At 36.1% G+C, this 142,165-nt stretch overlaps 15 protein-coding genes and 3 pseudogenes across 20 annotated transcripts; 9 read left to right on the top strand and 9 right to left on the bottom strand.

The window, feature by feature from the left end:
* The first annotated feature begins 4,343 nt into the window (after positions 1-4,343).
* On the top strand, positions 4,344-5,651 carry LOC110718646 (protein EXORDIUM-like 2). Its single transcript, XM_021897530.1, has one exon. The coding sequence runs from the start codon at positions 4,394-4,396 to the stop codon at positions 5,309-5,311; it is 918 nt and encodes a 305-aa protein (XP_021753222.1). The 5' UTR covers positions 4,344-4,393; the 3' UTR covers positions 5,312-5,651.
* Positions 5,652-10,171: 4,520 nt separating this feature from the next.
* LOC110718647 (polyadenylate-binding protein 2-like) lies at positions 10,172-16,977 on the top strand. Its single transcript, XM_021897531.1, has 6 exons — positions 10,172-10,335; positions 10,462-10,564; positions 11,635-11,705; positions 16,009-16,200; positions 16,315-16,451; positions 16,694-16,977. Exons 1-6 carry the CDS (start codon positions 10,264-10,266, stop codon positions 16,737-16,739), a joined length of 621 nt encoding a protein of 206 aa, XP_021753223.1. The 5' UTR covers positions 10,172-10,263; the 3' UTR covers positions 16,740-16,977.
* Positions 16,978-18,556: 1,579 nt separating this feature from the next.
* Positions 18,557-22,259, top strand: LOC110718649 (annotated as a pseudogene).
* Positions 22,260-25,162: 2,903 nt separating this feature from the next.
* On the top strand, positions 25,163-30,095 carry LOC110718650 (phospho-2-dehydro-3-deoxyheptonate aldolase 2, chloroplastic-like). Its single transcript, XM_021897532.1, has 5 exons — positions 25,163-25,787; positions 27,014-27,291; positions 27,892-28,168; positions 28,383-28,628; positions 29,473-30,095. The coding sequence occupies exons 1-5, from the start codon at positions 25,311-25,313 to the stop codon at positions 29,740-29,742; spliced, it is 1,548 nt and encodes a 515-aa protein (XP_021753224.1). The 5' UTR covers positions 25,163-25,310; the 3' UTR covers positions 29,743-30,095.
* A 4,636-nt stretch (positions 30,096-34,731) lies between these two features.
* LOC110718651 (ABC transporter G family member 11-like) lies at positions 34,732-37,975 on the top strand. Its single transcript, XM_021897533.1, has 8 exons — positions 34,732-35,063; positions 35,318-35,397; positions 35,511-35,975; positions 36,078-36,164; positions 36,264-36,389; positions 36,503-36,697; positions 36,840-36,926; positions 37,147-37,975. Exons 1-8 carry the CDS (start codon positions 34,796-34,798, stop codon positions 37,798-37,800), a joined length of 1,962 nt encoding a protein of 653 aa, XP_021753225.1. The 5' UTR covers positions 34,732-34,795; the 3' UTR covers positions 37,801-37,975.
* Positions 37,976-39,022: 1,047 nt separating this feature from the next.
* Positions 39,023-61,292, top strand: LOC110718653 (2-carboxy-1,4-naphthoquinone phytyltransferase, chloroplastic-like). Of its 5 annotated transcripts, XR_002510941.1 has the most exons (14): positions 39,024-39,279; positions 39,469-39,584; positions 50,792-51,026; positions 51,441-51,544; positions 52,650-52,721; positions 52,844-52,982; positions 53,648-53,754; positions 54,109-54,211; positions 54,286-54,324; positions 54,411-54,521; positions 54,665-54,730; positions 60,404-60,503; positions 60,600-60,736; positions 61,031-61,292. XR_002510941.1 is itself a non-coding variant. In XM_021897535.1 (13 exons), the coding sequence occupies exons 2-13, from the start codon at positions 39,508-39,510 to the stop codon at positions 60,614-60,616; spliced, it is 1,170 nt and encodes a 389-aa protein (XP_021753227.1). In that variant the 5' UTR covers positions 39,024-39,279; positions 39,469-39,507; the 3' UTR covers positions 60,617-60,906. The 5 variants fall into 5 exon arrangements, 3 of the variants coding, with proteins under 3 accessions (XP_021753228.1, XP_021753227.1, XP_021753226.1); XM_021897535.1 differs by lacking the exon at positions 61,031-61,292 and having other exon boundaries at positions 60,600-60,906; XR_002510940.1 differs by having other exon boundaries at positions 39,025-39,279; positions 60,404-60,781.
* Positions 61,293-61,427: 135 nt separating this feature from the next.
* LOC110718652 lies at positions 61,428-63,173 on the bottom strand (annotated as a pseudogene).
* A 5,106-nt stretch (positions 63,174-68,279) lies between these two features.
* Positions 68,280-69,538, bottom strand: LOC110718654 (agamous-like MADS-box protein AGL61). Its single transcript, XM_021897537.1, has one exon. The coding sequence runs from the start codon at positions 69,290-69,292 to the stop codon at positions 68,414-68,416; it is 879 nt and encodes a 292-aa protein (XP_021753229.1). The 5' UTR covers positions 69,293-69,538; the 3' UTR covers positions 68,280-68,413.
* Positions 69,539-80,534: 10,996 nt separating this feature from the next.
* Positions 80,535-83,223, top strand: LOC110718656 (annotated as a pseudogene).
* Positions 83,224-83,427: 204 nt separating this feature from the next.
* LOC110718655 (dicarboxylate transporter 2, chloroplastic) lies at positions 83,428-89,141 on the bottom strand. Its single transcript, XM_021897538.1, has 4 exons — positions 88,193-89,141; positions 84,859-85,172; positions 83,926-84,374; positions 83,428-83,845 (listed from the first exon to the last, which is right to left on the bottom strand). Exons 1-4 carry the CDS (start codon positions 88,970-88,972, stop codon positions 83,730-83,732), a joined length of 1,659 nt encoding a protein of 552 aa, XP_021753230.1. The 5' UTR covers positions 88,973-89,141; the 3' UTR covers positions 83,428-83,729.
* A 10,549-nt stretch (positions 89,142-99,690) lies between these two features.
* LOC110718658 (bifunctional riboflavin biosynthesis protein RIBA 1, chloroplastic-like) lies at positions 99,691-105,026 on the top strand. Its single transcript, XM_021897539.1, has 7 exons — positions 99,691-99,972; positions 100,594-100,990; positions 101,110-101,325; positions 101,498-101,820; positions 103,281-103,410; positions 103,738-104,034; positions 104,472-105,026. The coding sequence occupies exons 1-7, from the start codon at positions 99,923-99,925 to the stop codon at positions 104,739-104,741; spliced, it is 1,683 nt and encodes a 560-aa protein (XP_021753231.1). The 5' UTR covers positions 99,691-99,922; the 3' UTR covers positions 104,742-105,026.
* Positions 105,027-105,135: 109 nt separating this feature from the next.
* Positions 105,136-110,776, bottom strand: LOC110718660 (disease resistance protein RGA2-like). The gene is made up of 7 exons (XM_021897541.1): positions 110,483-110,776; positions 108,956-110,064; positions 108,746-108,819; positions 106,831-107,616; positions 106,622-106,724; positions 106,003-106,090; positions 105,136-105,802 (listed from the first exon to the last, which is right to left on the bottom strand). Exons 1-3 carry the CDS (start codon positions 110,647-110,649, stop codon positions 108,809-108,811), a joined length of 1,287 nt encoding a protein of 428 aa, XP_021753233.1. The 5' UTR covers positions 110,650-110,776; the 3' UTR covers positions 105,136-105,802; positions 106,003-106,090; positions 106,622-106,724; positions 106,831-107,616; positions 108,746-108,808.
* On the bottom strand, positions 110,767-112,520 carry LOC110718659 (putative disease resistance protein RGA3). Its single transcript, XM_021897540.1, has one exon. The coding sequence runs from the start codon at positions 112,196-112,198 to the stop codon at positions 110,795-110,797; it is 1,404 nt and encodes a 467-aa protein (XP_021753232.1). The 5' UTR covers positions 112,199-112,520; the 3' UTR covers positions 110,767-110,794.
* A 2,359-nt stretch (positions 112,521-114,879) lies between these two features.
* Positions 114,880-121,250, bottom strand: LOC110718661 (putative disease resistance protein RGA1). Its single transcript, XM_021897542.1, has 2 exons — positions 115,574-121,250; positions 114,880-115,494 (listed from the first exon to the last, which is right to left on the bottom strand). Exon 1 carries the CDS (start codon positions 119,280-119,282, stop codon positions 115,590-115,592), a length of 3,693 nt encoding a protein of 1,230 aa, XP_021753234.1. The 5' UTR covers positions 119,283-121,250; the 3' UTR covers positions 114,880-115,494; positions 115,574-115,589.
* A 122-nt stretch (positions 121,251-121,372) lies between these two features.
* On the bottom strand, positions 121,373-127,598 carry LOC110718662 (bromodomain-containing protein DDB_G0270170-like). Of its 2 annotated transcripts, XM_021897544.1 has the most exons (10): positions 126,665-127,598; positions 126,021-126,075; positions 125,845-125,923; positions 125,690-125,735; positions 125,496-125,594; positions 124,142-124,210; positions 123,708-124,065; positions 123,445-123,599; positions 121,834-122,776; positions 121,373-121,456 (listed from the first exon to the last, which is right to left on the bottom strand). In XM_021897544.1, exons 1-9 carry the CDS (start codon positions 127,136-127,138, stop codon positions 121,841-121,843), a joined length of 2,271 nt encoding a protein of 756 aa, XP_021753236.1. In that variant the 5' UTR covers positions 127,139-127,598; the 3' UTR covers positions 121,373-121,456; positions 121,834-121,840. The 2 variants fall into 2 exon arrangements, with proteins under 2 accessions (XP_021753236.1, XP_021753235.1); XM_021897543.1 differs by lacking the exon at positions 121,373-121,456 and having other exon boundaries at positions 121,505-122,776; positions 126,665-127,597.
* A 579-nt stretch (positions 127,599-128,177) lies between these two features.
* Positions 128,178-131,280, top strand: LOC110718663 (transport and Golgi organization 2 homolog). Its single transcript, XM_021897545.1, has 5 exons — positions 128,178-128,457; positions 128,991-129,174; positions 130,192-130,398; positions 130,583-130,774; positions 130,862-131,280. Exons 1-5 carry the CDS (start codon positions 128,375-128,377, stop codon positions 130,985-130,987), a joined length of 792 nt encoding a protein of 263 aa, XP_021753237.1. The 5' UTR covers positions 128,178-128,374; the 3' UTR covers positions 130,988-131,280.
* A 271-nt stretch (positions 131,281-131,551) lies between these two features.
* On the bottom strand, positions 131,552-132,111 carry LOC110718433 (metallothionein-like protein 4B). Its single transcript, XM_021897266.1, has 2 exons — positions 131,979-132,111; positions 131,552-131,851 (listed from the first exon to the last, which is right to left on the bottom strand). Exons 1-2 carry the CDS (start codon positions 132,062-132,064, stop codon positions 131,692-131,694), a joined length of 246 nt encoding a protein of 81 aa, XP_021752958.1. The 5' UTR covers positions 132,065-132,111; the 3' UTR covers positions 131,552-131,691.
* A 3,143-nt stretch (positions 132,112-135,254) lies between these two features.
* LOC110718664 (protein EXORDIUM-like 5) lies at positions 135,255-137,025 on the bottom strand. The gene has a single exon (XM_021897546.1). It carries the CDS (start codon positions 136,775-136,777, stop codon positions 135,737-135,739), a length of 1,041 nt encoding a protein of 346 aa, XP_021753238.1. The 5' UTR covers positions 136,778-137,025; the 3' UTR covers positions 135,255-135,736.
* Between the last annotated feature and the right edge of the window lie 5,140 nt (positions 137,026-142,165).

The raw sequence follows: 142,165 nt of genomic DNA on the forward strand, positions 1-142,165 counted from the left end.
TCATCAACTTGTATGTCTCTTTACAAACAAATAAAATGACCACATATCTCTTCGAAAAGAACAAAATACTTCAACTTATACCAATTATACTCATTAAACAGAAGATAAATATATTTAATCCAGGTTTATCCATATAAATAGTCTTATAATCATAAAGTAATTAAAAACCAAGGTCGGTAGCCACCATTTCCCACTATGCTATTGTATCAATCTATGGGAAATCGTCAACCCCCAAGCCAAAGTTCCTTTCGCCGGCCAACTTTTTCGTGTCTCCCATACTCGTGAAAAACGAGAACCACTAAAAACTTACAACTTTATAATGTGATATTTTTCATATTATAAATTTTTAATTCTCTATGATAAAAAGTAACACCACGTATATTTTTGCTAACTGTACCACCACCTCCTCCTTATATTTTGTTTTCATGCATCCATCATTGTATGCCAAAACTTTACCTTATATTCCACGAATCATGGCACTATTATCATGATTAATTGTTTTATTAGCTAGCCTTTAAACATGATTATGATTGTAGTCTATTAAACTTTGCACCAACTTAGTGACATGTTAGTTAAGTACTTAAAACTTAATTGTGGTGTCTTTAGTTTTGCTTCACAAGATGAGAATCTAATTTGTGTCTAGGTTCTTTGATTTTAAGAAAAAAACTATTTGTAGGTTGTTTTGCGAGTCTTTGTCATCAATGTATTTTATATCCATTTTGACAAGAAAAGCATATTACTATTCTTGAGTTGAAGTATCAAAATGTTTGTGCATGGGTTTAGCTAGATATGGTTTCATGATCTTTTGTAATAAATTATTATCAATGGGTGGTGTCAACTTTCATGTTTGGTATAGGTTCCAAACTTTGAAATGTCTTACTTTGCTTTCAATTTCAACTTTAACTTCTCAAGTCATTGATGGTGCCTAATTAATGGGTGATTCAATCATGCATATTAGAGATTTAAGAATAGAAGTTCATTAATTAAAATCACAGGGTATGTAGAGCGTGTATACATTAACAAATGAGATAGTATTAGGGTTATTAACATTCTTGCAACCATTACTTCTTGTTACGAGCTAGCGGCTTCCAATTGATATAATGTTCTATTTATTCAACTACATATATGATTTCATTGTTGATGGGTGTTCAATTCACAACAAAGAGTCATATAAGTTGACTTTATGAGTCTTTCTAGCACAATTTAATATTTTAAATTGATGAAGTTATAACAATGATTGCAACTTTGTAGTATAACTCCCCAAAGCAATAAAATTCCAATTTAAACACGACTTAGCCTTATGTCGTTTAGTTATAAGTTGATCTTAGTATGCTTCATTTGAATTTGTTTTGGCATATATAATTTGTTTTTCATAAACCTTTATCATTTAAAATGAAAAGAACACGACTTGAAACTTGTTTATAGTACATCATCATTCTTGTTAATCATTAAAACTATATATTCTCCCTCCCCACCCCTACCATGGAACAATGAAAACTAAGCATTCACTAAATTGCTAGTTAACTTTAGAATCAAAATTTTAATTAATTTGGATGTTACTTTTCACAATCACCTAACTCCACTTTTTTAAAAAAACACAAAATCTAAAGCAAGATTGAAGAATAATCTCTCAAAACTAAAATAAGAGTACAAACCTTATCATAATACTTCATTGATAACGGCGCCTAAGCCCACTTGGTTGTTAAACTTAATCAGAAACTAACAATAATACTATTTGATTAATAGCTTAATTAAAATTTATTTGGGCCCATATTTTTGGGCTAAGCCAATGATAAGAAGGACTGAATCAGGTTCAGTAATCTGCGTAGCACTTAATAATAGCCTAGCCTATCACCTACTTACGCAAACTATGACTCTAGTGGGCCCCATTTCTCAGGGAGTGTCAGTAAAAGTGTAGATAAGGGTTTGGAATAATTGATCCTCTGTTCTGCAACTCCACACTTCATCATACACCTCTGCTCCAATTGGTGCATCATTTGATTTGATTAATTTATTAGGATGATGTGGAAATGTATGTATGTAGGTTCAATGGTTCTTGTTTATTGATTTGATTTGTCTCATTTTTCTTCCTGTTCTAAATTTGAATTGTAACTGTTGGTGCATCATATGGTGAATTGGTGGAAGAGTGAGCATTCAATTTTGCAGTATTTTGTAAAAGTTGTAGCTTGTAACATCTGAGAACACTATAGAAGTTGTTTAGTTATAAGGCGTTACTTATTGTCATATTAACATGGTTGCAACGAATGTTTTGACAAGAAAATTAATGCGATATTAGCAATTTATGAAAGTAACTTGTGTTTTGTAACAAAGTTTATTGTTTATCAAAATATGTTGGAAACACATATAATAATCATTAACTCCGTATTAAATAAGTACAATATAAACAATGTTGGAACTTTTAAGTGGTCATCTTCATACTTTTAACGTTTTAAGCAAGTTACTATGGAGTAGTTCACAAACCTTTTTTATTATCTCTGAAGAGGTTGGGGGGGGGGGGGGGGGGGGGGAGTTCTATTACTCTGTATAATGGTAATGAATAGGAAGATAGACTATTTCATAAAATCAAAATGTTGAAAACATGCATGTTTGTATTATTGCTTATATTCTAAATGTTGATGAATTTATCTATTACTCGTAGTATTATTGTTTAACCATTATCAATTTCATTTGTGTATACACTTATATAGATATTGAAGAATAGCTAGGATACATGGACACTTTATTCAACTGTCGTGTCCGTGTCGGACACCGTGTCAGACACTGACATCCGTGGGACACACGACGATACGTCTCGGTGTGTATCCTATTATGATATGGATTGTTTAACTTTTTTTAATGAGAAAATTAAAGTAAAGTAAGATAAATAAGTTAATTGTTAAATAATATGGGTGCCTTCATATATAGTTAATTGTTAATATGATATAATATGATCTAATGAGAGGACGGAATGACAAATATATGGTCAATTTTTTTTTTAAAAATATATTATATGAATTTTAACATCCCGTACCCGTGCCCCTTATTCTGAGATGCATGTTTGTATTATTGCTTATATTCTAAATGTTGATGAATTTATCTATTACTCTTAGTATTATTGTTTAACCATTATCAATTTCATTTGTGTATACACTTATATAGATATTGAAGAATAGAATAGTCGATCACAATAATAGAAAATCTTATTTTAAGTAAACTACGTATTCTTGATTGCTATTAAGGCTATAACATTGTTGTTATACCAAGTTTTTTTTTTTTTAAACTTCAAACATTCTTTATCAAACTATACTTTTAAGTTTTAACCATCTATTTCCACTATTAGGTCTATTACTAGTAAGCTGTAGCTATCCCTAAAAATACGAGCTCTGGCTAAGCTCTAAATTTGTAAATAAATATACCATCCTCACACGTCAAAGCGCACTGCTCATCAACTCTCATAAGTCACCATCACTGCCTAGACTTTATATAAATCAACTTCACCTACGAACCTCACCTACAGCCTGTTCACCTTAAAATTATTGCTCCATTTTTTTTTATTAATTTTACAATAATTATTTCGTTCTTAATAAATACGAGTAAAACACTTGAATTTTAAGAAGAATCATGAGTGGTGCATGAAAATCAATTAAATATTCTCCCTCTCTTTTAAATTTTGTCGCAATTTTTTTTTTTGTCTGTTTCTTTAATTTTGCTCTATTTTATTTTTGAATATATGGGTCCAATTTGTATTCTCACAACTACTCCATTAACCCACCGTTTTTCTCTTTCATTACTTTTTTCCTATCAAAACTTAATCAAGTAACATTATACTGTGGGGCAAAATATAAAGGACGGAGGGAGTAACATATAAACAGATTTAGTGAGTCAATTTTTAATTATTTGTAAGGATAATGGACAATTAAAAAATTAGTATTAACAGGGTTAAAGGAAAGAAAAACAATAAAATAAGTATAGTCTTGTGTTAAATTATAAAGCATACAAATATTCATACTGTAAACGAATAAATGATGCAAATGCTACAAATTATTTACAAATTATAATATTTATACATTTTTTAACTCACATCATATATTTAAAATAGGTACAGTTGTAATCAAAGTCATTCCTTAAGGTATTAAAATCCAAAACTAGACACTTATGATTAAGAACAAATGAGGAAAATAAAAACACATTTGAAAAATAAATAACCTCATCTAACATTCACGAATCACTAAATCCCACGTGGACTCACTTGATGACGACATCTCTCCCAACACAGCTGTCAACCCGCATGGTCAAATTTCAACCCGAGTATAAATACCAAACCCCCTCACACCATCCTTCTCCAACACTCCTCACATTTCTCACTCCCTTTTCTCCAACACTTCCGTATCATATGCCCGTACTACCCTCTAAAATGACACCAATTAACACTTTTGCCACTCTCTCTCTCTTCTTTCTCTCTCTACACCTCACCACCACCCCTTCCTCCGCTGCTCTCGTAAAACAACAGCCTCTCACACTCAAATACCACAACGGCCCTCTTTTAAAGGGGAAGTTCTCCGTTAATTTAATCTGGTATGGCAAGTTCACTCCAGCTCAACGCTCTATCATTGTCGATTTTATTCAGTCGTTAACTTCTGTGCGCGCACCACACCCGTCGGTTGCGTCGTGGTGGAGAACTACGGAGAAGTACAAGGGAGGAGGAGCCTCTACCCTCGTAGTAGGAAATCAAATCCTACATGAAAGCTACCCTTTCGGAAAAAAGCTTAAGAACTCGCATATTATTGGGCTGGCATCAAAGCCCAATAACAAGATTGATTCGATTGATGTTATTCTCACGGCCCAAGATGTGGTTGTTGAGGGGTTTTGTATGAGGTGTGGGTCCCATGGATCATCGGGTCAGGCTAAACGGGCTTATGTTTGGGTTGGGAACTCGGCGACCCAGTGTCCGGGTCAATGTGCTTGGCCTTTCTATCAGCCCATGTATGGCCCACAGACCCCACCCTTGGTGGCCCCAAATGGGGATGTTGGTGTTGATGGGATGATTATTAATTTGGCTACGCTGTTGGCGGGCACTGTGACGAACCCGTTCTCGAACGGGTACTTCCAAGGCCCGTCAACAGCCCCGCTCGAGGCGGTAAGCGCCTGTACCGGGATATTCGGTGCAGGCGCTTACCCCGGGTATCCAGGGACGGTATCCGTGGATAAAGTTACCGGAGCAAGTTATAATGCAAATGGGGTTAATGGGAGGAAGTATTTGCTTCCGGCGATGTGGGATCCCCAAAGCTCTGCTTGTTCAACTCTTATTTGATTCTACCTTAGTGGGGTGTAAAAGAACATGAAGTGTGTTGTGAAAAGGATATTAAAAAGTTAGGGGTGAAAATGGTAAAAGAATGTAAAACTACTTGAAAAATGAAGACGTTTGTAGATATTTCGGGTTATTTTTACAGTAAGTGTTTTTTTATTTTTTTTTTTAATTTAGTGAGATAATCTGATCTACTTTGGCATTTGGGGTGTAGTTTGTCGAATTGTATTAAATGTATATTTGGTTCTGGGTAAAGTGAACAAGTTGAATGATGAAAAAGTTAAAGATTGTGCTTTGTTTATCTTGAAGATTTTTATTTGTATGGAACTATGGAAAAAATGATGGAGGAATAGTCTACTTTTTTTTAACATAAGGTGAATTGGGTGATCTACTAGTCAGAAGAACCACTACTATCTTTTACAAAAATGATCAATATCATCAATACATGGAGTAAATGTTCGGATATTGGAATTTGGATTTTATGTTAAATCATGTAACAAATTCATGACTATAATTCTATTAGTCTATTACAAAAGGTTTTAGATTAGTTATTGTTTGGCTGCACTTTAAACTTTGTGACGAACTTGACTTAGCTAGTCCAATACTCCGATGGCTCGATTCAAGACTATATTCACTAGTCCACTTATTGTACAATATGGGAAATTTGGTAGTTTAGTATCATTAGCACCTCATATAATATATGAACATACTGTCCTTGCTCGGTTTGGTAGAAGAAAGTTGAGTTTTCCTAAGCATTGTGTAGTTTTTACTTTTTAATCAAATAAAATAATTCATTCATATCATATCTAAACATTGGTAGAAAAGTTCTCCTAAAACGTAGCAATTGAGTTTATGATCACTCCATTCAAGAAGATGTGTTTGCTTTAATATGCTCTTTTGGGTTTGTCTACCTACATTTTTATGTCTTTCACAGTTCCACTGAAAAATCAACCAAATCAAACTGTGTACTCCGTAACATAATTGCATGGTCATCAATATCATAATCCCAAGATTAGCATAAGATAATCAAGGAGAACGTTTGTGTTTATACTCCGTAGTAATAATTGTTGGCCATCACCCATCAGTACTAATCCATATAGGGAGTATAGTTGTTGCACAGTTGCACTATTAAGTTTTTGCTTTTTCCAAACCAACAACAAAAAAAAATGTGTCCCTCAAAATTAAGCAAACTAAAATATTAATATCCTTATATCATTCAAGAACAAGGGTAGAATAATTATCTAAAAATATTCTTCATTATAGAGCATATTTTCTTCATGTACCTATGAGTACACAATTAATTATACAAGTTAAAATGCATATTGTACTAAAATAAGTTAATAATACTTCCTCCATCTTCAATTTAAGGTCTCAATTGTTTTTGCATAAGTTTTTATGGAGGTAAACAATATAAATAAGATCCATAGTCAATTGATTAATTAAAGGTGAATATAAACAATATAGCCTGATTGATAAGAGTTATATTATATAGATAAATAGATTTGGTTGATTAAAAGTGACTAAATTGAAAATGAATTTAAAGTAAAACTTCTAGAAAAAGATTTTGAAACACAAATGAGACTTTCGTTTGAGAACGAGCGGAATACAGTGACATGTGCAATACTCTCTCCGTTGCGCATTACTTGCAAAACTTTTCATTTTCGGCCGTTTCATATTAGTTGCAACACTACTATATTTGGAAAGGACCCACTATTATTTTATAATTTCTCTTCACTAAACCCACTTTCACAAATATTTTATTATTTCTCTTTCCTACTAACCCCATCCACATTACTTTTTTTTTTATTATTTCTATCTCTTACTAATAATACTTTATATTGTAAGCCTAGTTTATAATTTTCTTAAACTATAAGCCAAGTCTACTGTTACAACTAATGTGAAACGAGGGGGAGTATCAAAATTGAACCTATTGTAAAGGATAATATTTGTTAGAGAAAGGTGACAAAATAATTTCTTTATTGGCCAATACTTAGCTTGTACACCTGGTATTTAAGAATTAAGAATCACAAAAATATGAGGAAATAAGACAAGAAAAACGTCCAATAATGAAGCAGGACAACATTATGACGATGGAGATTGGGGGAACTATTTGCTATTCCTTTTATTTTCTTATTTTGGACGTGATACATATTTGGACCAATTCAAAACACAAATAAATAACATGTGGATAAACTTTGTACAGTTGGCTGATTTATTGAGTAAAGTACTATTAGAGTGTCCTTTGATTTAATTTTTTATGTTTTTGTTATTGAAAAATAAAGTTTATTTTCATTAATCTTGATCACATATTGTATCCAACATCTTCCAAACTTTGTTTTTGACAGGATATCTCTAGGCATCAATCACAATCATTGATATTTTAGGTAAGGGAACATTAGAGGGAAGAGTCTTGTGTTATTCACATGTGAATTAGTTTTACATTAAATAACAGATAATAAGATAAAATAATCAATTTATAATGCTCGAAAATAACTTTTTTTTGTTAGTAATTGGTTTTGAGATAAAACCTCGTTATGAGGTTCTTGAGAGCACATAGTTGTCCATACAAAACTAGTCCAATCCAATAAAAAATAAGGAAAATTTGCAAATTACCACCCAAAAATAGTATCAATTTCTAAATAACCACCCATTAAAAAATTTATTTTAAATTACCACCCACTAAAATATTTAATTACGCAGATTACCATCCTTTTTAAATTTCTGGTTGATTTCAGGTGTGTGGAGCCCACAGTCGCTATTGCCCTCCTAATTTTTTTTATTTTCTGTCGATTTCACTATTGTAAGCTACTCCTCTCTCAATTCTCTCAGTCAATTCTCTCTGCAAATTCACCTAACTCCATAAATTCTCACCCACTCTTCAAATTTAGATCCTAAATTGCAGATTAAAACCCTAAATTAGTTTAAGTTGAGAGAAAAATTTGCTCCTGTGTAATTGGGGTTTAGCTTGAAGGTTGTTTGCGAAAATCACCATTGTTAGTGCGTCTGCTGGGGACCACGTGCTGAATTCATTCACCTGACAATTGCTTGTTGTCAATGGCGACGTCAGAGGTTAGCAATTAATCAACAAGTTTTCCCCAATTTCAGCACAATTAGAACCCTAAATTTCAACACAATTAGAACCCTAAATTTAAAGAATGTAATAGGTTACCTGATGCGAGTTCACCTCTGAGGTTTCTTCAAGATGTTACAACAATTACAAGGGGCTGAAATTTGAGGAATTTGGGAAAATTTTGAAGTCCAAATCGCAAATTAGGTTAGGAGAAATGCTATATAGGGGGAAAATCGGGGGGAAATTCAATTGGGAAGGAGAAACTAGCCGTTGGTAGTCGTTAGGAGGGCCCCACTCATCTGAATTCCACCGGATTTTGAAAAAAGGTGGTAATCTGCATAAAAAAATATTTTAGTGGGTGGTAATTTAAAATAAAATTTTAAATGGGTGGTTATTTAGAAATTGATACTATTTTTGGGTGGTAATTTGCAAATTTTCCAAAAAATAATGAGTACATTGTATTTTTTTTTTGTTAAAAACTAACTAATCGCCTACACTGCTACTTTGTAAAAGAATCTATGCCCTATTGTTAGTTGTCACTCTTTGCAAGAGCTATATTCTATTAATGTTTGTTTGAATCATCTAGTTTTCTTGGGATTATTCTATTTCTAATTGTTAGAAATTAACTAATCACTTCCACTAAATAAAAAAACAACTGTTAAAATTTGGGATTTCGAAATTATAATAGTATTGCTTTATTTTTATAACATAAAGATAGAGATGTAATACAAAGTACTTTAGATTATGTATTTGAAGATGATGATTGAAGCTTGCATTAGTTATCTTAGGAAGGTTGGACTAGATGATTCGATGGTTTGGCGGCGTGTGAGGGGAGTGAGCAATTGTCCTTGGGGATAAGGTGATCAAGGTCAAGGAAACCCATCCAATATTTAAGTAAGATACGAGTTTTTATTTGGAAGAGTAATGAATCAGAAAGTACGTAAACGTGTTTGATTGATCGCAAGAAATGACATACTTATAAATAATTCAAATTTGTAACTACAATCTTTTGACTCCAAACTACACCATCTAAGCCTACAACACATGTTACATACTACTTAGGTCACATTATATTGATGTGAGATATCACGTGATATATAAAAACTTGAGTTGATAAAAGCTGATCTGGCCTGAATTTGAGTGGGTTTTGGGCAGCTTTTTTCAGCCCGACCCGATTGTTTTAAATTTTTTGGACATGCTTGGGAATGCATTTTTATGCTACTTTAATTCGTTTTTTTTTGCTCGGCTTGAAAATGGCTCGAAAAGCCCGCACGGCCCGACCATTATGGGCGGGCTTGGGCATGAAATTTTCAACTCGAAACTAGGCGCGGCCTGACCTGAGAAATGGACAGATTTTTAAGCCTCACCCAGCCCGCCATTGATTAGGTCTAATAAAAACATCACAGCTAGTCATAACTTGAAAAAAGTCGGTCAAACAAAACACGCGTCAATCTTGAGTTGCAAAGTTACAACAATATTGTAATCACTAACTAGGATCATTCACAAGGATTTAACGTGTAAACATTGATCCTAGCTTAAATTAAAAGACTCAACTTGACCCGACTCAACCTGACCATGATCCCCTCTTTCATTCACCACTCATAGAGTCATAGTGTTACTAAAAGTTATTTAACGGGCTGAACTGACAGTAAATGGAAGCCCATCTCAGACATATGTTGATTTAATTTTCGAGGGCATCTCAAAGACTCAAAACATATGTTGATAGACAAGATAGTAAAAAGTAGTAACAGATTTGTCTCTCATAATAGTAAAAAATAAAAATAAAAATAAAAACAAAATCAGAATAATTCCACATTGACACACACCAAACGGCTCCTCCGCTGCTGTCTCGAGGCAGCTGAGAGAGAGAAAATCAGCGACGACGACAATGGAGCAGCCGGAAGAGCAAGACGTCGACATGACTTCTGCCGCCGATATCAACGACACCGAACCTTCTGCGGTTTCTACTTTCTCTCTCTTCTTTTTCCTTTTTTGTTTTTTTTGAATTTTTTCTGATTTTTATTGGTTGGATGAGTTTTCTTCGAACCCTAATCATGGCGGAAAATGTGTGATAATTTGATTTTAGGATGTTGAAGATATGAAAAAGAGGTTAAAGGAAATGGAAGATGAAGCCGCTGCTCTTCGTGAGATGCAGGCCAAAGTTGAGAAGGAGATGGGCGCTGTTCAAGGTTTTTTCTCATTTTTATTTTTGTGAAAATTACTGTCGTATTTTTTTCGAATTATTGTCGTTGATTAATTAGATGATTTATTGCTGGAATTGATTAATTTAGGGTTCTGATTGGTGATCATGAGTGGAATTTTAATTGAACGTAAAATAATGTCGTGTGGATTGTGTTTATGTTGTGATCATGTAATTTGTTGTCTCGTGGTGAAATTAGAGGCTGTTTTTGTATGATTTTGGTTGAAGTTGTTTGTTTTGGTCAAGCTTTTGATTGAAATGTAAAGTGAATATTTTGTCTTGTGAGCTTTTTTCCATGTGTAGCGGCGATTCACTGAGCCTAATGCGTGATGTATGAAATGTAGACCGTTCCTTATCGTCATGTCTAGGAAATGTTTTTCAGTTTCGCAACACTTTCACTCTTCATTCTTCATCATGTAATACTTCTATTGTAATGAAGTGTAAGTAGTTGTGTGTCGTGATAGATGTTTTATGCGATGAATTTCAGCTTGTTCTTTTCTGATGAGCTGATGCTTTAGGGGGATTTGATATTCGTAGTTGCAAATCTGTTGGCAATGTGGTCATATTTAAAAACCTTTACATATTTACATCCATTGACTCCTATAACTTTGCAATTTAAAGGCATGGCTTTTGACTCATTTGGCTTTAATGAATTCTTAGACCTTACTGATAAAAGATGTCGTCAAATGTAAATCATTCAGCAGTAAATACAGGAATGAAAGGGAAATTGTTGCATTCCCTTGTTTAAGGAGTTACCATGGGCACTTGTTAAACTTCAAGTACTTACATTGTTATTGGCTGCTTCACCACCATCTTAAAAGAGTATACCTAAAGGGAATTGTGAACATAATTGGGAAGTTATTTAATAACTTACTTTTTAAGTATTGGAATAGTTATGCATGGAATGATTCTTATATTTTATAAAATTTTTATTATAAAATATCTTAAGTGTAATTTCAATTTGATTTAATTGGTTTGGAAGCAATCATGCTGCTAGTCTGCTACTGTTGATTTCATGACTCAATAGTTTCAGTTCATTAAGGGTTTTGCATCTTGCAGATCCTGCTGCTGCGGCTGCTGACCAAGCAAACAGGGAGGAAGTTGATTCTCGATCAGTGTTTGTGGGCAATGTGAGTCTTGTTTCCTATTACCAGTTTCATAGATTACCAAGAAACATTTTCATGATATAGCTTCTGTGATGCATACGTTCTGTACTTGCAATCATACAGTGTGTGGTTGTAACTTATTAGGCTGATTATGTTATACTTGTGCTTGACTGTATCGTGCTGTTATTAGCATATCATATGTTCATATGCTGCCATTGTTTTTGTGCACTCATGCTATCCTCACTGAGTAACTGACCATACAAACCCCTCTTGAAAATTTGAGGTCTTATCCATAAGATCAGGGATGTCACATAACTCACATTCACTACCTGAGGCCTGAGGGTGGATAGGCAACTAGGCAGTAAATCCCAACTATGAATGACATCTGCAGAAATCTGTTTTGACTGCTTGACTGGCTAGTTTATAATACCTTCTGAGCTGGAAGAGGAATCCAGCGCCAAGATAATTTCTAGTCCTCTATTGGCAACCTAGCTGGCTAAGCTCTCATAGAGGTTTCCCATGGAGTGCAGAGCCATATGTTCCTTTATAGTATAAAGGTCGGAGATGATAGCCAAGAACAAAGCATTCCATTGTCAAACTCTTGCACATGACTAGCTATATTTATATGATTATACTCTGTATATGATTAAGGATGTGCTTTGCGCTACTTTTGTTTTTATTTCACTTCTTTGATAATTATTATCAGGATCCATTTTTATGGTATCAAAAAGGTTGCTGTTACTCACATGGATCCGTATTCTGTAGTAGTCCTTTTAGATTTTAGTTATTTTGCTAAGTCTTGTTGTGCTTGAAAAAGCCTAGCATAAGTGCTCAATAACTTCTGTGTTTTCTTTATTGTTGGGTTATCTTGTATTAGTATGTAAATAGTTTTAATATTTTATCCATTGCAGCAGTGAAAAAAGTAAAATCAGTACTATCCTTCTTTACAAATCTGTTGTATGCTCCTGAAGTTTTGTGAAATCTAAATGAAATTATTTTTTTTCAAAATTTGATTTGAAAGTTCACACTGTCAAGCTATGAATAGTATTTTAGTATCATTAGACTTATATATTTAAGTGGTAGAACCGTAGAAGTTGTAGTGGAAAAGACATGTTGGGAAAAATGGACTATCTGTGTACAATCATTGGTTGATGCTCTGGCTAAAAGATAGGGAGCGTTTCTGATGCAACTACTATTCTTCGTCTATTTTCTGCTGCTATTCCTTTTTGTCCTGTAACATCCAAATTTCAATCTATAAACATTTTACTCTAATCTCTTGCCCATCAGAATTCTATTGTCAGTTTAATAGTTTAATGATGATATTTGAATTAAAAGTAATTTCTACAACCAACCTAACCTTTTCCTATGACTCATGAAGTAGTCTGCTTCTTCAGCTAAATTGTTTTATGTGTACCCTATTGAAGCTTCTTTGTCTTGGAGGCCATTCACAAGATTGATAAACAATATTGCTGTGTTTATGTATTTGAACAATACAAAAATTTAGAACATAAGCTTTCTTTTAACATTTTTTTATTTTTTATTTTTTTTTATTTTTTTTTTGTTTTCTCATATGAAAGAAAGGTAGCATGGGCTCATGGCACAGTAACAACAACATCCTACCTTGTTAGATTGTATAGTGTATTATTGTCAGTATGGATGTGTGATCCAGTTTGACCAACTAATGGCTTCTTTCTACTCCCTCCATCCCATTATTTCTTGCCTGTATTCCTTTTTTGGTGTTCCAAAATATTATGTTTGTTTCTAAAAATAGCACATAATTATTACTTACTTTTATCTTTCCCATACAAAATACACATATACCCAAAAAATCATTACTTTTTATCTTTTTCATACAATATTCTCTACTTTTTATCTTTCTAATAGAATATTCCCCTATTTCCACCATTCTTCTTAATTACCGTGTTTTTTGAGAAATAGGCACCAAATAATGGGACGGAGGGAGTATAAAACAATAATGCAAACCTTTTGAAACAATTGCTAAAGATTTGTTGCAAGAAACCTTAAACCCAATTCTTATAATGACTGAAGAATGTGGTGGTGTTGTTTCAGACTTTCAGCAGTTGTACATTTCTTGGGCCTTTTGATTGTAATATTTGAGGTTTGATAAGATTTGATGCGATGTGGTTTTTTTATGAAGTATATGCTGTTGATGGAAGATGAAACTAGTGACTAGTGATAGATATGTTAATAATATGTTGATGGCACATGTTTTTTTTTTTTTAATTTTTTTTTTTAAAACTTGTGAGACCTTTGGACTGAAGTAGAAATGTAACATTTCAGATGTTTAGAGTCTTTAGACACATTAAAGTTAATGGCTGGTGTTAATGAGCAATGACGGTATATTTATGCTTATGAGAGTTTAAAAGTTTTCATTTGACACTGAAAGCATTATTGGGGTAATTTCTTTGAGGGTTTAAGCACTTAAACCTGTACCTGAAGGCTAGATGGTAATTGACTGAGGAGCAAAGCTCAGTTGCTCATACCAGAAAGTATATTCCCTTAGATTTTCCTCCATATAATTTTTGTAAATAAATATCCGAGGTGAAAACATTTCAAATGGCTGCAATATCTGAAATTCCAACTCTTCATTTTGTCTTTGCATACCTGGGTAGACACTTGACACCGTTCAAGATCTTGAATTCTTGCCCAAAATTCCAAATTTCACTCAGACCTTCAAATTCTATTATCTTGAACCACAAATTGATTGAGAGAATTGTAATAGAGAGAGGAGAAGGGAAATTATGTGAATTTGCTTATATATGCTTACAAATGGGTGGAGATCCTAATTTTTACAGGAATTAACAAACAAATCTATGGGAAATGTGTGTATACGTATTCTAAAATGGGAGTACTTATGTTTTCTGAATGTCTTGGCCTTTCACTTGAGTCCAAATATTACAAAAAATGTTTCCTTGTTTGATATTATATCTTTCATGTGTCTGACATTTGGATATAATCTGTATGTGGCTCTTATACCCATATCTCATTAATATAGGCTATGTTACATGGACTCGGGAACTCATGTCCGTCATGAGTGTATGTCCAAGCATCCAACTCGGCTATTTTGTGAAAAAATTCCATGGTTTTGAACCAAAAGTGAAGTGTCCAAGTGTCGTACCCATGTCCGAGTGTCGAGGGTCGGACATGGGTACTTGAGGTGAAATGGAGAGTCCATGTAGCATAGAATATAGGCTGCAATAGTCATGCCAATATATCGTAAATAGAAACAACTTTCTTTTGAAACACAGCGAGACAACATTTCTTGCTTTCCAAATCAAGAAAGTAAATTCTTGCTGTTGTCTATCTGTTAGTAAACCTTTCTTCAGTGAAGTGGATGATCTGTACTCAACTTTACATCTCGATGTCGTTGCAGTTGGACTCTTCCTTCCATCCAGTCTCCTCATCCCTTCCAAAAGCTAGACAGAAATTGCCTATCACCTAAGAGTGTATCCCTATATTCAGTATCTCACAGGCCTCAACACCCCCTTCCACCCCAATGTTTGCTTCAAACTTTCCTTTCAGGAGTGTTCCATAAAGAACTTCATACTTCCTTTCCATACTTCTTGTTCCTTTTGTTCCTCAACTGCATCAATCTCTCTCTCTCTTTTTTTTTTCTTTTTCCCCCAACACTTTCTCTGAATATTCATCTTGACCCTCTTAAATTCAACAACTCTTTTTAAAACGCTGTGCAAATATCTCAATACTTTTTGACTATGGAGCAGAGGGAGCAACTGGATGATTCATTTAGTAGATTCCACCAGCATCATTGTGAAGTTTAAAGTCTTTGAATACAATATTTTGGTATGGAGTCATTACAACTTACCAACTAGGGTTTGACTGGTGTAAGCACCAGCCTAGCTCCTGTGGCATTTGATCCATGAACATTTAAGCTCAGGTTATTAACTTATCATGTCAAAACTGAAGCAAGTGAAATCAAAGCCCTCAGGTTAATCTAGCTAACAAAGCTGCACGGGATGGATCTACTATTCATTTTCTTCTGTTAACCTATCTGACAGTGACAGCTGACTCCCACCTTGCTTTCTTCCCATTCTATGATTGATTGCTTAGATGAAAGGCTGAGCGGGAGTTTCTGCATTGTGAAGCCCATCCTGTATCCTGTTCAAACTTTTTGTGAGTTTAATGCTTTCGCTCTTGTGGCATTTAGCTTTCTTATTGAATTTTAAGAAGCACTTCGTTTGTATTTGAATTTCTTATTAGCAGTACTTGGTAAAGAGACTCTTTCATAATTCTACATGAAATCTTATTTTGGTCAAATTATTTTAGCCTGATTAAAGACACATTGCAGGTTGATTATGCTTGCACGCCTGAAGAGGTGCAGCAGCACTTTCAGTCATGTGGAACTGTAAACAGGGTGACCATTCGGACTAACAAATTTGGACAACCAAAGGGATATGCTTATGTGGAATTTGTAGAGCCAGAGGCTGTTCAAGAAGCAATTCGGTTGAGTGAGTCTGTTCTGCATGGTCGCCAGTTGAAGGTCAGAAATCCCTTGTTGAAATTACTTGGCCATTGTCTGAATTGATTGCCCTTTGCTTTGGCTTCATTTATTTAATATTTTTCATTTTCTGATTTGCCTTTGATATGACTGAAGGTGACGGCAAAGAGAACCAATGTTCCAGGAATGAAGCAGTTTCGCCCTAGGCGCGTCGCCAGTCCTTATATGGGAGGCTATGGCTTTAGGGGTGCATATCCACCACCACCATTTTTCTACTCACCTTATGGATATGGGTAAGTTCTTATAACTTCTTTTTTCCCCCCATTTTTCTCTTTTGGGATCAAAAGCTCTTGTATAATATCGCCTTTAATAATTTGTTAACAAAATGTTTTTATTTTATTTATTTTGCTTACATTTCACTTTGCATTCCCTACACCCCCCCCCCCTCCTTCCCCTTTTCAATACAGAGTAATTTTTAGCTTTCGAGATTGAATGTTGTGTTAGTTTTCAATCAATCTCTGTTTCCTTTCTGCAGAAAAGCCCCGAGGTTCAGAATGCCAATGCGTTACGGCCCTTATTAGTAAAAATATGCTGGAGTTTGTTTAGAACATAAGTTGTTGACTGTTGAGATGGTAATTGGGAGGATATATATCGTGATGCTCTCTTGTCATCAATCATCCTTAGAGTTGGTGACTCTTTTGGGGACTCTCTGAGGAACTTTTTGATTGCAGCAACAATGAATTTTATGATCAACAATGTAATTATGTGTTTGAGCTTTCTGAGGATGATATAGTTTGCGTAGGTCTTTCTTGCCGTGTATTCTTTCTGTCCATTTTTGGGTCTACTAGGACAAGCACCTAGCGGGTAATTGCGTTTGAAAGAGCAAAAATGGGGAAGGGGCCGGGATCCCTGCCTGGTCTAAGAGCCCCAAAACATGTTAATCTCGCTAACACGGTCTATCACTATTGTTCTACGAGTATGAATTAGGACTTGCTTTCTTAGTTAGGGTATGCCTGTTTGCACAATACTGGTGCAAGTTCAAAAGAAATAATAAAAACTTGAACATGGAATTGATTATAATGTCCAAATTTGGTTTGGGGTTGTATTTCAATTATTTTTAGGAAAATAAAGTCTGGAGTTTAAGATATATTAATACATACAGTAAAAGAAGTGATTTCTGAAATCATCAGCAATAAACTTAAATGGATAATTACTCGCTGTCGTTGTCTTTAGCATTAATCATTAGTATATCATCGCCATTGATAATGCCGAATTTTCTATGGAAGTTGAAATTTCAAAGTGTAATGTAAGAGAAACCTCTACTGATGAAGACAACTTAATTTTCCAACTATTTTCAATTTCAAAGTGTAAAGTCTTATTGATCATTTGATCGGTGATAGCAGTATATTATAAGTACAAGAATTTTCAACCCCAAAATCTAATGGGAAGGCATCATAATTGATTTGTCAACCTTACCGTTGTCTTTTAGGTGAGATCAAGTACTAGAAGTTATTGTTATTTTCCAGGACTCCTATATTGTCCTCTATGTGTTTGGAGGAAATAGCCAAATGGGTGAATAAACTCATACGGTACGACTACCTTGCTTATTTCACGGCATTAAATTACAATAATGTTAATGAATTTTCCATAATCGTCTAAGCTACTACCATTTTCTAGGTATTTTTAAGTGCAAGTGACGACGAATTAGGGTAATAAAAAATTATGACGAGAAATATGCATTTGAGGATGAAGTGCCACACTTATTGACATTGTCATAAATCTTTCTTCACAATATTATATGTAAGGTCAATTCATTACTAATACAACCACTAAATGAGTCGTAAATGCTTTACCTGGTGTTAGTTGATTTAATTAGTTAAATTTTTATTTGGCAACAAATAATACTACTACGTACTAATGTACATACTATATTGTAATTACAAAAACTAATTATAATGTGGATATACTATATCGCTCTCAATTTATTATATCGTCAAAATTTATTTACGATTCCACGTTAAATCATTATAGATCAGGAGTCTTTCTTAGCCCAATCATCCAATGACCGGCTGGTAAATCAAAATAATTTAGAGATACAAATTTTCTTTTCCATTTGAAAAAAAAAATAAAAAAAATCAACGCTTTCAATCCAATTAATGGAGAAAATCCTCTAAGATTTGAATTTTATTGGTTTACATCAAACAATTTGGTCTTTTGTGGCTGGCTGGCTGCATGTTGAGTAACGAAAGAAAAATCTCTTACCAAAAAACGAAAAAAAGAAAAATGATAACATCAATCAGATAATACAGACAATCTACATGCCGAACTTCCGAAGCCAGACAACTAAATTGAAGGCCGAAAGTTCATGAAAAGATATGTAACAAACTTCTAACAAAGTCACAATTTATATACAAACCAAATGACTTTTGCAATAATCTGCGCACTAATTTCATACAAAAGTTGCAAAACAACATCTACAAAAGTTGCAAAACAACTGCTACAAAAGTTACAAAACAACTTCTAGTACAACTCCAACCTCTCATTGTCACATTTAGCATCATAGACTCATAGGATTGATCTTCATAGCCAATTCTCGTCGATTACATAAGTAGCGTGTGTGCTGGTTAAGACTTGGTTCTTTCTTCTCTAGCCGCGATGCATACTGAAGCCGGAGATGCAATGGAGCCACCACCACCACCACCTTTGAAGGTGTGTAGAGAAGACGGTGTGTGCTTAACATGGGAAGATTTGTGTGTGACGGTTTCAAATAGAGAAGGCAGTACTAAAAAATATACTTGAAGATGTCTCGGGTTATGCTTGCCCTGGTCAGGTTTTGGCTATCATGGGTCCTTCTGGGTGTGGCAAGTCCACTCTCCTCGACGCCTTAGCAGGTTTAATTTCTTCTTCCTTTATAGAGTTTGCAACATGCGCATTTATTCATCAATGTAATCGGTTATTTATTGCAGGGAGATTGGATATGAACACCAAACAAAGTGGGCAACTTTTCGTCAACGGTTACAAACAAGCTCTTACTAATGGCACATTGGTACGTTTAAACTTTAAAGTTTGATGTATAGGTATAACTATATTGCTGTACGGAAATTGCTAAACGTAATCCTAAGTAGGCGTGAGATTAAATTAATATACTAAGTAATACGAAGTAGTTTTCATTTGATTGCTACATAATTTGATAGGAGAATATTAGAATAAGTAAATTAAAGGTTTCATATACGTAGTATATATCGGTGGAGTACAATTTACATAATTTGGTGTACATTTTCGTGAATTCAATTTTTGTTGGTCCATCCCCACCCTAGTATATTTTGTTGTGATCGCCAATATTTCTAAAGATTATGGATAAGAAGTTAAAAGTAGAAAGATAACAGTAAACAACAATGAGTGGTAAAATGATCATTGTTAAATTATAAGAATTGATCAAATTACTCTTTAACTAATTTATTTCTCTGAAATTTTTGTTGGACTTATAGTTGACATGCTATATCTAAACAGGCCTATGTAACACAAGACGATGCATTGGTAACAACCTTAACATTACAAGAAACTGTGTACTACTCAAGCGAGCTCCAATTACCGGCATCCATGTCAAAATCCGAGAAGAGAAAGAGGGCAGATGATTGCATAAAAGAGATGGGATTACAAGAAGCAATAAACACAAGAATAGGAGGGTGGGGGATCAAAGGCTTAAGTGGCGGCGAAAGGAGGAGACTAAGTATATGCATTGAGATACTAACTCATCCTAAACTTCTTTTCCTAGACGAGCCAACGAGTGGGCTTGATAGTGCAGCTTCATTCTATGTTATGAGTAGAATTGTAGGCAATGAAAGAAGAAATGGAAGGACTATTATTGCATCAATTCACCAACCTAGTAGTCAAGTTTTTAGGCTATTTGATAATCTTTGTCTTTTGTCTGCTGGTAGAACTGTTTATTTTGGCCCTGCTGGAGACCAAGCAAATGAGGTGAGTTTTATCATTTACGCAGTCATTAGGATAAGTTAACATCGACTATTTGCACAAAGATTAAAAGACGTGTGAAAAAAGTAATGAAATAGATTACTCCGTATGTATTGTAAGAATTATAACTAATTATAATTTTTTATGTACGTTGTAGTTTTTTGCAGCTAATGGTTACCCATGCCCTTTACTTCAAAACCCGGCGGATCACTTCCTTGAATTGATAAACAAAGACTTTGACGAGGTAGAACACTTAATCCAAATTAATTTTGTTTTTTTGGGTACTATGCTATGAACTAACTTTGTTTATTTGTACATAATCTTGGATATTTTTGGCAAAGTTTGAATATTTATACTTTTTATTATTAGGATATTGAACAAGGGTTAGTCGAAAGAAAATCAACGGAGGAAAATGTCAATATCTTGTTGGAATCATACAAGTCATCTGAAAATTACAAACGAGTTAGAGGAATTATTTCAACAGTATGCGAACAGGTGCATGAAAAACATTGCAGTTTGCAAGTATAATTAGATTACTATTCCCTTGTATTTAATATTTTGTTGTTGATTGTTCTTATTGTGGTTATCAAATTATGTGCACACTTGTTTTTCAAGCAAAATTTTTTTTTTTTCCTTTATTTTGCATTTCAGTAAACTAATTTCAAATTAATTGCAGAAAGGTGAAAAATTGGAGAGAAAAAAGCATGCTAGTTTCTTTACTCAATGTGAAGTTCTTACAAGAAGGTCATTTGTAAACATGTACCGTGATTTAGGCTATTATTGGTTGCGATTTTTGGTCTACCTCATTTTGGCTTTTGGATTAGGCACCATCTTCTTTGATCTTGGGTATAATTACAACTCAATTCAGGTTAGAATTTTTCTCCTAATTATTGCAATGCATCTTTGAATTTATAGTATGCTTCGATTAAGGTAAACAGTAATTGTATATATGTTAGAACATTTCAGGCTAAAGGTTGGTTGCTTATGTTCGTGTCTTCGTTTTTGACTTTCATGACCATTGGAGGATTTCCCTCCTTTGTCGAAGATATGAAGGTATAAATCACTTAGAAACTATGAAGATACTCTCTCAATTCATTTCTGTATATGTGTTTAAAGTTGTATAGAGTTGTTAGTTATTGCATTGATATTTAAAACTGAGAAGTAATAATGTATCATTCTAATTTTGGTCATGTTATTAACACGCATAGGTCTTTAAACGCGAAAGATTGAATGGGCATTATGGGGTAACATCCTTTGTTGTGGCAAACACTCTATCATCAATGCCATACTTGCTTCTAGTGTCTCTCATTCCAGGAGCAATCACGTACTACTTACCGGGACTAAAGAGAGATTACCATAATTTTATATACTTTGCTATGATTCTCTTCTCTTGCATGATGTTGGTTGAGAGCTTAATGATGATTGTTGCAAGTATTGTACCAACATTTCTCATGGGCATAATCACGGGCGCAGGAGTACAAGGTTTAATGATATTAGGCGCAGGATTTTTTCGATTACCAAGTGATTTACCTAAACCATTTTGGAGATACCCACTTTACTACATATCCTTCACTAAGTATGCATATCAAGGGTTGTTTAAGAATGAGTTTGAAGGGTTAGAAATCCCTAATAATCAAGAAACAAGTTCGGGTTTATTAAGTTCGAGTTTGAGTTCAAGTCCTATGATATCTGGTACAATAATCCTCAAGGATATGTGGCAAGTGGAAACAAGCTATTCGAAGTGGGTTAATCTTGCTATATTGCTAGGAATGGTGGTTTTGTATCGTTTGTTGTTCTTAATCATCATTAAGGGTTCGGAGAAGCTTAAACCTGCTATCAAAGCCTTTGTAACGAGACCACCAAAACAAGTGATTAATTCAAGTTGAATCTTCCTATTAGGGATTGATTCAACATGCATTGGTATAATGGTATGTACTCAATTGTCTAAATAGGCTAGTTACGGTAGCACTTAACATTACCCTTTAAGAAGGTATCATGTATCAAAATTTTGAATTTGTTTGCTAAAGTATGTTTTTAACAATTTTTACAAAAGTATTTTATTATTGTGAATGAAGAGGAAACATAGTCAATCATATATCGTAGTCAATGATTAAATGGCTACTTGTTCATTCTAAGGTATTGAGGATTTCAAGATTTTGTTCAATAATAAATTGATATTGGGTCATGACCTTATATGGTTCAACCCAATTAAATTACCGGATTATATAAGGCCCATTAAGAATGGAGAAGATAAATAATCTCCTCGTCCAAATTGTCATAGTGGAAATGAATCATAATTTCGAAGCCTATTAGGTACAATTCTCACCATAATGCTTATTCATCTCACTTTATTTTAACTTATCAATATACTACGTAAATAATTAAAACTCAGGGCAAGACATGCTATTTTGTCATGTGTCACCAATTTTGCCATTTGACATATGATGTGATGCCACATTATACCAATCCTTTAATTATTGAAACACTCCATGCATTAACCTTCTGTCACCAATTTTCTATCATATGCATAACACCTTATTTAAATTTCCCTTGTAGTGTAACTCCCTAATAATTGCACAATAATAAAATTTGCCATTTGACATATGATGTGACGCCACATCATACCAGTCCTTTAATGATTGAAACACTCCATGCATTAACCTTTTGTCACCAATTTTCTATCATATGCATAACACCCTATTTAAATTTCCCTTAGTGTAACTTCTTAATAATTGCACCATAATAAAATTTGTAAGAAATTAAACATTACTCCATTTTTTTTATCAATTTTTTTTTTCACAACGGATTTGATTTATCATTTATTAGTGCAAAAAAAATTATTCTTATAGTCAAAACAGATCATACAAACAACAAACTATTTAAGCTATCATCTTTAAATAAATAAAAAAAAAAAAAAAAACCCACCACTTAAGCTCTCAGTGACAAACAAGCCAAAATATATAGTTTGATTAAATTAATAAATTTATAATGACCCGGGGCATCGCCCGGGCCTATAACTAGTTTACATCTAAATAGTTTAGATAGGATTTTTTTAAGGGAAATAATTTAGATAACATTGAATAGGATAGGGTTATTAAGTTCAAACAAATAGGATATGTTTAGAATTAAAAATAAGATACTATAGATAAAAGGAAAATGATAAACATAGCCTTAAGGACTATGTGTAAGAACCTAAAATAACATGATCCGTTAAGAATATCAAGTGATGTAATATAGAAATTAAATAATTAACTAAACAATCGCTACTTACTCAATTAGGAAAGAAAATCTAGGATTATAAAAACTTTACGATTAAATTATTTCCCATTAAGGAGCACAATAATTCCAACTTTTTTTGACGGCAAATTTGAGTATTTGACCAATTTTCCTACCATACAATAAGGGATTTGTTAAACATCGCCCACAAATTACTACATAAAGCCCGCATTTTATAATTTTTTGACAAATTTGCCCTTTTTATAATTTTAACCGAAAACAAATTTTTCGCACTAAAAAAATGTGGATCACCGAAGAGACGTCGTCGGCGGCGATATGCACCGGAGAGTCGCCATCGTCGCCGGAAAACGAGGTTCGTAACGTATCGTAAGGACGAAATGGTGGCTGGCGCCTAGCCGAGAAGGCCATGCCGTGGTTGTGGCGCCTAGCCAGGACGCCGCCACCGTGGCATAGGCGCCTGGTGGGGAAGCCTCACCCATGGGAGTGGCGCGTGGCCAGGACGCCGGAGCCACGGCCGGGGCGCCTGGCCAGGACGCCGCCACCATGGCGGCGGCGTCCTAGCCAGGCGCCCCCACCGTGGCTCCGGCGTCCTGGCCAGGCGCCACTAGGGGCTGCTTTAAATTTTTTTTTTTTTTTTAATTTAATTTCTCTTTTTTTTTCTTTTTTTTTTGTTTTGAATTTTTTTTTTTTTGTTTGTTTGTTTTTGTTTTTTTTTTGATTTGTTTTTTATAATTATGTTTTTTTTATGGATTTTTGTTTGCGTTTGTTTAATTTTGTTTTAATTTTTTTTTGAATTAAATTTTTTTTAATAAAGTTTTTTTAATGCATCTTTTAAACCAAAACAAAAAACTTACAAAACTTAAAAAATATAAAATTATAAAAACTTAAAAAAAGAAGAACATCAAAATTTTAAAAAAAATTTATAAAAAAAAAAAGGGAACATAAAATTTTTTTTAAGTAAAAAAACAAATTCAAAAAAAAAAAACAAAAACAATAAACAAGAACATAAAATTAAAAATTAAAAAAAAAAAAAGAGGAACATAAAATTTTTTTAAAAAAAAGCAACAAAATTTAAAACAAAATAAAAAAAAAATCAGAAACATAAAATTTAAAATTAAAAAAAAGAAAAACAAATTTAAAAAAAAACAAAAAAAAAAAAAATATTTTCGAAATAAAAATTTCAAATTTAAAACCAAAAAAAAAATTAAAAAAAAAATATATAACGAGGCGCCTAGGCCAGACGCCGTGACGGTGGCGGCGACGCCTAGCCCAGACGCCACTACCACGGCGGCGGCGCATTGGCCAGACGCTGGTGCCGTGGTGGTGGCGTCTGGGCTAGGCGCCGCCGCCACCGTCACGGCGTCTGGCCTAGGCGCCTCCGCCGTGGTGGTGGCGTCTGGCCTTGGCGCCGCCACCGCCTCCGAACTTTTTTTTTTATTTTTTAAAAACAAAATTAATAAAAAATACCTTCTCGCCGGAAAACCGCTGTCCACCCGCCGCCGGTGCCGCCACTTCCTTGCCGGGCCGCCTCGACATCGCTCGGAAAGTTTTTTAGAGAGAGAAAGTGGAAGTAGAGAATAGAGAGAAGAAATTGTGTTTTTTACTTTGAGGGCAAAAGTGTCATTTCACTCTAATTTTGTGGGCTTTATGTGGAGATTTGCGGGCGATGTTTAGCAATCCACTACAATAATCCCACCTACCCCTAGCATCTACTAGGAGCATAAACTAAAAAATACAAGTACAAACAAATTACTAACACAAAAAATGAAATAAAATTAAATTAAAAAATAAAATAAAAAGTTGGGGTACATAAAACACAAACTTCAGAACTCCTATCTAATTCAACCCTCACCATCTTCTTCTCTCCTCTGAAACAAAATCTCTAAACCTTTAAAAAACAGAGGAATAACAGGGGAAAAACAAGGGAATCCAAACCCAGAAACATGGCTCTGACAACAAGTTCATCAACTCTGACAATAAAATCTCTCCTTTATAATTCCCCTCAATTCAACTCTCCAAAACCCCATCAACCCACTTTCTCTCTCCTCAATATCAAAGCTTCATCTTCCTCAAAAGCTCCTTCAACAACCACCACGACCCGAAATCCGGACCCAAAATGGTCATTAGAAAGTTGGAAATCAAAGAAAGCCCTTCAACAACCCGAATACCCGAACCCGAATGAGCTTGATTCGGTTCTCAAAACCCTTGAATCGTTTCCCCCAATTGTGTTCGCGGGTGAAGCTCGGAGTCTGGAGGAAAGGATTGGACAAGCTGCAATGGGAAACGCGTTTTTGTTACAAGGTGGAGATTGTGCCGAGAGTTTTAAGGAGTTTAGTGCTAATAATATTAGGGATACTTTTAGGGTTCTTCTTCAGATGAGTGTTGTTCTTATGTTTGGTGGTCAAATGCCTGTTGTTAAGGTATCAATTCTGATTCCTCTCTTATTATTGTTTTTCTTTTGTTTGTACTCGATTCTCCGTACTAACCGAGTTTTCACGGTCTCCAATGCACATCTTTGACTAGTGTAGAAAATGATTGGTATAATAAGAGTAAATGATTGATTATTGTTGTTTGAGTGGTTTATTACTTTATTTTGGAGTTTAATTGGATGAAGGGTAGTGATTTTGATTGGGTTGGTGGAACTATTGTATGGTTGGAAAAAGAGATTTAATTTTTTTATTTTATTAATGTGTATGTTATGCAAATTTTGGCTATTAATGACTGTGGTAGTTGGATACTTTTTTGAGTGATAAATTTTTGGAATTTGTTGGTTAAATTTGAAGATTTGGGCATAAGGTTGGTCTAGTGAAGATTATATCAATACTTACATCCAAAGATGCATGCTTTGAATATCTAATGCAATGTTTAAGTGCTTTATTTTATGATCACTGTTGCTATTAACATGATTAGAGGCATGACTTAAATTCCCAAAGCTTTTGTGATGATTGTGGCTTCCTATATGAAGTTTGCTTAATTTTTGTTGTGTTTAGAATATTGAGTATCTCTTTTTATGCGGAATCATAAGTATTTTAGCAAGAAAGATAGTCAAGATATTGCATTATCTGATTTCTCAATTTTGATTACAGTTGATAAAGAACTATAGAAGGACCTTATGATCATGTTGCAGTTTATAGTATAACACACAAGAGATGTTAGTTTTTCAAGTCTCAGTCTGATTCACCAAGCATTGAGGCAGTTTATACTTTATAAGAACAAACTTAAAAGCATCACATTAGGCAGTTTATATCTTTTGAAAGGGGACATGGAGTAGGATACTTAGCTGGCCTATATTTCTCATGTTAGAAATTTTTTTGCCTTTTAGGCTTGGCAAATTTTTAGATTCTTAAGTAGTGTAGTTGTTCAAGTTCTTGCACCTTTTGTCAATCGGATTAAAACTTTTGCTTTTATGATGGAGTTGATATAGTTCTAATGAATGTTTCATGGTTTATATGTTCTTGTTTATGCCTTATTGAGTCTTATAATGTGTACTCTTATATTTTCTCATGGGAGTTGATGAGCCCAGGTTATTAGCATTACGAGTTTTATCATATAGCAGCCTTGGCTGGGCAGGGTGATTGCAATCGGCATCAGGAATTATATATGAATCAATGATATTGAAGGTTTGACGATGATGTTGTTTTGTTAGGTGGGAAGAATGGCTGGCCAATTTGCCAAGCCAAGATCAGATGGGTTTGAGGAGAAGGATGGAGTGAAATTGCCTAGCTACAGGGGTGACAACATTAATGGTGATGTCTTTGAGGAAAAGGCAAGAATTCCAGATCCTCATAGGATGATTAGGGCATACACGCAATCAGTGGCAACTTTGAACCTTCTTAGGGCCTTTGCTACTGGAGGGTATGCTGCCATGCAGCGGGTCACACATTGGAATCTTGATTTCACTGACCACAGTGAGCAAGGAGACAGGTATACTTCCCCCCCTCCCCCCCCCCCCCCTTCCAAATATCAGCATATATTGAAAGATTGAATCTCTCCTGCATTTCCAGTATTTCATGCTTTGTTGTCTTCATAAGGAGGAGCTTTTGGTTTAGCTGCTCATCAGCTCATGTCACATGTTCTCTTAGTTGTTGGAAATTGGCATTGTGTAACTTCAGAAATCCTCAAGTGTAAATATTGAATGAACCACCTTTCATGTATGTGCTCACTTTGACTGTGTTTATTAAGGTTTTGTCAACTTGGCTATTCATCTTTAATGATGTTGTTCTTTAGAAAATCTGGTCTGACAAAAATTGGCACCTGAAAGTATTGTCATACTTTCAAGTTTTTAAACCTTAATATTATTGTTTAATTGCGTCACTGTTGTTCCATATCTACTAATGATGAGTACCTATATAAGTATGTGTCAATGGGATTTCAGTCATGACTTGCTTATCAAATGGAATTTCCATGTATAGATGCATTGACCTGTCTTTGTGACGAGAGTATGTATGCCAATGTACTTTATTAGAAATGATGTGCATGTATCACAATTTTTTTGTTTTACTGATATTTGCTGTTTTTCATTAGGTACCGTGAACTTGCACATCGAGTTGATGAAGCTCTTGGCTTCATGGCTGCCGCTGGACTTCCCCTTGATCACCCAATCATGACAACAACAGAGTTCTGGACATCGCACGAGTGCTTGCTCTTGCCATATGAGCAAGCTCTTACTAGAGAAGATTCAACTTCTGGCTTGTTCTATGATTGTTCTGCTCATATGGTTTGGGTAGGGGAGCGTACACGACAACTTGACTGTGCTCATGTTGAGTTTTTGAGAGGAGTTGCTAACCCTCTTGGCATTAAGGTATTTGAAGCTATACGTTTAGTTCTTTTTTTATTTCGTCCTTTAGCCATGGTGTCCTATCAAATAAGGTTCTTGTGCACATTGGACATAAAGTTAACATATCTTGTTTTGTTTTTGTTATTATTGATATAATTACACAAATCTCTATGTTTCTATGAACAATATATTTGATTTTTGTACATGCTGATGATGCTAATTATTGTTCATGGTTCAGGTGAGTGACAAGATGGATCCTAATGAGCTAGTTAAGCTCATTGACATTCTAAACCCTCAAAACAAGCCTGGGAGGATTACAGTGATTACCAGGATGGGAGCTGAGAATATGAGGGTAAAGCTTCCAAAACTTATTAGGGCAGTTCGGCGTGCTGGTCAAATTGTTACTTGGGTTAGTGATCCGATGCACGGAAACACCATCAAGGCTCCTTCTGGACTCAAAACCCGATCCTTTGATTCCATTAGGGTATGTACTGTTTTATTTTTGCAATTCAATTAAGTGCAAACTCTTTTGTAGTACTAGTCTTATATGTTCTCCGTGAAGCTTGACGCCTTGACCCTATGTGTAGTTACCTAGATACATAATTATGGACAGAAGCACAGAACAAGTATCCTTACAATTATTTATCATGCTAATATAAATCATATAATCTTCTTTTTAAAAATAAAAAAATAAAAAAAAATAAAAAATAAAAATCATATGATCTTTACATTCCTTTTGGGAATGCTGAATTGTAAGATGAACTTTGCACAAGCATACTAGATCCCTAAGAAAGCTATGCCGTGAGCTGTGGAAAAGCATGATAATTGCTTGATATATCTAACTTTGAAGGTAATGAATCATAGAAAGAAAACATCCACCTGAATTGTGCTTTCGTGCTGATGCCCAAGACTACTTTCGACTTCATATCAGATGTTATTACGCACTTTGGGTGGTTTGCACAAGCATACTAGATCCCTAAGAAAGCTATGCCGTGAGCTGTGTAAAAGCATGATAATTGCTTGATATATCTAACTTTGAAGGTAATGAATCATAGAAAGAAAACATCCACCTGAATTGTGCTTTCGTGCTGATGCCCAAGACTACTTTCGACTTCATATCAGATGTTAGGTGTCAGCACACATGATTTGATTGAAACTTATCTTAAGTTTTCTAGGATTTGTATTTGCTTATGTTATGGTTTATGCAACCATGACAACAAAGTTTTAAGCTACGTGTTGCTATACATTGTGATTTATGGCTATACTTGATTCTAAACTTCTAGTTGCATTGAAACTGATAAAGTGATATATGTGCTTTTTGTGACAAGGCCGAGGTTGGGGCATTTTTTGATGTTCACGATCAAGAAGGAAGCTATGCCGGAGGAGTCCATCTTGAGATGACAGGTCAAAATGTAACGGAGTGTGTAGGAGGTGGACGTACCATCACATACGATGATCTGGGCTCTCGTTATCACACACACTGTGATCCAAGACTCAATGCTTCCCAATCTCTAGAACTGGCATTCAATATTGCAGAGCGTCTTCGTAGACGAAGACTGGGAGCACAGCGCAGTCTTAGCTTCAATAAAGCCCTCTAGGAGATTGAGTTTGTCTCCTAATTTTCTTGTTGGCACTACTTACAAATTGAGATTCTTCAATTTGGAAGGTATATTATATATGTCTGTATTTTGACCATAATCCTAATCTCGAAGAAGAGATCCCATTTTAATTTGCGACATGTTTTGCAAGGAATTTGATATCCTTGTTCTTGGATTATCGATGTACAATTTCGGAAACTATACTATGAGACTTGTATCATGTTTGCTGGTAATTATCATGTTTGCTGGTAAGTTTAGCCAAAAAAAAAAAAAAGTCGACATCTTTTATCATCTTTGACGTTGTCAGTAGATTGCTTCAATTACTTCTAATTGATGTGGGATTATTGATGTTATTGTTAAGTACATCTTGAAATGGAATAGTTAATCAAAACGTTTATTATATCTTTCAGTCCATTATTAAGTTTCTGATTATGCAACATAAATTTTGAACATTTGATCTTCTTGTTCTTGGGTCATTGTTATACAGTTTTTAAAGCAATAAATTTAATTTCAAAAATTGTGTTGGATCTTATTGTATTTAATCGATGTTATTAGTTAATTACGTTCTTAAGCTTTGTACTATAACGAGGGGATACCACATCGCCAACACTACATCGTCACTCCAAGTTTTCTCCCTATAAATAATCATCCTCAATTATATTAACACTATAATGAAGTGGGTGTATTGCTGTTATTTAAGGGTACTTCCGAAAGGAAGAAGCCCATTACATTATTTATGGGGTCTTTAAAGACCCCAACCAACAAAGTTAAATCTTAATAATTTTTAAAATATTTTTTCCAATATAAAATGTTAAATTTGGGAATTCAAATACAGATTTGCTAATCCCACATTAAAAAAGAGGGAGTATGCTTAATCTATAAGTCTATTAGTCTATTGGACTATTTTTTTTATCAAATTATTTTAAGATAAAACCCTAATTGTCCGAGTTCTAACTTTATTTGGCATTGACATTTCAACTAATCAGGTTTGCTGTTATTTGGTAGATTTTCAATATTTTGGGATCTGTTTTTGATACGTAGACCATACAACTAGGGAAACTGTCGGCGTGCTGGTCATCGAGCAAGCTATTGCACCAGGCCCGGAATGGTAACTACTTGATAGGCTAACAATTAGATGGTGCAGTTTCATACTCTATCCTTGGTGATTGAATAATTGATGAATGAATCGACAACTAGCCAACACGGTTTGATGGTGATGGTGAAATACTCCGTACGTATAGAACCACGACTTTTTAGCTACTACAAATGCATGATAGGAGAAATGGATGCATTTATTGCATCGATCGATCCATCGTGATCGTCTTACCAGACTAGTGAATGTAATAGAATATACCTTTGTTACCTTTAAATTTCTATACTTTGATTACAATTTGAATATATATGTACGTGATGATCTTCCCTATTATCACTTATCAACTCCATTCAACTAATAATTACAAATGGATTTAAATGAACAAACAAAAGGGGACGGATATAGTAATAGTACAAGTTAGCTAGGATAAAATGGACCTTAACACTTACCATTTTTTCTACTACCTTCGTTAATTATTATGTGCAACTTTAGGGTATTATTTGTGATATATAAAAAATTCCAAAGCTGTACATAATAATAAACGGAGGTAGTATAAGCTAAGCATGCAGTCGGGTCCAACTGTCCAACTCCTAGATATTGTAAAATGCAGGTGGAAATTTTGTATGAGTATTGAGAATACAAATAAGCAAGAATTGAAATTTTTTTGAAGGCGAAATTGGTGGTCTAGTGTGAACAATTTTTTTTTCCCCAAATTTAAAATTTTATCACTATTAATGTGTCAAGGAGGTAACGGAGGGGAGTGAAATACGAATATCTGTCTAACAACAACATACGTGCATGTTAAAAAACAAAATATAAAGATAATGTAAACGAATAAATTAAATCATGTAACTAATAATATTGATAAAAGGGAAATGTTAATGTAGATATCATTTCTTACACACAAAGCCTAGCAAATCGGTCATGTGATCCTTAGTAGTGCAAACTTCGTTCGCCTAATATTGCAAGTTTTATTGAACCCTAATATTAAGGGTGTATGTATTAGGCATCATTGCCGTTTTTGGATTTTTTGTTTTTCTTCTCCCAAAATAAAACAAAACAGTTTTTGGCAAAATAGTTTTAAAAAACAACTTTATACTTATTTTGGAGAAACTAAAACAGTAAACCTAAAACATTTCAAAGCAGTTTTGGAGGTTTTGTTTTAAAAAAAGTTAAACACTATCAAAACCCACGCTCATATCTCCTTCAATATTTCATCTTTCTTCCTCAAACCCTAATTATTCTCTAGATTCAAGGAGCAATCAACTACAGAGCCTTCTCTCTCTTTTATCTTAATTTCCTTTGTAATTACCATATGTTTCTCCCCCATTGTTCTTACTATGTTTTTGTTGGTGAAATTGGTTGAATTGAATTTCTTTGATCAAAATTGTTTATCTTTGTTCTTAAATTTTTTTTTTTGAATTTTAATTGTTCTTTGTATAATTTTTATACAATTTATTTTGGGTTCTTGTATTTGGGTTCATGAAAGTTCAGTACTATCGCCATTGTATAAAATCGCCTAAGTGGTGATGAGATTTGGTTCTTGAGGAGGTATGAATTTTTAATCTCATCACCACGGGCAATTTTTAATCTTCTTACTATCACCATTGTTAATGGTGATTGAGTTTTAATGGTGACTGAGTTTTATTGAGGAGAGGGATTGAAGAGAGGGGATAGAAAATGGTGATTCTGTCTTTTGCACAGAGTGTAAAAGCAGGGGTTATTGTTATGAATTCGAAACTTTTAATTTTACTCTGTAATTAATTTTTCATGGATTCTTTTCTCAAGGTTAACCGTGGTTCTTCTACAATTCTACTAGTGGACGAATAATACCTATAAATAATAGAAGTAGGTAGTATATAAGAGTTAACTACAAACTCAAAACTGCTAGTGGAATAGAAACAATTTTAAAAAACAGAGAATTAAAAACTGAAATCAGTGTTCAGTTTTTAAAAAACAAAAAATGAAAAAAAAATAAAATGCCAAACGAACCCTAAGTTAACCAATTTTATTTTTTGGACTAAAACTCTATTATTAGTCCATTACAAGATTTTTAACTCCCTAAGATCCTAATTATCAAGCTCAAACGATCATAGAATTGAATAGGTGGCATGAAAATCTTTGATCTAGAATTTGTGGAATTCAGGCAATAATAAATTGTGCTGTAGCCTGTATGTAGTGGTTATTTGGTTAATGTAACAAGTAATCTTCATTCTTGAGTGTACTAATTTCCTTCAAATTTACCTTTAATTTATTGGTGCAGTGTTGGTATAGCTTATACTCTTTAATAATATCATACTCTTTAATAATATCAGCACACATTTATGTATAATTCAAACAAACTGTATCCACATGCGTATGCAACATTTATGTCAATTCTTACTTCAGTGACCATTGCATGATTTTTTCATTTTCCACATATATACAAGTGTTTCTAATTACGTTGAATTGTATGAGCAATATTAAGTTGGAAGTACCTTAATAATATTAATATGTACACTCTACCAACTACCTATGTAACTGTTCTAATTTTTAATGTGGTAGTAAATGAATTAAATGTCTTTTTCATAATACCGTATTACATGGTATCAACATTTTCCATGTTTAATTAACAATTTTATATATTTATTGTACTCGAACTATTTTTCTAATTAAATAAGTGGTCTATTATTAGTCTCCAGCCATGAGCTGATCCATCACTTACCAGTTATTTTAGCTGATATTTTTCCCCTCTTTACAGCATTAATGTGTTTGGTAAACATTGTTTTATTTTCCGTTAAGACATGTCACAAAATGATGTTAGCTATGCACATCACCTCAATAAAGTCTACATTTTGAACCCTATTTTAGACAATAAGGGTAATGATATGACCTCGATGTGAAACTATTTTCTTCGTGGCTTCATCCCTTTACGTGTGTTAATTTTATACGGTAGTAGACTGGTAGGGCTCGACCATCTACTAATAATGCACTTATTATGTATAACATAGTGGTTCGGAGATCCCTTCAAAAAAAAAAAAAAACATAGTGGTTCGGAGCTCTTTAAATTTTAGAAAGCTAAGAGAAAGGGAGAAAAAGGAAAGGATTTAATATTTGTGACCATAGGCAAAAAAAAATTTCGTCATTAAATAAAATTTGGATTTAAGGAAGTGCAAAAAACCTTTCAAGTTGTAAGATTATAACATTAATTAATATTTTCTCTGCTAACCACACAATGAACCATATCTTCTTTTGTTAATGTGATTATGTGGGACACTTACAAGTCAACTTGGATTTTGATACCATGTTAAATTTGGAGATAATATGAAATGAGCCTGGGTAATCCAAATAAAGAAGAGTTGAGGAGAGTTCGATTCACAAAATAAGGCCTAACAAGGTACAAACTAAAACCAATTGGAGACAATAGGAGTAACTCCTCTACCTTATAAAGTGAAACCATCTCTTCTCTTTTGCCTCAAACTTTTTTTTTTTTTTCCTTTCTCTTCTTCTTCAATATTAGGGATGTCGAACAAAAATAAAGTTATTTGACATATATATGCCGTGTTTTTCTAACACTCCTTATTACTCGTAATTACGTATGAAGTGACTAGACAAAAATATTAATGGTATCAAACAACCTATATAGTCACTAGACATGACGTGTTTTTCTTCTAATACTCCTTACTACTCGTACCTACTAATCAACCTCAAAATAATTTCCCTAACACACCATTTGCATGTTAATCATAATATACCTTTTCAATTTTAGGGTTGACGTTGACGATTTGACTAAGTGAAAATTTGTACACGAGTAAATACGTATTATTATAGTAAAATATTGGTTATTTGGACAAAAATGTGCGTATATATATATATATGCATGGTCTCCTAAATTACTATAAATATATGAAGCCAAATAGAAAATATTAATTAACACCACATACCACAACATAACACATAAACACTCAAACTCTCTTTCTCATGGCATCTTCTCAACAACGATCAGTTCTAGAAGTGCAAAGTCCCATGGCAATGGGAGATACAAGGGAATTAAATTCCCCGAGATTCGGAGATGATGACGGTGTGTGTATAACATGGCAAGACCTGTGTGTTACAGTTTCTGATAAGGAAGCTAAAAGTACCAAAAATATACTTCATGATGTCAGTGGTTATGCCTGCCCTGGTGAGGTTTTAGCCATTATGGGTCCTTCCGGCTGTGGCAAGTCCACTCTCCTCGACGCCTTAGCTGGTATGTATATCTTAATTGTTTATTGCTAGAGAATGTCATTTTTTTTTTTTTTTTTTTGAGTAAGAGAATGTCATTTAGTACTATAGTATAATACATATAATAATGAATTTATTTATTTCAGGTTATATTGTTTGTGCAAAAATATTGTTCTAGAACATTAATTTGATAAATTGATAGTTAGTTCATCGTGCAAGATATCGATAATTTTGTAAATAATATGTTACAAATTGAGTTATGTACTTTGATTATTGCAGGAAGATTGGATTTAAACACGAACCAATGTGGACAAATACTAATTAATGGCGCCGAGCAAGCACTTGCTTATGGTACATCGGTATGCTTAGCTTCATCAATATATAATTTTTAATTTTAACTAAGATTATAACTTACTTCGTATAATATAAGGGTTAACTAACTAAATTATTTCTCCATGATTCATGAATATAGGCTTACGTGACACAAGACGATATATTGATAACAACCCTGACAGTCAAAGAAATAGTGTACTACTCAAGCGAGCTCCAATTACCCTCATCTATGTCGAAATCCGAGAAGACAAAGAGGGCAGATGATTGCATAAAGGAGATGGGATTGCAAGATTCAGTTAACACTAGAGTAGGAGGATGGGGTGTTAAAGGTTTGAGTGGTGGACAAAAGAGACGACTTAGTATTTGCATCGAAACATTAACTCATCCTAAGCTTCTATTCCTTGATGAGCCTACAAGCGGACTCGATAGTGCAGCCTCATACTATGTGATGAGTGGAATTGCAGGCGCGGAAAGGGCATACGGGCGGACAATTATTGCATCCATTCACCAGCCTAGTAGCCAGGTTTTTGAGCTATTTGATCATCTGTGTCTTCTATCTTCTGGTAAAACAGTGTATTTTGGTCCTGCCGCGGAAGCAGTTGAGGTGAGTAGTTTAATTTAGTCCTGAGGTACTATATAGTTGTCGCACTGTCTCAACCTCAAATTTGAATATACTGGATGTGAAACTTACTTTATTTATATGTAGTTCTTTTCAGCAAATGGTTTTCCATGTCCAACTTTTCAAAACCCTTCGGATCACTTTCTTCAGATGATAAACAAAGACTTTGATGAGGTAAAACAATTTTTTTTGTTAAAATGATGATATGTACTTATGCTAACATTTTTTTTTCCTTTTACAATTTATATATCTTGTCGTTTCTTCAATTTTTAGGACATAGAGCAAGGTCTATCCGCTAAGATATCAAAAGAAGAAATCGTGAACAAATTGGTGAACTCATATAAGTCATCCGAGAGTTACCAACAAGTTCAAGATCTAATTTATGGAATATGCAAAATGGTACGAAGTAAATGGTCACTTGTACATAAAACTATACTTGTATATATCATAAAAAACGCGATTTTAGAGTACACGATAATTGATTGCGTGATCTTCATCTTAATGCTTCACAGAAAGGAGAAAGGTTAGTGGTAGGAAGAGAGCCTGCTAATTTTTTTACTCAATGCCAAGTTCTTACTAGAAGGTCGTTCGTGAACATGCGCCGCGATTGGGGTTACTATTGGTTGCGCTTTGCTATCTACATCATATTAGGGATCGGAATAGGCACCCTCTTCTTTGATATAGGACATAGTTATGGCTCAATTCAGGTAAGCTAAGATATATAATTTCACACTTTTGTTGCATGTTTTATAATTATTTGTAGCTAAGCTAGAGGAAATTATTATTCCGTGTTTCTTGACACTATTGTACGTGTACATTTTACAAAAGCAAAAATTTGTTTGTTTTCAGGCTAGAGGGTCATTGCTTATGTTTGTTGCTTCATACTTGACTTTCATGACAATTGGCGGATTTCCTTCCTTTGTTGAGGATATGAAGGTACGGCGTAATTTTTTATCTTATTTTTCGATTAATGATGATTTTGATTTGAAATAGCTACCCACCTATTGTTATGGCACATTGTTTAAGAAATTCTTGTTATTAATGTCTATTACGACCTACAGAATAATTACAAGTAATAGAATTTGATTTAATAGAACATTGTTTTAAAAAATATAACTAAATATGTCTAAAATTGTTGTTTAATTATATAATTCAGGTATTTAAAAGAGAGAGGCTAAATGGGCATTATAGTACAACTTCCTTTGTGGTGGGCAATACTCTATCATCCGTACCATTCTTGCTTCTAGTAGCCCTTATTCCTGGAGCAATAACATATTTCTTACCAGGACTTCAAAAAAGTTACCATAACTTTGTATACTTCATATTAGTCCTTTTTGCTTGTATGTTGTTGGTTGAAAGCCTAATGATGATAGTTGCAAGTTTAGTCCCTAATTTTCTAATGGGAATCATCACTGGTTCTGGAGTTCAAGGCTTAATGATGTTAAGTGGTGGATTTTTCCGGTTACCCGACGATCTACCGGACATTTTTTGGCGATACCCTCTTTACTACATCTCCTTTCATAAGTATGCATTTCAAGGATTGTTTAAGAATGAATTTATAGGGTTGGAATTCCCTAGTAGTGAAAAAAGGCATTCACACAGTATGATTTCAGGAGTTAAAATCCTTAAAAACACATGGCAAGTTGAAGACAGTTATTCTAAATGGATTGATCTTGCTATACTAGTTGGTATGGTGATTTTGTACCGTTTGTTGTTCTTAATTATTGTCAAGACTTCAGAAAAGATCAGACCTGTGATTAGAGACTTGACGAGAAGATTACAAAAGCAAGTGGTTCAAGTTGACTATTAGCAGGGATTCGATCTTAGGCGTACCTTGTATTGAAGCATAATGTATAACATGACACTATTAGAAACTAGAGCGGATAAATTTGATTCGTAGTGAATGATGTTGTTATTGGAGTACACTAGATAAGAGTATGGACTTGTATGGTTACAAATTTAGTTACAACAACCGATGTATTTAAGTTCTTTATCGTCTATGTACTCGTGTTATTATTTAATCTCAACTTGTGCTGTTTATATTGAATTCAATTTCAACTCGTGTTATTTTGGAATCAAATTAGTACCCAAAAAGTAGGTGCTTGTCGCTTGCCTATGAGCCTTCCCTAGCTCTTCCATTGATTTCTCCATTGAAGCTGTTTGTTAGCTTTCTCTTTTGATTAACATCATCAGTTGCCCCACCTTTTTGATCTACTTCCAAATATGCCCCCACGTAATATATGTAAATTTTTGAAAATACATGTGATAAAAAATACAGTTTTATCTTGGTAAATCTATATTGTTAGTGTTTATCACGTAGTTTGGTAGCTTATTTTAGATATGTAAAGCAGTACTATAGAATAATCAAAACTCCATATCGTTGTAGAAAGAGAATTTTATTGGAACAAGTTTACCAATCTGATTGGATTCCGATCTAGGCATAACCAATGTGATATTCGCATAATGAAATACTTCGAATTCAAATTTCAATTGAGAGAAACTAAACCGTTTAGACTTAAAAGCTTCATACCTTTTTCTCGAATAAACACACAAGAAATTAAACTAAATGAATCTTTTCCGAGCAAAAGCTAGACGACCTAGACCTTACATGCTTAACTTCATAATAAAGAGAGAGAGAAAAAAAAAAGTGATCCATTTACTAAAGAAAAGTTGTGATTTACAATGAGATAGATAAAACACGAAATTGAAAAACTTTACAAAGATGAAAACAAATTTCATTACTGAGAAAACAAAGTAATTATAGATAGGATCAAGGTATAATAATCGTTGATTTGTATACGATCTACACACTCGGTGCACCATGCTCGTACAATAGTACAAAATAAATGCTGTTTTTTTCAAAGACCAATATTTTTTTTTTCTAAACCAAAATGGTAATATTAAATTATGTCTATATTATTTCTTCAAAAAAACAAAAATTATATCTATATTATTGTGTCAAAAAAATAATTATTTCTATATTAGCTTAGCTATGATTCCAATGAATATATAGGGCCCAATATATTTATTTTGTATTGGTAAGTTTGATATACTCCAAACCAGCTAACTAGTGACTCAGATTGAAAACTCTATCCTCAAATCTGTCAGTGTCTCAACAATTTTCACCCTAAATTCTTATCTCTGCAAAATTCCACCGACCCATCTCTTTTTTCTCTCACCTGCACAAAATTTTTACTTGGAATTCTCACTTACATTTGTTTTTTTACATGCATTTCACAAATCATACATCCTGAATTTCCAGATTTTGAACCCAGTTTAATCTACCAAGGTATTATTTTTATCAGCTTTTCGGTTTATATTGATTCTGTTTTAGATTTTGGTTACTCAAATTCATCATTGTTCTTTAATTATGTTTTTAAAATCGATTATACTATGTACTTAAGCAGAATTGAACCCATTTGATGATCAATTTATATGGTAAGTTTTTGATTGAAATATAATTTTTGTTGGGTTGTAGGTCATGTTGTGAATTTCCAGTAAAATTTGGTGTTATTCAATGGCTGGAATTTGCGGCGTTATTCCTTTTTTGGGCGTTGGGCAAGTTTCATCATTTCCTATTTTTGCTGTTCGAAGGTGAAAATCACATTGTACATTTGTCTGCAATGTAGTTTACTTGGAATGATCTGGGGAAAAGCTGATTGATGGAATGTATGGCGTTAAATTAACATTTTTTGTGATTTTTTCGCGGCCGGCATTGAAACAGCGCCTTACCCCTACGCTTTTTGATCATTGATGTATTTCACAATTTGCTGTTATTTTTGTTCAATGGTAGTTATAATTCATTGCAATAATATGTATTATAGGCTTGTATGGTTGGATGTTTTAATGAATTTGTTTTTTAGTTGGGGACCCTTTTCTTGGAAAAATTTTGGTTTTACAAGTGGTTGCTGCCAAACAGTGGTGATCTAGTAGGAAATATTTACAATGTTGTCTTTAGGTACTTCTATGAGTAATAGGTCCAATGTGTTGGTGGTGTTTTGTGCAACGAGTCCGTTTAAAATTGGAAGTCGCGGAGCTGTGTTTTCAGTACACATTTTCTTGTTTGTTGCCTAATGCTTGCTACGGAGGGACTATGGAGCGTTTATTTATAGTTTAGGTCAGCCGATCATTCAATCAATTGCTATAGATTTTTTTTTTTTTTTTTTTTTTTTTTTAATTTGCTTACATGGCAACAATGGAATATCAAGTAAGAAATTATTACACTTGCAATTGTATCTAGGTAAAAAGGCTTCCAGGCTACGTGAGAAAGTCTTCTATAGATGAGATATTAATTTTTACATTCTGGTGTTAAACATTTGTTATTCAATTAAGTAATGTTGTTGGGACAATAGTATCTGTTTCGGTTGAAAACAATGGGATCTTGCCGAAGGTCCACTGAAATGGAGAAGACTGGATTCGATCCAAGCTGTGTTGGGCCGAAGGTTTCCTGCACAGTGAACACACGTAAACTAGCCTCGGGGGTGTTTCCGAGGAAGGCCCCTCCGATGCTAAAGTCAGTACAATGTGTAAAAAGGAAGACACTATGCAAGAGAGTTTGTAGCTTGAGGCTTTTGTGGAGTATTTCTCAATGCAAGAATGAGCATATGAATTGGAATAATCCGTGTATGAGATAATGTATCTGATCTCTCCTTGAATGTGTTAATATGAGGGCTTTTATACCTCATCATACTTGGAGAGGTTGGGCTTTAGCCCAATTGGCTTACTTTGTGGGCTGACTTTTGACTTTTGAGCAATTGGAGAGTTGAACCTTGACCTTGGGCTTTTAATTGGATCATTTAGTGCTCAGGCCCAATTTTGACTAAATTGGACCCAAACAACTTGCCCCCCAGACCCGATTTGGAAGAATGACGGGTCGGGTTTGATTTAACTCAGAAAAGGAGGGAAGTAAATGATTTAATTGATCCAAAAATTTGAATTTAAACCGTAATTAATGAGATAACAACGGTTAATGATTTGCGGAAGTTGGACGGATAATGGGCGGTTTAATCACAAGACATGTGTTTAATGGTTACTTAGTGGGTACTTAAGAGAAATTAAAGCACAGACTCTTCGTATCCCGTACCTGGAGATATAAACAGAGGCGCGTCATTCTCCTCACTTATTCACCAACACAAACCCAGAATTCTTCGAGAGAGAAACCAAGAACCCGCATCAAAACTTCGCAAATTCCCCCGAGCATTGAGCTTAGAAACTGAGACTTGCCACTACGAACTCGTAAATCGGCAACTTTCGCTTCAGATTAAGGTAAATTCCTTTGATTTCAGTTTATTTTTCTTCGAATTCGAACTCCTTCCCCTTTTCTTTCGACTTTTCTCTTCGAAATAATCCATGGCAAGAGGAGTTAGAGGTAGAGCCCGTGCTCCAAGAAGAGCAAGGCCGATTCCCGATCCTAGGAATAGGATTGGGACCTGGAATGGTCGAAGGCCGGAATCTGACCCTGCAGAAGGGATTAGGGCGACTCCCCTTTCCTCGGCTCCTCCTCAAAGAACGGATGAGCCGAGTGCTTCTGGACGGGACGATGAAATTCCCGTTGTCCTTTGGGATATCCTCCCTGGGTTTTCAGAGTGGGAGAATGCCGAAGTCGCTTCGGCCATGATAAAGAACCGCCCCTACTCATGGTGGGTAGAGAACGCCGATCAATATCGATTTGCTGAGCAAATTGAGTTGCACTACGGCATTTTTGAAGCTGATGGATATTGGTGCCGAATGCCCTCAGCATCCGATAGAATCCATCGTCCACCCCCGGGGTATGTGGGGGTGTACACGAGACAGCTTCAGTATGGGCTGAGGTTCCCTTTGGACGTTTTCGTCCGAGACTTGCTGATCCATTACAACATTTCCCTATGTCAGCTAACCCCCACCAGCATCCGAAGGGTGATGACATACTTATGGGTCTGCAAGTTCTTCAAATACGTGCCGAACCTGCACTGCTTCAGAAAGCTCCATCGGCTAGTGCCAAATATTCAGAGTGGGCACGGAAGCCATGGTTCTGGGTGGTATCGGATTGAGTCCCGGCCCCAATACTTGACCATGTGGCCAAATGACTCTTCAGACAAGGACTGGAGAGGTCAATGGATTTGGGTTAGGGCACCCATAGATCCGGGCCACCCTTGCGTCTTCAGCGCTCCCCGGTACTTAGCTGAGCCTGATCCCGAAATGGGAAGTCTAGGTCCCCCCGCAGATAACGGGGCGGATCCGAACCTGGATCAGCAACATATCTTCGGCAAGCTGCCGAACCCGGGGGGGGAGTGGTCGAATGCAGCATATCCCGGAGACTTGGCTCCCCCATACGCATTACGTTTTCCAAGAGAATATGCTAGCAGCTGTTGGCCTCAGCCGAAAGTTTAAGGATGGTAAGCTTCTTCGGCTGGGGCCGAGGCTTTTAACTACCTCTTTTTCTTCTCTCGCTTTGCTTTTTTATGCTGTGCCAACATATCTGAGCTAAACTTTTTCCCTTTCCTTTTTTCAGAGCGGGACGAGACCAACGTTGGTATTAACTACGCTCGTCTTGGTGTTAACCGAGAGCGAGTTGTAACTGAACGGGCCCCGTCTATCACTGAGCCGAGGCATAGGGAAGTTCATCTGGACTCTTCCCACTTCCAAATTGAGGCTGTTGCTCTGTATCAGAGGCAGAAGCCTTGGTGGAAGAAGAGAGACCCTTGGTTTCAGCTGCTGAACGAAGAAGCTGAAGCTGCCCGCACAGCCGAAGAGGTTGCACGGGTACTTGAGGCTTGTGAAGGAGGAGAAGGGTCCTCCAGAGCTGCTGAAGCCGAAGCTGCAGCTAGAGCAGCTGAAGAAGACGAGGCTTTGCTGAAAACCTCGGTGAGTTCTTCTTTTTCTTTTTTTTTTTTTTTTTTTTTTTTTTTTACTCACACTCTTCTTCCCCCCTGTCTGTTACAGTCTGAAGAGAGTAACAGACACATAGAAGGCAAAGCTCCTGTTCGTCCCGAAGATCAAATACAAGAGTCTTCAGACTCAGATATGGACGAGCAGCCCCTTCTGAAAAGGCGCCGAAGGATGGCCATCATCGGCCCTCATGATTTTCAGCAGAGGCCGATGACCATCGGCGTCGCAATAAGGGAACCTGAGGAAGGCAATGGATCGCCGAGGGTTCCCCAGCCAACACCCCAATCTCCTCAAAAGACCCCTCCGCCACCTCCTGAGATGGAGGTGGATCAGAGAACTCCCGAACCTAAGGGAGGGGTCCAAGAAGAAATCAAGGAGAGTGCTGCTGAGCACGAAAATAAAGATGCCGTGATGTCAAGTGCTGAAGGCTTCACGGCAGATATCGCAAGAGAGGTTGAGGCTTTCGTCCTCACCCCTGAAGAAGAGGAGGTCATAGTACTTGACTCCTCTGAGAAGGACGATGCTGAGACAACCAAGGTTAATCAAGCTCCATCGTCGTCCTTCCCTTCTTTCCAGACTCTGCATTCTGGAGAAATGGGTTTCTCGGCCCCCCGAATTCCAATCCCAGATCACATCTGGGACCTCATATGGGGTCAAAACCGAGAAGGAGCTGCAGCCTACTTCGGCAATTTTGCTGGCATGTCCGAAGTAGACAGGGCAAGGATCTGGTCGCTGAAGGCCACTGCTGGGATGGGCGAATCCAGTAGATCAGTTCCTGACCCAGCCAGGTCTAACCAACTGCTGATGATGCAGGTAATTTTCCTTCATTTCCTCCGAAATTCAGCTCTATTTTTTTCTTATTACTTATTTTTTTTTTTTTTGTCTTCCTGTTTTCAGTTCGTGCACAATCAGACTCTCACTGTAGAGCTGATAGATACCCTACAAGATAGGGTAGACGCTGCTGTGCACGAAAGGAAGGTGGCTGAAGAGGAAGTTAAGCTTGCTAAGCTGAAGCAAGCAGCAGCTGAAGAGAAGCAGCAGGAGGTTGAGGAGTACGGTAAAAAAGCTGCCGAAGCTCTGAAAACCTTCTGCGATGCTATGGAGATGGAGGTTTTTCCCCCACTGATGGAAGGGGAAAAATTCCTCCAGGAGCATATGGGAGTGGACGTCTCCAAATTCAAGGCTGCTATTGAGAGCCGAATTCAAGAAGGAACTGCTGCACAAGCTGAAGTGCAGCGGCTTCTAGAGGCTCTTGAAGCCAGCCGAATGGCTGCTGAAGAATTGCTCCTGGCCAAAGACGTCCAACTCTCAGAGGCTGCTGCTGCTGCTGAAGCTCAAAGAGCTAAATTCCAAAAGGCTGAGGATCAATTGCTGATCCAGAAAGTTGAAGTGGTCCAAGCTCAGACAAAGGCTTTCCAAATTCAGCAAGAGCTGAATGAGCTGAAGGGTTCCTCCTCCAAAGTCGCTGATGAGCTGAAGAAATCCAAGGAAGACTTGGAGGAGACCCAGAAGAAGCTGGCTGACGCTGAGGCTTTACTCAAGGTCCATGTTTATACCCAAGAGGAATATGAGATGGGTTTCAGAAACGGATTCCGAGTATGCCGAAGAGTCTGCCTTCATGCTGAGCCGAAACTGGACTGGTCTAAATGTGCTGAGTGGGTCCAGAATCCCGAAGACCCTCACATGAAGTTTGCAACTCCAGCTGAAGCTGAAATTCTTAAGGCTGAGGAAGCCGAAGAGGAAGCTGAAAGACTGGAGTTGGAAGCTGAGCAGAGGGAAAGGGAGGCTCGGCAAAGTGCAAAGCCCGCCTCTTCTGCTGCTGGGGCTGAGGCCACCATGGGACTCAACGCTGATCAGTCTGATCCGCCGGCTGAAGCATAGGAACTCGGGCAGTCGTCTTCAGAATCTTGCGGTTCATCATGTGCTTAACTTTAGACTTGCCGCTTTCTGAGTTTTTTGCCTTGTTTTTTGCTTCAGCTTGCCTTGTCGTACAGCAGTTTTATTTTTTTGCTTATGTACGTATTTCGGCAGCTGTTATTTTCCGCTTGTGGGCGGCTGCCGATACTGAATTATTGAACTTGTAGCTCAATTTTTTTTTCTTCAGTTGCTTTATTTTTGAATGCTTTACTGTTTCTTTTCTTCAACTCTGCCGAACATAGCTGCACTGCGTGCTTCTTGCCCCCACAGAAATTGAAGTATGACTTTAGTTGAATAAGCAATTTCTGAACTTCTTCAAAATGGATATCCGAAACACAGGGCCAACTGAAGGCAATGCTTCTGGGATACAAGTCTTACTGAAGATTGACTGTCTGAAAGTTGGATATCCGAAACACAGGGCCAACTGAAGGCAATGCTTGGGATATTAGCTTTCTGGGACTAACCTCTTTAGAACAAGTCTTACTGAAATTTGACTTCAGCTGAAAGACCAGCGTTCTTAAAGAAGACGCATATCCGAAACACAGGGCCAACTTAAGGCAATGTTTCGGATAATGGCTCTCTGGGATACAAGGCTCAGTTAAGGCAATATCCCAGAATTGTCCATGGACTCATGTCTTTGGAGAACAGGTCTTACTGATGTTTGATTTCAGCTGAAAGACCAGTGTTCTTTAAAAAGACTGAGTTTTGTAAGCCATCTGAAACCCAGTTACCCGAAGGCGAAGGTTTCAGACGAGGCTGATTTAAAAAGGCTGTTATCCTTGATTTTCTGTCTATCTTTGAAAAATGGATACCCGAAACACAGGGCCAACTTAAGGCAATGTTTCGGATAATGGCTCTCTGGGATACAAGGCTCAGTTAAGGCAATATCCCAGAATTGTCCATGGACTCATGTCTTTGGAGAACAAGTCTTACTGAAGTTTGACTTCAGCTGAAAGACCAGTGTTCTTTAAAAAGACTGAGTTTTGTAAGCCATCTGAAACCCAGTTACCCGAAGGCGAAGGTTTCAGACGAGGCTGATTTAAAAATTTTCAACTGTTGCTGTTATCCTTGATTTTCTGTCTATCTTTGAAAAATGGATACCCGAAACACAGGGCCAACTTAAGGCAATGTTTCGGATAATGGCTCTCTGGGATACAAGGCTCAGTTAAGGCAATATCCCAGAATTGTCCATGGACTCATGTCTTTGGAGAACAAGTCTTACTGAAGTTTGACTTCAGCTGAAAGACCGGTGTTCTTTAAAAAGACAGGTTTTGTCAGCAATCTGAAACCCAGTTACCCGAAGGCGAAGGCTTCAGACGAGGCTGAATAAAAAACCCTCAAAGAGTAGATAGAACAAAGAAAATTTTGAAAGGATAAAAAGTTGTAAATTTTATATAAATGGCGGCTCCAAGGCCTGTCATTAGTTCAAAATGTACTTACAAAGATTGTTCTGCCCCGAAGGGTTTACACACGATATTTTTTCAGTACATCAGCATTCCAGTGATTCTTCAACTCAGTTCCATCCAACTGCCGAAGTCGGTATGTCCCTGGCTGAAGCTCATCATAAATTTCATAAGGTCCCTCCCATGTAGCTGAGAGCTTCCCATGGATTCGGCCTTTCTGAACTGCAGCAGCATTCCGAAGGACAAGATCCCCAATTTTGAGAGGCCTTGCATGGACCCTTCGGTTATGGGAGATGAGGTCTGAACTTATCCCGGGCATATCAGCTGCCGAGAAAGCAAACACATCTCTGTTATCCCGCAGGAGCTGAATAAGTTCACAACGGGTGTTAGGATCAAGGTCCATCCCGATTGTTACACATTTCTCAGCATCTCCTTCGGCCAACTCTGCTGTTTCAGTCTGTTGGTCCATGTCCATTGCCGATGGACTGGACTCTTCAGAATCTGGTCTGCTGCCAATGTCAGCAGGTGTCCCAGTCTTTGTGTTCTTCGGCTGGCTCTCTGAGTCTTTCGGCTCAGATGAAGAGTCAACCTTTTCCCTTTCGGGACCTTTTTCTCTGGGCACTGATCCTTGGGCCGAAGCACTTAGGCCTTTCGGCTTTTTTGTGCTTGGCTCTCTTTCTTTTTCTTTCTCCTCCTCATCCTTGTCGTTATCTGGGCGACTACTGGATGGCTTGAGGTAGTTGCACCTTCGGGCGTCCTTCTGGTTGCCCTGTATCCTTTCGGGGAAGCCGGCGTCTGAGACGTAAATCATCAGCTGATGATAAGTTGAGACGACCCCTTGGATCTCGTGAATTATGGGTCTCCCCAAAATCACGTTGTACACTGAAGGAGCGTCGATGACCAAAAACTCAATCATGACGTTCCGGGCTGCCTCATCGCAACCGATGGTGACAGGAAGTGTCACCTTCCCATCTGGATAAGTTGAAGCCCCATTGAACCCGGATACCGGATAGGGTACCGGCGTAAGGTGCTTGGGCTTCAGCTTAATTTGGTTGTAGGCCTTTCGGAACAGAATGTTTGCTCCGCTGCCACCGTCAACAAGGACCTTACTGACGTCGTGGTTGGCCACCGTGGCGATGATCACCAACGGATCCTCGTGAGGGAACGTAATCCCCCGGCAGTCGGCGGCTGTGAACGTCATGTTCGGCACCGGCGACTGGGGAGATTGAATGTCAGCGTTGTTCACCTGGTGAGTCAAAGCTCTAAGGTGACGCCTGTGCTCCCTCCGAGAGTATATTCCTCCCGAGATAACATTGATCGGAGGGAATTTGCCCTCCGGTTTTTTACTGTTTTTCCGGGGGAAATCAAGGTCCTGCCGAGGGTCCTTTGCTAGCCTCTCGGATTCTTTTTTCTCGCGATGATCCGCGATGTATTTTTTCAAGTATCCCTTCCGGACCATGTCTTCTATCTGGTCCTTCAGCTGGATACACTCCTCAGTGTTGTGGCCCGAAGACTCGTGGAACTCACACCACTGATTTTTATTTTTTCGCTGATACCACTCTGGGAGTGGTCTCGGCTTTCGGTAACTCTGCTCCTCCTTCGTCACACTGTAAATTTTGGCGCGTGGAAGAGAGAGCGGAGTGTAGGACTCGTATCTGCCTGTGTATGAGGCAAACCTGTCCTTCTTTAGGTCGCTGGCCGAAGATGGCTCCGAGGCCTTTGATTTTCCCTTTGCCTTATGGCCTTGGCCTTCAGACAAGGGTATTTGCCTCTGTTTCCCTCCCCCGGATTGAGGTTGGGTTTTTGCTTTATTCCATTCTTCGGCTCGGATGAACTTATCCGAAGCACTAAGAGCTTCCTCCAAGGTCTGCGGGGTATGCATGACCATGAAGTCTAGGAATTTTCCTGGCTGAAGGCCATTCTGCATTGCAAAAACAGCTAGCCCCTGGTCCAGCTGAGAGACGCTTGATGACTCGTTACTGAAACGGGTCAGGTAGTCTCGGAGGCTTTCGGTTTCCCCCTGTTGCAGACCCATGAGCTCTGCGGTAGTCTTCTCTCGGTGGTTTGCCGTGGAAAACTTGCTCCTGAACTTGGAGGACAGATCATCCCAACCTGTTATGGAGCCTTGCCTTACTCCCTTGGAGATCCACGCTTGCGCGACCCCCTTGAGAGTGGTTGGGAAATATTTGCACCAAGTCGCCTCGGATCTGGGGCAAAGATGCATATGAGTCTCATACGAGGCCACGTGGTCCTTCGGATCCGTGGTCCCGTCATATGTGATATGCGACGGTATTTTAACCGTGGGTACGCGCTCTTCCAGTATCCATTGCTCGAATGGTGAACTAGCGGGAAGCATAATGGCCTTGCCCTTGTTCCTGGCCGAAGGGACCGCGCTCCGCCCTCTTAGAGAGGTAGGAGTGGTTTTCGTCCCTGGCTGGGAAGTCTGGGCCTCGGCTGCAGGGAACGAGAGGCGACTACGCACGCTCGGTTCCTGGCCGCCGAGTCGGTCAAGGACGCTTCTGCGAGCAGTCTCGGGTTCCCGGCGAGTAGATTCTGGCCGAGAAGCTGAGCTGCCGCTCTTATGCGCTGCTGGTCTTGAGGATGAGGATCCTTTAAATAATTGAGAGTTCTTCTTCCTCTGTTTTTCATTTTTCCAAGAATCCTCCTCCCACTCTTCCAGTTCCCGGAAGGAAGGAAGCTTCCCACCGTCATGGTCTAACTTCCTCCGCTGATGCCGGGTATGCGGAGGAGTTCGATCACGAGGCGGTGGCATATTCTGTGCCCTCATTGCCTCCATGAGTACTGCCAGCGCTCTTGCCACCTCTTCCGAACTGGGCCCCGTCAAAGGGGTCCCCGGCCGAGTGTGGGCATGAGGCCGTGCAGCCGATGGTTGGCTTCGGGACACCGAATATGTCCTATGATCAGACTGACCCCTGCTAGACCGAGAGTGGTCCGGCCTATATTGGGAGTCATGCATTATAGGAGATAGGGAATCCTCCTTGTGTGATCCTCCCCCCGAGCCGGCACCCTTGGGAGAGTTCCGGTCCGGCGAGGGCGATGGTGTAGGGGTTTTAGGCTTTTCGCCCGCTCCTTGACGGAGGCTTTTGCTCTTGCGGTTCTTAGCCATGGCTGCTAAGATAATTGCAAGATGATCTTGGTTAGGAATTTGGCTTAAAGATTTTTGAAAGTCTTCCCCACAGACGGCGCCAAATTGTTTCGGTTGAAAACAATGGGACCTTGCCGAAGGTCCACTGAAATGGAGAAGACTGGATTCGATCCAAGCTGTGTTGGGCCGAAGGTTTCCTGCACAGTGAACACACGTAAACTAGCCTCGGGGGTGTTTCCGAGGAAGGCCCCTCCGATGCTAAAGTCAGTACAATGTGTAAAAAGGAAGACACTATGCAAGAGAGTTTGTAGCTTGAGGCTTTTGTGGAGTATTTCTCAATGCAAGAATGAGCATATGAATTGGAATAATCCGTGTATGAGATAATGTATGTGATAATGTATCTGATCTCTCCTTGAATGTGTTAATATGAGGGCTTTTATACCTCATCATACTTGGAGAGGTTGGGCTTTAGCCCAATTGGCTTACTTTGTGGGCTGACTTTTGACTTTTGAGCAATTGGAGAGTTGAACCTTGACCTTGGGCTTTTAATTGGATCATTTAGTGCTCAGGCCCAATTTTGACTAAATTGGACCCAAACAGTATCTTTGTCTTTTCCTGGCTTTGCTTTGAGTAAGGGGTTCGAAAGATATGAACTGGACAAATTTAAGTTTTACCTCTTACCTTTCACCGTTTATATTTTCCCAAAGAACATATATGAATCAATAAGATGGGCTTTGAATTAATGATTTCTACAATCCTTAAGAATTAACTTGCCAATATAGCTAACTTCTGTAAAACTTTATTATGCTATGCACATATGACTAGGTATCTGTTGAAGATTTGAATGCAACTCCCGGATAGGCTCATGCGTTCATTGTCATACTCTATTGGTGTGTGTTACACACTTGCACATAATTTAACTCCTTGAGTAAATAAAATAGGATCTTCATTATTGGGGTGTGTTATAATAGCTGTGCAATAAATTGCGCTAGTCATGAGAAATTAAGTAAAGATGAAATACTAAATTTCTTATGTTGAAGATTGTTTTTTGTATATTAGAATGGAATGATGGCTAGTAGCTCTCTTGTGGACCTAGTTATAAGATGAGAAGTACAAATTGCTTACTCTCTCTGTAGTCTGTCCCATATATACTGCTCTGCTTTGGAAATTTGCATGGAAACTAAGGAGAGTGAAACAGTAAAAAGAAAATGGGTGGGCGGATGTGAGACCCTACTTAAGAAAAAGTTGATGAAAGCTTACTAAAAAGAGAACATATTTAATAAAATGGTACATCCAGTGATCCAGAAAGGGTAGCATGTGTAAATTAATATTTAAAGGAAGAAAGAACATGGATTTATATGTGAAAATCCTTCCCTAGCTTTTACGAGTATTTGCTTAGTTTGTTTAAGTTAATTGGTTGGGAATCTTGGGAATTGGGATTATCTTTCCAGATGTGTGGTTTTTATCTTCCCTATTGCTGACTCTTGTAATATGCACCCTAATGTCAGGTCTTGTCCAAACGCTTCCCATCTAAATTTAAAAGATGTTGATGAGAATAGATACTCTTCTGGGATTGTCAAACAAGTATCTAGAGAAAAAATCTCTCAAAGATGTCGTAGGGTATCCGTCAAGTGTTATCCTAACAAGAGTCGTGACCAAGAAAGGAAAGATGTATCTCAAGCTACCTTGATATGGAGAGCCATAAAATTACCAATTTACTCTGTCGCAGCAGTTCCTCTTACTGTAAGTTTTCTAGATGATCTATGAGCCTATATGAAATTTATAAATGTTTGTTTCTGATTATTCTTTGATCTTCTATTCTTCTTGGTAACTGATCTTTTAAGCTTTGGGAAAACACAAACTATCATAGTATGTCAGCGATATTACATATTGAATATATTCTTGCGGTTTTTTTTTTTCATAGAAACTTAAGCTAGTATTGATTCTCATAATAACTTACAGTCAAACTAAGTTAAGATGTTTGTAGATTGATCTGTATCTAGACTATCTACCTTCCCATGCTCCACTACAAAGGGAAAGAATTTTTTTAATTATTTATTTCATAACACCTCTTCTTTCTTGATTGATTTGGTTGTAGCCTTCCATCTAATTGCCATCACCCAAAATTATTATTGATCCCCAATTGCTCATAAATAGGTGGCCAGTGCTGCTGCTTACTTGCAAACAGGGCAATTTTTGGTGAGGCGTTACCTTGTGCTTCTGATATCGTCCATTTTTATCATCACGTGGCTTAATTTAAGGTTAGCTTCTCCTATATATGGAATCCCCCCCCCCCTCCCTTTTTTTTAGTTATAAGTCCGTTATCATTGAATTTAAAAGACTATGCTCATTTGCTTTTTAAATTTAATACTTATGTAAGAGACCATGAAAATACATGCCCATCAAACTACTAGGATTATATTTTGAAATGCCATTGAGGTGACTGATCTGTTTGTAAATAAACAAGTGAGTAGTGTAGGATATTTACACTTGTGCCTGCAAAAAGGTATATTTAGTATTTGTTTAATAAGCTTTTTAGGAATCCATGCATTAATGCCCGCCTAAAATTACAAGCAAAATGGAGATAGCTGAGTGGAAAACTATGCATTTGTTTATAGCTGCTATTTTCTCTATTTACTAACATTGGAGAGAGGAATACTAGAGTTATTAAAGTATGTAGAATTAAAGCCAACATATTTTGATCTTTGAATAGACTTCTATGAGTTCAAGGATCCATACCCTGTCTCTTCCTCCATCCTCCCTACCCCACCCACCTAAATAAAATTGAATAAAGAGCTTAAATGTAGGTGCGACCCTAAACTTAAACCTACACTTTATTATCTCTAAACGATTTCAATGATGGATATATTTTAGCAAATTAATTTCTTTTGATCTGAAATATAAGCTGTTCAACTATAACAATGCAACATTAAGTAGCTTTTATTAGTATCAATTGAACATCAGAGGTCTCTTCATATTTTTAATACTATATTGGATTTCACGAGGAAGAGTTAGTCTTGGAATTATATAGGGCTTCTGATTCTGTTGGCTGCAACTGAGAAATTGAATTTCTAGCTATTGGTTTTCATCTTCTCGTAAATTTGATGTTTTTCATTTTTGATTGGTCATTAGCACAGCCATTTGCTGCACATTAATTATTATTCCACAATCGAAAAATTTAATTAAAAAATTGCACTTGCCTTTTTCATTGAATTGATATCATTTGATGGGGAAGTTTATCGTTTTTATGCAAATATGTCTTGCCTTCATGAATGTTGCAACGCAGTTATGGTTTTGTTACTTTCTTGCCAGAATTTCACTTTCTCAATTTTGTTGACAAATTTCTTGGATATGCAAATTCGGCAGCAATGATGTGTATGATTTTGACACAGGAGCTGATAAAAACAAGAAAGAATCAGTTGTGAACATTGTTGGAAGGTGTGTAACTCTGTAACGACATCTTGTGCTTGTAACCTTTAAACTTGTTTGCATCTCTGTTGTTTAGCCTATTTTTATTGGCTTATGGTAGAATTAACTCTTTTTGCTTCACCATATGGTAGCCGGACAGGGACACTTGTTGCTGCCAATTTGCTACTGGCTTTCGGTTTTGCGGGTCTGATTTGGGTTGCTTCCGTGGCCGGAAATGTGCGTTCATTATTGCTATTGTTATGTGCAGTCATATGTGGCTATGTGTACCAGGTACAGGATCCTTCACTAATTACAAATATGTTTTAGAATTTTTGAGTGATAATTAGCTTGTAGCTCAACCTTTCTCTAAGATTGTCTGCTTGTATGGTCCTTAAGACCTACCCACTCCGCCAATCAGTGGGGCCCAGGCCCAACTGTTTCCATCCCAGCAATTCCTCACAATAGGACGACAGGGAGCTGTGAGGCACCCAGGTACACTACCAGGTAGTATGTGCAGTATGGAGACTAGGTTTCTATGGGATTAAGTATATAGCCTGCATTCTTTTTTTTGGCTGGAAAAAATATATATTGTCTGTGTGGGGTCTTTCATTATACCAGCCTATACTCTGCAATACCTTGCAATTATAATTGCTAGATATGGATATCAACTGACTAGAAATCTGTTAGACCTTGATGATTCCTTCACATTGCTGTTGTCATTCAGAATGCATATCAGCATGAGGACCTGTTACACATGGTAAACATGTCTGGATTCCTTAAGTACTGAATAAGAAATATTTGATATTATTACTTACTTCCTAGATGCTAATCAATTAATAAAACGTAAAAGATGCTGATCAAGATAAGCTACAGGTTCTTAGTCCATGTCCGTTTTAAGTAACTGCTGGAATATGTGGAACTTCATCTAATACTTGCTAACTTACTTCTTATTGCAGTGCCCACCTTTTCGGTTAAGTTACCAAGGATTGGGTGAGCCATTGTGCTTTGCTGCATTTGGCCCCTTTGCTACTACAGCATTCTATATGATGCAGATTACATCACGGTAAATATAACTTCCTTTGTTTTTATAGTTGACACGTATTTCTTTTTGGATAATTTCTTTTTAGTTGTCATGTTTCTTTTACGGTAAAGCTTTGTTTGTTACAATTCCTGCTTTACCTTTAATACCCCACATTTTCCATTTATCCCCACCCAATATTAAATGGGTAGAAGTAATATTGTCTTTATCCTTCTTTATCACACAATTCACACCTCCTTAATATGTGTGCCAAAATCAAGTTTGTTAACTAATAATGAATGGAGGAAGTATTTTAAAACTCACTAGCTTCATGTAAAATGGCCTGTGAGATTGAGCTGAGCAGAAAAGTCTTCTAACATCCCTAAACTCTTCTGGCAGCAACTTAAGCTACCCCTGTTCCCTAACGGGCACCATACTTTCTGCATCAATACTTGTTGGTTGCACCACCACCTTAATCTTATTCTGTAGCCATTTTCACCAGGTTGAATCTTCTTTACTTACCTTCTCTCTGAATCAATAATATAAGACTTTTAAAAGTCCTTCTATGCATTTCAGGTGGAAGGTGATAGAGCAGTTGGTAAATTTTCACCATTGGTAATTCCATTGGGATTGGACTGTCATGAACTTGTATTTTGAATTCTGGGCCTTTCGTGATGTAATAGGTGGTTGTCTGTATGCAGGTCCAAATAGGCAAGAAAGCTGGATCAGAAATCGTCAAAATTGCAATAGTGGCACTATACTGTGCCTTATTTGTTCTATCAATTGGGAAAGCTCTTCCGCTGACTAGCACTGTAAGTAAACATTTTCTATTTGGGTGCCATGAGTAGAGTTCCAGTGACATGCACGTTGCTGGTGCTTACTCCTGTTTTGCTTTAATTTCCCACTCTTCTCTTTATCCTTCCTTCTACAAATAATGCCTTATAATTGCCATCAGGTTTTGTGTGCCTTAACTGTACCAATCGGAAACATGGTTGTAAGCTACGTGGAGAAGAATTACCATGTAAGTGACAAATCAGTAAAATATTTTCATCCTCTGTTTGCTTCATTGCTCAAATTTAGCAACATATCTCTCTTTGTCCAACAAGATATGTGTCTTCAGATTTCTTCTATTCTCCCTAAAGTAGATTGAATAAACTGAGCAGTTGAATATAAGCCATTGCCAGTAAGATTCCCAATTCAAACTGAGGTTGGTGCTTATCATGAATTCCCCACTATCAGTGCAAATCACCAGCGGTGATAGGTATTTTGTATCTGCTGTCAAATGAATTTCACTATTCTTTAATTTCTTCCTTCTTTACTTGAAACTATTAAATGCCTATTTCGCTTTTTTGCATGGTGTGTTGTATTTGTGTTGCTCTACTTTGTTCTGCTAAGGGCAGTATAAGTTTTGTCTAGCATTAAAGACCAGTTATTTGTCTGCCTCTCTGCCCCTCCTCTTTCAGATCTCCCTTAACTAATGGTGTGTTACTGTGTTGTGATGGAATTTTCTGTTATGCTACTAGGCACTGATATAATTTTAAGAATAAGATAGAGCACTGTTTTTCCTTTTCATATGAGGGAGTAGGGGGCTGGGCAGGGCTTCAGTATAACGGGGATGAAAATAAATCTTGCGTCTTGTAGTTGCATTTCCTATGTCTCATATTAAGTGAGACATCTACCTCTTTGGAGCATTCTCATTCATTAAAAAAAAAGTATTTTGCGAAGTGGTACCTCCGTTTCGTATTATTTGCAACAATGTGACAGAAAGTATGAGTAGAAAATGTCCAATCGTTGCAAATTATTTGAGACAGAGGTAGTAATTTTTTGTCAAAAAAATGGCTCATCAATATTTCATCAGTTGAACTATTTCATGGCTTGATTATTCACATTTTTTTACTTTTTTAACGCATTCACATACTTTTCTTTGACCGACTTTGATGATTTATTTTAATAAAATAATAGTCTTGTGGGCTTGTTTGATTCATCTCGATTCATACTTTCATGATATTGAATTTTATATAAGATTTAGTTATCTGTAATGAATAGAAATTAGTGGTTGAACTAATGCATTGGCATGCGTGAAATGAGAAGCGTTGTATGTAAGAAGAAATGAGAAACTATATTTTAAAATTTTATTTTCTCCAAAATTAATACTTCCACTAGGTTTTTTTTTTTTACCTCAGGATAGCTGAGGTTGGAATCCAGAGGATTTAAGCTAAGTCAGAATAAGACTGAATATTTAGTATGCCGCTTTGGTACTTAGAGTGGGACAAGATATGATGGGGTGAGTTTGGACGGAAAGGACTTGACCATGAGTGAAAGTTTTAAATATCTTGGGTCGATCTTCCAGAAAAATGGTGACATTAATTAAGACGTGGCCCACAGGATTAAGTCGGGGTGGCTTAAATGGAGAGTGGCCACGGGAGTGTTATGTGATCAAAGCATTCCCTTACAGTTGAAGGAAAAATTCTACAGGATTGCCATAAAACCAATGTTGCTCTATGATAGTGAATGTTGGGCTTCTAAGAAGGAGCACGTTAAAAAGATAAAGGTTATGGAAATGCGCATGTTAAGGTGGATGTGCGGGAACACTCTAAGAGATAAGAATCAGAAATGAGGTTATTCGCAAAAAAGTAGGCGTGCCAGGTATTGCAGACAAATTAAGGAAAAATCGTCTGCGTTGGTTTGGGCATGTAAGGCGGAGACCCGAGGGTGCACCAGTATGAAGAGTGGAAGAGTGGGATCATAGAGGGGTTAAACAAGGGAGAGGGAGACCGAAAATGACTTGGTTGGAAGGAGTTAGGAAGGATATGAAGTGTATGGAGTTACATGAGGATGAGGCATTGGACCGTAAGGGATGGAGGAGGAAGATTTTCGTCGATGACTACACGGAATAATCCTTTTTGGTTCATGTAGCCGACCCCACTTATGGGTTAAGGCTTTGATTGATTGATTGAAGATAGGAATTAAGATAGGAATTAAAATTATGAAAATGCCCTTGTGAATATAAATAGAAGAAAGAGAGTTAATGTGAGGTAATAAGGGTAAATATCAAATGTGAGTAAGGGTAGGTTGAGTATTTAGTGTGAACAAAAACAAATAGTGTATGAAAACATACCCAAAATAGAAATGGTGCAATTAACATGAACTTTCTAAAAAAGAAATTGGTGCAACTATAAAAACGGAGGAGGTAGTATATGTCACCTGTGATAATTGTTTGGGAGCTTCAAATAGTCACCAATATTGACATATTCTGAAACCAAACGAAAAATTAAAATAGATTATGTAAAAGAGTGAGTGTATGAAGGGGAGGTAGATTTTTTTTTTTTTTTTTTTTTTTTTTTTTTTGGTTCATGAATTGGGTGATTATGGGAAAAATTAAAATCAGTAATTTATTTTTTATAAAAACCATGAATCAATTGATGTAGAATGGTGTGAAAGAGTTAAGAGTTTTAGAGAGTAGAGCATTTCTTATTGGCAGAGCATTTCTTATTGGTAGAGCATTTCAGACAAGTGGGTGTTGTAGGCATCAGAATTTAGGTATTCGTAAGAAAGTGGGTGTTATAGGTATTGCAGATAAATTAAGGGAAAATCGTCTGTGTTGGTTCGGGCATGTAAGACGGAGACCCGAAGGTGAACCGGTGCGAAGAGTGGAAGATTGGGACCATGGAGGGGTTAAACGAGGGAGAGGGAGACCGAAAATGACTTGGTTGGAAGGAGTTAGAAAGGATATGGAGCATATGTATTTGCATGAGAATGAGGCATTTGATAGTAAGGGATGGAGGAGGAAGATTTTTGTGGATGACTATACGGAATAATCACTTTTGGTTCATGTAGCCGACCCCACTTATGGGATTAAGGCTTTGATTGATTGATTGGTAGAGCATTTCTTAGCATGACTTTTTCTCTCAATCTATTTCATTGGGTGTTTCCCACACCCATCCACACTTATTCTCTCTCAATCTTCGTTTCATTTCTTTATGTTTTAATTACTATGGGTTAGACGGAGTAGTTGCCATTTGTAGCAGAGTTTTAAGCTCCGTTGAATTGAGACAAAGTAATATCCTGTAATTGGTACGGTCAAGAGTTAAAAGTCAATAATTTTGGCCGTGTAGTTGCTTTGCTATTTACATGTTACAGGTGTGGGATTGTTTTTTTTTTTTTTCCTTTTTTTTTAAGGATAGTTGGGTCCAGGAAGATGTAGTGCTGAACGATTAGGAGGATTGTGATTTGTGTTTTTAACCATTGAACATCTTTTAGCTTAGAGTTGTCTAGGGTGGTTGGGGAGTTTATACGTTATATGCACCTTTGATAGGTCTGTGACTTCTGTCCGATGAAGCCTTGAGATAAGATAAACCTTTAACATTATTTATGCTGGAAACTTACCAGGGGGCCATGCTAGGGTAATACTTTGTCAAACTGACAAAAGGACTGTCTAGGACTCCAGGTCCTTAATGGCGTCTAGCACTATGTATGTGTCTTGGAATGAAATTTGCTATCCAAGGTGACCTGTTCTTTTTTCTACAACTTGTACCCATGATAATCATGTTCCTAAAATATATCACCAAACCTTGTTTCAAATCTAAATCCTGTGACTTGCTTGAAAGACCCTTGAAGGCTGGTAAAAAATCTCAAATAAGAGTTGAGGGTAGATTTTAAGATTTACCCTACTTTTTTAAGTGGCCAGAGGGTAGATGATACTGATATATGACTAAAGTTGCCTTGCCCCTAGTTGACCCTTATACAAGACCTCCAAAAGGAGCAATGGTTCAAACTAAGTTGGAGCAATGGAGGCAAAATCTAGAATATCGGGGGTTTAGTCTAAAGTTGGAGCAAGACTAAGTACATGAATGTAATTTTAGCAATACGAGGAAGTCAAGTGGGGATATAGTAACATTGGATGGTAAAGAGGTGCCATCGGATGACTATAAGACCAGTGTTATCTGGGCTAGTATGTTGGCATTCAGGTATTAGGAAGATGGGAGTAGCAGAGATGCATATGTTGACATGGATGTGTGGGAAACACCTTAGAAATGAAGATATTTGGAGGAAAGTTAGAGTTGCGGATGTTAAGGATAAAATAATGGAGAACAGGTTGCGTTGGTTTGGGCATGTCAGGCTGAGATTGGAAGATGCACATGTGAGGAAAGTAGAGGGTTGGGATCAAGGGGATCTCAAAAGAAGCAGTGGGTAGACCAATTATGGCTTGGATGGAAAGAATTAAGGACATAAAGTAGTTGTGTTTGCAGGAATCTCGTATTTGGGATTAAGGCTTCAACTATTGTTGTTGTTGTTGTTGAGTTGATACCATTTGCCGACAAAGTATGCCTCTGAGATAGTATTTCTATGAGGCTCTCAAGCATGTTGAATTATTGGCTATTGGGAATGTAGATGCTCTGGTGCTAAGTTGTCCCCAAAAAGGCCCTTTTGCAAAGTTACGAATTCACATTATTGAAATATTTTTGTGGAGGTCTGTAGTAGGAGGCCTCTTAGAGGCTCGGAGCCATAGTGGCGCCCCAATGTACTTATAATTGCCTAGTCATAATTGCCCCAGTTGAAGCCTATGATCTATGCCTAAAAGACTATTTAAAATTTTGAATGTATTGGACAATAGTGCCTGAATAGATCTCCACTGAATGAATTGAGGATCTATGTGACCCTGAACACCACTGCCCTGTGACATCCATTCCTGAGTTAATTATTAGTTTTCATGAAAGCAGCCTAGCAGGAGTTGGTAATAAAAATCTGGAAAGGAACTAAAGGGAAGTTTATTTGAAATCTTTTAACCTTTTTAAATTTAACAAAGCTAACCTTGGTTAAAATAAGTTAGATTTAATTGAATGTTAACCAAAAATCACAATAAAATTTGTTTGATAAATTGTAAAAGATCAGTGCTACCAATGATTATTAGAAGCAAAAAAAAAATTGCTTCTAATGGTGAAATATAAAGGTACAAGGCTACTAATGAGAATTTCCCAAAAATATTTATAGGATACGGAGGGAACCCTATCCAATCGGTCCATAAAGTTGCACAGTTTGGTACAATGGCTACTTCTGAAGCTCTAACTATAATTCCGGCATTTTAAAAATAGCTGCAACTTTTTAAAATTATGTAAAAGTAGGTATCCTAGGCCCTCAAATAACATTTTTGGGGTTGGGGAAGGGAGGGTGGGAGGGTTCACACTAGGGTTGTCATTAATCAATACAATCCTTTCTCTTTGAAAACATTCTTTGCTCGCGGCTTTTTGGATCTTGGTATGGAATTTTTCTTGGCAATAAACTCACTCATGTGGGCTCGCCTCCTTGGGAAAAGCCTAAAACATTTTAAGTCAATTAATTACTATATTGCGATTCCAAATCACTTACCATTCCACATGACTGCTTTTCATAATTTCCAGAGCAAAGGATATGGCTTGTTCACCTCTTTTGTCATTGAGACGTTTTGTAAAATTCTTATCTACCACCCCCACTGTTTCCTCTCTGAAAGTCACGAGTAACTGTCAGAATTTTTGTGTAGAAATTATCTTAAAAGTTATGTATTTTATATATTGTATGAGACATTGAGATCTCATTAAAGATGGTAGAGCATGTGTTCTTTGTGCTAGTTTCTTTAATGGTCATTTTAAACAATAGTAGAGTATGGAACCTCAGGGTAGTTAGTTTTCATTTTCTGATACATTAACATGTTCATCAGGATAATGAAAAGATCTTCATGGCAAAATACTACTGTGTTCGATTGCATGCTTTGTTTGGAACAGCATTGGCTGCTGGGCTGGTTGCAGCCAGAAGATTTGGTATTTACACTCCAAGACTTATTTTTCTGTGATACTTTGTTGGAGTTGGCATAAGCCATAATGAGTAGATATTGTCGACTCTTTTCTGCTCATCAGTAAGAACAGATCCTTAGCTATGCTATCAGAGCAGTGGAAATTCTTCCAATGGATATTTACCGAATGTATAAGCTTCCGGCAGATGTGTAAGGTGCTTCATTCATTGCTTAATGGGCACTGGCTGAGTTGCAACTAAGGTGCCACTCTATACAGGGCATATCCTTCTATATTTCTTTATTAGGGTAATTTCTTTCAGATTTGTGTATTATAAGTATATAACGTATGCCCACTCCCTGCGATAGTTCTCATTCATTTCCATCCTCTTTACTTTGTTTGGCAGTAACTAATATTTCATTCTTTTCTCGAATTCATTTGATTCTAATGCTTTTACCGCTCCATTTAACTGTTAATCTTCTTTATTTGGTTATTTTCACAGTTTTTAATGTCAGGTTCAGCAAAGTAATCTAAGTTTTTTTTAATTAAATTTTCAGGTGCTTTCCTGTCGTTGGCGTCAACAATAATACAGGTTTTCTTTTTAATTTTACAGCACTGTGTTTGTGACTGAAAATAGGTATACCATGCAAATCAACCTAAAATTTGACCTAAGTAAAAGAAATCAATGAGTAGTTTCGCCTCAGAATAACTTGAATAGAGCTCTTTCTTGGCATATTTTCTAATGCAAAAGAACTTTTGAGGACTTTGTAACTCATGCAGAAGTATTTAGAGCACCAAAACTTCATTTCTGCTCATCAATTTATTTTTCTCGTGGTAGAACAAGTTAACACCCGGCCCAAATTATTTGTGAATCAGTTTACCATGATAAGACTCCATAATTGTTCTATAATTCATAATTTACAGAGACATGGTAATTCCTGCATTTTAAAGTGCCAATATATTCCATTTTTTTTGGCATTTTAATAAGCAAATTATGAGAAGATAAATTGCTAGATTGAATCTAATTAAACAACTGGTAAAGATAATTGCATAACTTTCATTAAAACATAGAAAGAGCTACATTGCACAAGCATATAATCTGCAAACACTTCATTGCACTTGAAAACTAAAACAACCAACTAAAGACAACAAACACTACACTGCATCAAGAAACAAACAGAAATAAAATATAAAGCCCTAGCATATAATCTGCATGGGCAATACAGAGATAGATGCAACTTTAATCAGCTGCCTCCAGAACTACCCTAGCTTTTATGGAAGATATAGGAAGATTCATGAGAGTTGCAATAGTGGTGGGTGTTTGATGCTTCATCCCCAGGCATGAGCTACTGTAGAGAAAATAGGTTCCCCTCTCCCTTGCTACTCTCGAAGCCCTTCCCCCCCTCCAAAGAAGGGTAGATCTAGAAAACTAGTTAAACTTGTCATTACCAAATCCAAACCCACTCGGATAATTAACCGGGACATTTGTGCCACTTCCTACCCCAATTTGATAAGGAGTGAAAGTCTGGAAATTACTTGGCATAGGGTCCATATCCTTCATATTCGGTGGCAAAGGAGGAAGCCCACCAAATTGACCGCCTTCCAAGGGATTCATTGGTGGCAATGGAGGGTGCCCACCAAATTGACCACCTACTATGGGATTCATTGATGGCAATGGAGGATGCCCACCAAATTGACCACCTTCCATGGGATTCATTGATGGCAAAGGAGGATGACCACCAAATTGATTGCCTTCCATGGGATATGGTGGCAAAGGTGGATGCCTATCAAATTGGCCACCTTCCATGGGATTGTTTTCCCCTAGGAAAGATGGCATAAAATTTGGGGTAGAATAACCCAATCTTATGGGGTTTGGCATCAAGGGTCCTGCATTAACATTAGCATTAGCATCAACATTAGAATTTGTATTAAGGTGATTAATGTATATGTTTGGCCCAATTGTTAATGATGGATCTGCAATTCCTCCCATGGGAGATGAGATCATCATTGTCATCTGGGAAGGGTCATTATTATGGCCATCAACCAAGTTATTTGGGACCATAAACCATCCATGAGGGTGACCCCCAAAATGGGTTGCGATAGGGTTTTGCCCTTCCACCATTTCTGGTGGAGAAGTATAGGCAGGTCCTATAATAGCCCTTGCTTGTTTAGCCCTTAGAAGACATTGATGATACTTTTTGTATGCATCATCCGTAACTTTTGCTATTGACTTTTCAATCTTTTTGAGGTCTTCAAAGCAATTAGCGTTAATTGGGCTTATCCACAAGAAATCTTCCTCCCTTCCCTTTCGTTCTTTAAGAATTTCTTCACCTCGCTTCTTCTCCAAATCAGTATGATTGTTGTTGTTGGTGATTTGCAAGTTTAAGAGACTTGGATCGTGACAAGTCCCAAAACTTCGGGCATTATTGTTAACATTGTTGAGATTAGTGTTGACCATTAAATAACGGTTGATGACAGCATCAACTGAAGGGTGGCCAAAAGAGAAGACCTTTTTTCCAGGAGAAAAAACAATGACTGCAACTTGTGCATCACACAAGGTGCATAATTCACTAGCCTTCTAAAAAGGCCAGAACGACGCTTGGAAAAAGTAACTAGGCGATTGGTAGCTTTTTCCATGCGCACCATGGGCACCTTTTGCCTTCCCTTAGTTTTTCTCTCAATCTTATTCTCAGCCATGGTGAACAAAGAAATGTAAACTGTTTTGAGGAGAAAAAAATATATGTATCTTTAAGTGTATTCTGTTGGCTTAGCTTTAGAAATGTGATGGGCTTTGGGTAGGGCACTAGTATATTTATAGGTGGACTCTCCTAATGCCTTAAAGCACCCTAAATTTACTACCATGCCTTGTCATATAATAAAAAATAATAACTTATTAATCCCTCTATTTTTTATTTTATTTTATATTTTCAATTTCAAAAGCGAGTTTTGATTGCAAATTTCTCTTTATAAACATTTATAAGAATATATTAGAATTATATTTAAATTTTCAGTCTAATAATTTTAATTTTAAGGACAGAGTTGTAAAATGGAAGAACTTAAATAATAAAGAGGGAGCTCAAATTTCATAATTTTTTTTTCCTTTTTAAAAGTTGTAGTCTTGGCCATCTTAGTCTTAGGTAATACTAAATCTCAGCCAACTCAGATTCACACTGACAAATAGTTTGGATAAACTCTTGTGACTTTTGAGATATCACTAAAATTATTTCAAAAATGTGAGATTTCATATAGGTAAAAACTCAGCTGTTTATAATGTGAACATAGATCATCTGCTAATGTGAGAGGATTCTATTACACTAGTTTTAAGGAAATAAATCCTTTCAAGAGGATTGCAAAGGGATTTTACCAACCAATTTTGCTTCTCTAGTATTTTATTACTTGCTCTACTTTTTTTTTGCGGCCTATTTTATTGCTTGCTCTATTTTCTTTTTTGAAAACTTTTAATAATATTTTATTATTTCCTTTTCACTAGTTGTCTCCTCCTATCATATTTTAGTATTTTGCATATTCTCTGTCCTCTCCACTTACACTCACTTTTGTTTTTTTTAGATTTTTTTTATTTTTCAACCAATCCCAATTCCATCATATTTTATTACTTTCAACTATTCCTCCTAAAACTCCGCACATGGAGAAATGGGAAAAGTAATAAAATACGGAGGAAATCATAAAAGAATAGTGTATATTTACTTTGAGCATTTAACTGTTCGTTGACCCCAGAAAAAAAAAAGGTTTGACAAATATCTAAACTACTACTCCCTCCGTTTTTTTTAAATGCATCACTTTTCTTTTATAGCTGTTTTTTTTTTTTTTAAAATGCATCACTTCCTTATTTGGTAATTTTATACTATATTTTATCATTAATCTCTCTTACTTTAAACCCCATTTAAATTATTTTATCATTTCTCTCTCCTTCATGGTCCCCACTTATATAATAAAATATTTAGTCTCCCTCACATTCTTTCTTTTTCATGGTCCTCATCTAAATTTTATTATAATAAATTATCCATCCACTCACAATACTATATTACTCTCTTAAAACTCCGCGAATAACCAAGTGATGCAAATAAAAAAAACGGAGGGAGTATTAAAAAAGGGCAAATTGCAGTAGTTTTTCTACGATGGTCAGTAAAACCGTCGCAAATTTAAAAGTTACGATTTTTAAAATCCACGTCAGTCTATGACACTTTTTTGCCAATTAAACCGTCATAAGATGTCAAAAATAAATGAAAATAAAATTAAAGTAGCTACGACGGCTAAAAGTTGTCGTAAAAAAAATTAATTACGGCAATTTTACAAACTGTTGTATCTTTACGTACGCTTTAAACTGTCGTAATAAAAAAAAAAGGTAAAACACAATCAATAAAGATTAGATTAGATTACAGGTAGGGGGTAGTGGTGGATTAATTATAGTTCCTCTTTTTTTTTTTTAACTTGCAATCCTTGATTCATGCACTACTCGTATATCTAGTGTAGATCTAGTGTAGGGCTGAGCAAAATTATCTGAAAAATCGAAAATTTGATTTGTAATCGAATCGAAAATTAGGGTACTCGATCTGATAACCATAATGGTTTGAGTACCTAATCCAATAAATTGTTATCGGGTATTATTTTAAAATTAACGGTTACTCGATTTGATTTGATAAGCAATTTTTTTTTTCCTACTTAATTGTATTTATCAAAAATCTAAACTCTTACTTTACTTCATAATCACTTTATAATATGAATGATTAGTAATGTTATTAATAATTTGGTCAATATCATGTGGTATTGTTGTTAATAAGAGTTGAATGATATTGTAATACATTATTAAGTTCAATTATCATTATTGGATATCATAATGGGTACCCGATAATCGATATGAAAATCTGGGTACCCGAAGTCCGGGTACCCAAATTTATCTGTTTGATTTATGGATATCATTTTTAGTGATATTGGTTATCGGTACCCGAATCATTAGTGTTAACGGTTCAGGTACCCGACTCATGCTCACCCCTAATTTAGCCTAACTTGTGATAATTCATAATTTAAGAAAAATATAGTCATGTAAGATACCCTAATTTGTACTTTTTGGACAATATATATATATTTTTTTTAACAAAAAAAATTGCTTAATGAAAATGAAAGATATTAACAATTGAATTAATACATCAATAAACGTAAAATAAGAAGTGTCGTAAGGCCCCGTTCACTTCACCTTATTTTTGTTGAACTGAAAATATTTTTACTGAACTGAAAATATTTTTGCTAAACTTAAATTATTTTTACTGAACTGAAATTAATTTTACTGAACTCAAATTATTTTTGCTGAAATGAAATTAATTTTACTGATTTTCTGTTATATTTCTTTTTTACAGTTACTGATTTTTTCCTAAACTAAAATTATTTTTACTAAGGTTTCGTTCACTTCATCTTATTTTTGTGGAACTGAAATTATTTTTGTTGAACTGAAATTACTTTTACTGAACTGAAATTATTTTTGTTGAACTGAAATTATTTTTACTAATTTGAAATTAATTTTGCTGAATTGAAATTATTTTTGCTGAACTGAAATTATTTTTACTGAATTTCGATTATATTCCTTCTTTAAAGTTACTAATTTTTATTGAACTGAAATTATTTTTACTGAACTGAAATTAATTTTCTGAATTGAAATTATTTTCACTAAACTGAACTGAAATTATTTTTACTGAATTGAACTTATTTTTACTGAATTGAAATTATTTTTACTGAATATTATTTTTTTAAGGTGAAGTGAACAAGGCCTAAACTGAATTTATTTTTACTAAACTGAACTTATTTTTTCTGAACCGAACATATGTTTGCTGAACTGAAATTATTTTTGCTAAATATTTTTTTTTTAAGGTGAAGTGAAAGGGTCTAAGTATATATAAAGAGAAGGAAAATAGTAAATTAATTATAGAATTGACAAAGAAAAAGAAGTCAAAGTCAAAGCAATAATTGAGTCTTTCCGGGTCTATAGAGATACACAACCACTAAGTGCCTCTAATAATTAAGGAAATAAATCCTTTCATTAAGATTGCAAAAAGATTTTACCAACCAAATAATGCCATGTACAGTTCACCTTAAAAAAAGAATATATAGTATAAATAATTTCAGTTCAGTAAATCAGTAACTCTTAAGAAGAAATATAATAGAGAATTAGTGAAAATAATTTTATTTCAGCAAAATTAATTTCAGTTTAGTAATAATAATTTAAGTTCAGCAAAAATAATTTAAGTTTAGCAATAATAATTTTTGTTCAGCAAAAATAAGGTGAAGTAAATGGGGCCTAACTGTAAGATAAATCAACAAAATATGGTATCAATAATAATTGAGTCATTTTTTTTTATGCAAATAATAATTGTGTCATATAATTGCTCTCAAGATCAAATTTTATATGGAGTATTTGTTTAAAAAGTTTCTATTATAGTAATTATGTATTGATCATCTATTTTTGTGTGATTAATTATGAGAGCTATGCAACACGGCAATATAATAGGATTACGTGCATAATTCCTAGTCTTGGCAGTAACACTCATAGTTTAGTACCTGAACTCAATCCATTTAAAATACTTCTTAATATTGAACAGTCAGCATATTTTTTTTATGCAAATGAGCCATTAGGGCATTAAATTACAACGGGGGGAAAGGATTTAAATATGTGACTTATCATACAATATAGTTTAATTGTTGAATAATCATATTAGGGTTGCATATCATGTGTCCGTGAGAAATATATCAACAAAATAAACTGGGTATTAATTATGATTGAGTCATATATTTTATTTTTTATGTTTTTGGAAGAAAATAATAATTGAGTCATATAATTGCTCTCAAGATCAAATTTGCATTTTGTTGGAAAAGAGAATGTGATTATGGCCTGGGTTAAGTAATTAAGGTAGCGAGTTATTTTTATTAGGTTCGTTATTTTTCAGGTCTTTTACCTTCTCTAATACAATTTTTACCAAATTACATGCCAAACAAAAGTGTGTGATCCCTTATAGAGAGTGCAGATTAACGAGAATAATGGAAGGAATAATGTTTTGGAAATGTCGATTTTCAACAACAATTTTATATTTTTATCATGATCGATAAGCTCAATATATATTTAAACACTTGACAAATTAATAGAGCAATTAAAAATGGAATACTCGTATTTTTTTACTTTACTATCCCTATGTAGCCCATATATTTTGAATTAACCACTCCTTTTATGTTTTAATCTATTTTACCACCCAAAAGAAAAGACAAAAAAAATAGATTTCATCATAGTTAACACTTTTTCGTCAATAAAGCCGTTGAACATAACTATTTTTACAAAAATCATAGATTATTTCCGTGTCAAAAACATGTTATTTAGAGGTTTTGGGGGTCAGTTTGAATCTAAGGGACTGATTAGAGGTCAAAATTGATAAAAAAAATAATATTAAAAATGTCTCTATTTGCGCACTAAAAAATACATCGATTGCGTGTATTTAAAATATTTTTTTTGTTAATTTGACTCTAACCAGATCCTATAGAACCGAAATAACCCCAAAACCTTAGCAACATAAGTATCGCGATGGAAACTAATGTGTCTTTTACAAAATAAATGGAGAGATTAATATTTACAGAATAAAGGAAAACATAGAGTATTTTGAGACTTGCACATAATTTTTTAAATAACATAAAATTTTATTTATTTTAACTGTGATACCATAACACTTTCTGAAAATAACTGCGGCTCCATAACAATAATAAAAACACATGATAATCTACTTAACGTAATAAAGACAAATGATTTTTTTATTTTTTTTTTTGGTGCAATAACTTCAAATTAAATGTGAAACAAGCGATAGATTAACTGCATCATACGTTAAATATGAAATTTAATGTATGTTTTTCCTTGAATTCCTCGGCAAATACTCCCATGCAATGCAAAGCTAGTAATAATCCTGTCGATATCCAACGAAGGCACCATCCTTTGTATCAAACACAGGATAATTAACCCCCATAAAAGGCATTGGATAAGGAGTAGGAGTAGGAGTAGGAGTTTGATTTGGAGCTTTTGCGGCGGCCTCCAACATCATGAAGCTATTACCTTGTTGGATAACATGCTTCTTAAGCTCTTCTAAGGATGCTTTGAAACGCTCCAAATGCTCCAATGAAAGCTCCTCGATGGGAAGATCCAGCATGGTCTCGGTCATCTCTTCGTTTCTCTTCTTTTCCATCTCCATTTGACGATTGATTAAGGTGAGTTCAAGGTTGAGGTCGCAGACACCAGCACTACGATGGATCCCAACCCCAAGGGGCGGTTTGATGTCCTGATTAGAGGATGATGAGGATGGAGAAAATTTTGAAAAGTAATAGTGATTGGCTACTGTCTCCACCGAAGGGTGGCCAAAAGAAAAGGCCTTTTTCCCTGGTGAGAAGACGATAATTGCAGCATCTACACCACATAAGGTGCACAGCTCACTAGCCTTTTTAAAAAGGCCACAGCGGCGTTTGGAGAAGGTAACTTGTCGATTGCTATCCTTCTCCATTCGCTCCATTTTGATCTTTTGGCGGCCTCTAGTTTTTTTCGGAGGAGTAGGCTGAGAAGCCATAGCAAAAAGAAGGAAATCGCCAGAAGAAAGAAAAAAAAAAAAAAAAAAAAAGTTGATAACGAGTGAAGAGGTTGATGGATGAAGAAATGAGAGCTCAAGGTGGGGGTATAAAAAGAATGGAAGATTGTGTACACAAGGGCATATCAATATGATTTGTTTCCATATTTGTTTTATACGGAGTATATCGATAATTACTAAAATTAGTACTTTCTTCATTCTTTTAATATTGCAACGTTTGTTCTTTAAACACTATTCCGTATTTACACTTTTTACCGTTACATAATCAAAGAAATTAAAGTTTTAAATTTTACTTTGGAAATTCTCTTAAGCAGTATTATTAAAAGAGTAGTAAAACTATATTTTCATATCTAATTTTATAAAGGATGGTCTAACAAATATTAAATTTTAATTAAGGTCAGGTCTTAGTTAACAATTTAAAGGACGGTCTAACAAATAATACAATGGAACTTATATTTATGTTTTTAAAATTTTGATTAATTAGATTAAATCCATTAAAATTAATGTTTTGTTCTCTTTCCCTTGTTTTTATTACTTATTCTAATTAAATTCGGATTAATTAGATTAGCTCAAATAAAAAAATAAAATAAATAAAAAAAAAAGCCTAAACTAGGTCATATTTTCTTTATTTCATTTGCTTCTTGCCATGTATCTTGAATTTTGCATTTCTAAATGTTATGAAAATTGAATATTTGAAAAATAAACGTTGTGAAAACATGATTTCATTTGATAATGTTTTCTTTTTCTTATACTTTGATATACAATTAAGGTCAAAGTTTAGTCAAATTAGATACTCGTACGTAATTAGACTATATTAGATCAGACTTTAGAAAATTCAAACCAGATACCTTGTTCGAGCAAAGAGAACAAAACCTAAATCACATTGTATTTAAGTTTATATCAGCTTAATATATTATCTTCGTTCCATATAACAGTCTCATTTGCTTTTTGCATGATTTTATTTTTAGAAAGGTAAATATATAATAATAAAATAGTGAGCTAGGTAAAGGTAAGCATAAAAACAAGATAGAGCGGGTTATTTAGTTTAAGAAAAGTGAATGACAAAAAAAAAAAAAAAAAAAAAAAAAAAAAAACGAAATTGGTTATTTAAAAGAAAATAAATAGAAAGGGGTGAAGTTATCAAGGGCGATTAAATAAAATAGGTTAAGACCACAACCCTTGAAATTAATTTTTACATCATTTTCCTTGCTTATATAACAACGTACAATAAAAGAAATTAAAAAAAAAAAAAAAAAAAAAAGGTGCAAATGCAACAAAAAAAAAATATAGAAATTATTTCTTCTAATTTTTAATGATGGTTAAAATAATGTCATTTTATTTTGGCCTTGTTTTCATTATTTTTAAAATTGATATGCTATTTAATAAAAAAAAAATTAGCCAATTAAATTATTTTGAATCAATTCAATTTTATTTAAAAAGTATTTCAAATATATAAAAATAAGTTACCTCATCTAACAAATACAACAATTAGTACAACCGTATTAAGAACTATACCGTGATAAACAAAACTTAGTTTTAGTTCAACAGATAAATCAATTAATTAGTTTTATGAAAAAAAATCAATAAAGCCTTATTCTCTTCGCCTTAAAAGATAATATTCAATAAAATTATTTTGGTTTAGTAAAAATTATTTCTTTGGTAAAAATAAGTTTAATTTAATAAAAATAATTTCAGTTTAATAATAATAATTTTTAATCAGTAAAATTAAAGAAAAATAAAATAGAAAATTAGTGATAATATGTTTAATCACTAAAAATAATTTCAATTCAAGAAAAAAATAAGGTGAAAAGAACGAGACCTAGTAAAATTCATTTTCAATCCTAGGTCTTGCCAAATGTGAAATTTTATCCAACTAAGCTATCTCTAGCTGGCATCCTTATGTGTTGTCTGGGATTCAAAGTCACAATTGATTCGATTATTTTATGATTTGATACATAATAAGGAAAGATATTATTGTCATTTTGATGAATAAAGTAAAACATATGGATTTGAACCATGTGTTCATTGTAAAAAAACAATTATGATCTTCATATAAGGAAGAAAATAATGTTATAATGATAATTAAAATTTTAGAAATTAAATTTGAAACATGAATTATTGTTCAATATGATTTCTGGCAAATTATTATAGCACAAATTATTAGAACAACACATCAACACCTTTATTATGCATAATTTAGGTCATATTCTCTTCACCGTACGTATTTTTGCTGACTTGAAATTATTCTTATTGATTAAAACTTATTCTTACTAATTTACTATTATATTTTTGTTTAAAGTTACTAATTTATTAAAGAAAAATAAAATAGAAAATTAGTGAAAAATATGTTTTAATCACTAAAAATAATTTCAATTCAAGAAAAATAAGGTGAAAAGAACAAGACCTAGTAAAATTCATTTTCAATCCTAGGTCTTGCCGAATGTGAAATTTTATCCAACTAAGCTATCTCTAGCTGGCATCCTTATGTGCTGTCTGATCATGATTCACAGTCACAATTGATTCGAATATTTTATGATTTGATACATAATAAGGAAAGATATTATTATTGTCATTTTGATGAATAAAGTAAAACATATGGATTTGAACCATGTGTTCATTCTAAAAAAAAATTATGATCTTCATATGAGGAAGAAAATAATGTTATAATGATAATTAAAATTTTAGAAATTAAATTTGAAACATGCATTATTGTTCAATATGATTTCTGGCAAATTATTATAGCACAAATTATATATTAGAACAACACATTAGCACCTTTATTGTGCATAATTTAGGTCATATTCTCTTCACCGTATTTTTGCTGACTTGAAATTATTCTTATTGATTAAAACTTATTCTTACTGATTTACTGTTATATTTTTGTTTAAAATTACTAATTTTTACTGATTAAAAATTATATTAACTAAACTGAAATTATTTTTGCTAAAGTGAACTTAATTTTATGAAATGAAGTTGAATTTACAAAATATTATTAATTTATGGTGAAACATTGACGGACTTAATATTTCATTATTTCATTACACCATTGACGGACTTAACATTTAATTATACCCTTAAAAGTTACAATTAATCTGGAATATTATTAATTCAAAGTTACAATTGATCTGAATTTGATTTTACAAAATATTATTAATTTTTTTGTCACAATTTGTAGACTAAATTAAGAGTTACGGGGCAGGGACGGCGACCAACAACAGGAGAGCACTCCCGCCTGGGGAAGAAGGTCCCCATGAGCACTCAAAAAGGTTGTTGGGCGGCCGGAAGGTTGCCTGATCTGGATTATTATTATTCATACTCAATGATTTCATATCACAACTTACAGACTAAATTCAAAGTTACAATTAATCTGAAATATCATGATCGTTCATACAAGGAGAAAACCCTCTTATATTATTGACTATTGTTTAATAGAATAAGAATTAGCGCCTAGACTAAATTCAAAGTTACAATTGATCTGTAATATTATGATCTTCCTTATACTCAATTTTTTACAATTTGTAGCCTGATTCATAAATACAGTCAACTTGAAATATGGTGATTATTCATATAAGGAAAAATTCCTCTTATATTATAATTGACTAAGATAAGCGCCCAATTGATTATTTAAACAATATATTGAGCATATTTGTTCATAAAAGCAATATATATATATATATATATATATATATATATATATATATATATATATATATATATTTATATTTATATTATTTAAACTACTGACGGACTTAATATTTCATTATATTTGTAAAAGTAAAACATACATAGTATTAATAACAATATGAATTCTCACTACCTCATCCAATTCTTTATTAATTTATGCATAGAAAGTTTAGACCATTTTGAATTCTTATAAATTTCACATATAAATTCCTCTATGAAATGAACATAGCAAGTCAATGAAGTAAGTATGACACTCCCCTCCCTTCCCCTACCCACGAAACCACCCATATTTTGGGGGTGGGGGGAGGGGAGTGCATTTTCAGGGGTGGAGGAAGGGAAATGAGTCGTTTTTGGGGATGGGGAGAAGGGGGGGGGGGGGTTTCAATGGTTTGGGGTTGGGGAGGGGGTGGGGCGGATGAGGGGAGGCTACCAATGTGGTGGTTGGTGATTTTTTATTTTTTTTTCCATCAATCACATGTTGATACGTGGCAAATATATACTTCATATTTTAAAAAAATTTAAACCTTTTATCATGTTATCGATTTTTGGGACTGAAAAAAGAACATACATCTAAAAGAAAATTGACAAAAATTGGGATTAATTAAATGAATTTTTCCAATTACATACAATTAAGGCCAATTTCACTTTTGCTACCACCAAAAGGCATGCATCTCAGTTTTGCTACCCCTCCAAATTTTTTTTTTATTTTGCTACCACACAAAAACACATTGTTAAAATTTGCTACCACTTAACGGAATGGGTTAGGATTCTGTTAAGTTTATTAAAAAAAAAAAAACAAAACCACCACCCTCAACTGCCACCCTCCCCCCTCCCTTTCCTCCACCTTTGCAGCCCACCACCCTCAACAGCCCAGCCAGCCCCCTCCCGTTAGCCCCCCTGCCGGCGGCCGGCAACCCCACCCTAATCCTTTCCCCCACCAACGCAATCCACCCCCCCTCCCTTATTCCTTTCTCGCTGCCTTAACCCCCACTCTGAAACCAGAAAACAACCCTCCCTCCCCATCCCCCCCACCGGAATCGGCCCCTCTTCCCTTCCCTTATGGTGGTTTAGGGGTGGTGTTTATGGGTTAGGGGTGCCGGTTTTTAGGTGGGGGAACGGGAGGTGGGGTCGATTCAGGGTGGGGGAAGAGGAGGGGGGCCGATTCCGGTGGGGGGGATGGGGAGGGAGGGTTGTTTCCCGGTTTCAGGGTGGGGGTTGGGGCAGCAAGAAAAGGATAAGGGAGGGGGGTGGGTTGCGTTGGTGGGGGAAAGGGATTGGGGTGGGGTCGCCGGCACCGGCCAAAGCATTGAGCGCCGGTCGCCGGCAGGGGGGAGGGGGAAGGGGGCAGTTGAGGGTGGCTGGTTTTTTTTTTTTTAAAACATTTTAATTTTTTTTTTTTTTGAATAAACTTTGATTTAACAACTGTGATTTAGGTGGTAGTAAAATAAAAAAATTAAGGGGTAGCAAAACTGAGATGCATGCCTTTTAGTGGTAGCAAAAGTGAAATTGTCCTACAATTAACAAAAATTATAAAAATCTGATATTGTAAAACTACACATCGAGATAAATATAACAATATCCCATATGACTATATAATAATGTTAGTTTTTCATCAAAGTTTTAAAAATTTGACTATAAAAAAAATCAAAATAAGATTATTATCAATATGAAATGAACATAGTACAAAGAAGTCAAAAGCTAATGTTAAGCCCCGTTCACTTCAACTTATTTATGTTGAACTGAAATTATTTTTACTGAACTGAAATTATTTTTACTGAACTTAAATTATTTTTGCTAAACTTAAATTATTTTTACTGAACTGAAATTATTTTTTGCTGAACTGAAATTATTTTTTACTGATTTTTTTTTATATTTCTTCTTTAAAGTTATTGATTTTTACTAAATTGAAATTATTTTTACTGAACTGAATTATTTTTAATAAATATTATCATTTTAAGGTGAAGTGAATAGGGTCCGTCAAATAAACTAATTTTGGCCGATATACTATTTCTCCAACACGGGCGATATGTTTCCCGCTTAATTTCCCAAAAACCCCCAAAAATACGAGAATTCCAGAAAATGTACTTGCCGGAGTTAACAGCCGACGATGAAATATACAGAGACATGGTGACCTTTCTTGTTGATAAGTATATTAGGTGACTCGTACTTCGTAGCTTTGTCCGCCCGATCGGGCGGACATTGCCCGGTCTGACCGGGCGGAAGAAGAAGAGGTGCCTGGCAAATTCGTTGAAGAAACTGCTCTCGCGCCCGACCGGGCGAGCCTTCGCCCGATCGGGCGGACATTGCCCGGTCTGACCGGGCGGAAGGGGTTTCTTGAGTACTTCGGTTGTTGGAAAAGATGTGCTCTCGCGCCCGATCGGGCGGGCCTTCGCCCGATCGGGCGATCTGGGTTTTCAGCGGTTACGAATTTAATATTTATCCTTTTTTGTGATATTGTAACCTAAGTATATTCTAATTAGGAGTCAATACTATATAAACTTCCTATTATTATTATTAGGGTGATGGTGAGAGCAACACAAGAGAGAGAATACTTTGAGTGATTAAGTTCTTCATTGTAATCTTTGTGATCTTTGCCAGTTTATAGTGAAATCATTCGATCTCGGTGCCCGTGGATGTAGCTATCACATCGATAGTGAACCACGTAAATTCTTGGTGTTGTTCTTATTGTTTGCATTGAATTTCTTTATTGTTTTCTTGTTTGTTTTCGACCTTTGCTTCCGCTGTCGCACAACAATTGGTATCAAGAGCTCAGGTTCAATCCTTGGAGAGTTTCTTGAAGATAACAATGGCAGGAGATTCAACAATAAGAATTGAGAAGTTTACCGGGAAAAATAGTTTCGGGCTATGGCAAATTAAGATGAAGGCTCTGTTAAAACAACAGCAGATATGGCGTCCGTTGGCTCCAAAGAGTACTACTTCGGAGTCAGGAGACGGACCGACTGACTCGCAGTTAGAAGTTATGGAAGAGAAGGCACACTCTACCATATTACTTAGTCTTGATGATCAAATCATCACGGAGGTTGCTGATCAGGAAACGGCGGCTGGATTGTGGCTGAAGCTGGAGTCATTGTATATGACTAAGTCGTTGACCAACAAATTATTACTGAAACAGCGGTTGTTTAGCCTCCGGATGCAGTCAGGTACTTCCTTACGGGAACATCTAGAAAAACTTAACTCTATTTTGCTTGATTTACGTAATTTAGATGTTAAAATTGATGATGAGGATGCTGCGTTGATTTTACTTGTATCTCTACCGTCTAGCTTTGAGAATTTTGTAGAGTCTTTTGTTGTTGGTAAGGATTCTATAACCTTAGAAGAAGTGAAGGCAGCACTTCATACTAGGGAACTCAGAATGAAAGCTACGAGTGATAATGGGGATAATGGTAGTGGGTTGTTTGTTAAGTCCGGAAAGTCTAAAAAGAATAAGGGGTTTAACAAGGGGAACAATGCTGGGTCGGGTGCTGGAAACGGCAAGGATGGATCTAGTAAAACTACTACTAAAACATGTTATTACTGTAAAGAACCGGGTCACTTTAGGAATAATTGTCCGGTGAGGAAAAACAAGTCCCAGGCTGCTGTAGTTGAAGAGAAACCGAATGAGAGCTATAATTCAGAGGAAGATTTAGCATTAGTCAGTTCTGCTAGGTCTGATGATTTATCTGATAACTGGGTTCTAGATTCGGGGTGTTCGTTCCATATGTGTCCACGTCGAGATTGGTTTGATACATATGAACCTCGCAATGGGGGTATGGTTATAGTCGGTAACAATGCTCCATGTAAGGTCACAGGTATTGGTTCCATGAGGTTGAGGACTGTTGATGGGCGGAGGTTAACTTTGACTAATGTACGGCATGTTCCTGCTTTAGGAAAGAATCTGATTTCATTGGGTACCCTGGATGACTTGGGGTACAATGGTGTGTTTTCAGATGGGGAGTTGTGTATTTTCAGAGGTTCTGAGTTGGTACTTAAGGGTATCAAAAGGAACACCCTCTATGTTTTTGAGGGTGTTACACTGCCTAGTTCTGCGGTTTGCGCATCTGTATCTCACCAGGAGATGACTAAGATTTGGCACATGAGGCTTGGTCATATGGGGGAGAAGGGGATGCAGCTATTGTCCAAGAGGGGTCTTCTATCCGGGGTCAAGGTTGCCAACCTTGAATTTTGTGAGCATTGTGTGTTTGGTAAGAAACACAGGTCAAAGTTCAGCAAGGGTGCTCACATTACTGATGCAGTGCTCGATTACATCCATTCAGATTGCTGGGGTCCATCTAGAGTTGAAGGTATGGGAGGTTACCACTATTTTGTGTCATTTGTTGATGACAAGTCCCGATACACATGGCTTAGGTTGCTTAAGTCAAAGGATGAGGCCTTCAAAGTTTTCAAGCAATGGAAAGCTTTGGTGGAAAATCGACAAGGAAGGAAGATCAAGAAGCTACGAACGGACAATGGGCTAGAGTTTTGCAAAGACGAGTTTAATCAGTTCTGTGCAGATGAGGGTATAGGTCGGCATCATACTGTCAGGAAGACACCACAGCAGAACGGTGTAGCAGAACGGGTTAATCAGACACTGCTAGAGAGAGTTCGATGCATGCTCTCTAATGCAGGGCTTGGGAGGAGGTACTGGAGTGAAGCTGTGTTAACAGCTTGTTATGTCATTAATAGGGGTCCTCATTCTGGAATTGATTCCAAAATTCCGTTTGAGATCTGGAGTGGTAAGTTGCCTAATTTTTCGAATTTGAAGATTTTTGGTTGTGTTGCTTATTATCATGTTATTGAGGGTAAGCTGGATCCACGAGCCAAGAAGGGGTGTTTTGTTGGGTACGGGGATGGTGTGAAGGGGTTTAGAATTTTTTCACCTTCGGAGGGTCGGGTCATTCTTAGTAGGGATGTTACTTTCGATGAAAACACCATGTATTCAATTAAAAATGCAGAGATTTCAGATTTGAGAAGGGAAGGAGACAATTTATTACAGACAGATGGGGTACTTGAGGTACATCAGTCTACCATTGCTGATTTACCTCGGGTACAATATATTGATGATGATGCTGATGTTCCAGTGCCGGGTACTCCTGAACCTGAGATTACTCATACTCATTCTAACTCTGGGGATGAGGTGGAGCAATCTAATCAGGGGTCATCTAGTCAACCTGACACCATTCTTGAGATGCCTAAACGAGTTATCAAGAAGCCTGTTAGATTGATTGAAGAGATGGAGGGAAGAAATTGCTGTGTTGATGCGATGACAGGTTATGCATTGAGTGTAGCTGATGATGTAGAGTCATTTGAACCTGCCACATATAAACAAGCAATTAGTTGTAGTGAGTCTGCGCAATGGCTTGCCGCAATGGGTGAAGAGATGCAGTCTCTTTACAAGAACAGAGTGTGGGAACTGGTAAAGGTACCGGAAGGGAGGAAGCTTGTGGGTTGTAAATGGATTTACAAGAAGAAAGAAGGGTTGTCGGAAACTGAGCAAATACGTTTTAAGGCTAGGCTAGTTGCTAAGGGGTTCAGTCAGGTAGAAGGGGTTGATTTTGTTGAGATATTCTCACCTGTGGTTCGACATACTTCCATCCGTGTGTTATTGTCAATTGTAGCACATTTTGATCTTGAGCTGGAGCAGTTGGATGTTAAAACGGCTTTCCTTCATGGCGATTTGGAGGAGGAGATTCTGATGAAGCAGCCCGAAGGATTCGAAGTTCCTGGAAAGGAACACTATGCCTGCAGATTGCTAAAGTCATTGTATGGACTTAAGCAATCCCCCGACAGTGGTACAAAAGGTTTGATTCTTTTATGGTTTCACAAGGTTTTGACAGGAATTCATATGATTGCTGTGTGTATCATAGTAAGCTGGATAATGGTTCCATGATTTATCTTTTGTTATATGTTGATGACATGTTGGTTGCCACAAAGAATAAATCTGATATTGCTAGATTAAAGGAGATGCTTAACTCGGAGTTTGACATGAAAGACTTGGGTGCAGCTAGGAAGATTTTGGGTATGGAGATCTACAGGGATCGGGCTAGAGGTAAGCTTTTCTTGACTCAGAAAAGCTACATTGAAAAGATTTTGTCTCGTTTTGGGATGGAAAAATCGAAGCCTATAAGTACGCCAACTACTGTTAGTTGTAAGTTGTCTTTGTCTATGTCACCTCAATCAGAGGAGGAGTTGTCTTATATGTCTAGAGTTCCATATGCAAACGCGGTTGGTTGTTTGATGTATGCTATGGTCTGTACTAGGCCGGATATTGCGCATGCTGTTAGTGTTGTAAGCAGGTTTATGGCTCGACCTGGGAGGGAACACTGGCAAGGGGTGAAAAGGATTTTTCGCTACCTGAGAGGGACAACTGATATTGGTCTTGTGTACGGGAATGGTAGGGAATGCTTGGTCACTGGGTACAGTGATTCTGATTATGCAGCTGATGTGGATACCAGGAGGTCTGTGACTGGTTATGTGTTCACTTTGGGTGGTTCTGTGGTTAGTTGGAAGTCTACATTGCAGTCATCAGTTACGTTGTCAACTACTGAAGCTGAGTATATGGCTTTAACTTCTGCAGCTAAGGAGTCTATTTGGCTCAAAGGCCTAGTAGGTGAACTGGGTATTGCACAGGATTTTGCTACAGTGTATTGTGATAGTCTAAGTGCGATTTGCTTAGCTAAAGATCAAGTACACCATGATCGGACGAAGCACATTGATGTCAGGTATCATTTCTTGCGTACTGACAAGAGGATTAAGGTGAAGAAGATTGGGACTGCTGACAACCCGGCTGATTTCTTCACTAAGCCTGTTCCGTTTAGCAAGTTTAAACATTGCTTAGACTTGCTAAATATTGATTACTACGTGATGTAGTAGGCCCTGAGGGGCGAAGTTGGGGAGCTCCTGGTGTAGGTGTGTTGGCCTTAAGGTGGAGCTTGCCCGGGGCTTGTGATGCAGGTGGAGCATTATGAGTTGTTATACTTGGAGACGAGTATGTGATGGGTCTTGGTTGAAGACTTATCGGGATGTATGGCTTATGCATGAGTCCTGCATCGGGTTTGGCTTGAGATGTTTTTTCACTATGTCTTGATGGGGTTGTTTGCTGACTACGAGTTCTCGTCAAGGTGGAGATTGTTGATAAGTATATTAGGTGACTCGTACTTCGTAGCTTTGTCCGCCCGATCGGGCGGACATTGCCCGGTCTGACCGGGCGGAAGAAGAAGAGGTGCCTGGCAAATTCGTTGAAGAAACTGCTCTCGCGCCCGACCGGGCGAGCCTTCGCCCGACCGGGCGAGCCTTCGCCCGATCGGGCGGACATTGCCCGGTCTGACCGGGCGGAAGGGGTTTCTTGAGTACTTCGGTTGTTGGAAAAGATGTGCTCTCGCGCCCGATCGGGCGGGCCTTCGCCCGATCGGGCGATCTGGGTTTTCAGCGGTTACGAATTTAATATTTATCTTTTTTTGTGATATTGTAACCTAAGTATATTCTAATTAGGAGTCAATACTATATAAACTTCCTATTATTATTATTAGGGTGATGGTGAGAGAAACACAAGAGAGAGAATACTTTGAGTGATTAAGTTCTTCATTGTAATCTTTGTGATCTTTGCCAGTTTATAGTGAAATCATTCGATCTCGGTGCCCGTGGATGTAGCTATCACATCGATAGTGAACCACGTAAATTCTTGGTGTTGTTCTTATTGTTTGCATTGAATTTCTTTATTGTTTTCTTGTTTGTTTTCGACCTTTGCTTCCGCTGTCGCACAACATTTCTCACTACCAACCACTCCGACCAACTTCGCTCTCTTATTCTCTCTCCTGATTCTCGCCTTCATTACCCTCTTTTCATCGAGTATACCCTCTCTCTCTCCTCGCTTATCCCCTTTTCTCTCTCCTCTTTCATTCTACTAATTTCTTCCAGTTCAGTTTTGCAGAGCTTATGAACGATCATCTACAAGTTGCTCAGCTCATCTTCGCCAAACCCACCGATTATTTGCCCAAATTTAATTATGCTGCTGTTTCTGCTCAGGTAAGGATTCATTCTAATGATCTTTGAATTTCCCAGAAAAATTCATCGAATTTAAGGCGTGAATTTGGCTGATTTCTGTAATTTGGGAAGTTAATTTATATGGGTGTGCAATTGGAAGGGAGAATTTTATCTGGGTTTGTAATTTGAAGGTATATTTCTAATTTGGGATTCTGGGTTTTTTTGTGCAGAGGTTGATTGTGAAGGATTCTGAAGGTGGCTCAACTTCCACTATTAAAGAAAATGTTCATGTTCGTGTAAATATACTGGGCTCTCCCCTTGAATCACCTGGTATGTTTTTCTCTCTCTCTTTTGTTTTTCGATTTCTTATTTTGGCTTATGTTCAATCTGTTGCATTTGGATATGTTTTCTGGCAAATTACTGACTTTAAATGGTGAGGTGAGGTGACAATATAATGTTTGGTGGATTGCAACACATTGCAAATTTGCAATGGGGAGCATGATTGATAGCGATATAGATGTATTTTATGCAGTCATAAGTTCAATTTGATTGTTTTGTGTTGCAGTGAATTTCTGATTTTAGACGGTAGAGTATATATCAAATTGCATTGTATAGTCATACTTGAAACACAAAATAGGTTTTTGAATATGCTTATATTTTATGGGGAAGTTTTGTTGATATTGATTGTTTGGGTGGTTGATTGTTGTGTTTGTGTGTAGAAACTTTTCCAAGCATAGGGAAGGTGAGGGTGCGGCATAGTAACATACTGCTGACCCTCAAAGGGACGGTTATACGATCAGGTGGAATCAAGACGATTGAAGGGGAAAGGAGATATGAATGTAGAAAATGCAAGAATGTTTTTCCGGTTTATCCTGAATTAGAAACCGGAAACATTATAAGGCCGCCATTGACTTGCCTCTCAGACAAGTCCCAGGAATGTGAAGGTAACAAGTTTGTGCTTGTAGAAAACAGCACTAAATTCCATGATTACCAAGAAATCAAGATCCAAGAAAGCGCCCAGCTGTTGGGTGTTGGATCCATCCCTCGTTCCATTCGTGTAATCTTGCAAAATGACCTTGTTGACATTGTTAAGGCTGGAGATAATGTGATTATAGCTGGTGTTTTGACTGCAAAATGGTCTTCAGATTTGAAAGATGTCAGATGTGATCTTGAGCCTATTCTGGTTGCCAATCATGTGAGACAAACCAATAAGCTAAAATCCGAGATAGACATCCCTGCTGATACTATTGATAAATTCAAGGTATTTTGGGAAAAATTCAGCGGTACCCCACTGAAAGGGAGAAATGCAATTCTCAAGGCTATCTGTCCCCAGGTTTTTGGTCTCTTCACTGTGAAGTTGGCAGTTGCATTAACCCTTATTGGCGGTGTGCAGCATGTTGATGCTTCTGGGACAAAGGTTAGAGGAGAATCTCATTTGCTTCTTGTGGGTGATCCTGGTACTGGAAAATCCCAATTCTTGAAATTTGCTGCTAAATTGAGCAACAGAGCTGTTATTACTACTGGACTAGGAAGCACAAGTGCTGGTTTGACTGTCACTGCCGTGAAGGATTCTGGTGAATGGATGCTAGAAGCCGGGGCACTTGTATTAGCCGATGGAGGGCTTTGCTGCATTGATGAATTTGACAGCATGAGGGAACACGACAGAGCTACCATACATGAAGCCATGGAACAACAAACAATAAGTATTGCAAAAGCTGGTCTTGTGACAACACTTAGTACCAGAATCATTGTTTTTGGGGCGACAAATCCAAAGGGACAGTATGATCCCAGCCAACCTTTATCTGTCAATACTACACTTTCTGGTCCCTTACTGAGCAGATTTGATATAGTTTTGGTTCTATTGGACACCAAAAATCCCGAATGGGATAAAGTCGTTTCATCCCATATTCTTGCTGAGGAGGAACCAGGGAGTGTAAAAGATGCCGAAGATTTAACAAATTATTGGTCACTTTCTATGTTAAGGAGGTATATTAGTTATGTTAAAGGGAAATTTAGGCCAACACTTACAAAGGAAGCTGAGAGAGTAATTTCTGGTTACTACCAACTGCAAAGGAGATCAGGGACAGAAAATGCGGCGAGGATCACTGTGCGAATGTTGGAAAGTCTGATTCGACTAGCACAGGCACATGCAAGGCTAATGTTCAGGAACGAGGTGACTCAGTTGGATGCCATTGCTGCTATCTTATGTATAGAATCGTCCATGACTACTTCAGCAATAGTTGATAGCGTTGGGAATGCTTTACATTCAAATTTCACAGAAAACCCAGATATTGAATATGCCAACCAGGAAAAGTTTATCCTTGAAAAACTGAAATTGGTAAGATGAATTTCCTGCAGTGAGGAGCTTAAATGGATGAATATTCTTATCACATGTATCAAGCAGGTTTATTTGCTGCTGTCTTGACTGTGATGAGGTTGCTATCTACTATCTCAGTTTGTCTTAATCACATAGCACAATTTTTTTAATGTATGCGCAAGCAAGTAGTTTCAATCGTAGGCATCAGGTGACATTTGCACGCCAGAAAATGTGGATTTTAAGAGGGGGGCTGGAGATTCATGTTTCAGAGCTAGAACTGCTAATATTCTGGAAGCTATTTCTTCAGTTAATTACACTTCTAATAAATTATCCTAATATAAGGTATAGGCTGGGAAGAATTGAGCTATAAGTAAATAGGGTTTAAGCCTAGTTAATACACGGATGCAAATTTAGTAGGGGAAGAAAAGGCAACTCTCCTCTCATTACAATCTACGCGCTAATAACATTTGAAATTCTACATCAGGAGAGCTTCATCTTTGTCAAATCTCCACTACCATTCAAGAAACTATATTCCAACTCCGACTAGACTCAAAAAGAATGTGGCTGGTATTTCCAGCAAATGTAACCATCCGTATCCTGTGAAATGGGGCATTATACATGGGGAAAAAAAAACCTCTTAACAAAACAGCAATGTTAGTAGAGACCTATTATCTTCCACCAAAATCCCCCAACAACGGTCCAGATGACAGCATTTACGAGCGCCATAAGGAAACCCATTTTAAATACATCAGGAAGGTCCACGTAGCCAGCTGTTAGTAGCAAATGCATTATTAGCCAAAGCCATTGTAACTTAAACATAATATACAAAGATTTAATGGAGGACTCTCACCTCCATAATATACTGCTGCTTGGCCACTGCTATAATGTGTAAGTGCTCCAAATAAGTTAGTATTGTATGCTAAGCCCAAAGCCGCCAGCACACCGGGAACTCCAGATGCTATATTCATGGCCAAGAAGGCAGAGTACAGAGCTCCAACATGGCCAGTTTGACTAGCAAATAGGTAATGGACGAAAAAGTATGCTGCCTGAAGGATACCAAATGCAGCAGGCCAGCTCAAATTCATTGTCTTCAAGCTCTTGGCAACACAACCAGACATCCAGGATACAATACCAAGGTTGGTCAACTGGCTAGCCATTCCCACCAGCACAGCAAACCAGGCAAGAGTGTCCCATGCCGACTTTTCATTTAAACAATCATCCCAATTTAGTACTCCCAACAACAGGAGCACTGACAGTCCGAGCATAGCAGCAACAACACTTGAAACACCAATTCGCTCCCTGCAAGAGAGAAAAAGGCAAAATAATCATCACTTGAAGGTTTATTTTTACAGCAAGCAGACAAAAAAACACCACCAAAAAAAATTTGTCCAAATGGTCCAACATAAACCAGTAACATATGGAGTCCATGAGCTTATTTATAGACAATAGACCATTGTAAGTGCTGCTGTGATATAAACAAAGAAAAATGCTGGTAGATAAAAACAAGAATTTCATCAGGAAAAAAATTAATGAGAATCCACCACCAATTTGTCTCCCACAGTTTTACTTCAAATCATTTTAACAGTTATCAGAAACAGAACAATGGCCACACAATGAAACTTTCTCCATCAAGCACAGATATATCTGCGTGCAAAGTAGCATTTTTAATCATACAGAATCAGAGTGCGACAACCAGGACAATGATACCACACACGCAATCCCACACAATATAGTGGTATAAGAAAAGGAAAAAATTAGAGAACAAAACGATCCTATTACTCACCCAAAGACCCAGAGGGAAACTGCAAGAAGCATTGTACCAACCATCACCCATTCATTTCTTGTGACAGGCCCCATACTCTTGAGCTTTTCAGCCGCTAAAGCAGGGGCTTCTGGGGTGTCTTTGAGTTCAGGAGGATAGAGCTTGTACAGAATAAGTGGAGTAAGCAAGAGTGCGACAAATGCTGGTACACTGGCAGTCTTCAGCCAAAAAACCCATGGAGATGCAATCTTCACACCAAGTTCCTCAGCTAATTTGAGACACAGCAGATTTTGAGCTGCAGCAGTTAGGAAAAGAGCACTAGAGTTACCGGCAGACTGTCATGCACACACAAGGATCAATAGTTATAATCATGTCCATCTCTTGATTCCCATCTATCATGTATATTTTAATTTACAGTAGATGGTTAAGAAAAACTGATTGACAAAACATTTATACAATACTAAATACATTTATGTTAATGGGGACATGCTTCACCTTGACAGTAATAAGACATTATTTTGAAAATTCAATTATGTTTATCAAAATAATTCTTCAAACCGACAACAGGAACTTAAATGTGTATACTGTACACTTGAATGCTTTGAAGATTTTCACAGCATAATTCTTTTTTGTTTCTTATAGATAACCGGCAAGAAATGATCCAGTTGCAAAAGATAAGATTTATCTAGAAATACTGAAAAGTGAAAACTACTAAAAACCTTTGGAATGTTGTTTCTCCATTAGATACTTTCCTTTGAGAGACGAAAATTCTAACGAGATGATATTAAGCTACACATCTTACACTATTTGCTAAGTTAAAGACAGACAACATCAACATTTTTCAGAAGAAAATATGCTGTCATGATTCATGAAGTCCAGATAAGTAACATGAATATGTTCTTGTCACCTAGAATTCTCCACATCCAACCATTGTTATAATAAGCAATTGCTGCTATGAATGACCAGAATTCTCTCTATAAGCTAACGTATTTTATCCTTGAGACAAAATTATGTGTACCCAGACAAAAAGCTGGATCCAAACTATGTTGCTGTAGTTGTAGACTTGTAGCAATTTCAAAATTAAGAAGTTTCCTAGAACATTTATCAAATAGTATAATATGACTTGCACCAAAGACAAATGATGAGATCTCTGACTCATTGCAATAAGAATGTGAACCCAAGCATAGATTTGGAGAGCTTTAAACTCAATCAACTTCCTGGATCAAGAAAGGGTCACTCATCAAATATACACCAGCACATTGGGCTTTGGATAAAGACCTCGTCATTGGGTTCACTCATCAAAGTGTGCAATTTTACATAATACATCTCCTATAGCGCTTTGTTCATCTTCTAGCTGCTGGAACATCAAAGCTCCAACTCCTAAGGAAATCAAAGTAGACCACCTATGTAATTACCATCAACAATGAAAAGGTATGAATATGTAGATGTTTGGGGTCCTAACCCCTAAGGAAACCAGTATATCAACTATGTAATGACCATCAATGAAAGGCACTAACTACTACTCCCTCCGTCTATATAGTTCTTGTTTGTGTTTTTTTACGGTATTTAAGAAATGGGAGGAGAAACTGGATAAAGTACATTAAAAGTGGAAAAAGCTAGACAAAAGAACAAGGCAAGTGGATAATTTAAGGGGTAAAAAGTGAAAAGTACAATTGTAGACAAAAGTTAGAGAAAGAAAGTGGAAAAAAGTACAAGGCAAGTGGATAATTTTTATTTAAGGGTAAATTAGGAAGTTCAATAAATAAAGTTTAAAAAAAATGAGGGTACAATGGTCTATACATACTATCCAAAAATAGAAACAGGAACAATATTTTGGATCTCCAAAATAGGAAAGCAGGAACTATAATATGGGACGGAGGGAGTAATAATGAAAAGGCATGAAGATGTAGATGTTTGGGTTCCTAATTCCTAAGGAAACCAAAGCCGATCAACTATGTAATGACAATCAACAAATAAATAACATACTCTTACAATCCTTGAAGCATTTCACATTTCTTCTGATTGGAGGTTCAGAAAACATTCTGCAGAATACGAGAGGTGAAACAACATTGGGGACATATTAATTGTCATTGAGGGCATTGACATTTGACACTGAGAAACCAAAAGATTCACTCACATTAATTAAAAATCTAAAGTAAGCATGCCAGTAACAGAAAAGAAAACAAAGAAAGAAGAAAATATATAACAGTTAAAATGTTTTGATATAGCAAATTAACAACCACCAATCTTTACATAGGACTAAAAACAAGATAAAAACAGCCTAGAACACCACAGTTCACAAATAGTCCAATTGAACCAAGAACATACAAACGGAAGAAACATAGTTACAACTTAAGCAAAACCTCTCAAGAACAAAACTCGTATTTCCATTCATCATCTGCCATTCAGATAAAAATTATTAAACTGCATATGTTATTTGATCGGAGGAGAGCTGAGATACAAACACCTCATATTAAAGTTCTCATTGAATAATTGCATATGTAGAATCTAATGAGCGCTAGAACCTCAACATTGATGGGTCTAACACAAAAAAGAATAGCTGACCAAGAGTTATACTCGTAATTATCTAGTTTCAGGATCAATGTTGCCTAAATCATGGTACGGGCAGATATTTTGTTTTAAAAGTGCATCAACGGGGATGAGCCACATACCAATTCGCATATTTGGGGGGGTTGGGGGGGGGGAGTTGTGATTCACATAAAGTCGTAAACTTGTAGCTTCTCCAAAATATATTAGCAATCCCTCATTAAGAAGGAAACTCATTGTCAACATTTATAGACATTGTATAAAGATTGAGTCAGTTTTCCAGGATCACATCCAACTTGTCCAACAAATCTTAATTCTTCACCCAAACAACTTAACAGCAAGCTAAAAGCGTTTCTTGCGATCAAATATGCCAGATAATAAAGTTTACCACAAAAACACAAAAACTCCAAAGCCCACCTTCTACAACAACCATTAATCAAGACCAAAACATCATTATACTTCATCAACCCAATTACTTCCCCATACTTAAATCTCATAAACCTTTCTGTTCTCAACATGTTCCTCAATCAAACCAAACCACAAAAAAGCTGAATGTAGCTGCAATCTCCAATTAATACATATAAATTCTACAATAGCTGATATTCAATCTCCCAAACTACATTGTTTAACATGACATCAAAATCAAACCAATCAATCCACAATAATCAACCTATACACTATTATAAACAACGATCCATTGAACAAGACTTAAGCATCACTTAACTTAACACCAATGATCAAGATCCACAAACAATCACAAAATACAAATTTGAACCAAATAAAATTGAGTTCACTAAAGCAATCAAACCTGAAATTGAGTCATAATAAGGTAAGACCCAAGCTTCTTCCTAGACTCCCCACCAGGCAAACTCCCGGAAGAAAGCGAAAGCGATTTAATAATCGGCAAGAAAATCCCCCCAGCTCTAGCCGTAGTAGACGGCATAGCAGGAGCAACAAGCGCCTCAGAAATAGTAAGTCCATAAGACAAACCCAAAGTACTCTTCCCCAACCACTTAACAAAGTAAGTAGCAATGCGATCACCAAGCCCGGTTTTGACAAATCCTCGAGCGAAAAAGAAGGAGATGACAATAAGCCAGATCACTTCGTTGGTAAATGCGCAGAACGCGGTGGGAAAAGGGAGTGTTTTCGTGACGACGGAGGCGGTAACTCCGAGGAAAGCCCAAGCTCCGACGGGAAGAGGACTGAGGACGAGTCCGGCGACAGTGGAGAGGAAAATGGCGAGGAGTTGCCATGCTTGGAGGGTTAGTTCTGCTGGTTTAGGGATTGCGAAACGGAGGATGAGTCCGATTGAGATTGAGATTATGAATGGGATGAGCTTTGCGCCGGTGGGAGGTGGTGGTGCGGTGGTGGTGGTGGTGGAAGGTGGTGGTGCGGGCGAGGATGAGGAGGAGGATGCGGCGGCGTTGAGGGGTTTGATGGCGAGGAGGGGTTTGGAGGAGAGAGAAAGTGAGAGAGGGCGGCGGTGGTGGAGGGAGGTGGTGGTGGTGGAGCGGAGGAATGCGGTGGTTTTGGTGGTGGTGGTGGTGGAGGAGAGAGAGAGAGTAGGGTGGAGGAATAAACTCTCCATTTTTTGTGATGGGAGAGGAGAGAGAAAGTTGCGGAAGGAGGGAAATCAGAAATGGAAGGCCGTAAATGTTACTGAAAACAAAAAAAAAAAAATTGGGAAAGATTTGAGTGGGATTAATGTGAAAATGGCAGGTGTCGTGATTCGTGAATGTGGAGTTGGGTAGGGTATGTGACGATTTAGGACATGTTTGGGATGTTTTTATTGAAGTGTATTTTTGTTGGTGGTGTACTTGTGTGAAATACGGAGTAGTGACTACTGACTAGTGACGCTTGAGTAAGTTGAGTTGTTCCAAAGGGGGTTTTAGTATGATTAAAACCAAAACTCCAAAAGGTGCTCACAACAACATAGGAAGTGCTATTTTTTCAAAGTAAGCTTATTTCAAAAACAAATTTGTAAAGTGGACGTGTGGCAAAACTATTTATCAAATTAAGCTTCCAGGATAAAATGTTATCTCGAACAGCGTTTTATACCCTGGTTTTTTAAAAAAAAAAAATCAATTTGTAAAGCGCTGTCTGGGACAGCGTTTTACCTGTTGACTTGTTTTTTATTTAAATTTCGTAATTTCTTATATTTAAAATGTTTTTAAAAAAAAATCAAATATAGTAAAACGCTAACTGAGGCAGCATTTTAGGTGTTTAATGAAACGCTGCCTCAGTCAGCGTTTCTATAGCTACAATACAGAGCAAAGACAACTTCTCTCTCTAACTCCCCCATTTCAATCCTCTCACCCAATCTCTCCTCACTCAATCTCTCTCTCACGCAACCCAAATCTCCCTCCCATCGGCGTCTCCCTCCGACCACCGGCCGCCAACAGCTCCGACGCCCCCTCTCTTCACTTCCTTGTCGAATTAGGTACTTGCCCCCTTTCTCTTAGGTTTTTAAAATCTAGGTTTTTTTTATAATTGTTGATATTTTTTGTGAATGTTAGTGTTGATATTGTTGAATTATTAGTGTTGATAAAGTTGAATTGTTAGCGTTGATGATTGTTCGTAATGTTGAATTGTTAGTGTTGATGATTGTTGGCAATGTTGAATTGTTAGTGTAGATAATTGTTGAAAATGTTGAATTGTTAGTTTAGATAATTGTTGATAATGTTGAAAATTGTTGATAATGGTTGATAATTGCTAGTTTTTGAGTAATTGTGATAACCTACATTATTGTTGTTTAATAATGGTGTTTTAGGGCTTCTCAGTTGTTGTACTTTGAAAAGTATGTCTACATTGTTGTTTGATTATGGTGATTTAGGGATGATTTAGTGCCTAAGTAAAATGTGTTTTGGTTGTTATGTATAATATGGCTGCACAAATGTAGTTTTGTTATGCCGGTGGGGAGGTGAAATTCTGTTTGTTAGACCAAATGTCGTGTATAATGGAGGAAGTATGGAACCACTAACACTTGAACTGAACATGACTTTCAATGATTTGTTGAACGAAGTTCATATTAGTGTTGGTTCAAACCCAATGAATGTTCAACTAAACATTAAAATGAGGTTTGAGACTGTCAATGGGGTTCAAGTGTTACCTGTTTCTACGGATAAACATTTGAAAGCTTTGAGGAGCGTCGTTGCAATGAAGGGTGTTCGCACTGAGATATATGTCGAAATGATGCCTATATGTACCCAACAAAGCACTCAGCCAGAACAACAAGCTAAATATATTTTCGGTTACAACACAGAGTCTTTGCAAAGGCTCTCACACGACATTCCATCAAATGAATATGGGATGGGATCTTTCAGTTGAATGTTGCACGACGATCAATTTCACATGCCGTTTAGTTCTCATATACCTTCACCTGTACATGGGGGGGCATATGTGGCAATGACCGGCCAACCTGGTCCTTCGACATCAAACACCATCACACCTTCACCGATGCAATTGCATAGTTATTCGCCTATGCAAGATGATGTTCAAGCATCACCGTCTCAACCTGTGCCAAATCGTCTTGAAACTATTGTGAATAACGAATTGTCTGTGTATGATGTGTATGCGGAAACAAATGATGAGGCCGAGAGTGGAGAGGAGGAAGATGGACTTCAGAACATGGATGTTGAACCTGCACACATGGAAGTTGGTGAGCCCATGGTTAGAATTCCCGTACCTTGATCTAGTCAGATAAACGAGAACTATGAAGTTGATCAGTATTGGGCCGAATCGGGTAGCCATACATCGTTTGTTCCCAGGGGAGAATTTGAGAAGGGCATGTATTTTGACCTATGGCAGCGACGGTTGGAGTTCGTCGTTGGAGGTGATCAGATGCAGGGCGTTATGGATCCTCACGATCTATACATGGTCTGGTAAAGGCGGATTACACGGCATTTCATCAACCCCAGCTACACACCACCATCCACACATTACCATCCAGCATATGACGTCATTAGCGGATATTTGAGTTTATTTAATCTACTTATTTTCATCAATTTTTAAATTTCTATATCATACAACTAACTGATCAATGATTACTGCAGGTGGCGGATATGGTGGCGATGGTTGATGCACTATCAATCGCCCTTGCAGACGAACCCACCAGAGCCCAGGTCGAGCGGGTGCGAGATATGGGCGTGGCTACCTTACAGAGATATGGTCACGACTATCTCGTCCACACGCGGGACGGTCATTATGGCCACTCCGTCCATTCACAGTCCGAGCTCGGCCAGAGTCGCAGAGGATTACATCATCCACAATTCTGCTCCCACCCCTACCCAGGAGGACCCATCGTCCAGCTAGCAGACTCCGCCACCGCACCGAGACCCATTCACCACCATTACTCATTACAAGCGGCGTAATGTCAGACGGAGGGCCGACAGACAGGATAGAGAACAGTTACCCCGAATAAATGAGTCGGAATAGTATTAGCTGATTTATTTGTTGTAGCTGGATTTTCTAAAATGCTGCATATAACACTTACATTATTAATATAATAAATATTTTTTGAATGAATCTGTGTGTGGTTTGAATTTTAATTTCCTTATTTGTCCAAATCAGACTTATGTCAGTCAAAATAGATCCTTCTAGGCCGATATATATCAAACACAAGACATTTGAGCTCCATAATGAGAAACTGGGTAGAAGCGATGGCCCGTGGTGGTTAATGTGGTGGTTCATGGTGGTTGAGTGCTGTTGGGGGTGTTTGGAGTGTTCTGAAGTGCTTAAGGGTGGGCAAAAGTCCCAGGAGGTGGTGGTTGGTGGTGGTGGTAAGGTTGGGGTTGGTGGTGGGGGTGATTGTAGTGCTATTGGGGGTGGTTGGAGTGTTTTGAAGTGCATAAGGGTGGTCGAAAGTGGCGGAAGGTTGTGGTTGGTGGTGGTCAACGGTGGTGGGACGGTAGGGGTTGGTGGTGGGGGTGGTGTTGGAGGGTTGTGGCTGATTGAAGGCTGAGGGTGGTGTGTTGGGGGCTGAATTTGAAGTGGGGAGGCTGCTGGCTACTGCAGTCCAGCAGAAAAACGCTGTCTGGACAGTGTTTTATGTACAAAAAAATTGTACATAAAACGTTGTCCCAGACAGCGTTTTTAATGTACTTGAATTTTATTTTTTTTTATTTTTTAAAATCAGAAATTAAGAAAATCACAAAAAAAGTCAACAAGTAAAAACGCTGTCCGAGACAGTGTTTTATATTTTATAATTTTTTTTTAAAAAAAAAATTCAGGGTATAAAACGTTGTTCGAGACAGTATTTTACCTCAAAAGCTTAGTTTGGTAAATAGTTTGGCCACGAGTCCACTTTGCAAAATACTTTGGTAACAAAGCTTAGTTTGGAAAAATAAATATTTGGATACCATGAATAATTTATGGTACATAAGGAGATTTTCCTTGGTGGCAGTGGCGGATCTTCATACCTTTTCTTTTAGGGGCCGATAAATTCTAAGATAAAATGTAAATCTTATAAATACAAGTCTAAATTATATAAAGTTAGTTAAGATAAACATAAAAATATATTTCTCTCGTACTAGTACTTTAAATATCGTACCAGTTGGACTTTCTCATTATTTATGAATTATACATGATAAATACAAAATAGTGTAATAATATATTAGATTAATCTATGTTCAAACCATTAGCAATATATATCTTTAAATTATCGATTTAAATTTTTTTCTTACTTATATAAAATTAAATATATCAATGATTTATATTAATGGTTTGTAAGGTTACTTTTGTCAACTTAAGTTTGAATACTCAAACTAATAAAATCAAATTTCATTTATGCCAAAAAAAACATGTAAATAAATAAATTTTTGAACCTATTTCCGTCATTTGGTATGCAATTGTCATGCATTAGATTCTATGACTCATAAAATTTCCCAATTGCTTTAGGGGCCAAGCCCACACAGCCCCTTAAATGATCCGCCATTGCTTGGTGGAGATGGTTACGACTCCTAAGTTGCGGGTTTCGTCTATAAGTATATGATCAAGAAAGTAGTGCATGCAACTGTACAAAATATGAATACGTGAGAAATTGAGAATATGAAGTTGTGGACAATGGTCATTGGAAGTTTGTGTTTCTGAAGTTGTTTATTTTGGTCAAATTTGTGACCAATAATTTGCATTATTAAGGTGTCTTCTTAGAAAATCATTGAGAAAAGGGAAATAATGGAAATGAAAGAGAGGATGGACAAGCACAGGGCAATAGAAAATATGAGGTGGTGCTAAGAAAAAGAAGAAAAACACTACTAGTGAAAGTAGTGATGTAACCCTCTTATTTAGTGAAAAGGAAAACCTCTATGTGTTTTTTTTTTTTTTTTTTTTTTTTTTTTTTTTTTTTTTTTTTTGTTTTTTTGGAAAGATAATTAAAAATAAATAAATAAATAAAAGCACTACTAGTGATGAAATAGCAATTGATATGTGGGTCTAATTTTATAGCCCATTGATAGAAGGGATGGGCCAACTTCTGATGGTGAAGCTTATGTACTACCCTGTTATATATTTTTTACAACTTTAAAAGGTGCACAGACTCTTATGTAAAATTTGTTTGTGAGTGTAAGAGAGAGAAAAATAGGAATGTATATGATGAAGAGAAATATAGATAAATGACAACCTAAAAAGGAAAGAAAACATTAGATGCAAATAATGTGTAGCATCTATTTTTGGCAAAAGTTGCAAAATATATGAAACGGATGTAGTAGTTTCTAATACATCTGTCCATGACAAGTAGTCAAGAGAGCCACATAAGATGAAAATTGATCTCAAGATTCTTTGAAATCGAGAAAAAAAACTCTAACCAATTGAGCTATCCTTTACTCTCTATATTTATATAATTTGAGTATATCTTAACTTCTTTTGTTTGAAAATATAATAGAAATTGAAACACACCATACATTTACACAAGTGATGAAAATTAAGAAATGAAATACAAGTAAGGAGAATAGTATAGATATAGTCTAAACTTAAACAGAATAGCTCTATTAAGTTGAAACTTTACACAAATCAAACCAACTAAAGTTAGTGAGTATTTCACACTATGGAGTGAGGGAGAAATAATAAGAGATACTCCCTCCGTCCCATAATATAGTTTCTGTTTGTGTTTTTTCACGGTATTTAAGAATAAGAAGATAAAGTAGATGAAGTACGTTAATAAAAGTGAAAAGTACAATTATAGACAAAAGTTAGAGAGAAAGTGGAAAAAAATACATGACATGTGCAAAATTCTAGCATAATTTAGGAAATACAATGAATAAAGTTAAAAAAGTAAGGGTATAATAATTTTTACATACTATTCAAAAATATAAACAGAAACGACATTTTAGATCTCCAAAACAGGAAAATATAAAATATATTATGGGACGGAGGGAGTACACACTAACTCAAAGTGTCAACACAAATTGACTTAAATACTCTATCACTCCTCAAAATGACAGGATTGTGTAAAACTTTTTTTTTAAAAAAACAACAGAAAAATCGAACAAGAGTAGATGATTTGATTGTTGGAAATATAGTTAGTTAATACCTCCGTCACATGAAATTAGATACAAATAAATAGTGTGAGACTAAAAAGTTAGTAGAAAATAGACAACCCACATATCTTACATAATTTGTACAAGTATGAGTTAGGTACAATACGAAGTACTCCGCATGAAATTTTCATTTAACATATCAGGACAATTACTACGTGAAATCTGACTACAATAGTACAGTAATCAATTAGTTATTTAAAGGCATAAAAAGCATTTTATTGTATATATCTCCCTTTTCAGAGTCCAAATTCATCACATGCGAAATCTATACTATAAAGGCATAAAGCATTAAAGCTTATAATATAAAGTGAAGATCATATTTTTATTTTCCATTTGTTGTATTTCCCTCGTTAAAATATTCGTTGTCAATGTACCTGTTAACAAACCATCTCAACCAAAAGCTTAAGTTTATGATTGAGGCCCATAAATATGTTTTATACTATATCACACCCCCTCACACGAGAGCCCGTAGGGCACTTTGAAAAAAGGGTTGAGATTCGAACCCGTAACCTTTGTGTCACGCTGGCTCTTGATACCGTTAAAGGACAATCTCAACCAAAAGATTAATCTTATGATTAAGGCCCAAAAATATATTTTATACTCTATCAATACGACAATACCTCATACTACAAACTATATATCACTACGAGGTCTATGACACTTGTTCACTAGATGACATATAAAAGGAGGCAGCAAAGCAATGCAATATGCAACACTACATGTTCTACGTACATACCTGCAATTGTGACATACTTAGATAAGACCCGATCTTCTTAGCCGATTTCTTATCAAATGGCATACTTCCATTATTCACCGAAACCGATTTTATCACCGGGCTAAACACACCCCCGGCTCGAGCCGTAGAGCTCGGTATAGCCGGGCTAACTAAAGCCTCACTCAGCACCAAACCGTAAGCCAAACCGATAGTCTTCCGTCCCATCCACTTTATAAAATACGTCGCAACTCGATCTCCTAGACCGGTTTTTACAAACCCACGTGAGAAGAAAAACGCTACTACTATCAACCATATTACTTCATTTGTCATAGCACTGAAAGCCTCTTCAAACGACAACGTTTTCGTGATCAATGCCACTGTTAGACATACAAATGCCCATGCTCCGACCGGTAATGGAGCGTAAACTAGACCGGTGATTGTGGTTAGGAAAATGGAGAGAAGGGTCCATGCACGAGTTGTGACTTTGGCCGGTTTTGGGACGGCGAACCGGAGGATTAGACCGGTTGCGAGAGCGAATATGAGAGGGATGGTTTGACTCCATGCCAATGGAACCGGGAAGTTAGTCGGGTTGGGAGAATAGGGGTATTTATGGAATTTGGTTCGTTATTGTTGTTATCGAAGGATGAATGTTGTTGGGATATTTCCACGTTTCGAGCCATTGATGGAGAATGATTCTAGGAGAGAGAAAAAAAAATATTGGGATAATAGGAAGTGTTAGTCTTCTTTTTCGCCTAAGGAAAATGCCAATAATAAGTAACTTTTTTTTTTCGAGAAATGTCTTATAGTTTTGGCTTAGATCATATTGTGTGACACTTAAATGATGAGAATTTTGAGCCATCATGGGAATGACGACTGATGAGTGAGTTACTAAATTTCCTATTCTCTTGGAGGTTTATACTTTTACTTGTTTTTGTCAACAAATCATTTTGTTATCTCTATAGTTCTATTCGTATTGATGGAAAACATATTTCATTTATTGAAAATCATTTTTCCTACAAAAATAATTTAACGGAAGTATGATTGCAAAAGAGAATTTTTATTGGTTTCATTATACGAAATAAGAAATCATAGAGTGAAAAAAAAGTGAAAGTAAAAGGAAGGGGATGGATAGAAGACAGGAACCAAAGAAGCGAGTAAAAGAGAAAAATAAGATATATCTTCCTTACGAAAGAAATTAGTTTTTCATATCATAAAAGTAACTTTCCATTTATGGAGAAATGAAGGGAAAATCATTTTTCTCAATAATATTTTCTATCAAAATAAACCAAAGCCTAAAACAAAATATAGTTCATTAGTTCTCAATTTCTTTTTTCCCAATCAAACTAACACTTTATGTTGCGAAAAGGGTTATATTTTCAGTCTTGGGCCGAACTAGAGTGATATACTTGGTCCAATCATTTGTACCTGGTGCAGCTTGGCCTATATTTACATGAATAATTGTGTTTGGCCCATTTCTAATTGGTCTAATCATTACAGCGATTGTAGGCCCAAGGCTGATGCCTATAAAATTAAGCACGTTTTATGCATTCACAATTTCACAAAATGAAACAGTGACACACTATATTAAAGGGGAGTTTGGTTAGTGTATTTTTTGAATTGGAAACGGATTCGATTAAACTGATACCGTTATCGTGTGTTTGTTTTGAAAGCATGGTAACAAATACTATTACCTAAGGGTAATGATTACCACTCATTTGTTTACCTCTCAAAAACTTGGGGTAACAAATACCCTTACCCTCCTCTTAACAAATACCCTTTTCATGGTTAAACCAAACAAATGAAAAGGTAATAGCTAAATGATTCATTTCCCCCTCTTATTTGTTTCCTTTCCACTCTGTTTTCATTTTCCGAACCAAACGCCCTCTTAATTTCTATGGTAAAAGCTAACGAGCGCCCCCCTGGGCGTTAGACAAGAGAGCTAAATGTGGAAATAATATAGTGAAATTAACATTAATTACAGCGATCGACGGGTGAATTTATCATGCATTCCAAACTTAATACTATTTTAAGTAATATATTAATCTCTTATCTAACGCTCCGGAACGCTTATTAGCAATATCCAATCTCTATATATGCATAACTGCATAAGTTAGTTAGTAACTTAATACTCGTGAGATATGACAGTATTATCAGAGAAGTTTTTTTTTTTTTTTTTTCTTCTTCTTTTTCTCTCTAGTCCTTTTAGCAAATTAGCAATCCTTCAACTTGCTCCAGAGAGGCTGGCTGAGAGGGCCGGGTAAGGATGAGAGGGAATGCGGATCTAGGTCGAAAATATTAAAGAAGCCGGGATAAGAATATTTTACTTCTCGCTCAAACTAATCACTATGTCCCAATATTTTATCAGTAAAATAACGTTATTAAGTTTATTAGCTAATTAATTACAATAATTTACTAGGGGCCGGGCCCCAAATAGCCCCGGTGGAAGGTCCCCTCTTCAGAGATAATACACGGTTGTTCCTTTAATTCATAAAAGAAAAACAAGTATGTAGGATGAAGGATAATACACGACTATTCCTTTAATTAATCAAAGAAAAACAAATATATAGGATTGAGCAATATAAATTCCAATAACCACGATGCGTGGTTCAGATAGGTAGTGTACAACTATATCAATCAAATCAAGATTATTCAAGCTAAACCTAAACAACAAATACTTCCACTATAAAATTTGCTCCAAGTTGGTGAATCAGTCCATACAAACATTACAACTTTACAAATTACAAAATGATATAGTGGCATTTCATGCAACATTGCAATTGGATTCAATCACGCATGCAATGGGGTTATATGACTAATGAGTGATGATTCAGGTTGTTGACTTGCATTATTTAGGAAACCATATGAATCAAGCTTATATATTTCTAGCTACATACCTAAATTATCATTTAATACTCAAATAGAACGCAGTTAATTTTCAACCTTATCCATGTCATTTTCCTCTTTAAGTCGAAATAGTACATGGACATTGTTAACGTACTCGTAGTTAACTTACTGCTGGCACTAAATGACAGCTTGGCAATTAAATTTTGCACCCAAAAAAAAAAAAAAAAAAAAAAAAAGATTGTGGAGGTTGGGGTCAAAGGGTCATGGCTACCTGTGCGGCTGTGCCTCGTGGCTCATGCCTTTTGTTGTTCATATCCAATTGTCAGTGATATCGTATCAAATATCTGTATCAATATATACATGAATATTTATTGCTACCTGCTATCAATTCTTTGCATGATTTATAAAATTGAAATTAAATAAACATATAATATTGAACAAATTCAAGCTAGTAGTAACAATATTTGCAATAAACTAAACTTTTCACGAGAAACAAAATCACTCAATGGTTAAGCTAGAATCTTTTTCTCAAAAAAAAAAAAAAAAAAAAAAACCTAGAATCTCAATCTACTATAATATTTCCGTTTCAATTTATTTGCAATAATTATCATATATAAATACTACATATTATTTACAACAAATATTTTCTTTGCTTTTTACTTGTCATTTCTATTTATCTCTATGTTCATCACATGCAATTTTATATTTTCCTCTTCATTTACCACTCACAAACAAATTTTACCTATATGTTAGTGAATGTCACATCATTATAAATAAATTGAAACCAAGGTAGTATATTATAAATAGGTCTTAGTATTATAGTGATTGTCATGTTGGCCTAAATGAATCCTTAAATACATTGATCCCGAGAACAACAGTATTTAGATATCATCAATAAGGCTATCTCTAAACCAATCCACTTAAGTATCATAACTTATTTATTAAAAGCCCTTGTTCCGGCCAAATAAATACCAATATTTAGAAACGAAGAAGTATTCTACTCCCTTCTTTTGTTATAGAGGGGGGTTGGTGGGCATTTGTTTCAAATCTTGCCGCATTCGGCTATATGCTATACCCAAAGGATTGACTAGAATCTGGACTAGTCATGATGTAACTAAAACACACACAACCTTTTAATCCATTTTGACGCATGAGATCACATCACAATCAGCAGCAGCAGCAGGTAAAACTTAAAAGCCGCTTGTTCTGACCCATGCCTTTTTCGCTGTTGTTTCTTTCATTCTTTTTTATTAAAAAATCTCTTGTTTTTTCTCCACTTCTCTTCTGTAATCTTCTCCACCAAATCCTCTTCAAACACGATTCACCTATTTATATATATACCCGCAAGATTGAATCACCAAATCACTCATCTTTTTCAACTTTAATTATTCAATTTTGTTTGGGATTGGATATTCCTACAATTTTTCGGTTTCTTCTTCCAACAATCATGGCTTCTGTCTATCTCTCTCCTCCTTCTGCTGCTCTCTGCAATTCACAGTATGTTCTCTTTCTCTTCTCTTCCTTTGATGGCTACTTGAAAATTCAGCACTTTTAATCTGGATTTGTGATTGGTTTCTTATTTTCAACTGTTTTTTGCATTGGAATTATGTGGGATTTTGATTTTTGCCTGTATATTTTCTGGGGTTGTCTTTTAATCTTTCGTCTTTTTGTTTATGGGTTAATTTTATGATTGAATTACCGGGAATTTTTTAACTTCTGGTTGCTGTTGTTTAGTGATTTGTGAGTGTGTTGAAATTTGTACAAGGAGCTGATATAGTGATATATGACTGAATTTGGTTGATGATATAGAAATTTTTGGTGGGTGAAAGATTCTGGGTTTAGATTTCGATTCGTTTGCCGAATTAATTTGATTTGGTAGTGAACTAGTGAGGATGAAGGTGAAATTAGCTTATATTTAATGATCTAGTTAAACTTGTGCAATCATGTCAGTTTTTTTATTGTTTGTTATAAATTTGATTTGAAGATATATGGGTACATACTCTTGTAGGACCATGGTACATACTCTTGTTGGACCAATGCAGCATAGGTTCTTGATTTGTTTTCGTGTTAAATTATTGCGTATAATGAAATGATGAGGATGAATTTCTCTTGATGTAGAGCTAGTAAAAACTATGAATCGTGGAATGGGTTGTATAGCACAAAGGTTAGCTTGGCTGGAGGATTGAAATCGAATTTAGCCATGGTTTGTTTAGGGAATAAAACATTGCACAAAGTCAAGGGAAATTTTAGAACCAGGGCTGCTATTGTTTCTGGAGAAGGTGATTTATTGTCTTACTCCAACAACAATGGTATGTTGAACCAAAATGCACTTGACAATGATCAATCCCTTGGAATTGAGAGGCAAGCCGATACTGTATCTTTGGGGGCACTTTCTGCGGATACTGCACCTACTTCTGCAGGGTTTGCAGCAGAGAATGATGAGTGTGATTTAGATCGCCCAACTGAAGGTTTTTCTTCCATTGCCGAGGCTATTGAAGATGTTCGTCAAGGAAAGGTTTGGCCCTGATGGGTTTGTAGATATCATATATGTGTAGAATTTGTGCTTGTTTAGGTAGTTGATTAGGTATGACGTGCTGATTGAATGGTGTGTCTGTTGCCTTGGTGACGTTGCAGATGGTGATTGTTGTTGATGATGAAGACAGGGAGAATGAAGGAGATCTGATAATGGCTGCAGAGTTAGCAACACCTGAGGCTATGGCCTTTTTTGTGAAGCATGGAACTGGGATTGTTTGTGTCAGCATGAAAGAAGATGATCTGGCAAGACTGCAGCTTCCTCTCATGGTCAAAGATAATGAGGACAAACTTTGCACAGCATTTACAGTTACAGTGGTATGTACTCCTATGCAGTATGGTTTTGCATGTTTAAACAACCTTTGGCGAACTTGTTCCTAGAACTTCCATTCGAGTTTTGGCTAGATATTTCTGGCTTTACTGAAGGGAAAATACTGTTTCGGAAAACACATATTTTCTGATTTCTTTGGATTCTTATGAAAATCTGTAGGATGCAAAACATGGTACGACCACTGGTGTGTCAGCTCGTGATCGGGCAACTACTGTAAAGGCCCTGGCATCAAGGGACTCCAAGCCTGAGGACTTTAACCGCCCTGGCCATATCTTTCCATTGAAGTATAAAGAGGGCGGTGTTCTGAAGAGAGCTGGACACACTGAAGCTTCTGTTGATTTTGCTATGTTAGCTGGATTAAATCCCGTTGCAGTTATCTGTGAGATTGTGGATGATGATGGCTCAATGGCTAGATTGCCTAGGCTTCGTGAATTTGCACAGAAGGAAAACCTCAAAATAGTCTCTATTGCAGATCTAATAAGGTATTGTATCACTAATTTTTATCTGGATCATTGCACTTAAGTGTCTTACCATTTTCACATTTTATTTGTGGAATCACACTGATATCACATATGTAGAAGAGACTAAGGTCAATGAGTGAAATTCATACCAATCTATGTAGTTTATTACAGAGTTTATTTTTCTGCATTTCAGCTTCTCTCTCATGCGGGGGAAAAGAAAAACCAAAAGAACCAATTAGACTTGTATGTTAGAGATTAGGAACAACCTTGTGGTGGTGAGCACTGAACAGAGTATTCTTTTGCCTTTACTAGAATATTCTGGAGAAGAGATCAATAATTAGTAAATATGTGCAAGGTTAAGCATAAATCTACTGTCAAGAATAATTGCAGAACAGGAATTATTGATGTATCTAGACTTCATCTATATAAAACTGTTGTGAAGAAATGAGAAATTCTGACATATTAGGGCATGCTGTTTGTGTTAGTTAGAGGAATTCAGATGTTATTTATTTTCTTCTTCTAATATTATTGGTAGCTAGATACTAGTACACTCTGGAACTGGTAGAAGTTCCGCTAAGCAGGGGGATGGAATTGGAGTTGTAAAATTTGTTTCGCATGGTGAATTTTGACAGTGTTTGGAAACAGCCCCCATAGCTGTTAGATTATTAGTATGACTGAGGAGTGTTCATTCAATTGGAATTTGGAAAAAACAAATGGAGAAGAAGAAGTTAAGGGGCTCATTCATTCAGTATACTTGTGTATTATTTGTGGGCACCAGGCTAGATCTAAATTACTCTTATCTCAACAGTGATGAATATACTAAAAATAACTTAGGTGGTGAAGCTCAACATTCTGGTGACTTGGTGAGAATTCCATTTGTATTCCCAACACAAGCTTGATTTTCTTACTTTTTCCAGATCTTCATTATTTAAAGTCTATAACTTGTGTATACATTTTTTCCCCTATGCTTTTAACCCTAATTTTCAGGTTTTCACCCCATAAGCTATTTGTCACTTTGCTACGGCATTCTTTCTCAAACCTCTTCTTCAACTTTTGAGCCCATAAACTTTAATTATTTTGCTATTACATTCTAAAAGGTTTTTCTGCGACTATGAATCTATGATAAAAGGGTCAAAGACAGGTTTTTCTCCTTAAGTAAGCTGCCTTTGCTTCTTGTTATTTAGCTACTAATGTTTGATGGTGTGGTTGATATAACTCTTCCAAAATTTTAGTATGAAGTCTTCCATTTCTGGTAAAAAAAGGATGCTTGTTTGGAAATAAAAGCTAACCTTAGCAGATTGTTGCTGAAAACTATGTTGTTTTCCCTCGTTTCTTTGTCAATGACAAAATCAGAAAACAGCTCATTCCCTTGTTTAGGGGACTTGAATGAAACCTGCATCTCCTTTTCGTCTTTCTTATATTGAGGCAAAGTGGTGGCTCTAAAATTGGTTAAATGATTTAGTTGATGTTATGATTTGCAGGTATCGGAGAAAAAGAGCCCAATTAGTTGAACGTTCTTCTGCTGCTAGGATCCCTACAATGTGGGGGCCTTTCACAGCTTATTGTTACAAGTCATACCTGGATGGCATTGAGCATATTGCAATGGTTAAGGTGGGTTAATTTATACAAGTATTTGGATTTGGTCAATTGTAACTAATCTCTTTCATCCTATTCCCATTTTAGTTTTACTCAAGGATGTAAATGTTAAAAAGGAAACCTAGATGCTCAGCCCTTTTGCTAGCCTTGTTGTTTTCACCTTAAGGTCTTTCGGTATGTATCCTTGGGTTTGAAAATAATTATGTCGCTAAAAATGTTACAGAATTCAGGTAATATAAGCACAAGTAGCACTTGGGGAACAATCGTTGGATTTTTGCTTGACTAACTTATCTGCTCCGCAACTGATTATCTTTTTTTTATTTTTCTTTTCTCAATAATTAGGGAGAAATAGGAGATGGACAAGATATCCTAGTGAGAGTTCATTCAGAATGCCTTACAGGAGATATATTTGGCTCAGCTAGATGTGACTGTGGAAACCAGCTTGCACTTGCAATGAAGCAAATAGAGGCTGCTGGAAGGGGAGCGTTGGTCTACCTTCGCGGGCATGAAGGCAGGGGAATTGGTTTGGGCCATAAGCTTCGTGCATATAATCTGCAGGATGCTGGTCGTGATACTGTTGAAGCCAATGAGGAGCTAGGATTACCGGTTGACTCAAGAGAATATGGAATTGGTGCACAGGTAACTTCTGCTCTTTCCTTCTCAATTCTATTTCAGTACCTTGATTTAAATTTAATTTTTTTTTTGTCGTACTAATTCCTTAGATTTTTGGCCTATGAATGTGTTACTGCTTGTGAGATTCTTTAAAAAGAGCTAATCATGTTTCAGGCTGCGCCGATGCCAAAAGAAATAGTTCATTTTTCGTCTCTTAAAAATCTGCTCAAACCTGGTAATCTTATGGATAAAGGCCAAACGGTATACAAAAGCCAGGCTGCACCCCTAAAATTGCCTGGTCTATCGAGCAGGAAAATTTTGTGCAGCCTGTCTAAATTTAGCTGGATCGGCCATCTTATATCATCTCTAATAGATGTATTTTTTAAGCACGTTGTTATGGTGTCTGAGTAACTTGACTTGGTTTGAATGTTGATTTGACCTAATTAAACTTGGGGATGATGCAGATATTAAGGGATTTGGGGATTAGAACTATGAAGCTGATGACAAACAATCCTGCAAAATATATAGGGCTGAAGGGTTATGGTCTTGCTGTATCTGGGAGAGTGCCACTTATTACTCCAATAACCAGTGAGAATAAGAGATATCTGGAAACAAAGCGTAAGAAGATGGGTCATGTCTATGGCCTAGACCTAATTAGCAATGGAAGCAGTCCGAAGACTGAAAATGGCAAACCCAGCACAACTAGTTCACCAGATACTGCAGTTAACCTATAGAATTGACTTGATATTCTGCCCACTAATTTAGCATCCAGGCAAAATGATTTTGGATCCCTTCAAGCCCCTTCATATTCACACTCTGGAGTAAGGTTGCACCTCATCAAATGATCTGTGATGGCTATTTATACGTTTTTGTATAAATTGAGAAAGATCTATGATGTTTTTGTAATATCATGTCATTTTTTTTTTGTTCCCTTTCAAGATGTGTAAAGTAGCTTTGAGCAAGTCTCAGGTTTGTAATTTGTCTACCTCATTTAATGGAATAATAATTTCTTGCCTTTATACATTTGGGTTTCTAACTCCATTCTAATAATGATGCCTGTCATATCGTCTGAAGTCTGGACAAAAATATTGTTTCTCTTTGGAACCTAGAGCAGTTAAAGAGAACATATGTATAACATAGGCTACTCATTTGCAAAGTAAAACAGGTGAAGAGAAATATTTTTACAACTCTAGAGCTCAAGGGAAAAAGAGCCACCTACTAGGTAGGGTTCTCCTCAAATACCCTTAAGCCAATTACGCCGCCTCTATAAATACTACAACTCTGTAGGGTTTATTCCCTAAAACATTGTTTAGTCGACTTTTATTCTTATACTTCTATAGAGTACAATAAAAGATATTTTTGACAGGAAATCATGTAATTTGTAGCCTTCCAAATATAGTAAGAGCAACAAAGCCTGTAGCTGCTGCAATATATATCACATGTTCTGATAGAGCACCTTCTCTTGTTAAACCATTTCCCAGGTGTATGTAGCATTGTAGCCACATGTGATTTCTGGAACCAGAGCATCCAACGAATGTATTCTTTCCCCAAGGAACCTTTCACAACTTGCTAAGTAAAAGAAAAGATGTTGATATTCTGACATTGGAAATCTGCCTAACTTCAGAGTGGTTGTACGGGGAGTTTCCGATAATCAGTTCATCAAAGCAGCATTGAAGTCCTCTTCACGTTAAAACCTTTCTCTGGTACCAACTGGTATCAGGAAATATCACGCGAAACACCAAGATGAGAACCACGGAACTTTTAATGTTAAGTTCACAGCCCTTCTAATTGACAACTGTAAGAAAAAACAAACAAAAAACATTCATCCAATTTACAACTCCATATTTTGACACCACAGAGAACATTTAGTCCACAATAACATTGATTTAACTTTAAATATAGTGTACTATCTGGAAGATGAAGCAAAAGCTAAAAATTGTTGTAACACGACGAAAAAGAGAATTGGTATAGCATTCAGAAATGATTCCTTGCTACCTGATAATACTTGAACGAGGCGATCTTCTGGAATCTGGAGTATTATATTGAGTCTCCTTCAAGTCAAACACTTCAAGAGATAATCTTTCTGCATGACAAGTATTTGACCAAAAAAAGAAAAGAAAAAAGATATAGTACAACATTTAGAACCATATCATAAACAAGCACTTTGACAAGGTTGTAAAGGCAGTTGGTTTCTCTAGTCTTTTTAATTGCATAATCTGATAGAACGATAAATTGCATAATCTGATAGAACGATTAATTGTAAATCTTGATAGATTTCCTCTTACTCCTAAGTATAGAACTCTCAAGTGGACGTCATAGAAAATTTGCATCATTAGTTATTTCCAAATACAGTGATTCAACTCATTTAAGCTTACCAGGATGACTACAGTAATATAAAAACTTTGCTGCAGCCATGTTTGGTCTGAGACACTATTAGAAGACTAGCAATTGCAATAGACCAAATCAATACAACAGTTACAACTTGCAACAACATAAGTTGAACTAGAGTGTAATAGATTGTCCATATTGTCAGTCTTGTAATCATGAAATTTTCTGCATAATTGAATTACTAGAAATTATAAGCATTTTTGGAATTACAATTGACTCCACCAACCTTAAGGATCCTTGATTAATGATGGTTGAAAGGAAATTATCTTAGCTCATGCTGTGCCCTCTAGTGTTACAAGCAACTCTTCCCCTTTTAAAAGCCGACTCCCCTGTTTTAAGACAGAGATTAAATCAAAACTGGGAATTATAGTGTTTATGAAGGTAACTGTGTACAAGAATGACCCAGATAAAAGCATCTTATAGAACAATGAGAACCTGAAGCTTGATTATTAAGTGGCCGTTTCTTCAGGAAATCTTAATCAGCTAACCTAAATTCTCAGATTCACCTATATTAGAGCAAGCTGTATGCAATCGCATAGTGCTTACACAATAGGAAGAAACAATAAACATGTTACGTAATTTACCAGTACATATAGCTTGACAAAATTTAAAATGGTTCAATTTTGAAATGTTTAATTTGAATACCTAACAGATTGCAACTTCAGAACTAAAAAGGACAGTACAAATGAAACAGGAACAAACTACAAACTACTCTAGACTCATTTGTTTTCCTAACACTTCAATAAATGGGCTCTAAAAGAATGACATTTATAGCTAAATGACAAGGCCTAAGATGTTTTATATAGCACTGATGGAAGAACAATAGATGCAAGAAACTTTGTCAAGGTTTACTACTGAGTAACAAGAAATTTACTAGCCAGATATAAATTGGCAATCATAAAGGCCATTACCTTTTACTATGAATTAATGTGGGAATACAAAATTCACACGCTGCATAATGCAGAAACAGTAAAATATAGCTTCAACTCAATTACTTCATAGTGCAGATAGTTACCTTCTCCTTCCCTGCTCTGAAACCTTTCAGCCCATGTGAAATAAATACTAGATAAGTGGATCAATGGTAGAGCTGTAGTGCTAAATCTAGCAGCATCGAATTTCACAAACTGGAGATCCCAGTGACTGGAATCCAAGAATCATCCTTCCCTTGTTATGCTCTCATCTCATTTAAGCTACTCTTTGATTGCAATTTAAGCAACAATCCTGTTTTAGTAGAAATTCGGTAAAACTCCTGTTCTACAGTACATGAATCCTATCAGCTAGAAAAATCATGACAGTAAGAAATATGAAGCAAGCAGTATCAGAACCTACTTTTGAGGTTGAACAAAATAATTATGTATTAAAGTTCCATGGATTGAGCCATAGGACTGGACCAGAACATTTAATTTCAATGCACACTAATGAACTAAATCAAACTAGAAAATATGGCAGATATCATCAGTAGGAATATGCATCATCTAGCAAAATCAGTAGTGATATACATATTAATTATCAACCTTGTTGAATTACAATAGGATGTGCTCATCTCATAGAAAAAGATGGATTGACCATCATAAAAAACAAAGCATGCCAATTTTCCAAAGGTATAGTTTAAAAAATTAAATAGCAATACTATTGATTCTACTTACGAGTTAAATCAGAGTATACTTACAGCAGCAATTAGCAACTTGTACTTTTCATCAAGGAGTTAATATTAAGGGTTGTGTGTTGTCAAGATAGATAATGGCAATAACAATCTAAAGCCAAGATTAGCAAGCATGAGGGAATATCCATCCCCCCTTGCTTCATAAATATTCCATTTTGCACAATATCATAAATAAACACGTATATACACAAACACCTATATATGGTGAAATTAAACTAGACAGCCAAAACCCACACATATAATATAACCCGTATTCTGGTAACCAACCAACATAAGCTTCATTATATTAAAATCCATAAGTGACTGCTAAATGTCTTAAAAGGGTGTTATCCAAATATCTGATTCTCATAATTTTTAATCAATATATCTGAAACTTCAAATATTTGACCATAAGAAATCTGGTCTAATATAGTCTGAATTTTCAGATATATTCTAATTCGATCTAATCATGTACTTAGTTTTGTGTACAAGGGTATACATCATATTCTAATTGAATTAGAATATGATGTATACCCTTGTATCATATTCTAATTTTCAGATATATTCTAATTCAATCTGAAACTTTTCGTGTATGCGCGACCAAAACTACTAAAATGGTAATACTAACATGATAATTGACACGGCATCATATGCTATGAACCCAAAAATTGAAATCCAAGTTTGAATAATATGGGTAGACATTATTACCTTTGACCAGTTGAGTTATATATAAAAGAACATTGAGTAAACGAATTCTTTCGGGCGCTGATTTTAGAATAAATCTGGAGCAAATATGAAAAAGGTGTTAGAGAGTTGATAAGCAAGCCAGCAAGCAATCCATTCTTTAAAAAAGTTGGAAAAATAAAAGTGAAAAGACGACAATAATAATAGTAATAATCCCTATTTTATCTTTCATACCTATGTTGGGGATATGTTGGATATTGGACCAGTTAGCACCATTCTTGTTCTCGCAGTCCTTCATTAACACTGGACTACATCTCCTTATACGAAGCTTGGTTAACGAGGTGAGGTGGCGCATCTCTTCTGGCATTCTTTTCAAATTTGAACAACAATCAATAGTCAGGGATTGGAGAGATGATAAGCCGCCAATTAATGGTGTTAGGCTTTCCAAATTGTCGCAATCCTTAATCTCCAGGGAATGGAGAGATGATAAGCATCCAATCCCCCTTGGCAGCTTCACCACCTTTGGTAGACTCTCTAAAAACAAGGAACGGAGAGTGGGAGCAAGGTATCTCCATGGCATCTCTGCGTCACTTCCTTCATTATTATTATTAATGCATCCTTCTTCTGTGCTTTTGTTGTTGCTGACATCATCTTCATCCTCCAATTCCAACTCAGGAAGATAAATCAGTAATAGACTCTCCAAGGCAGTGAATTGGTCCCACACTCCTCGTCCTGATATACTCTTCAAATTATGGCAATTATGAATAACAAGGGAGCGAAGAGAGGACAGGCGGCCGCTTCGGAACACCTCACCCACCTCTCCTGTTTTCAATTCCTCCACTTTCCAGTCAAATCTAATACGGAGATCCGAAAGATCGTGGAAAGAGTGGATGGGAAGAGAAGTTAAATATCCCACGTTATCTGTCGTCACTTCCCTCAATCTTCCCTGCCGCCCTTGATCCTCTTTATGATTATTATTAGAAACTGAGGAAGACGACAAACCATGAGTAGTCTCCCTCATTATTGGGCCCAGCGCTTCATTAAAATCTTCTAAGTACAATTCTTGTAGTCCCGGAAACAAAGGAACTGTTGTCAATTCTGGACATCCATATATATCAAGACGAGAAAGTTTTGGTGCATGCGGTGTCTCACTCTCCTCTGATTCCGATGATGACTTCCACCATCCCTTCAACTTTGGCATGTTTTTAAGCTTCAGGTTTTCAAGGGATGGAAAGAATACCAACTCATCATCATCTCCACTATTAATACTACTACTCTCCATATACTCCACTTCACTCAAACCTTTCAATGCAAGGACTTTCAAATGACGCAGTTGACTCATCAACGGAAGATGCTCTAATCTTGTACAAAACTTGATTTTGATTCGAACAAGATTTGGGAGACAACAACTGAGAGTCATCATCCAGGTTGGGAGCCCCGCTCCTGGATAACTCCACAACTTTAACTCTCTAAGATTAGAGTGGGGTTGTAGGCCTTGCAGCAATACTTCTGCATTAGTATTCTCCTCTGTTTCCCACTTGTACAAAATTTCCCACAATTTTGGACTTTTTATTAGCATTCCCCCTCCTACTGCATCGTATCTCATGTTTTTTTTTAACTACAATTAGCATAGTGCGAGTATAATTGGTGAAATCATCCCAATTTTCAAGCTGACCAACACAACCCCCACCTGCATTGCCTGTTGCACTCTCACTAACTACAAACCCTGTCAAGTTTCGCAGAGATGCCATGCTGTTCATCCCAGGAGGCATACAAGTTAAACTCGAGCAACCAGAAATATCAAGGTGCCTAAGATTAACTAATTTCCTCAACTCCCTTGGCAATATTTTTAGAACCCTACACCCACGCAACTTTAATGTTTGCAAGTTATAAAGCTTGGTAATGGATGAGGGCAATACACATAGCATATTATTTGAAAGGTCAAGATACCTTAGATGCACCAATTCACCTATCCCGCTCGGCAACTCTTTCAATCCATCACAAAGATTCAAACGTAATACCCTTAAATATTTTGCTTTTGATACACCCCCCACAAACGGTTTTAATGAGAAATTATAATCTTGGCATAATGAAGCCTTGAGCCATCCAAAGACATATCAAGTCCTCCTTGATAATCTTGTAATCCTTGGGAAATACAGCACAGTAACTAAAGCAACTCTTCAAATGAAATGGAAGATAATTGTAACTGATCTTCAACACCGGTATTATGCCATTGGCCTCATCTTGTATAATGTTTGCCAAGGCGTTATTTTTCAAATTCTGCCACTTACTTTCATCCTGACCTCGAAGAAGGCTTCCAACCACCCTAATGGCAAGTGGAACATTTGCACACTTTCGAACAATCTCTTTTCCTATATCAACCAGGTTTGCCTCTATTTGATGTTGCCCCGGTTCAAGTGTCATTCTCTGAAACAAATTCCAAGAGTCTTCGTCTGAAAGACCCTTCAATTCATGAGTCCAACAACTTCCCACGACAACAGCTACCTTTTTAGAGCGCGTAGTCACCAAAATTCTGTTACCCTTCCCACCTCCAGCCAACAAAGTTTTCAAATTCCTCCATTCTTCAGAATTCTCATTCCAAACATCATCCAGAACAAGTAGATACTTGTTCCTATCAATTTTTTCTCTAAGCTTTATCTGAAGCTGGTCCATACTTAGGCCATCACTTTGATTAGCCTGGTTGGTTGCAGCTGCAAGGATTTGACCAGCAAGTGCTTTGACATTGAAATTATCAGAGACACAAACCCACATCTTCAGCGGAAATTCTGTCTGAATCTTGTAATCATTATAGACAAGTTGAGCAAGAGTAGTTTTTCCCAAACCTCCAATCCCAACAATGCTGATAACAGAAACATTCTCCTCAACAGTAGTGTCTAGTAACGCATCTATCAAAAACCTCTTATCATCATTTCTCCCAATAATCACATCATTCTCCAGATTCACATAGGAGTGAGTTTCCCTCGGGTTATTTCTCACCCGGCTGTCCTCGATCACAACCGAGTGTCTAAACCAACCGACAAGGTGATGATCTTTGACAACATCATCCAACTCATTCCTGATGCTTTTGATCTCTCGAGACCAATTAACAGCAGAACGAAGCTGATTAAACTGAGAGAAGCAAAGGGAGAGTGGTAACCTCAATTTACTCAATTTGTCGCCAGGCATGAGCATCTTGAGATGAGCAAGAGTGGTAACCTCGTCAAACAAGTCATCAGCTTGATAAAGAGCTTCCTTAAGCCTCTCAAGTCTGTTACGTTCAGTGTAGTTGGAACGACTGTGGTGCAGCCGCTCTTGTTCTTCAGCATCACGGAGGATGGCGTCAATGGTGGACATAGTCTTCTTGAGTTTATGAAGCTGGGACTTCACACCCAATACAGATTGAGTTTCCTTCAAAACAGCAGAGTCCAGCAATTGAAGGATGGTTTGCACCAGTGAAAGCCCTCCTGCTACATCCATCTTTTCTCTCTTCTGGGTTTATTGTGTTTTTGAGGAATGCAAGGAAATGCAAACGAATCAATAAGGGAGTAAGTTTTTTAGGTGTGAATGTTTAGGATTTTTCAAAAGACAAGCTTTATCCTCATCAAATTTTCAGGCTTGTTCCCCCCACAGGCCCACAATAATTGAAAGACAGGTTGTCTTGTACCTTCATTTTATAGCTATTTACTTTTCCGTACTCGATCTACACAGCTAATCGTTTTATTTGTCAGTTTTTACTCATTTGAAGTTAGTCCCATTATATTCAAATTTTTTTTTACAGTGGTTTATTATAGAGTAATTAGGAAAAATTCACTTAAATAATAACTTTAGGCGATTTACTTTGAATAATCACAACTTTTCATAATTCCACCTTTGATATGCGCTTTCCTCCGGCTATTTCAGGTGACCGATGACGTGATTTTAATAAAACATATTCTCACCATTGAGAAATTTAGAAAATATGTTTTAGTCAGTGAACAACAAATTGGACCGTAGGAAACGGGAGACAATAAGGATGTGGCAAGAATCAAGTATAGCAGCATAGCCAATTAGCAAGCACTGTATATCTAGGCAAATCTTTAATATCTACATTCAACCTATTACTTATTGAAAGGATAATTTTATGCAGGACTAGCACTTCTGCACTGCTAGTTCCAGATTAATCAATTTAAATTCTAGATCAGGATGTCTATCCCAACATTATACGCAATGCAAACCTCACCAAATCATAACTCAATCACAAGCACCCAAACGAATGGAGTGAAGAGAGAATAACACTGATGAATTTTACAGAATAGTTTGCATTATAAGGTTTAACATGTTTGCTGATATGTATATGTTACACGTACAAATATGTATGTATAGACAGATAGTAAGATTTATGAATGCTGATTCTCTTTTGATTCCATATGTTTGGTTGAATTGCTTATAAGAAGTTACAAGCAATTACTCAATTTCGAAAAATTCCTCAGTTTCTACAGTCTAAGAAAAATATATACCCGGTTAATTGGGACATAGACTATATTAAATTATTAAAGATATAATCAGTATTATACTAGGTTAGGTCCTAGTTTCATCACTATTATTAAAATAATTTTTTTATATAAAAATAACATGGACAAATTACAACTATAATATACTTCATATTTATTTTCTTCTTATTTTGCACATCATAATAAAAATAATCATGAAATATAACGAAAGATCGATAAATTAGATCATGAGTATATTAAAACTACATCCTTAGACCATTATGAGTGTTTAAAAAATTCAGTGATAAATGTAAAGAATAATATATGGTGTATCAATCAAATAAGTATTTTACAATTACATCTACACCTAACAGAAGAGTATCATATCCCCGTTATAATGATATTTGGTCAATTTTTTTCCCTAACAAATATAATCTATAATAAATACTAAAGTAATTACCGCTGACATCACCATTATCCATGCGTCGTCTTCTTATAAAAAAAATTCCCTCCTAAACTATTTGTGACATCATTTTTTTTCAAGGTAACGCTAATCATACATTTTTCTAAAAGCTTTTACGACTAAATTGACTAATTACACAATTTTCTATAGAGTAAAAATGATTAGCGGATAGTCTCTCTCACATTCTTTTTTTCCTCCTACATAGATTATTTTTAAAAACTATCTCATGCATTTTGTTATTGATAGTAGAGTTTGGATTAGTTTCCTCTCTTTATTAATTCTTCAAATTTTCTATAATGAATAAAAAACGAATGCTAACATTTTAAAAATTTAGTTTAATTAATCTAACGAGACAGATCGATCACGATTTATTTTGTTTTGTTTAAAATATGTATATTTTACATATATATACAAGTATAGTTTTTATTGTTATCATTGTGCATCGCACAGGATTAACCTAACTAGTACTAGTAATATGAAAAGCACCCACTTCTTAGAAAAACCAGCAAAGGGAATTCACAAAAATTAATTCTTAAAAAATGTTCATCAACAAAACGAACTGACCATAATTTAATGAATGAAAAATAATAATATTCTCTTTGATCCTATTCGTTCTTCTCATTTTTCAATTAAAAAGGTTAAGATAATGTTTTACATATGAAATATTTTCATACACGGTTAAGAAAATTCTGATTAGTTTACTCTTTCAATTTGCAATGAATGTGAATGTGATATGAATAATTGCGGAATGCAACCACATTGTCTTATTTGTACAAGTTGTATTCACTAGACAACAGAACCACAAGTAAGTACTAACCCTTATTTACCTTCGTTTACTTGACTTGAGAGTTGAGGCCCAGCAGACAGTGACGCTGATATTCTTCATTATTCCTGTGGAGGGTAAGCGACACTCCAAGTAACAGGTCCAAGATTAGCATCAAACTCGTTGCATATACCGATAACTGGATGCAGCCCTACCTGAGTCACATTGAAAACACCAAGTCATTGAACAAGAAATTGGACCGTAGAAAACGAGAGACAAAAAGGATGTGGCAAGAATCAATTATAGCAGTGTAGCCAACTAGCAAGTAATATGCATCTAGGAAAATCTATTACTTGATGAAAGGATAATGTTTTACAGGACTAGCACTGCTAGTTCCAGATTATTCAATTTAATTTCTAGATCAGGAAGATCCCAACATTATATGCAATGCAAACCTCACCAAATCACAACTCAATCACACAAGCCCAAACGTATGGAATGAAAGAGAGTAACACTAATGAATTTTATAGAATAGTTTGCATAATAATGAGATTTAACATTTTTGCTGTTAATACTACGTATATCAGGTATATGTTACACGAACAAATATGTGTAGACATATCATAAGATTTATGAGCGATGATTCTCTTTTATATATGTTTGGTTGAATTGCTTATAAGAAGTTACAAGCAATTACTTCAAAAGATGAGATTCCATGTTTTTACACAATCTAGGAAAAATATATACCAGGTCATAAGGTAATTTTGTAACAGGAGGTATCACTTCATTTCCTAGCAAACATCAATACAATTAGAGATATGGCTTCAATTTTTTCAGTCGAGGCCGGTTTTCAGTTCAGAATGTTACAGCTTATGTAGGAGGTCAGACTGTCAGAGACAGTTTATTCCCAGTTTTAATACATGGTCACCAGAGACTAACTCTCATTTTTATCCAACCTTGACCACTATCACCTCATTTGAAGGTAGTCATCCTGGCGACACTCACATCTGCATGATAATGCGTAAGTCTGCTTAAAGAAGTGGTTATCATCCCAGTTGCTGCAGAATCCTACGCTCACCTATTAAAAATGATCAATACTTAAATCTTTTTTTCTAACGGACCAAATTAAATAAACCACAAGCGAGAATGATAATTACCTTTTTAATTTTTCCTTTACACATCAATGCGAGGGATGTGTTGGATTTTGGGCCAATCAGCACCAGTTGATTCCTGGCATCTTTCTTTTAACACTGGCGAACACCCCCGCACATCAAGTTGTTGTAAGGAACTGAGGTGACAAATCTCTTCTGGCAGTAATTTCAGTCGTTTGCAATTCCGAATTACAAGATACTGGAGACATGAGAAGTAGGCTATCCACGATGGTAGGGCTTCAAAATTGTCACAGTTTGTAATTTGTAGGAATTGAAGGGAAGTCAAGCGGTTCATTCCCTTTGGTAGCTTCACCAACCTTGGGAGGTACCATAATACTAAGGAATGCAGAGTTGGATGAAGGTATTTCCAGGGACTGTCAGTATCAGAGCCATGATTATCCTCGGTTGTGCATTCTCGAGTGTTGAGATCTCCATAATCATCATCCAACTCCAACTCAGAAAGCATTTTCAGATGTAGGCTCTCAAGGGCGGTGAGATGCTCCCACACTCCCTCTCCTGATAGCCTCTTCAATTTGGAGCAGTCAGAAATTACAAGGGAGTGTAGAGAGGACAGACGGCCACTTCGGAACACCTCCCCTGCCTCTTCTGTTAAACTTTCCATATCATGGTCTCCTCTTACCACCAGATGAGAAAGGCTCTGAAAAGACTCGTGGGGCAAGGATTTCAGATACCCTACTTCATCTATCTTAACTTCCTTCAATCCTCCTGGTATTTGCTGCTGCTGTTGCTCCTGCTGCGTCTGTCGAGTGCTTGGTGCTGATGGAGAATCATCACCAGGGTACAGCCTATTTGATTCTGTAGAGGAAGACCTTGCATCAACAACGCATCTCCTCGCACTTCTTGGTCTAGTTATTGGACCCAATGCTTTATTGAATCTGCTCAACTCCAATTTTTCCAGTTTTGGACAGAGAGGGATATCTGTCAGGTTCCAGCACAACCTTATATGCAGGTAAGATAACCGGGGGAATGATTTTTTACATGGTCCAGCCTCACTGTCACCTGAGTCTGCATCGAGATGCAATGATGATCTCCACCATCCCTTCAACTCTTGAAGATTTCCTAGAACAAGCTTTTCAAGGGATGGAAAGAAGACTAACTCATCTGCTACTGATACTGCTTTTCTTGACACTGCTGATGCTTTGGGTGCCTTGTCTCCATAAATACTCTCCACGTATTCCAATTTGATTAATCCAACAAGTTCAAGGGATTTCAAATAACGAAGTTGGCTCAATAATGGCAGATGCTCCAAGCTTTTACATTCATAAAGTTCAATTTCAACAATATTCGGGAGACAAGTTTCAAGATTCATCAATGAGCTCCCCCAGCTCGGAAACCTCACACCTGGATAATCCCACAATCCAAACAATTTTAGATTGGGGTGGGGTTGCAGGCCGTGAAGTAATGCTTCTGCATTAGTACCCTCACTGTCATCTTCAATAAACCTGGGGTTTTCCATTCCACAAAGCTTTTGCGTCCAGCATATGTTTATGCCCCGTAAATTTTGCTTGTTGATCAGATGCCCCCCTTTCTTGGCTTCTGCTGCATCATATGTTAAACCTCTATGGACCTTGATTTCCATACTTCCAGTGAGATTGTTGAGATACTTTAAGTCGCTAAGTCCACCAGCACCTACTGGCCTCAAACAGCAAGCACTGCTTGTACCGCCAACTAAAAACATAGTTAGCTTATTCAGACAGGTCATACTATTCATCCCTGGAGGCATATGTGTCATACTATTACAATCAAATATATCTAGACACCTAAGATTAACTAATTTTCTGAAGTCCCTCGGCAACTCTTTTAGTGACTCACAACCACGCAATAAGAATGTCTGCAAGTTATAAAGCTCGGTAATGCACAAGGGCAACACAGATAAACTACGATTACAAGACAGGTCAAGATATCTTAAATGCAACAATTCACCTATCTTGTTTGGTAGCTTTTCAAATGAAGCCCCATGTAAATCTAATACCCTTAAATATCTCACTTTTGGTAGCAGCACATCAGGGCTTTCTAAAGGGTTGGGGTACCCTATGTTCAAAATTGTACGCATTCTTTTCATTGTGGTCAAATATCTTCTAAAATCTTTTCGACCAACAGTACTATTGACAAATAGATGCCGAGTTTTCTTATCAAAATAGCTTGTATTATAGCTGAATGACAAGATTTCTGCTCCAGCTACTTCTATAGCGAGATCATGAATCAGATCATGCATTTTGCATGTCAGAATTTCACCATTGTCAGCTCGCTCTACATCTTGAAAGAAGCATCTTTGCAGTAAATTCATGAAGTACTCCTCACCGGCATCTTCAAGACTCTCTCCGCCTAATGGAACAATAAACCCTTGTGCCATCCAGAGACTGATCAAATCCTCCTTCTTGATCTTGTAATGCTTGGGGAATACAGCACAATAACTGAAGCAGCTCTTCAAATGGTACGGAAGATAATAATAGCTAATCTTCAATGCACGAATTATGTCATTCTCATCAGGTTCTATGTTTGCCAAGGCAGTGTTTTTCAAAAATCGCCACCTACTTTCTGCCTGGCCTCGAAGAAGACTTCCTACAACCCTTATGGCAAGTGGAACATTAGCACACTTTTGGACAATTTCTTTTCCAGTATTGACCAAGTATGGCTCAATTTCATCTTGCCCAGTTTCTAGTGTCATTCTCTCAAATAAATTCCAGGAGTCTCTCTCTGAGAGACCATGTAATTCAAACATATAGCGGTTTCCCACCATGTCTGCTACCCTCTTAGAGCGTGTGGTCACAATAACTCGGCTACCTCTTCCACCTCCGATTAACAAAATTTTCAACTTGTGCCACTTATTAAAATCCTCATTCCAAACATCATCCAAAACAAGCAGATACTTCTTCCCTTCAAGTTCTTGTCGCAATCTTCTCTGGAGCTGCTCCATTTCTAAGCCATCATGATCTGTTTGGTTTGTTACAGATGTTAGAATTTTGTGAAGCAATTTGGTATGAAAATCATTAAAGACACAAACCCACATCTTCAATGGAAACTCCCTTTCGATTGTCTCATCATTATACACAAGTTGGGCAAGAGTTGTCTTCCCCAACCCTCCCATCCCAACTATGGTCACAAAAGAAACATCCTCAGCAACAGAACTGTCTAGTAACATATCTATCACTATCCTCTTGTCTTCATCTCTCCCAACAATAACATCTTCCTCATGTACAAAAGAGTGAGAGTCCCTTTCGTTTTTCACCTCGCATACCTCATGACCATGCTGTGGTCTCGAACCAAAGCCATGATGATCTCTAGCAACATCATTCAATATCTCCTTGATCTTTTTAACTTCACGAGACATATTGAAAGCAGAACGGAGCTGATTAAAGCGAGAGAAGAAAAGGCGTACCTCTTTCCTCACACTGCTACCAGACATAAGCTTCTTGCGCTGGGCAAGAGTAGCAACCTCATCAAACAAGTCATCAGCTTTGTAAACGGCTTCCTTGAGCCTCCCGAGCTTGTCTTGTAATGTGTGGCTGAGCTCAAGTTGCTGTCTCTCTTGCTTCTCAGCATCAAGGAGCACCGCTCTGATGGTAGACATAGTGGCCTTGAGTTTCTCAAGCTGGGATTTGTAACCCCATAATGATTCAATTTCCTCTCCAATGGGAGTGTCCAGCAGTTGGAGAAGAGTTTGTACCAGCGTGAGAACTACTGACACATCCATTCCTGCTGCACTTTTTCACTTCCTTATGAGTAATCAGTCAGTACTTTTACAAGAAAAAGTGATGAAGGAAATGCAAATGATATTAGAAAATTGTATGTTTTGAATTTATGTGCACGTATACGGATTATTTAGACAGCACTACAAAACGCTATGAATATGAGTCATAAGGAGGAATTACTTGGAAAATGCTCTGTAACCATATTTCAGGAAAATAACTCTGCTCTTTTTCTTTGAGCAGTTGCCTCGCTGTGAAATTTCCAAATTATTTCTTACAGATATTATACGTGAAACTCTGGTGGAAAACTGTTATAATTTTTATTATTATCTTTTTGAAGAGGAGTGTTAGAGAAAAACAACAAAGATGCAGATAAAGACTAAGACTTAAGAATAAAAGTGGTGAATAATTAATAAGAATTGAAAAAAGCTATTACCTTTGTGGACTGGGGAGGCTAATTCATGGTTAGCAAGCGTAGAGTAGACAAAATCAAAAATTAATAAAATGCTTAGAAATGAGCCCTTTCACATTAGATTTTCCTCCGTTTACTTGACTTGGGCTATTTGCAGGATCCAGTAGATATACATCATGGAGAGGAATTTGACAAGTCTTCAGAGTGAAAACACGGGAATGGCGCTAAAAGTCCACCCGTGGAGAGGATGAAATTGATGGAGAGAGCTGAAAATGAAGCCATTTCACCAAAAAAGTTGTCAAAGTTTCGGATGAAACATCAAGTAAAGATTAACCAGAGTTCTCAACTTCAAAACAATATCAATGCTGCAAGCCTGCAGCAGTTTCTACTCTAGACAATTGCTTCACAGTTAATTTAATTCCTTAAAAAACTGCACTTAATTAAATCTGCCACAATTCAAATATTTGGTTTTTATAATTTTGTGATGATGAATTGCTATCAGGTCATTTTATCCGGATATGTGTAAGTCTAAGACAGCTTTAAGCAAATATCAGGATTCAGGAATGGAAATGTTTTGCTGTCTGCATTTTATCTCCTGTATAGCTTAAGATTCACCCGTAATGGCGCTAAAAGTGCACCCGTTATGTACTTCAAGAGTTTTTTTTCATACAAGTAGTAAATTAGCTGAGAACATAATTTGCCTACAGGAAGGAGGAGCTTCCAATTATGATTCTATGAATCGTGAAACGCCTCTGACGGAACAGCCTGTGGATTTTATTTAACTGAATCATAATTTCCCTACAGCAGTTTATTTCTGTCTTAATCTGTGTTATTGTTATTATTTGCTTAGTAAAGTGATAAAACAATAACCCAATTCATTTATTAACGGGATGGAATCATGGAAAGTTACCAAATTAGTATACACTACAATTTTTTTTTTTTTTTTTTTTTTTGAATAGTAGTATACACTACATTTCCACAAGATCACAAACAAAATTCTCATTTTTTTTTTTGGCAGTATCAAGAAAGATATTGTTGTGGGGCACCTCCGTACTTAATAGGTTAGTTGATTTAAGACTTTAGTATAGTATGTGAGTGCTACGTAAATTTTGATTTGTTTATTATTTGAACCTTTAAACGACATTAGAATTTCATAATGGGACAACTATTGTGTGAGAAACTATTACTGTATTTACAAACAGATTTCCATGACTTTCTGATTCCTCCATTTGATTTATGCTCAACCAAAGAATTAATTAATAGCCAATAGACCAAACTAAAAAGAAAAAAAAAAAAAAAAAAAAAGAGCACAATCGCCCCATCGTGATCATGCCAAATTTTGAAAATGATGCTCACACATCGGCATGCTTCTCATGCTAGGTCAACCCATTTTCTTGCTGTGTCTAATCGACCCTTATGCCAAACTGCCAACCAAGCCCATGCCCAACTCTAGTTGGGAGTTGGGACACAAGTGAAGAATGTATGCGAAGTAGAATATATGATCCTCACCCCTTTTAATAGTCAGGTTTTATTTTTATTTCTTCATGTTGTAGTATTCCGTATATAGGTAACTTGGAAGGTATCATTATCCATATACGAAAAATTAAAGAAAAATTAATGAAAAAAATTTAAAAAAAATAATTGGTGAAAAAAAAAAACCGTTTGAAGGAGAAAAAAGTTCAAAGAGAATACCATGGCTGAGTTGAAACATCGAAGGCGAATAGCCGAATACAGATCATTTCAGGTGTCCAAAATGAGCCCCGTTTCCTGGGTTCAGGACACCTTAAGAAATAAGGAGTGGTTGGAAGACACATATTCAAGACTTAACAAACTCAACTATGTTATTATCAATTTGAGCAACAATTTTTATGTATAACATTTATATGATCTTGCACATAAATAAATTCTAGTCTACAACACAGCTTCCAATTAATGTTACATGAGGCCTCATCACTTGCTAACCTAAGAATTTCCATACGCAAATCTGTACACGAACTACTCGATCTAAGAATACAGTTAGATACGGCTTCAACTCAATCGCCCCATAAAGAGGAGAGACACTCGCTCTCTCTACTCTACTCATTGGGTGCAAGAATCTGAAACCCGTTCACCGCCGTTAAAAGTAATGAAAGGGGAAAAATTACCTGAAGACTAGAGCTGCAATGCCAAATCTGGCTGCACTGAATCAGCCTTCCCAGAAACTGGAGATCCTGGCGACTGAAATCCAACATTTAAGTCAGGCGGTGTGGAACCAACCTTTGGATTGGACCCCACTTTTGGTAAACCTTCAATAGGTTTTATTGTACTAGAGTTTTCCAACAACTTAGCTTCTCCAAAACCATTATTATCAATGGTCTGAGGCCGAGGACTCTGTGTCTCAGTTCTGGACAGAGTCACAATTGATGGATTGGACTGAAGATTGAACATTGCAGGCCTGGCTGCCCCAATCATTTTCCCCATCTGGGCCGCAAAATTAAGCCCATAACTACCATTAAGCCCGTTAATACGGGATTGCAACGTTGAAGTTTGATTAATGGGATGTGGATTTCCGGGTCTCATGGAACCAGTGCCATTATTTAATATGCTGACCAGTGTAGTCGATGGTGAACTTGCACTAGCTTCAGGTGCAATCAAGTTGGGCCCAGCACCAGTGCTGGACACTTTGGAAGAAGTAACTGGAGTAGCATCATTACTAACAGCTGGAGGAGAAAGGGCTTTGCTCGACTCCTCGTTTAAGTTTGATTTATTACACATTTTATGCGTCTCAGACAATTGCTCCCCTTGTGGCTTTTGCGCTGACCCATCACCACTTGAATCTGCTACACCTTGTGTAGGAGTAGAAGGTGTATCAGTAGCTGCAGGCAACGAGGATGGTGGGTTTTGTTGACCAACAGAAGCAGGTGACTGTTGCTGCATCGGCCTTTCTGCAGGAGCTTCATTTTCTCCTACCCACCCTGGGCCAAACTTGACAGCAGCAGGTAAGCATTTCTCAATCTTCTTTGAAGCAACTTTCCACGCAACAGGTCCAACTTTAGCAGCAAACCGTGCCAAACTCCTCGCATAACCGTACTCTGTATGAAGTCCCACCTGGATAACATAGAAAAACCAAGTCAGAGAGCAGAAGAAAGAAACGTCCGAACTTTCAATTTGGGACTAACAGCAATTCAAGGATAGCACATTTCTTTTATGCATATACAATTAATCGGACCACAGAAGATGAAAGACAGAAAAATCAAATATCCTAGTGCACGTCATCTAGATATATTGGGTGATATCAACACTCACAGGATGTTTGAATTTCAAAAAGAAGCCTAAAAAACTCACATCCATACCAACCCAAAAAACTCACACCCATACTCACATTTCTAAATCTTCTAGATTACGATGCTTTGCCAAGTAAAAAGTAAAACCACACTCAAGCTTATTATAAGGATCATGCCAATCAGCCGGTATTCAATTCTAACTAAGTATTACGATGTTTTGGCCGACAGCCTGATATCATTCTGAAGCTTGGCGAATAAAAACTTAAACCACATTCAAAGCTTATTATAATGACCATGCCAATAAGTCAGTGTCCAATTCTAAACCTACTGGATTACGATGTTTTCCCTCCCACCCTGATACTGTGCTACCGTGTCAAGTAACAATTCAAACCACACTCATGCATATTATATTAAATACAAAGAAAATGGCTTCATGTCTAACAAGACATTCAACACTCACAATCCTTATCGGTTCAAGTGATAAATACTTACAGCAATTAGCTGCTTTCTCTCTTTATCGAAGGTCGTCAATACTGATGGTTCCTGTCCGCAAGTTAGGGAGTAGGAATTGTAAGTATTGCGTCTAGTTTCATCAAGCACAATATGTTTTTTTCCATGCTTCATTAAAATCCCCTTTGAAGCAGACCCTGACAAAATTACAGGTAGAACATCAAAATTCCTGAGTAACAAGAAAAGCACAAGAAATAGAAATACTGAATGGTTCAGGGGAGCCCATAAGCATGATGAATGCTTACCTAACATGTCATCAGCTCTATCATATCTCTCAGCAGACCAGCCAATATAAGCCTCACCAACACGAGAGCCATACAAGGATCGTGCAAATGTATCAGTTGATCCATACTTATCTGAATGAGATGCCTTCCTCACCTCATTATTGGATCGATTAGAATTTCCCCCAGCAGTAGCAAGAGTTGCCTCGGAAAAGTCAGAGCTAGCCCTCTCTAATGGAGGTCTACCTGGAGGTCTCTTCAAATTCTTTGTTGGCGGTCTTCCCCTTCTTACAACCTTGGGTTCTGGTTCTGGTTCATTATCATCACTATCTGCCCTTAGATTATCAAAATTTTTCACAGCCAACTCTTGTATAGACCGTGCCTGGTAAGAAAAGCAATATTAAAAAGAAAGGCATACATAGCATACAAATTTTTTTTATAAAAGCAAGTCTTTTTACCTGTCGAAAGTAGATAGTATCTGGAGCATTATACTGCATTGCATTGGAACAGATCAAGAAAACATCTTTCTGCATAACAAGAAGGGAAGGTCAAAAAGATGTTAATTGGAGGCATGAGATACAGTAATAATTGGTTACATAAATTATTCAAACACATGGCTATAACGTTACACAGAGACCTAGACTACCAAACCAGCCAACACCCACCCACCCACCCAAAATTAGGAAATCAGTGTATACAACAGGCACCTATAGTAGTCATGTGAGATATTAATACCTAGCCATAAAATAAATTTAAGTGCATAGAGTTGAACATTTGTCGTATAGTTCCGCAGATCTTGGATTGCATCTTTGTCCCTTAATTTTAAATTTTAAATAACAATATTTACTTTTAATTACTCAACTCTATTATAGTCTTCCAGGCTTTTATGCACAGACACAGTCATGATTAAGAAGATACGAAGAATATCAAATAGGTCAGACGACTCAGAACTTGATGTTCATGTCTCTATTAAGCATCAAGGAAAACTGGGTGAGAAATTTACAAAATACATGCAGCATAACTATAGATGAAACTATGATGGACAGCAATGGACAAATTCATAGTAAGCAAAATTCCCAGCAAAAATCTGGACATCAAACTCCTGAGTTTCAAAGAGATACAAAACAATTGAAATTTTGAAACTAAGAATCTAAAAAGATTCCAAGGAGGACCTCCACTCACAAAAAGCAAATCATGGGTAAATGACACTTAATGCAAAAGAGAGCTTATCACAGCCTCTAAAGACAGAAAGGAACTACTGACAAATATGCTCCATTTCATTCCAACACTGCATTCCCAAGGCAAGCAGAAAGCTGGTGATGAAAATTCTATAGCTACCAGGGGACTTCAATCTCATATATAGACTGCTATACCAAACTTCTAGGGCTCCAAACTCTATATATGATATAGTAGACCCTTATCTACCTGTAACAAGTGGAACCAAGATCTCAAACTAAAGCAAGTATTACAAGACCTGTTGAGAAGGAAGAGAGAGATCCCTTCTCTCCATTGGCCTCCTTACAAGGACAGAGCAAATAACCAAGTTAATATTATCACCATGATCATGGTCATAGAGTCTCAATTACTAATTGCAACTCACCATAGATAATCAGTGAAAGCATCAACCAAGAAGATGAAATCGGCTTTTTAAAAAAACCCCTACCATGTAGAATCGTACATGATAGTTGGCATTATTCACACACATGAAGATCAAAAGCTGAGCAGAGTAAGCCCTTCAACCACCAACCATAACTCTACCCCAATATGATGCAGTCAGAAATAATTAAGATAAAAGCTGAGACCAAAACAAACCTCAAATTGTTCCAGGTTAGCATAAGCACCACTGGCAAGTTTCTTCCTTACAGTACTAAAATCCATTGGGTTCTCAATAACTTCATGGTAGTCTGGAAGCTGCACCCCACAAAAACAGAGAACAGATTCAAACAAGAATCAAACTGGCAACAACTTCCATAAAGATTTTAATATCATCACTACTTTCAATTCACCTCTTCCGGGTCCACGGGATCCGCAAAAACTCCATAAGTATCCTTCCTGATCATAGAAAAATACCCATCCTCTAAGTATATACTCAGCACACAATTCAAAAAGCCAAATCACTAAAAAGCAAGATCAAAACCCCATTTAGCTAAAAAGGTCATACTTTTGAAGTCTATCAAGAATAAAAAGCAACAGACTTTTATCGGGCAACGGCGTCATCGGTCCATCATCCACCTTAGATTCTGCAAACATCATCAAAATTGACATTCAACACGAGATGATCAAAACAATCACAATCCTAACAATTCACTTAAGATGATACATAAAACAGCTAGAAACCTTGTTGAGTGCTCTCCTGCTTTGTTGTTACAACAGCACTGCTGTGCTTTTCACTCTGCAAAAACAAACCCAATATCAGTCAGCATTATATATTATCCACAATAATAAAGCAAAAATAATCTCAAGCAAAGCGACAGTTATAAAACTTGCATAGTAACATAGTACTCCAACCATTATTTTTATTTTTTTTAAAAAAGGAAATATTTTTAAAGTAAAGACAAATTTGAACTTTTTGTTGAGATGACAGTCTTATCATTTAATGCCCACAAATCCACAATCAACAACAAATAATTTTTCCCTTAAATTTAGCAAAAATTAATTAATTAAAAAAAATACCCAATTTACAGAAACCCAAAAAAAAAATCAGCAGCCAAAAAGATACTAACGAATTCCACAATTCTTACACCAAGAAAGGAGAGAGACTGAGTCAAAGTGCGTCACCCTCACTTGAAATTAAAATGCGCGAAATTCAAGGAAGAAGTAGTAGTAACGATTTTTCAAAAACTAACACAAATTAACCAAAAATCAATGCTTACTAAAAAAAACCCGCGCTTTTATCAACTACAAAAAAAATTGTCAGTATTTCAATTTCTCCAACAATAAACCCAAATCAATATAAAAATTTTAAAAATTAAAATATAAACCTTAATCTCCTTAACTCCAGATCCATGAGAAATTGAATCAATTTTGCGCTTCTTAAGATTCGAACCCGAGGAAGCACCATCATCCGGGCAAGATTCCGAACCCGAATTATCTCTCTCCTCATCAGAGTTACCCTTACCCAGAACCTCCTCCTCATCTTCTTCCTCATCATCATCTTCATTCTTGGGCAATTTCAAATTAGCAAGCTTTAATCGCTTCTTAGTAGCAGAAGGAGTATCCTCGTCGGGGTCGGAATTAGGGTTAGGGTTCCGGCGAGTGGATCGGCGAATTCCGGCGGAGGAATTGGAATTAAGGCTAGGGTTTGTAATTTTGGAATTGGGGATTTTATTAATTTTATGATTCCGAATTTTTTGTTGAGATTGTTGTTGTTGCTCTTGTTGTTGTTTTAAGGAACGTTTTTGAAGATCTAACAGAGATGGTCGACCTTTCTTCTTCTTCTCCACTATCTTACCCATTTTTTTTTCTTTTTCTTTTTTTTTTTTATATTTTTGGGGAAAGAAAAGAAGAGTTGGGTTTTCTTCTGCTGCTGTGTTGGGTGTTGGTTGTGTGTGTGAGACCCCCTTTCTAATTTTCAATCTCTTTTTTTTTTAGGAGGAGGAGGGGAGCAGGCTGGTCACGTGAGAACACCTAATGTAGTTCGTGTGGTTCAACTGACACGTGATATATACTGTTTGAGAGTTCAGATATTTATGCGGTTTTTTTTTTTTTTTTTTTGTGGGTTTGTTAGAATCAAATCCAAAACATTTTGATCCTAATGAAGATGAGTTTATGATCTTTAGTTAGTAGAGTTTTAAAATATTGGAGTACTAAAAAAAAATTAAAAAATTGTACCTTGGCTTTTACTTCTATTTTTCCTAGAGTGATTGTGATTTGTGAAAATGTAGCTATGATTTGATTTTTATCAAACAATATTAAATATTAATCATATTATTGCTAATTTTTTAATATAATAAAAACAAAGTCAACCATGTAACAATAAGCTTTTTTTTTCCTTTTAATGTATAAGCAATTTCAATTCATCAATGCTCTATGTACATCTTTAATTTGATCTCGACTTGGTCTAAAAACGGTGCAAATTTAAACAACCTTAAAAACACAATTTTAATTCAAAATCCAAACTCGTCCAAAAAAATAAAACACGGTTATAGGCCGGCCTGATGTTATTTTGCGGGTTTGTGAATGGAAAGGGGGTCCAATGAAGGGAAAATAGATATTTATGCGTTGGGGCTTTTTCCTATACAATAAATTCAATTTTTAAATTTTTTTTATGAAGGTGATAAAAGCCAATAAGTGATTATTAAAGTCAAATTTTCCTAACATTAATACCAATATAATAGTATATGTATGTTATGAGGTGATGTGAAAGACGAATTAAGCAACAAGGTTGTGAACTTAAATACTTCAAAAAAAAATATTCAAAAAAAGGCCAATCTGTAAGCTCTACAGATCACCGAGATTAATTAGACAATTCTGTTGTCACATTAATTAATAAGGCAATAAAATTTAAACGTGTCGACGCACACACTCAATGAGTCAATTCATCATCTTTAATTAAAAACAGCAAATAAAACATCAATCGAAGAAATTCACGAAACAATAAGTCGCAACTCCCTTCACCGATTGACTTGAAGCAACAACATCGAATTACAGATTTAAATCAGGTTGATAATAAAGCAAATAAAAACAAGGTGATGTGCATCACTGTATTTCTATGGCAAGCTCATCCACTCTACCCTTTTCTTCTACTCCTCAATCGTGACGAATACCATTCTCGGTAAACTCTCTATTCACCCTCTTTTCAAAATTTGATATCTTTCTAAAGCTTTGATTTTTTAAATACTTTTTTCTCTTACTTTGATATTTTGATGTGCTGATCAAAAATATGATCTGGGTTTGCACAAAGTTTGATTTTCTTTCTTAATTAATTGCTCTCGTAAAATTTGCTGATTCTGATTGTAATCATATAAAAATTGATTTTTTTTTTTTACCCTTTATCCCCTAAATTTGATGTTTTCAAGCAAAATTATAGAAGTATATGAACTTATGAAGCGGATATTCCGAAAACTTGATGTTTTTGAACTTTTTTCTCCTAAATTTGATGTTCTAATCAATATTATAAGCTGGTTATGTCTAAAAGTTTGATTTTTTTTTTTCTTACTTGCTTTTCTTATATTGAAGATTTATGCAAAATTATGAAGTGTGTATACTGAAAGTTTTGATTTTTAAAAACTTTATACTCCTAATCTGATGTTTTTGAGCCAAATTATGATGTGGGCATATCTGAATTAATTAAAATTTATGTGGAAGGCCAACAAAACCAGCAGGATGGTGGGAAGGAGAAGACATAATTGGCGGAAAAGACGAGGTTGGAGGTGGGACATGGTTGGCTTGTTCCAAAAATGGAAGGGTAGCTTTTCTTACTAATTTCAGAGAAACCGAATCTCTTCCTTCTGCTAGGACTAGAGGTGACTTGCCTGTTCGTTTTCTTAAGGTAATCTTCTTTTTATTTGGTGGGTCACTTTTTGCTTCTGCTACTTCAATCAATCACTTTTTGCTTCTGCTACTTACTTGAACAAATTACTTATCATTTGATTCCTAGATTATATTTTCATGCTTTTTGGTGGAATTTGGTTCTTTAGACTTGAATTTAATTTGAGTGATATTTGATAAAGTTTAGGAAAATGTCCTCAACTAACTTGATTGATCTTTCGGAAACGTGTTACATTATATACAAATGTATAGGCTTGGGAAATAAGTCAAATAAGTGAACCTAACAATACAAGACTAGGAAATAGCATATACACAGAAATATAGGATAAAGTAAGGGAAATACAAACTGATTATATCACAAATGATCTAGGATGGTAAATTTGTATTTTGTGGTTGTCTTTTGTAGTTTATTGGTGACATTTATGGATTACCCCAACTGTGTGGGAGTGCAAGAACTATGTAAATAAGCTAAAGTATCTTATTTTGCTGATTTGAGGTACATTGGCCTTTCGAATTACTAATATCTTGTTGATGATGCAATTGTAAAAGTGCATAAATCAAGAATGTGTTATTTGTGTAGAATGTAGATGATAACAGATACCCTACACCATTCCATCTTCCCTGACCATAAAATCCTTGGCTCTTTCATGCAGTTCAGACCCATATCTATGTCTCATGAAGAAGTATTGTTCTGAAGTAGTGGCTTCTTTCATTGGATCCTATGTCATTCTTAGTAATTTCTCAATCTGAGATGATGGTTTTAGCAGGAATCTCGCCGGTTCACCATCTGTTAATTAGCAACATATCAGCTAGTAAGTAACTTATCTGTAGAGTTGTTTGACCCTCTCAATGATTTATGATTAGATGAATTCCAGTCTCTTGCAACTGAAATGGACCAGTATTAACGATTGAAAGTCTTATATTTGGCATTTTTTTACGAATTGTCATCAGCTTCTGTGAGTAATTTTACACTTTGTTCTCAGCTTAAGTTGACGCTTTTCAGTTTATTTCTTAACAGTGTAAGAAAGATCCTGCTGAATTTGCTGATGAGATAATACAAGAGTCTGACCAGTATAATGGATTTAACTTGATACTGGCAGATCTTCACTCCAAAACCATGGTGTACGTGACCAACAGACCAAAAGAAAATAAACCAGCTGCCTTGCAAGTTTCACCTGGCATTCATGTTTTAACCAATAGCAGTTTAGATACACCTTGGCCTAAGGTCAGTTTATCTGCCTCTTGTAGCTTAATTACCGCTCAAAACCTTTTCAATTCTCCCTTGATTCTTTTCGTTTCTCTCTGTTTCCTTCCTTTTTCTGTTGTAAATCTAGCAAAACAAGTTGTTTCCTGATCAGTTGATTCTATTACTTTGGTTCTTACTTTCTACTTTGGCGGAATGTGGTAAGGCTCAACGACTTCGCCATAACTTTAAGGAGCTCATGGACACATACAATGAAGGTGAAGTACATGTGCATGAAATGGTCGAAAATCTGATGATGGATACAACAAAAGCAGACAAAAGCTTACTTCCAGGGATTTACCCTCCCCAATTTGAGCATCAACTAAGTTCCATTTTCATTGACTTCAATCCTCCACAGGTGATTCCCATTCTTCACTCCTCTTCATTTATCAATTTATGCTTAAATCCTTGACAAAATGATGTAAACATTTATATTAATTTTTAGGGAAGGTATGGCACCAGAAGCATTTCTGCTGTGGTTGTGAAGGACAGTGGAGAAGTTTGCTTCCATGAGCGGTACCTTGAGGACGACTCCTGGAAGGAGCATGCAATAACATACCAAATAGAGTAAGAAGTTATCAAGTTATATTCTCTTGGATATACGAGAAAAGTTGGTTGAGTTACGATAGATGAACTGTATGATCATTAGTTATGCTTTGTAGTTCAGTTAAAATCATCAGCAAAAGAAAAATTAAGCTCTGTAGTTAGCTCATAAGTCTATGTACCATACCTCAGCTTGTAATTAGCCTAATGGATATTGCAATTTACAAAAAATTTCATACCCTGATACAATTTTTTATATTTCCCTGTAACAGAAGTAATAAGTCTAATAACATATGACAATGTTGTATCAGTTCTGCTTTATATAGTTTCTGCTCTATTTTATCATACTTCTATCTTTACTTGTCTTAATTGTACAATCTGAATAAAACCAATCTAATGAAGCTTTACATATCTGTTTTACCAGAAAACCTGCGACATAAGCAGTTGCATCCCGAATTAAGGATGCTAGTATTGTTTTGGGATCAAGTCATTTTATATATTCAGAATCAAAGATTTCTTAAATGATCTTATTATGCAATTCTATTCAGAATTAAGTGATGCTACTGGTAATTCTCATGAACATCACAGCCAGTGAAATAACCTGCCAAATTGAAGTTTTATTATTCAGATACCCAAACAAACTGTCATACTCAATACAGGACACATATACAAGGTACAGTACAAGACTCTCATAAAAGTTGACTCTTGATGTTGAAGTGTTCCATCCTCTCCTCAAGCAGAGCATGTTGAACAAGTGCAGCCGCTCCCACACTTGCAGGAAGCCTTGCCTGTGCCCGTTGCCTCCGTCTTGCTACAAGCGCACGGGTTGCACCCACAATGCTCCCCGCATGAACATATCTTGTGATCCATATCTCCTCCTGATGTTGTGCACCTATCCCACCATAAAACCATATTTAGTCACTGCCTCAAAAGACAAAGAAAGATATTTAAACACAATATACTTTTTATATCAACTAAACAAGCACTAAAGGATGACAAGGGAAGGCGGGTAAGATAACCTGCAAGTATCATCACCAGGGCAAGGAGAAGGACAACCACACTTGTCATTGCAACCAGCAGTTGATGATCCTTTTATATCTGCCATTCCTCTCTTTTTTTGTACTTGTTCAATTGTTTTCGTCTCTATTTTCAATCACAAAATCTACCTTCACTGCCCCCATTTTATACAAGCAGCTACTACACCGCCATAACGACCACGTGGCATAAAGTTACTGTCGAAGTAATACGTGGCATAATCTAAACTAGAACAGTACAAGTATCTTCTGCAATCTTCTTGAAAGATAGTAATGTCAGCTAAACTAAAATATTTGTTTTATTTGGTTGAGATCTAGACTTCTCTGGCTCTATCTTTTGTACTGTGGATGCTCGTGCAGCCGCCCACCCCAGCCAAGTGGCCTGTTTTTCCTTACGTCTTTGTTAAGGTTGACAGAAACGGCCCAACTTCTTTATTATGGGTTACAAAAGGAGAAATGGCCCAATGTCTTGTTCAATATCTCGACAGTTGCCTTGGTTTATTTTTATACTTTTTTCTTCGCCCTTTTTTAGTACTCCCTTTGTTTTTATTTGTGTCTCATCGCCTCAGGTTGTTCAGTACACATGTCAATGCATAATTTTGACTAATAAAATCCTATCAATAAGTATAAATTATAAAATTTTGATAGTTAGAAACAATGTATAGAAGCAATTCTTACAATGTGATCATGTTTGATCTTATATATAAAACACAAACACTAGCTAAAGTGGTGCATGTAAATATAGGCTAAAGTCAAACCGAGTCACTTAAATAAAAACATCGAGTCGGCAGGGCCTTCAAGCATTCGAAATACGCTGCGGTTGAAGAGAGTATTGTCTCCAACATATTGCTTCAAATTCATTTCGGCTATCATGATCCCCACATATCATCTCTGCTTTTTAACCTTACATATACAACTCTTAATAAAATGTAAATGAAAATGGGATGAATTTGACACTTTAACATTGTGGAAACTTGGCACTTCTTTTTAGCCCAACTACACATTTGACATTGTTTAACTAGGCAATGTCTAGCACTAGCATTTAACACTGACAAAGTAATATAAGAAATTTTGTTCAATATATATAAACACAAATTTTAAGATGAGATCTGATTTGATTATTTATTGACAAAAAAAAAAATCATTAAGCTTGCATGACAAAAAATTGTAAGCTACTAGGTACATTTTATTCACTTGATAAATTTATTCCATCTCATTATCTATTTCTCTTTCTTCTCCTCAAGAAAGTAGCGGAGAAATTCAATAGTGGGATGTAAGTATTGTTTTTGGGATTTTTTTTTTCCCCCTCTTTAGCAGTCAAACTAAATTGTAATTTTCAAGGATAACCCTTTGTTTTTTATTAAACTATCTAGATAATGTGGCCTTAACCTATGGAGTACAAGAGTTGTTTTCAAATTAATTAAGATTTTTGTACCCTCCCCCTAAACAACATTAGAGATCTTAATTCTCGCTATTAAAGTTAAATTAACCCGTGTAAGATTTCAATCTGATAAAATACCTTCTTATATTACCTATTAAAAAAATGAAAAAAAATTCAAATTGACTACTGTGGGTCAATTGGATGGGCCGCATGGCCTCAAAAGATTAGAAGATATAAATATCTTGGGGAGGTGCTTCTGTTTCATCTCTTTTGGGTCCCATGAATGAGCTGTAGATCATATAATTTCCTAGGCCCTTAACAAGAAATTTGTAAGGAAAAAAAACAATTATATTAAGGCCACTAAATCACAAAGCATGGAATCAAAGGACAATCAATTTGTCTGCTACCAAGTTCTGTTTCCTCCGTCATTTATGTGCCCTCCCTTTTAGTCTATGATATGAGAGGTTAAGTCCAATCTTCATAAAGCGATTGAATAAAGTTTGGAAAACTAATCATCACATTTCAACTAATGTTATGATTTGTATCCTTTCGTTTGGTAAGTGTAATTTTCACTTTGCTATTTTAGTCTTCTCTTTTGCTAAATTCGAGTAGATTTGCTTTACAATAAATCAATAGAATACGATTTAATAAATCAATAGAATACGATTTACTACGGAGTTACGTTAAAAGCATTGGAAGGCTAATTAAGCGACTAATTTTTAGTGACAAAGGAGAGTTCTTGTAAGGTTGTAAGACTTGTAACGCTTTGTTGATTCAGTTTATTTTGTCTTTTGACAAGTTATTGAATACCCTTATCAACTTCAAGTATTCTTACTCAATTTTCTTTCCTTGTCCAAATAGAGTAAAAAAAATAAAGTTAAATGCATTTAGGCTCTATAAGCTGACTAAAATGTTACTCCGTAATTATTCAGGAAAAATAAGGTCCTTTAATAAATTCAAAAAACTAATGTGGGATGGAAAGAATTCTTTATTTTCCAAAGAAGTACTTGTATATGTGAATGCTTTGATGTAATTTAAGTCAAATATCCTTGGACCTTAAGTCAATACATTCGCACATATATGCTGACGTAGGGTTGGACTTTGTCTTCAATAATTTGACATGGATTTTGACTTCTCTGCGTTATGTTGATGGATGAATGAATGAATGAGGATCGTAATAAAGAGCAAAATCAGTTTGCTCAAACTCTTGTCCCAAAAAAAAAACAGTGTTTCCTCATCAATCTCAGAAGCCAACTTAGCTTCCTTGCTTGCTTTCGATGTCTATGTCCAAATTAATCCTTTTAACAACACACCAACTTCCAGTCTTCCACGCATATAGCCGGGAAACTCATTGTGTATTTGTCTAGTAGACTGCTGATCTGTCTAACGAAAAATATTTGGTCAAATTGTGTAATCACATTGTGTAGTCTTTCATTTACAAGTAATTTGGCCTAGTTTCGCACCCACAAATGCATTTAACTACTCTTATTAGATATGAAAAGTGTACTCAGTAATTGACTAAACTTATCACACTTTTAAGGTTCATTCTATGAGCTTACAGAGTACATATATTGTGAATATAGTAGCCATTGGAAATGAGTAAATGACCTTTAATAGCATGAACATTCAAAGATGATAAGCATAGCAATAAATGCATATACGTAGTAATTGCTTAAATTTCCACCATCCCTTCAATCTTCTACCTGGACATTAGTTGTACCAATTTGATATGTGTGAGTGTGACATGTTTCATAACAATGTATTATGTTATGTGTCTTTGTTACGTATTGAGTACCTTTTTCCCATACTTAATTTTCTAAATATAGATTCTAGTGACTCATTTTCTAAAGCATCAAAAAAATTCATAACAAATCTAACAATGTCTCCAAAAATTAAAACACGTTCATTATTTACACTAAAATCTTTATAGAATACATGCAAACACCCGAAATCAAAACATCGACTATCGAACCCAATCCTCTCATCTTAAAAATCCCAAGAATTTCAAATCGAATCCAATCCTTCAATGGTCCCGTCTTAAAAGTTATCCCACGGATTAAGTGATAGCTTTGGCCAATTGCTCCAATCCAAGGCACCTTCTCAAGTGATAGAATCACTTAGCCCCATAGTATGTATCATGTATAACAACTTGACAACTATGATAGGTGACAATCCATAAAATTACATGATCTTCATAGTAAAAATATACGAGTAATATTTCACCATATAACAACTCTAATATACATGGTAAAAAGAAAAAACACCTAACTCAAAACCCAAAAAATCTTATACTACAAAACTAATCACCATAATAATATCCTAATCATAATCATAAGATATGAATATATGATTAACTATATGATTAATCCATGGCATTTGGACCAGCACAAGCTTTCAAAACAGGGCTCCAAATCCACTGAACCAAAAACTTCCTTCCATTCTTCCCAAACATATTAAACGTCTTACCACTTCTATCCCTCATTACTTGACCCGTATACCCGCCACCTCCACCGGTACCATACAACCCTTCACAAAGATCCCCGATCTCGGTCGGAGCAGTTGGATCTTCACCAGCATACCACGCATTAATCAACGGATTCGATGACAACTCCGCTAACTCATGCCCAATCACACTAATCATACCATCAATGCCAACGTCATTGTTCGGCGGCTTGAGCGCAGCCAAGCCGCCGCCACTCATATACCCGGGCAGAGCAAACGGGTAAGCGCAAACCTCCGGGCACTGCTTGCCGGAATTCCCAATCCACGCGTATGGGAGGGTGTATCCGACAAGCGATGGGAATGTAAAGTAGTGAAACCCACAAACTGCCCGGCAAAAATCTTGCATAGTAACATCTACTGAAGTTAATATGAGGTAGATCCCGTTCTTGTGGTCTACTGGAAACGGCGCCGTTTTGACCCCGTTTGCTATGACTTGCTGGACGGATAGTCTGGTAAGATGGGTGCCTTGGGAATACTTGTGGTCGGAGTATTCTCCGGCGATTAGGAGGTTTCTGGAGACGTTTGCTCCGGTTTGATCGGTGTAAAGCGACACCGTTTTCCACCAATCCGACACCGTCTGAGTCTTGGCGGAGGAAGGAGGGGAAGAAGAGGAAGAGATGGAGTGAAGGAAGTCTTTGATGAGGGATTGTTGAGAATGGGCCCACTTACCATACCAGATAATGTAGACGTTAATGGGGGAATTGGAGAGAACTGGACCCATGTGGTATTTGAGGTCGACGAGATTGGAAGAACCCTCGAATTTTTTGTAGGAGGAGAGAGATTTAGGGGGGGAAATTCTAGGGTTTATGATTTCTGGGTTTAGGTTGAGGGTTCGAAATGTTTGTTGAGCTGAGGAAGATGAAATGAAGAGGAGTAGAGTGAGGAGAGAGAAGATTGACATTTTGAATTTGGAGGAGAGAGAAGGAGAAAGGGGGGAAAAGGAAAAGGGTATGAGAGGAGTGAAGTGAGGGAGGTGGGTTTATAGAAGCAGGTGGAGACTGGAGAGGAGAGAGAAAGTGAGAGAGGGAGATGGGCTGGAGACAGCTGCAGTTGGTGGGCACTTGCCTTCTTTCAATGTTTTGTTGTTTGGGGGGGATTTGGACATGGAGGAAAATTTTAAAGGGGTGGTTCTAATTTTTGTACTACTACTAGTGTTTGATAATTGCTTTATTGTTTTATACGAGTAATGTAGGATTTTTTTCTAATTTAAGCTTCATTACAAAATTATTTTTTAAAGTAGACTCGTGGTAAAACTATTTATCAAATTAAGTTTTCGGGTATATTTTATTCATCATACATATACTTTAGTGTATATGGATTTTCATTTACCTTGTAAATAGACAGTTACATAGTATTATACAACAACAACAAAGCTTTACTCTTAAAGTGATTTGGGGTCGGCTAACATGAATCGTCATAAGGAATCGTACGATATAAAGAAACGGACATAACAAAACCATCATTTAAAAGAGTTTGAAAAAGGGTAAGTAAAGTGAGTAAGCGAATCAAAGGAAAATCAAGAATAAAATTCAAGAAAGTTGCAAACATAAGGTTTGAGAAAACCAAAGAAAAATAATACAGTTACAAAGTATTATCACTATTATGAAGAAAAAAAAAAAATTTAAAGACTAGAAAGGAAAAAAAAAAAAAAAAAAAAAAGTCTAGTTTGATAATAGGTTATTTAAGGTGTGATGTATTCGGTCGGTGATACATCCGATACATGATAAAATGTAGGATTGTTGATTAACAACAAACTCACACTCTCACTATTAGGTATGACTATATATATCAAGGTTTTCCCAAATTTTATAATAGGTGGATCTATATTGACTGTGCTATATTAATACATTCATTTATTCCCTACTATAATGTCATCGTACTAACATTAGCTATATTGGTTATTGATTACAATTAGTAAGTTTTTTGAACCATTTATACTGAAGATTATTAATGAATCAATCTAGCTGAATGGAGTAAAAAGCTAATGAACGAGTACACTGCGTTTTAATTAAATAGTTGGTAAAACATTTTAATTCGTTTGTGCAGTTATGCTATTGCAAGTCGTTAATAATTCAACAGTATATTGTCTATTACACCGTACTATCTCTGTTTCTTAAAATTCTTCTACAATATATAGTATGGAGTATGTATTTTGTTATATAGTCAAACTCATTTTGTATAACACTTTAATTAATTCAAATAATTTATCATGTACAATTAATGCATTTAATTAGATTCATTTGAATGCAAAATTTTCATTATCATTACTCTTAATCTTTAAAATGACTAAAATCATCGATAATCAAACACGTGCCTTGAATAACATGTAAAATGGAAATTGAAAATAAAAAATTGCGTGAGGAATCAAGAAGTACTAGAGTATTTTGCAATAGGAAAAAGGAGGATATTATCCCATTATATATTCCTCAACTTTATTTTTTTGTTTTGTAATATAATAATTGAGAATTAAAATGAGTGGAGTGGATTTTGTATTTCTGTTTCTCAACAGAATTTAGGTGCCTTTTATTCTAGGGAAACAGAATTTTATATTCTAGTAGGAAATCTTAAGGCCAACAGCTAAGCAGGGCAACTTGAGACTTGAGAGAGTATATGCGTACCTTCTATTTATTCCCATGCTTCCGTTCCTACTCAATGCATGCCACTGGCACTCACTCACTAAGTCAATATACCAGTCATTTCATTTTGATAATTGTCAATAAATCAATAATTTAATTAAATATTTAATTAATTGATTGATTAATTTTGTATTACTGCACCACATTAGGCACATTTCCTACGAATGCGAAAGCTTGACAAGCTTCTTATTAACACGAGGGATGGAAGTAAGGTCAATCCCCATGAAATTATGTAATTTCAAGGACATAATTATTCTTATTAATTTTTGTGAAACGTGCTGGGGTTAGTGTGCAAGGACAAACTTATTGACAGTTGATTTTTATTAGAATGGATCGGAGATTCGGAGCTAATGACTAATAATTGGTTGGATTTTGATATGTTTTTAATTTGTGGTTCCCATCTTATTTCGAAACTATGATAATTTTACAACAATACGAAGAAAATTGTTTTACTTTTGAAATTAAAATATATATAGACTATATATTAAAATGAATCTATAATAATAATAAAGCATCTAAAACTACAATTTTGGCTTAACCTTGATCATTTCTTCTGTTTTTTTTTTTTTCCTTTTTTCTTACAAATAAATTTGATATTCTTTTGTTGTTGAGTTGTTCACACTACGTATTTATGAACTTTGTACTAAAAGTTTTCTTCACAAATCACCTAATGGGTCTCCGGTCTTCTCATTATACGTATCACGTTAATATGGCATATTATTTCTCATTTAATGTATTTCTTTTTAGTAATTATTATTTCAACTAATTAATTGTACTATGTATCAATCATTGGTATATTTAAATCAAAAAATGAAATAAAATCATCGGTAACATATTGAGAGAAAAATGGGAAAATTTATACATAAATAAACAAATAAATGAGAGAAATAAAGTTTTTAGCATGTGGATAGCACTATTCTAAAATTTTCTATTCACAAATATCTCCAATCGATCAATTTCATGTCCTTTTTTTTCCCTTTTTCCTAATAAAATGTTATTTATTTGTATCTTGCTATTGAATGTCTCAACATATAGTTAGTTGATCATTTAGTACGATGCAATTGTTTTTGAATTTTTGTCTTTTTATTTAAAGTCTTTTTGCATGTGAGCAAACTTAAAACCTGAAATTAATACACAACATCTACCATACTTTTTGTAATAAAAAATAAAAATCATACATTAAAGAGGAAAGTGAAAGTTAATTAAGGCCAAAGGGGTAATTAATTAATTACGCAGATAATGGCTTCTTTTTTTTGGTCTTTTCTAAATGATTTTAATTTTCTTTGAGTGAAAATGATAAAGAAAAAGAAGAGTAATAATTGTTTGAAGTTTGGGATTTTGGAGCCATCCCAATCTCATTCGGTTGATCACATGGTCACTGTTTATTTTTAATTGATAAAGCATTCAAAAAGGCATATCTTTTGGGTTGACACAATTGCAATTTTTTAGCAGTATTTCACCTACCAATTAATATTATTATGGCCTTCAATTGATTTTGTTTCAAATTTCAACTGCTGGTGGACTAACATAAAGTGTGAGTGATAATATTATACAAGTAATATAATGAAATTGTACGTATTCAACAAATCTAGTGGACTTGCAAAACTGGTTGGGGTGGCTTTGCCACGATTGGTGGTGCAGGTGTTGTTTGTTTATTTGGGCTTTGTCCCTCGATCTTTTGCATAAGAAAAAAAAAAAAAAAAACAAACCAAAACAAATCTAGTTTTAAGGTTTAATTGTACTTTGCCATACTTTAGTTTATAATTAGTTCATAGTGGTGGATGATGAGCTTGTAACGGTATTATTATATATTGTAAAATGGGGTAATTGCTCTCCCTTAATCATAATTAATATGAGGGTGATTAATTTTCTTCTTTTATTCTCGTCGAGAAAAATAGATTATACATTGTGTATTGTATGTGTTTTGAGTGTAGCCGCAAGAACAATTTTGGAAAAAAATAAATAAACTTATTATATGTGTTTATAGAAGCAATATGAACTTTGATCAACCTCTGGATAAAGAGTAAGGGTCCGTTCACTTCATATTATTTTTGTTGAACTGAAATTATTTTTATTGAACTGAAATTATTTTTGTTGAACTGAAATTATTTTTACTGAACTGAAATTAATTTTACTAAAATGAAATTATTTTTGTTGAACTGAAATTAATTTTACTAAAATGAAATTATTTTTCTTGAACTGAAATTATTTTTACTGATTTTCTATTATATTTCTTCTTTATGGTTACTAAACTAAACTAAACTTATTTTTATTGAACTGAAATTATTTTTACTGAACTGAACTTATTTTTACTGAACTGAAATTATTTTTACTTAATATTATTTTTTTAAAGTAAAGTAAACGGGACCTAAGTTTAATACTAGATGATTTGAAACAAATTTAAAAAAGAGTTTACACATAGTAATTAAGTAGTTATGTATATACTTACGATACAAAACTTATACTTTTCCTTTCTCATTATAAACAAAGAGTGATTCTCTATATAAAAGACGTAAAGTTAGCGAGCATATGTGATGTGACTGTATCTAACCTAATAATATACGGAGTATAATAAACTCCGTTCTCATGGTTGGCTAGATTTCACATGTAATTGCCTTATATAAACCCCCTCTCCCCAAAGTAATTCTAGGTTTTCTCATTTTTCTTGGCTTCTTGCTCAGATTTTTTACTCTCTCTCTCAACAATAACAATTTCTTAATCTCTCCTAATAAAGTTGGCATAAAATTTCAATTATTTCAGAATGATGTATGCCAAGCATTTGCGCAAATGTTTTGGGAAGGGAGCTAATTAATAAAGTAATTATATAATGGCGCTAATTAATGGGCCAATGAAAATTTAAATTGCTATCAACTCCCAGGAGAAAGCTCAGCCACTGTTGGTAGTCCACCTAGTCAGCATTGTACCACAAAATAAAGATGCTTATTATTTTCATTTAAAGTTAAGTTAATGAAAATGAATGATACTTTGGCTCCTATTATTAATTATTTAACTAATATAATGCTAAAGTGATGTTTTAACAACTTATTTTCATGGCGTATAATTAACGTGTTAAGAAGCATGCATACTAGGTTATCATGCTCCGTGATTCAAACATTCATGTTTGTATGATACTATAGTTGACTGTATGTTGTATTATCCATTTGATACTACTATAAACTATAATAATAATAGATTATTATACAAATAATTCTATTTAAGGTGACAAGGCGACATATATTGATCAATTGTCAAGAATTCAAGATACACTAGTATTACTTTTTTAATTGCACATATAGATAAAAAGTATATCAATTAGGATTTTATTCTTAATATTTACAAAGATTATTATTCTTAGAAACATGCAGAAGTGGTGAACACAATAAATATTAAATTTGACCTCGTCCAAGCATTATAAGGTGACTATAGGGATTTTTTACGAAATTGAGCCTAATTGAAAAACAATTTACGAAAATAGACGCGTGGCAAAACTATTTACGAAACTGAGTTTCAGAGGTAAAACGCTGACTCGGTCAGCGTTTTATTCCTTTTTATTTTTATTTTTTTTAAAATTTCGTATTTTAAAATGCCAAATTAAAAAAACATGAAATACAATGAAACGCTGACTGAGGCAGCGTTTCATTAACAAGGGAAAG

The sequence above is a fragment of the Chenopodium quinoa genome, unplaced genomic scaffold (genome assembly GCF_001683475.1).
Source record: "Chenopodium quinoa cultivar QQ74 unplaced genomic scaffold, ASM168347v1, whole genome shotgun sequence".
NCBI classification, from domain to species: domain Eukaryota; kingdom Viridiplantae; phylum Streptophyta; class Magnoliopsida; order Caryophyllales; family Amaranthaceae; genus Chenopodium; species Chenopodium quinoa.

Bases quoted from the DNA above. Each gene is read 5' to 3' on its own strand.
- LOC110718647 (XM_021897531.1), top strand. From the start codon at position 10,264: ATGGAGCAGCCGGAAGAGCAAGACGTCGACATGACTTCTGCCGCCGAT. The intron at 10,336-10,461 runs GTTTCTACTTTC...ATTTGATTTTAG, and splicing joins ACGACACCGAACCTTCTGCG to GATGTTGAAGATATGAAAAA. The intron at 16,201-16,314 runs GTCAGAAATCCC...ATATGACTGAAG, and splicing joins TGCATGGTCGCCAGTTGAAG to GTGACGGCAAAGAGAACCAA.
- LOC110718660 (XM_021897541.1), bottom strand. From the start codon at position 110,649: ATGCTATGTGTATTGCCCTCATCCATTACCAAGCTTTATAACTTGCAA. The intron at 110,065-110,482 runs GATGAACAGCAT...GCATCTTCCGTT, and splicing joins TTAACTTGTATGCCTCCTGG to GATGAGTCAACTGCGTCATT.
- LOC110718651 (XM_021897533.1), top strand. From the start codon at position 34,796: ATGGCATCTTCTCAACAACGATCAGTTCTAGAAGTGCAAAGTCCCATG. The intron at 36,165-36,263 runs GTAAAACAATTT...TTCAATTTTTAG, and splicing joins TAAACAAAGACTTTGATGAG to GACATAGAGCAAGGTCTATC. The intron at 36,390-36,502 runs GTACGAAGTAAA...AATGCTTCACAG, and splicing joins TTTATGGAATATGCAAAATG to AAAGGAGAAAGGTTAGTGGT.
- LOC110718658 (XM_021897539.1), top strand. From the start codon at position 99,923: ATGGCTTCTGTCTATCTCTCTCCTCCTTCTGCTGCTCTCTGCAATTCA. The intron at 101,326-101,497 runs GTATGTACTCCT...GAAAATCTGTAG, and splicing joins CAGCATTTACAGTTACAGTG to GATGCAAAACATGGTACGAC. The intron at 104,035-104,471 runs GTAACTTCTGCT...GGGATGATGCAG, and splicing joins AATATGGAATTGGTGCACAG to ATATTAAGGGATTTGGGGAT.
- LOC110718655 (XM_021897538.1), bottom strand. From the start codon at position 88,972: ATGGAGAGTTTATTCCTCCACCCTACTCTCTCTCTCTCCTCCACCACC. The intron at 85,173-88,192 runs GTTTGATTGCTT...TGTGCATGACAG, and splicing joins TTATTATGACTCAATTTCAG to TCTGCCGGTAACTCTAGTGC. The intron at 83,846-83,925 runs GTGAGAGTCCTC...TGCTACTAACAG, and splicing joins AGCAGCAGTATATTATGGAG to CTGGCTACGTGGACCTTCCT.
- LOC110718663 (XM_021897545.1), top strand. From the start codon at position 128,375: ATGTGCATCACTGTATTTCTATGGCAAGCTCATCCACTCTACCCTTTT. The intron at 129,175-130,191 runs GTAATCTTCTTT...ATTTCTTAACAG, and splicing joins TGCCTGTTCGTTTTCTTAAG to TGTAAGAAAGATCCTGCTGA. The intron at 130,399-130,582 runs GTCAGTTTATCT...GAATGTGGTAAG, and splicing joins TAGATACACCTTGGCCTAAG to GCTCAACGACTTCGCCATAA.
- LOC110718661 (XM_021897542.1), bottom strand. From the start codon at position 119,282: ATGGATGTGTCAGTAGTTCTCACGCTGGTACAAACTCTTCTCCAACTG.
- LOC110718650 (XM_021897532.1), top strand. From the start codon at position 25,311: ATGGCTCTGACAACAAGTTCATCAACTCTGACAATAAAATCTCTCCTT. The intron at 27,292-27,891 runs GTATACTTCCCC...GTTTTTCATTAG, and splicing joins CACAGTGAGCAAGGAGACAG to GTACCGTGAACTTGCACATC. The intron at 28,629-29,472 runs GTATGTACTGTT...TTTTGTGACAAG, and splicing joins GATCCTTTGATTCCATTAGG to GCCGAGGTTGGGGCATTTTT.
- LOC110718654 (XM_021897537.1), bottom strand. From the start codon at position 69,292: ATGAAGAAAGTACTAATTTTAGTAATTATCGATATACTCCGTATAAAA.
- LOC110718433 (XM_021897266.1), bottom strand. From the start codon at position 132,064: ATGGCAGATATAAAAGGATCATCAACTGCTGGTTGCAATGACAAGTGT. The intron at 131,852-131,978 runs GTTATCTTACCC...ATGGTGGGATAG, and splicing joins CCTGGTGATGATACTTGCAG to GTGCACAACATCAGGAGGAG.
- LOC110718662 (XM_021897544.1), bottom strand. From the start codon at position 127,138: ATGGGTAAGATAGTGGAGAAGAAGAAGAAAGGTCGACCATCTCTGTTA. The intron at 126,076-126,664 runs GTTTATATTTTA...TTGTTTTTGCAG, and splicing joins CTGGAGTTAAGGAGATTAAG to AGTGAAAAGCACAGCAGTGC. The intron at 125,924-126,020 runs GTTTCTAGCTGT...TGATGTTTGCAG, and splicing joins GCAGGAGAGCACTCAACAAG to AATCTAAGGTGGATGATGGA.
- LOC110718664 (XM_021897546.1), bottom strand. From the start codon at position 136,777: ATGTCAATCTTCTCTCTCCTCACTCTACTCCTCTTCATTTCATCTTCC.
- LOC110718646 (XM_021897530.1), top strand. From the start codon at position 4,394: ATGCCCGTACTACCCTCTAAAATGACACCAATTAACACTTTTGCCACT.
- LOC110718659 (XM_021897540.1), bottom strand. From the start codon at position 112,198: ATGGATGTAGCAGGAGGGCTTTCACTGGTGCAAACCATCCTTCAATTG.
- LOC110718653 (XM_021897534.1), top strand. From the start codon at position 39,508: ATGGCTGGAATTTGCGGCGTTATTCCTTTTTTGGGCGTTGGGCAAGTT. The intron at 51,027-51,440 runs GTAAGTTTTCTA...GCTCATAAATAG, and splicing joins TCGCAGCAGTTCCTCTTACT to GTGGCCAGTGCTGCTGCTTA. The intron at 51,545-52,649 runs GTTAGCTTCTCC...CAAATTCGGCAG, and splicing joins ATCACGTGGCTTAATTTAAG to CAATGATGTGTATGATTTTG.